The sequence below is a fragment of the Pseudoliparis swirei genome, chromosome 6 (assembly GCF_029220125.1).
Source record: "Pseudoliparis swirei isolate HS2019 ecotype Mariana Trench chromosome 6, NWPU_hadal_v1, whole genome shotgun sequence".
NCBI lineage: Eukaryota > Metazoa > Chordata > Actinopteri > Perciformes > Liparidae > Pseudoliparis > Pseudoliparis swirei.
Window position 1 is genome coordinate 19,702,836 of NC_079393.1, and position 122,528 is coordinate 19,825,363.

Below are 122,528 nucleotides of genomic sequence, written 5' to 3' on the forward strand. Positions count from 1 at the left end.
GTGGGGGCAACAACAAAAAAGGCGAGAAGAAGGTATGAAGAAGGGTTCACAGTCTCCGGGACGAACTACATTCACGTGACACCACGAGGACCAGCACAAAGCCGGCGTGCTCGAACACACAGAAATGGCCCCAAACGTTACATCCGGTCCCCTGAAAGACGACACGTGACACAGTATAGTCGACTTATGATGCTCACCTTGCATCTCACACACCGGGAAACCCGTTGAGAGCAACAGAGAGACTACCATATAAGTAGATTCACTCGAAGTGTAGACCTATACTATACCTATTCCCACCGGCCATGTATTTATAGCTTTTATTTTGTATGACAAACTCTCAGGACCTATTCAGGCGCAGGCTGTGGTATTTATGTTCCTGGGAGCTGGTTAAAAGCCCCTCATTATTTTCCAAATGAGAGGTCCTGCTGGAGAACCGCTCCTCGTGTGAGGGCGTAAAGCCTCCTGGACAACAGATGATTAACCACAGGCTCCTTCTCCTGGATAAGGGACCTCTATTGGAGGGCACTAATGTATGATATATGGACATTTAGACTCTTATTAATAAGCCACTTAGTGGTTCATGGAGGGAGAAGAAGTTAAGGAATGAGGCAGGGTTTCTAAAAACAGAAGGGAATACCTCGAATGTATTTTACTCTCTCTGACACTGAGTCATCGCAAACAGTTGTCACAGAGAAATGGAGGAAGAGGAGGTCTGAATAAGCAGAGATGATGAAGATCAGACATTTGCATCCAGTGGTCTGAGCATTATTCATGGGGTGGAGTTGTCTTTATTTTGGTCCCATGTGATGGGAGATGCTGCCACAACTGAAGACATGATTAAGTCTGCTTGGCTCGGGAAGCCTTCAGTAATTCATTTTTTTTCAAGATTCTGCCCCAAATGGGTCCCTCATAATCCTCTCAGCCTCATGAATATGACATTATTAAATTTACATTATTAGTTCATCGCCTTGAACTGGCCAAGTAATGGAAACCTACCTAATGGCTTGTCGGGATAATTTACTGGGGGAAATATTGAGGAGATTCATTATCATTTGAGGTTATGTTTTTACGATTTTTCAAAGAGAACATCGTCGCTGCCTTTCTCAACAAAAAAAATTACAAATAAATCCGAGGAACACCAAGCTAATTTGTATTTAATTTCATATTTCAATGACCATCACGTCTTGTATCCTTTGATCCTGTGAGAAATCGTTTGATGTGCTGATTGAAAGTATCAATGAACATTCATAATTATGAAACTCTCTGTGGGTTCATCTCCACTAATCATAATAAAATGCTCTTCAGGGAAAGATGTGGCCCTGAGCTTTACACATTTTGATTCGATCATAACAACAGGCCATGCATTAAACATTACATTATTTCTGCCTGTTTTTCCCTCAAAGTGGCTGCTGCTCTCATTTTGTTATACTTTCTGAGTCTCTCGATAAACAACTGCAGCTCGTATGAGATGTGCTATTCCAAGGAAAAGGCTAAAGAAACACTCGGTAATTAGATGGTTTGGTTTGTTTTTTCACGCGACTGACATTCTCCAAACCAGATGGTACCTCCACTGCATTATTATCAGTGAAGGGAAATTCTCAACCTCGTAGCACACGTTGCTCCATAATTAATACCTCTATTTATAAACAGTTTTGGTTTCTACCGCACATCTTAAATACTATACAGGAGGTGGTAGGAGCCTGAAGGGGATCACAGATCAGATCTAATTAGCCGTACCTAACACATGAGGGAAATGTCTTTATATTTATCCAGCTCCTCTAAATGCTTTTTTGCCGTCAGGTTGTGATGAGGGGAAACGTCCTGGGGGGCTCGTATATACCACACTACAATGAAAGGCACTATGAGCTGTCGTGGTGCTTCCAGAAATGGTTCTTTGCTGCTCATCCGGGGGAATGTGAGGTGTAAGGGTTCCAGAAATGTTCCCTATGAGCGTCCAAAGATGAGTAACAACCAGGGAGATGGATGCTTAGTCGTCCATATTAAGTGCCCTGTCATTCTTTAATAAACATGCCTGTTTTGGACAATTATTTCATTGACTTTCACTGAACAAGTCTATTTATAACTCCGTATCAGGCCTATTAACTGACGCTAGTGCTAATTGCTCTTAACACTATACCTTCCGTCATTTCCCTTTTCATTTTCCTGCAAGAATGATCGGCAACCTGCAACTTGCAGAACAGAGAAGGTGCGATACGGGACCTCCATTCCCCCCCCCCCCCTCCCATCATCCCTCGTCTTTGAGGAGCACACGAGCAACGGTAGAATGTTCCAAACGCTATACGAGGCCTCGGGATCTGCCTCCGGAGGCTGCGTCGGCCTCGGTTTGAGTGAAGGGAATGGATTCGGTCAATTATTCATTAAGTAAGCATGAAGCTTTCTTATGTTGCGTGGCCGCTTTCTTGAGTTAGATGTTTTTTCCTTTAATGCCTTGCAGCTCTCAGTTATCTGTTGGAAAAGAACAATGATGAGACCATCTCATGATTTAAATATATATATTCTAAATTAATTACAGCTTTGTTTTTGTGTTGGTTTTATTTGTCGTGTACGTCGGCGTCTCATCTCAGTTGATGACTGCTGCAGCAGCCCTCAAGTAAACTACCTCCCCCCCCCTGATTGAATTAGCCTTTGCTACAGCGATCTCTGCATGCTGGCGGTCACGGTGAATTTCACCATGTGAGACAACGCGATAAAAGACAGGATTTAATTTGCATTCATGAACGCACTTAGGAAGTTCAAAGAGAAGTTACAGAGCAGAATGCAGGACGTCGGGTCCCCTCGGACGGATCGGTGTCTCATTTCACCGTGGGCCTAAATGTAACATTTTGGTCATTTCCAATCCACACCCTCCCCGTCCAGTATTTTGATCTGAGGCTGTTTCAGTGGACATATTTTGAATTGCCTTATTTTCTCACCGAGGTCAAAGATGGTGAAACCACTAGTGAGTGTGTGTGTGTTGGGGACACAGCCAACAGCTTGCTTGCATCGTGTAAGCGATCAACCAATATGAGCCTCACGCTCCAGCTGCAGGCTGCGATTCAAAATTGTCTGGGGGCTCACCGCCAGTTACCAGAGTTATTGCCTGAAAAGAACAGTTTACTGAGGAGAGTGGTTTCGGGTAAAATTGCAGTGATGGATTGGGGTGGCAAATTGATAAGGATCTTTCAACGGGAGCTTTGATGAGTTTCCAAACTGAATACAGATGTCGCCAATGTGCGAGCAGAGGAATGACATTGAATCACCGGGCCGGCCTACCGCAACCTCGATGCATATGAATATTGATCCGTGCTCGTCTAAAGTAAAGGTTGACATGTCACGGGAGACAGAGTGCACTTACTTGCCCTCCAGCCCATTATGTCCTCCTCTTTTGATAATTCATTGCCTTGCGGTCCGTGTAATATTTAGTCTTCCGACTTGTCAGAGAAGTGAGGGGAATTGGAAGTGTTCGGTCTGTGGGAATGAGCCGCAGACACCTACAGATTAGGTTTAGAGTCCTGGGCAGCCCAGCAGAGTGGGAAGAGAGAGGAAGAGGGGGAGCATGTTGATGTGAGCTCGGTTGGGCACATTACACCGACTGCAAAGACGACTGGAGTCTTAAATCACCATCTTTACACAACAGCCCAGATCACATGCCGTTGCATTTCAATTAAGGCATTTTTTCCACTTTTGTGTGTGTTCACGCTGTAAATGAGACGTGATTGTGTTCACGTGTGATTTGCAGAAATGCAGAGCATTGAGAGAACTGTCACCTAAAGTTGAATTAGGGGGATTTAGGTCGCGGATCCAGTTTCCACAGGGAGAGGATGAGTGCAGTGCGCCAGTAATTCCTCCGTCAACAACACCAACTGTAAAAGTGCTCTTGAGCAAGGCAGCACCGGAGCCAGCGTTGGTTTTCCAGACGGAGCACGTGAGGGATCCATCCTGACTTTTCTTCACACACATGTCTTCACGCAGGCGGCGACGTACAGCCGGGGAGGCTTTGCTTGCGCGTGCACAGGCTCAGCGGAGAGATTTGAGGCGGGGACCCTCCTGACCAGCACACGCACGGTGGGTAGGTGGGGTTCACCGAGGATCTCCGTGCCCCGCGCGCTGCCACGCCCCCGCGCTTGGCGCTGTCCGGTGCTGTGGTGCTGAACGCTGGGCACGAGCACAGCCAAGTGCCTGCAGCGCAGTGGACCGCCCGCACGCAGCCGCGCTGCACGGAGACAGCAGACGGATCTCCTCCCCGGATGAACACGCTGCAAGTTGAGAGGGGGGGTCTCCTGGAAGGATCGCACCGTGGATAACTATGGAGGAAATGTCTCTCAAGTGTTTCTCTGTTCTTTGGTAAATGGTTTTCTACCAACCCCCACGGAGGGGCACATAACTTGGGCCGCCAACATGACATTTTGGGGTGTTTTGTTATGCTGCCTTCTGACGCCGGCTGCCGGGCACCAGACACGGGAGAGACTGCCTTTCTTTCACGGGCATGTGTTTGAGAACTCCCCGCCGGCTTCCAAAGTAAACGGACTCGGCATCCCGGTGAGGCGCATCGACGCGCAAAAATGGTGCCCGGTGTCCGGGTTGCACTTCAAACTGTACGGGAACGGCAGCGACGATTTCCGCGCCTTCGCTCACCACAAGCGGGGGAATATAATGCTGAAAACTTCCCGGGTTCTAGACCGAGAGGCTCGCTCCGAATACCTGCTGCGCCTCGGGCTGTGTTGCCAGACGTGCGCGTCGGACTCCGCGGTCTTCGAGGTCGCGTCGGTAAAAGTGGACGTGTTGGACACCAACGACCACGAGCCGAGCTTTCGCGGCGCAGACGCCGTCTACCTAACTTTAGACGACACCACGGCTCTGCGCAGCGCGGTGTACCGGCTGCAGGCGGTCGACGCAGACAGCGGCAACAACGCAGAGTTGACATACATCTCCGTGCCCAAAAACGGCAGTTTTTACGTTGTCCCGAAAACCGGGGAAGTTTTGCTCGTCGACTCTATTCTGGGGCTCCCCTCTAAAGTCACCTTCTATGTGTTTGCCCGTGATCACGGGTGGCCCCCTCTGACCAGCAAGGGTGTCGTGGTCACCGTTGCGCCACAGCGATGGGTGACGTGTCCCGCGCAACTCGCGGGGTCAGCGAGGGGCGCGCGCTCGCCGAGGGCTTTACTTGACCCCGGCTCTCCGGTGGTGTCCCTCAACGTGTCCGAAGATGCGAGCATCGGCTCAGTCATCACGAGCCTGAGTCCCGCCAGGTTTCCGTCCGCCGCCTACGAGCTGGTTCACCCGGAGAGCTCTCCGGTCACCGTGGGCCGCGACAGTGGAGATATCACGATAAGCAGGAAGCTGGATAGGGAGACGGAGCCTTTCCTGGAGCTCACTGTTAAGATTCAGGATAAACGAGGTGTGTATTATTCCTCCGCTAATTTGCACTTAAGTGAGGTCATGTATCCCCTCCCTCCTCCTCCCCCCTCCCCCATTTCCCCTGGAATTATTTGGTATTGTGGGGATGATGCCTTATTATTTTTAATGGCGTGCTACACATTTACATGCACATGTTACAACTGTTGTGCCATCTGGACACATCCGCCTTCATCAGAGCCCCTCAGCAGGCCTGACACATCCACACAGAGCTGTCAGCTGCAGCTCAGGCTCATTCCACAGGTGTGCATCATTATCATCCATGCAGCCACATATCTGAAAATACGAGCTCCAACAATGCAATGCATTAAATATAGATATTTTTTTCCAAAGGTGTCCAATCCATTATGATATATGCATGAGATATTTCAATTATGAGTGGATATTACGAGCTCATTTGTAGCAGGGAGAAGTGTTTTCTTCCTCTTGGGTTTATGCCTAAGGGTCTTTGAGAACCGTTTGCAGTAGGCCTACATCCTTGATTGACAGAGTTTGCGACCGTGAAGTTGTTTTCAGAGCTAATCCTTGCAGAGTGGCACACCGCGGCGACCCTCGCTCCCTCTCATCTACTGGTATTACCCCTCTAATCCCCCTCTCATTCACTCTCTAGTCGCAGGGATTTGAAGTAGCACAGCCAGGCAACCTCTCGAATGCTCACAGGTGAAACTGTTGCGTATCATTAGAAGTTTTGTTTTGCTCCACCAAAAGTTAGACTTCTTCAAAATAAGAAAACAAAATCCAAATGATTTTGCTTTGTAATTGAGCTGCACAATGTGCAGGAAACGACGTGCGCTGTTTCCACTCGAGCTGCCTGCTGCTGTTGCATTGCACAGTGCGCTCTGGATTGTAATTGCGAGCCTGATTGGGACACGTTCATGCCGTGGGGTGTCTGGAGGATTCTCACAGAGAGCAATAATAGTCAGGATAGGCTTCTTCTTTTTTGGTTGTTACGCATAAATGCCGAACAGAAATAATCCACTCCAGCCCGACACGTATTCAGATAGCTTCCTCCATTTTACCTCTCTCTCACCCGCGATAATCTCCTCTCCTGATCAAAGGCATGGCATGTTCTTTATCCCGTGCTGCAGCTTCCCAGACAGACTCCTGACGGGAGTCTGGAAGGAGAGGCCTTTCTTCTGCTTGTCTCACTCCCAATCCCTGCATGCGCCTCTCTCTGAGTGATTGAGTCCATTTTATCTCTTCTATTTTTTTGACACTTTATTTTTTAGACATAACCCTGATCTCTCTTGTGAATGTACCTCTCACCGCTGCTAGTGAGTTTTTGCTTGGGCGTTGCAATAAATGTTGCTGTCTGTTCCCATAAATAAAGGAGTTCCTAGACATATTAAAAGAGAGAGGTTTTGTGTATGCGAGTCTTTGTAGGTGTATGTTTCGTATGCAAGTGTGAGACTGCACAGTCACAATCAAATTGACCCCGGGCACGATAAAAAACAGTTTTAATAAGGCCCCATGTGCTGTGTCTCCTCAATTTATTTCCCAGCCGTGGACTGTGTAGCACAGAGCTGTCCCCGGTGCTGACAGTCACCTGCTGCATGTCAAACAGAAAACACTTTCAGGCAGTGGTTCAAAGCATATTCAAGCCAGTGGCGTTCAGTGCTAACCATAACAGTATTTATGACATTATTCACAGGGGGGGACAAAATAATAGGCACACCCTTACACAATCCAGAGCCACAACATGACACACCGTCGCCTCAAAAAACCAGAACCAGAGTTAAAATAATGCCTCTCAGAGAGACCAGTACTGCCTGTGCCATTGTAGTAGTGCACTCTGTTTTTTTTGCAGCATCTTTGTTGGATGTATTCTACTCTAATTTTTGAGTCATCCTTTCCTTTCATTCAGTATGTCTACTGCCATTTTCCTTCTAACAGACGTACCAATCTGTCTTCTCATCCTCTCCTAACATCGCTGCTTCCCCTACTTTTATTATAATTACCACGATTACCACGATTAGCATAACGCCACATCCTTTCCTGTTTGTAGATGTCTACCTTATGGTTTTTCCTTGAGCAGGCTCAACTTCCTAATGTTCACTCCCAAGAATGCACACTTGTCTGTATGTGGGGGAAAAGAGTATTGTGGTTATTAACTGGTGAATGCAGATCGACTAAATGGGAAGTGAATGTGTTCATTAGCTGGTTAATGTGGGCATGAAATGCAAATCACACTGGTCTGCGGCTTTCTTATGTTAATATGTTTGCAGCGGGTGCATCGTTATGATGAGAGCCATCAGAAGAGCGCTTATTTGTGTTGTTCAAATGGAGATTAAAAAGTCTAGTTTGACACTTGGATATCTCAGATAAATTATTTTGGTACGCTGTAGATAAGGAGGAGATGAGAACTGGATTACTCCCAGTATGGGGTCCATCCTCATTTGGCATACTTACCTGGAAGAAAATGCCTCTAAAATGTGATTTGTCTGAACACTGAGTCGTCTTTTGAAGTCTGTTGTGTTGATCAGAAACCCTGTGGAGAGGTTTTATGTTGAATATTAAGGATATAATGGGCTAAATATGCCAAAATGTTTTACGATCAGGGCACAGGCCTCCCATCTACTGAATGTGCTTGCTTCTCATAGTCATGAATATAATTCACCATATCTCTAATATCTGCTCTTATCTGATATAATTAGTTGTCGTCGTGATTGGAATCGACCATTTTAATGTAACCGCGCAACATGTTGTCACATGCTCAGTGTGAAACAACGGCTTTGGGATTCTTCTTTACACCCTCTCATTCCTCAAGTGATATTCTCATATTACATATTACCATCGCCGCGCCGTGATTCATTACACTACAAACTTTTTAATCACACCCACAAAGTTAGGAATTACTTTCTCTTTTGCAAAAACAAAACAAACATTTCTCCCTTCTTTTCTTTTCTTTTAATCTTTGCTGTGCTCCGAACTCTTTTACGTCGTCAGAAAAGGAGGTTGTGTAACTCATCGTCAGAGTATATGTATGTATGGTAGAAGATGATAATAAGACATGATAAGAACGTGACTGTACTGTATGTGCATTGGATGATCTCCAACACACTTTGAATCTGTTAATGGTATTTGACGGTCTCGGAGGGGAGTATTGAATAAGTGGTGCAGTTCTTTGTGAGTTGGAGTGGGGGGATGTCGTGGTGGTTTCTCCGTCTCCTCCTGGTGTCTGTGGGCAGGGTGGCATTCAGTTTGTGGTAATCACCTCGTCTCAGCCTGTTTGTCAGGGAACCGTATTCTGCTCTCTCTCCATCCTACTCTCTCCTCCTCTCTCCGTCTCATAGTCAGCAACTCGCCTCATGGTGCCTTTAATCCAATTTCCCCTTTCATCCCCCCCCCCACAAACACACACACACACACACTACATTTGCATATTGTTCTTGTGATGTGAAATGAATTGAGAAGAGACCCGATCTCATTTCTGTTTGTAATTTGTGACTGTGGGGCTGTTTGTTTGAGTAGAAAACAATTTCACAAAAAGCTGTCTGCATTTATTCAATTTAGTAAGAATGCCTCAGGGGATTATGCTTGGTTGTGTGTGTGTGTGTTTTGTGTGTGCATTGCATGTGTGGTTGCATGCGCATTTTCTTTTTGCACATGTGCAAACAGAGTCGTGTGAATCTGTTTGTGTGTGCCGGTGTTGAACGTTTTCATTGTCCTTTCAGTCTCCAGATTCCCCGCAGCAGAGATTCTCAGATGTGTTGCCTGACAACGTGCTGTGAAGCTGTGACATGCCTGCAGCATTTGATTTCTGCTCTGTGGTTTCTCAGATATCAAATGGATGTGTCGTAGCAGCATCCCCGCAGCCCTCTCTTCTCTATAGTCCTCGTATGTATCTGATGACACGAAGGCGGGAAGGGTACCGTGTGCTACTTTCTTTTAAAAGATGGGATTACGCACAGAGAGCAGGCGGAGGAAGGAAGGAAAGTGGCTCTCCTGCAAATGTAGAAGAGGTATTTAAAGTGGGTACAAGGCACTACATCAGGGCACGGAAAGGTCAGGACAAGCTGTAATGCTGGCGGCGTGGTCGCAGCGGCTTTCAGATCACGAAGGTGGAATGAGGCAGAGGTGGAAAAGCTGTGAGAGAAACGGGGAATGACGAAGGCCCCGAAAGATGGAAGGAGGAGGGTTTAAATGCATGTCTGTGTGAGATTGTTTTCCCCCCGCGTGTCAATAAGCTTTACTGAAGATAAGTAAAGGGCAGCCAGATCAGACTCAGGGCGTTGTGTACCGCTGATAAGAGGTCAGCTTGGTGAAACATAATTGTCAGACGATTAGAGGGAAGAAAGTGAGACACTATTTGGGTGGCAGGACGGGAATGAGGTGTGCGGGTTCCTCTGGATGGCTGCAGGGCAGTGTGGGGAAATATAACACTGTACAAATGTGAAAAGGGCATTTTGTGCTCGTATTTGTCTGAAGATTGTTGGGGGGCAAATGGAGGGGGCTATCAGGGGGCAAGAAGTATGACCTGCCCTTTGGAATGACGTGAAGAGAGAAAGGGAAAGATTGAGCGATAGAAAGACACAATATTGTGTTCAAGGAACAGTACGGGCAGTATTCAGGGGGAGGAATTGTTACAGATGGAATATAATATTAATAAATATCTTTTCTTTCGTTTGTAACGCCCTAAAAATAGGAACCGTTGTGTTTCGGGTACCTTCAAATCCGATGTTTATATCTCCACAGGGAGCCGGTCCTCTTCAGGGAGCCGGCCGCCACGTTTCGACAATCAACGAGTCAAACGGAACAATGGCGTTCCAGGTTGCGTTGCCGTGTTTTTTGCATCGGCCTCACGATTCATGTCTTGATTGTTCGAGGTCTGCGTCACTTGAATATAAACGCGTGTCATTGTCGGGCATTTGAAACCACAATGATGCTGTCGCTCTGGAGGAAACGATGCAGGGATTGCTGTGGCACTCAAACCGGGCCAGTGGCCCGCCGCGACCCGATGAATACACCCGGAGGCGTGAACCGAATCCTATCAAGACGTTATAGTGACGATGACAGAAACTGCATTTGACGTGAATAAGTCGTGTCCCATCTGGAGGATCCATCGACCCTCACAGCACATCCAATGGAGGACCTACCAGATCAACTACAACAGGGAGAAACATGCTGTATGTGTGTGTGTGTGTGTGTGTGTGTGTGCGTGTTTGTGTGTGTATGCTAATGTCAGAGCAGGACAAGTTGTCCAAAAAAAATAATTATACAGCTGAAGATGTGAAAAGTGCGCACAGTGTATATATGTCTGTCATTCTGCTTACACAAGCAATGCATATCTCATTACAGCAGATATCTCCTCCTCTTGGTGTGTGTGCGGCGCGGTACGAGCTGCGAGGGCTCCAGAGGCACGGCGCTGTGGGGACAGTCGTGGTGACACGCAGGTTTTATTTGGCCAGGGGTCTGCATTATTGATGCCCATTACCACAGACATTGTCGACTCCCGACACTGCACGCAGGCGGGCGCTGTCAGGGAAAATGTCTCGCTGACCTCCAACGGCCAAGACTCCCAGAATGCCTCAGTGCAACCCGGGGTCTACCTGTGTGATAAATGAGGACGACTGGCGCATGGTTACAATAAGCTTATCGCCAACTGAGGAGGTTTGGTTTTATTTAATCTAATCCAGGATGCGCTGAAACTAACTTAGCGGGAGTCAAAGGTTTGCCGCTTTACCTTGATGTGATTTCATCTCCTGCTGCTGTGTTGGCCACGCTCGAAATCCTTTGTAATGAACACGGTGGCGTTTTATTCTACTGGCTGTCCCCTCCACAGCTGCCATTTTCCTTTAAAACGTGTGTATGAGCTCCACCTTTGCATGCCGCGTAGCCTCTCCGCAGCTTTCCCCCAAAGAGCTGAATCGATTTTGCGCTATTGATTAACCCAGAGCTGTTTTGCTCGCAGTCACAAAACATCACTTTAAACAACAATTTATATGTCCTATAACCGGCTGTGACAGACTGTTGCTAATAGTTCACAAACTTGCAGAGAGGTAGGTGTGTGATTGAGTCCGAGGGCTGATGGAACTGTCCCGAAGCGCTCTCATGAATCAGCCTTTCAGACACGACTGCTAGAATGGGCAAGGGCAAATTGGAGCCAGCGCTGGGATATGCCATGGGAATTCAATGCGTGTGCTTATTTATCTATTTGGTGTTGAATTTCTTAACGTTTTTGTACCCAAAGGTCCAATTAACTGAGCATAACAATGGTTGCAGCTTCGCTCTCGGCGGCCCAAAAGAGGCACTGATAAACACACAGAGGACACAAACGACGTCGAAAAGCTTTCGCTGGGTGAACTGTGAACAAGGAGATGTTTAATGCCGGAAGGAAGAAGGAAAAAAGATCTCATGGCAGGCCAAGTTGCTATAGCGATATTTGCTTTGACATGCCAGGAACTTTGCTTCGGATCAAAGTGGGCAAATTGCCGGCATTTTAGAAATTGCAGTAATTGCGCAACAGCAATTTGGGGTGCGAGCGTGGCTTTTGTTGAAAAGAGGAAAATGAGTGGCGTGCAGAAAAAGAGACGTTAGCCCTTTTAGTCAAAGAGAAAGAATGAAGATGGAAGAAGGAAAGGGGGCCGCAGCTCCGATTAGAAAATGTGTTTGAAGACGACGTCCATCTCATGGTTCGGTTATCTCATCAATTCCAGGAAACAGGGAGACGGTCTGCAACTCCATCACAGCCAGAGGATGACTTATTACAGTAGCAGGTGTTTTTGATGCAGAGAAAATGTAGTGCCTCTCAGGGCTGATGAGCCTCCAGGAGAGAGCAAGGGCTCCATTGGTCGTTTCATTTCATCAAATGTGACTGAGTGTGTGTGTGTGTGTGTGTGTGTGTGTGTTTTTGTTCCTGCTTGTTTTGTGATCTGGCTCTGACTGTTTATCGCATGCGGGGTGTGTGCGTGTGGAGTCTGTGAGGTTTACTCTCTTCATTCTTTTTCTATCCAGCTCCCAATTTGTGTCCGGCTTTCTTTCTATCTTCCTCTCGGCCTCGACAGTGCAGGGCTTAATTCCGTGGACTAATTGGACCATATGGTCTCTTACGATGTGCTGAGGATGGGGATGCTGCTGCGTCGTTAGCGGTGCCAGCCTCGCTGAGGACACGCAGAGACACGCGTCGCTGCCACACATTAAGGATCAAGATCTGGAACTGAGTGCACAGAGTGTGCAGCAGCAGTCCTCATAAGCCCTTTTTCCTCAAAAGGAAACAAAGAAAAAGATTCAAAACAAGAGCGCGTTTCAGACGTCATCTTTCACAACTTATCGACTCATAATTACTCCTGCCCTTTCTGCCCGACACCGCAGCTTCTATTTAATCATGTCATCTCAATAATGAATTGTTTGAATGCGCGTTAACTTGATGGATATCGCTGGCTGAAAAAACGGCTGCATCTGTCAAATACTAAATTGAGAATCTGTCCCTAAATGTTCGGTTAGCCACATGAATAATCATGCGCTCAAAGTTACAAATGAGTCACTCGGCCTGTCTTAAAGGAATCATTTGCCACCTTTTGTGTGGATGTCCCATTCATGCTGCTGTTAAATGTAATCCACTGAAAAAAATATATTCGGCAGAGCGGCTGTATTGACCGAGAAAGTCGGGGTCTTGTTTTGTTCTCTGTTCCAACCGTCTCTGCATGGTGAAAAGAAATCCTTAATTCACAGAGTAAAGTGTGAATACAAGTAGGGCTGGGGAATAATGTGTCTTTTCATGGAATCATATTGTGATAAAATGTATTAAGCTGTCGCAATACATACGTCACAACCCAACGACTAACTCGAATGTCTCGGAAAAAAATCGAAAAACTTTTCATACAGCAAGAATGTATTTGACACATACAAAATTGTCTTCCCCATGTGGACATTTCAACCATGATATAGAAAACAGGCTATACGGAGAAATTCATTTTTATTGAGAGATGAAATGACCGATATCGGGATAGAAGATTCTTGCCACGTAATCCAGCAGGAGCCTTTGGGGGGTGTTGTGGCCCAAAACTGAAGTATAGCCTCAAACTATTGTTGCACTATTTCCCTGGATGCAGAAGGAACGACAGACTGCGTGACCCAGAGAACATCGGCAAGAACCGCCAGCATTTTTCACACTATATCCCAAACTCAGATAGGATGAGGTGGACAAAATATCATTTTTGGATTGAATACGAGGTCACCATATATTTACAGTAAATCCAACAAATGCAGCTTTACTTTAAAAAACAACAACAAGATGTTAATATGCGATTATGTTCATCCAATGTGAATGTGTGAACATTATCACAGATTTGGCGCATTAAAGTTGATTAATATCGGTCTTTACATATGCTTGATGTTTTTCAACGTAGCTCAGAAGACATTGTGATGAATCGCGGCGCGGCGGGGGGGCTTCACACTTGGTTCCCCTCTCACAGCGGGGGATAAACATTGATCTTGTTTAATCTAGCTGGTAATGACGGGAGATGATGGTCCTCCCAGGACAGACTGCTCCCTCATCCTCTTCCTCTTCCCCCGTTACCAATAAGCCATGCCGCGGTCACATGCTGAGTTACAGTTTAATGCATGTGACTAGTGCAGTGCATTGTATGTTTTGTGCACATGTGTGTGTGTGTGTGTGTGTGTGTGTGCATTGCAGTCCAAAGGCGACCCATATGTTCTATTTTTTCTTTAGGCGTTTGCTTTGGAGGACTACTGTCAGACTCTGCTGCCCCATGATAATCTGGTGTACTTCCACAAAAATACATGAGCAGGACGCCTCCCCCCCCCCCCCCCTGGTGGTGTGCTACACAAACAGACCAAGGTTCTGGTTTCAGTGATAGATTAATGCTGTCTCACCCATACACTACGCTTGCTTTCCCATTAAATCTGCACGGCTCCCTCTGTTGCTTCTGCCTGGCCCTGGTCTAGCTGTGCACATATGTTTGTGTGTGTTGGCGTCTCCAACTGTGTGTGTGTGTGTGTGTGTGTGTTTGTGTTTCTTTGCTTATATACGTGCTTCTATGGAAAGATATCGAAAGGGCTCCGAGGACACCCCCATCAATCACCAACTCAGAAGGAAATGGAAGATGGAAAGAGAGATGGGGGTCGCCACAGGAAGCAGCATTTGGAGAAAAGGGAGAGGGGGAGTCAGATGAAAAGTAGATGGAGGGATGGAGCAGTCCTGGTTGGCTCTGATTGAGCTGGGTAGTGTAGTTTATATGCTTCAGAGATAAGGCAGCACTGCTCAGCAGCTTCCTCCCCCTGTAGCTTGAACTGAGCACAATAATAAGAAAGCGTGAATGGGGCAAATTGAATTAATGCCGCAGCACACCATAACAGCCCTAACTATAATGCATTTTAAAATCCTATAATGAGCAGGGAGCTAAAATAATTTCACACTCCAGTGAAGAAGATGGTCCTCTCACAGATTTTGGGCCTGGCTGACACCGCCAGGCTTTTTCGTCATTTAATGTGACTCTAGGTGCTATGTGGAAATGATACTTACTCTTACTTCCTGCGGTACGGCGGCGTTCGGCAAACTTAGCCAACAAACCGTTCGAACAAAATTCCGCATGACATGCAAAGCTTAACCGGAGCCAGGGAGCGGCGGCGTGCCCGCTGATGTCTCGCTCGGGTCAGCTTTATGGTCTCGGGGTAAAACAGAATTTCGAGGAGCGCACATCTGTTCTGAAAGTACTCCCTCATTACTCTCTATTAACAGCCCATTCAGTGATGGGGACAGCGGTAGTTGGACTGCATCCCACTTTTTTCCACACACACAATCATACGAAGGCACACAGAGAAAAGGCACAGATGTGTGCGGTTCTATGTCCGCGCAGAGGAAAACACGAAGCATGTTTCACTGTTTGCCACCTTCACGTTCTCCGAGCTCCTCGTCAGTCGATTCATACCGTCGTAAAGCTGGAATGACCTCTCCATCATGAAACCGGGGAGAAAGAGAGCTCTGTGACACACTAACAGTAACAGACAGGTGCTGATGGAGACTAATGACAAAATGAAAGCCTCTGGTATGAACAGTGCACTTTTCTGGCTGGGATGGAAGAGAGCAACATGGTTTTAATCGCCTATTCCTCTTTCCTTCTCTTCCTTCACGAACGTCAAAAACCCAACCCGTCTCATTATTCCGGGGCATTTATTTTTGTCTGGAACTACGTCGGGTTTATTTGAACTCCCTTCACGTTCCACTTAACTCCGGGCGAGTTTGAGCGGAGGTGTGCGTAGGAGCATCTCACGCATCTGCTTTCGACTGGAAACGCACACAAACAAAACACACATGTACACGGCTACCGTTAGTCAGTCAAAAAATACAAAACACACACACACACGCATACAAAAAGTATGTACTCTGACATCACATTCATACAGGCACAGACAATTACACACACGTGAACGCCCACAAACACACATGCAGAGAGCATACTTCACGTGGCCGATCTAATTATGTCACAGCTAGTTGTGAAGATACAATACTTGACAACTAATGTAGTGCTTATGTAAATTAGACCTAATGCCTTTCTACAGTTATTTCTCCCACATTCCTTTTAAGAAGAAGCAAGGATTCCCACACAGTCACTTTTTAATTTAATTTGAAAAGTTCAATTGGTTTATTTACCTTCATCTGCCCAACAAGAGCTCAAAGAAAACAGAGCTGTAGGACATTTAGAAAACTGAGACGTCAGCTTCTAGTGTTGCCGCAAGCAAGATCTTTTCTTCTTACACAACAAGATATACATGGAGATTGGTAAAGGGAGCTTTTAACTCGGCATCTACAGTGTCCTTATGGAGTATTCTTAGTGAAAAAAGGAATATCTGTTTTGTTTTTGGACTGTTTCAAAGTCTAGAGAAGAGATAATAGAGTCCGTTAAGCCATCAGGGCCTCGGCACTTTGAACCCACTTGCTTGAAGAAATGTTTAATGCATCATTGTGTCTTTTTAGTTTTTTAGAAAACCTAATTACCTTTCATTGAACAGTCAACCTTTTACTGCCCTCATTGTCCCGTGGGACTAATATGGATCTGTTGGGATCACTGGGTCCTGATGGCTTTGATGGTAAATTTAGCATTTTCTGAAATGGTGAGTGGACTATTAAGCCTGTTGTTATGTGTTGAAGTGCAACTCTTCTGCTTCGTGTAGAGGCTGTTTGGTTTCTGATGGTTTGTTCCCAGTTGTATTCTCCAACTTGACACAATAAATGAACTCTTCGACAGTTTGGGGGGGGGGGGGGGGGGATTAGTATGCATTGCTGCCTAGAGGCAGAGAAGAATATCAATATCAACATGACCTCTGTGCATCGAGAGAGCAGACATGTGAAGGTCAGGGATGCGTGTAGCACAACGTTAGCTTAGCACAAAGACTGTGGAAGCTCGTGAAACATTAGCCTTTTCTGGGAAATATTAGGCCTGAACTGTGAGAGCTCGGCCCTGCAGGTTACACATTGGAAGTCCTGTTAGCTCTCCTGGCGGACACACAGTGGCCCCCAAATATACTGCAAGAGATTTAACCTTCAAGTTGATTTAGGTTTTACTTATAGCACCTTTCTCCCCTCATAATATCGACGTTCTGAGGTGGTGAGTGGGTTGTGTCACGTGAACAACTGAATCCACTCGGTTCAGTTCAAGTATGTTCAGTTTGTATTGTTTGTGCTGTTGACTCAACCGGGAGAGTTTTGTCCTGTGTAATTTGGGATGTTCTGGATGCCTGAAATACAAGTATAATATTGTGGTATTTGCATTTTTCGTTAGTATTTACTTTTTACTTCATTGTATTTAAAATGTTTGACTGCTGTAGCTAATGCTGGAAGATTATTATTTTACATAAGAAGAATATCATCAGCTTAGAGAACTGGATGTATTGCACTAGAATAAACCAGTTGTCAATGTTTTGCTTTTTTTCCTAGTTAACAATTAACAATCATCAATCAAATTAGTGAAGACCTTTTCTGGTCTGCTCTAATTGCTAGATCTATATTTATCCACATATTCTGATTAGGTTGGATGTAAAAGTCAATCGGCGATCAATGTTCTTGACATTTCTTTATTGATGCAGGAGGCTACAATAACTGCTGGCTCATATATGTGGGACTGTGTAATGTGGCAGGCATTTTCTCAGGCGATTGCATTTCCTCAGTCAAATATACAATTAGATTTTAGCACATTCAGTAAAAGTGACAGTGCTGAGCATTCGGTGTGGAAGAGGCTGATAACTGTGATAAATCATTTATCTTTATTGCAACATACTGTGGCCGAGGTAAATGTGGGGGAAGGTGCAACAAGGTAATCGTTGTCACAAGTGTCAATAAGATGTCAAAAGAGTTTGGTGTCCGAGCACAAATAAAGCTTCGTGTAGCTTGAGGCTTGCATGTGAATGCAAAGCAGGAAACGTTTGCACCGATCAACAGACCGCTGTTTGGTACAGTAGCTCACGTGAAAGTTTGAAGAACGTTTGAAAAAATACTTGCAGTTCATAAGTGTTTGTGAAAAACAAGTATGGTCATTGTATTTCAGACACAATCAGGCCTTTTTCTGAAACATTTCTAGTCAAATGATAAATAAGGTGTTCTTTGTTACTGTAGGACCCGAGGCCACACGACCAACCACAACAATAGACGTAACCATAGATCTTCTCATGACGCTGAGGCCTTTGTGTGTTGGAATTTGCCCCCTGACGATTGTAATAACACACTCAGAAGATCCACGGCAGCATGACTCACTTTCCTTTTCAAAGCAAGCCAAACATTTTGGTGTGATGGTGGAAAATTGGACCTGGCTCCATTGACAGCTATTTACTTGAAAGTAATGCAAAAACATCACAAACATTAGGAGGAGTTGGTAGGACATTTCTATCTCAAAGATGTCTAATATACATTTCTCGTGCCTCACAGCAAGAAATACTATCTCAGTCGGGGGTCGTTGGGTTCCTGATCAATCCTGATGGCTAAGTATCGCTTCCAGAAACTAATCAGGCATACCGTACATAGGCCTCCATGAAACCAGTGAAAAAATACATTAACTGCATTTCAGATATTTTTTGCATTCTCTACAATGTGGGGAAAATAACAGATCATCCACTCTTCTTATACTATTATGTAGAGTATCAACCACAACAACATATATAGATGTGTGCCAGTGTAATTGTAATAATGATTTCCTCTTATGGTAATGCCAATGTTTTGAGTAAAGTTTCAATAGCATCATCCTTTTGAGATCGTATTGGTGTCACAGTTCAGCTCCACACCCTCCTCACTATATTTTTCAATCGCTCCCACCTCGTTAGTCTAACTCCCTTCACCTGTTCACTCACCTGCCTCTGATCACTAATTAAGTCCCTGTTTAGGCTCCTGCCTTCCAGACACACCTGGCCAGATTCTCCAGCACTTGTTCTCAGGCGGATCTCCAGTTGACGTCCCTTTTTAACCCGCTAGCCCGACTCCCGGTGAACCGACCTGCCTTCTGTTTGATCGTTACTCTGCCTTCTGTTTCCGGAGCTTTAAATAAAAGGTCAAAGATCCCTGAAAGTCGTGTGATTGCATTTGGGTTGTGTCTGACTTCATACATTGTCTTATGAGCACAAAACAAAGTTTTCATAGTATATTAATTTGACTGAGGTTTCTGGGCTAAAACCCCAAAAAGCTTGTACACAATAGGGGGAAAAAGAGCCTGTTTTTAGTACAGACATGACATTTTCATTATCTCAGTGAGGCACATTTGTATCCTCATCTTCACGGCCTGCAGGAGTTGGACGAGTCATTTTCAAAGTGACTCAGGTTCTTGTCTTGCATGTTTGCTTCTTCTCTCTTCTGTCGGTTCATGTTTGAAATGATGTCTGGTCAGCATGTTGCTTCAGTATGTTACATGTTACTTAACAAACGTGTGCATGGCACAATGTCAGAGGCCATGCAAACACATGCAGGAAGATGCACACGGGGCAGAATCTATTAATCAATCTTTCAGAAAATTAAAGATGGCTTCATTCCATTAAGGTGAGCCAGTTTCAGTAAATAGATGACGCTTTGGTCATGCGCCTGCTCACTCACTGACATGGATCACTGGGGCACTTCCTTGATGGGGCCACTGTTAATGTTATTGCTGTTAACACCTGAAATAATATGCATACACGCATAATTAAAACCCAGTTTTAATCCTTTGTCCCTGCGTTAATTGTTCATATGTCTTTTTAAATAAAAAGCTTTCCGTATATCTTCACCGGTCATATAAAACCACACGTTGTGGATTATAGTGCAGCACATGCGTGCTTGCATCTGTGGCTCCATATCATGCTAAACCGTAATATTGATTGGAGCATTCAGTGGTCCAATCGAATGCAAAGGATTGGATTTAAATCCCTCTCGTAACTGCACCGCTTAAATATTCAGTTTTACTGTGAAATACGTCACAGTAAAGACACTCTTTTTCACTGTGACTTTAAGAGCCATACAATATGTCTTTATATAGGGTTTGTGTGGGCACTTATATTAGTAAATAGTTGCCACTAGCGATACGCAACACAACAGTAAACAGGGAATGCGATTACATGCAGTGAAGTTGGGATAGAGTAACGCTGTGTTGACAAAGTGTTGGCCTTACACCATAGGGACGCCTGTGTTTACTGGATGAACACAGAATGCTTTTTCCTGAGAGCTGCTGCATGCGCTGGATGAGAGGAGCTGAGTGTGTGGGCAGCGCCTGCAGTCGTACGAGGGCTTCAGCCTTTGATGGAGTGGGAAGAGTATAAATCATATAGGCTCTTCATTGAGAATTCTATAATGTGCAGCTGCTTATCTGTCCTTGGAGAGCGGCACACATTAAGTACTACTAAGTACATGTGGCACTGCATTGTGTTCTCCTGTCGAAAGCACATGCACCTGTATGCAGTGGGAACGGGAATCAGTCATTAACCGATCGTTGGTCAACATCTGTGTGTTTTTGCTTTGACTGTAAAAAGAAAAATGTAAATGTATTTAAACGATTCCCATGACACGATCCGCCGATGACCCTGAGGTTCACACCGCACATCCAATATCATCTGCATGCTAACAAATGCCTCTGCATATTCCTTTTTAACGGATGATTTATTCTTTATTAGATGTATATTGATTAGATATTATGGGGTAAATTATCCCATCTGTTATGGCTCTGTAAATATTTTTAATTCGTTAGTCCTCACATAGCATACTAATGTAATATGACCGTTATCAATAATGTGGCGTTGTGGTTTTCTGTGTTATTGCAGTCGTATTTGGCTGAATATAGATGCTGACTACTTTGAGTAAATGGTACGGAGGTTGCTTGAGGTTACTGCTTATTTAATGAGCCACGGCAGGCTGGATTGTAACTTTAGACTTTAAGCTGCTCTGTTTTGGACAAATTCCAATTTTGCGAGGATTGTTTTGGATGCATATTACCGTCTACCAATAATCCAGGTTGCACACAACGAATGGTTTAGCAACGTAACCCAGGATTTTCACTCGGCTCAGCTGTCGCCATGTTGGGTTTCGTTGGGAGGCAATATATATTATCATTATTCCGTAGAGAGAATATGTGTTCATGTGTTTGACAAATTAGATGGTTATTTGAGCATGCACGACCAAAATCATAGGCCATGCAAATAAATCATATGCCAAAATTCTCTTAAATGGAATTTAAAATATTTCAGCGAATTATATTTCCTTCCCCTGAAGGCTATATTCTGTGCTAGCATATCTCTATTGAACACTTGCTCCTCTCTAAATCCTCCTCCTTTATGCAAGTGAATGGGGCACATTTTTCCTGCTCAAGGCAATAAAACAAAATGAATTGAATTACTTTTGTAATGCTTTTGGCTGAACTATAGCGAAGGAAGACATGAGCCCAACTGAAAAGGGGTTGAGCATACATATGTGATCAGAGATATACTAAATATCTTCAGTGGAAGGATCTTGTATCACGATTAATACTTTAGGGTTTATACTCTTTACATTGCTCTCAATAGCCAATTATAGGTTTCTATTGGATTGGTGAGAGGCACATTTGTCCACACATCTATCTATTATACTATCTGTTTATATCTCACTGCTGTAGAAGCGCAATAGCTGGAGAGTTAGTCGCTACTGTGAGGGCTGTGGCGGCAGCTCCAGCTCCACTGTGTTGAACTGCATGGGATATTTTCTCAAAAAAGTCACACTTTTGCTTCGTCTTATGCTGTCTTGGTGGCCATTTGGAAAGTGATTGTTCCTTTGAAAGATATGAAGCTTTAAAACATGGCCTGAAGGTTGGTGGACCACTAAATGCCCCCATAAGCCCCACTGGCGAGGGGAAATAAAAACTAACACTCACTAACATCTGGCTTGTGTCTTTAGTGGAAAAGGTTGCAATCGGCCTCAGCTTCGATCAGCAGTGATGGAAACAAACATCCGGGTGGACGGACACGGCACTCTTCGCTCTTTCAGCTGCTCTTTCTTTATGATCTCAGCAACAGATTCTGTTGGTCTCCGTCCAAGCCGGGCGACATCGTTCCAAGTTTGAAAAGAGACAGAATAAATACAAGATAAAGTAGCCAGCATTACATTTTTCACTTGGCTTCATGTAGCTTCCTTCTGTTTACTAACAGCGTGTTTCTGACATCTAACAATCATGTCAGTATTGCTTGCACATGTAGTTCCTAAAAGACACATTCAGGCCGCTCAATCAGACCCTTTTATGTGGATTTAAAAAGACCGTGCAGAACTTGAAGACTTCTCCCATTCCTAATTGTTCTGTGTTGAACATGCCTGCACGTGTGTTTACTTGATTAGTGTGTCAGCCTTTCTGAGTCCAGGCTGTGTGCTGTTGGGATCCCTGAGTTAATAGATTTCTGTCCCCGGTGCTTTTAGCGTGTTGATCTCCTGCTGACGGCTTCACACTCGGCTTTAAGCGCAGCGATGAGGGGGCGGGGGGTGTGGGCTTGGAATAGAGCCTCCTTAACACTGCAAACACTCGGTTAATGTACCTTATTACACCCTCATTGAGCTGATTTTCACTTTCCATTCACTCGCTGCTCGAAAAGCACCACTGAAATTCCACGTCTCTCGCGGGCCATTTGTATTTATGCTGGCAGACACAATTTGTTTAATTCCACTAATTTCCTCCCTCTTTGGACGTAGGAGGAACAAGGGGTCCATCAGAAGACCCTCCGATATTAATTTCACTGTATGTTCTATATCCTAATTCTTCTCCTCCTGTGGTCGGTGCTCTGCTCCAGGATGTTTTCATCCCGAACATGGATGCTCCCAGCGTCCTTTGTTGTGCTCCGCTGTTTGTTGTGCTTCCCTCGCTCCCTTCCCGTCTCTCTGTAACGTTATGTTATTGCTAAGCATCACACAATACTCCATCCTCCACGCTGCCTGCCTTTTCCTCCTCTCTGTCTCTGTAGATATTTGTGTTTCTGTATCTGTGCCTCTCTCCCCCCCCCCCCCCACACACACACAAACTCAAAGCACTTGAGACAACTTTTTTTGTTTTCATACCGCCAAGCCACTTAGCAGCTTTATATAGCAACTACCCAAGGAGAGGATTAACAGCAGGAAACATCAACAGGCAGAAATGTATAACACACACTCACGCACAACTGGCACACACACACACACACACACACTCCACACGCACTGTAGTCACTGAGCCGTGGCCAAACACACAGTGCGCCCCTGTCGTCCACTTTTTTTTTGCAAGACATTGTTGTGTTAGTCATCCAGCAGATGCTCTTGTACTTATGGGATTGTAGCGTACAGTATAGAGCGGCTTTTCATCACACTGAGCGAGCAGAAAGCCTATTTGAATCTGAAACATTCAGTGGAGCCCGTGAGCCTTCTGCCTCGGCCGGCTATTTGATCACATCTTTTGTCTCTTGGTCAGGTTGTGTCGGCTTGGTCCTCGTGGGGCATCGCTCACAGCCACTCCCTCTTAACTCACCGGATCAGAGAGAAATCCTGAGAACATGCAGCGTGCCGTCTCGCTTGCCCCGTGCACCCAAGAGATCTTCTCACCTCGCAAAACACACACACACACACACACACACACACTGGTACATTCTTCATTTATCATTCCAGAGCTGATAGGCTCTAATTATCTGCTTTGGCTCTGATTAGTCTCTCTGTAACAAGCTAATTAGATGGAGCCTTGTAAAATCATCACCACCATTACCACAGAGACATGGCCGGGAAACACACCAACAAGCAGGAAGGAGGCAACAGGCAAGGAATGTGTCCTGCACTGCTCCCTGCAAAGATTTAAACGAAATGTTAAGTGCTGGAGCTCTGATTTACTTTTGATTAAGTGCCTTTTAAACAAAATAATCTTGATCCTTTCTCATTATTCATCACCGGAGGATTGTTCCGTCTTACAGGGCAGGATGATCTGGCTTAAATCTCACGAACCCGCCGCTGTCGACATTTTAAGCAGATAGCATCTGAGCATCGATTAGTTTCTCTGGCCCCACGATACAGCGGCTATTTATCCAAAACCAACTATCGTCAGAGCCGCTCTCCGCGCAGAGCAACTTTAAAGCCTGAGCAGAACATTAGATGAATTCTCTCCTAGCTCCTTCCTCCCTCTGTTATTATCCCTCTAACAATCCCTTTAGGAGCTGTCACACACTTTATAGCTATTGTGTTTCAGCTGTGAACACTCCAGAGCTAGTCGGTAGTGCAACACATTGTATTTTCCATCAAAATGCATCTTAACTGTAAGCCAGTTGAAATAGAAATTGGGATCTCAGCATCTACTTCCTGCTTTCCAACTCATTTGAGCGATGACTCCTGGAGCGCCTGTAAAAGATTTATTATAGCAATTCATACAGTTTGAGGACTTTATAGCATTTGCTGCATGCATGTATTGCTCATTACTAATGTATGCTTTTCATTATTGGCCTTAATCGATTTTGAAGACTCACCATCTCACAGGATATTAGTGAAACCGACAAAGTGGAACCGTTTTTTAAAGCAACAGCACATCTGTTACGTCAGTGAAAAGGACGCACGGAAAAACTCCAACTGCGTATGTCTTGGATTAAAAAGTACTTGTATAGCCTGTGGTCACACATAGGAGAGCTTTTACATAATAGGATTTGAAATCTATAGTTACTTTTAGCCCTTAGGTAACTCACCTCTGCGTAAGTGTGCACTGCCATGTGTGTGTGTGTGTGTGTGTGTGTGTGTGTGTCTGTGAGTGTGTGTCTAAGAGAGAGAGAGATAGAGAGCGATGGAAAGAGACATGCAAATGTCAGCTACATCAAGTGTGCAAGCATTTATCTGGGTGTGACAGGATGACTTGACTGTATGTCAAATGTCTGCTATTGTGTTTACATCTGTGTGTGTGTGTGTGTGTGTGTGCCTTTTCAGGCAGGCCTATGCCTGACCTGTTCCCCTCTTGGTTGCTCTGCTGCAGACTGTTCTGCTTTTTAACTGTTCTGCTTTTTAATTGTGTCCATTTTTAAATATGTTGTACGGCGACCTTGAGTGCCTTGAAAGGCGCCTTATAAAATGAATGTATTATTATTATTATTGTCCTGGCTGGGGCTTCTTCTTCTCAGGGGTAAGGCAGATGGCCTCTGTGGATCGCAGCCTACTGAACTGGTTGGCAGCTCTTCTTACATCCCTTCATGCCACGTTGACACAAGATCACAGCCAATATCTGCCGATATTATGTCTTCGCACAGAAGCCTGTGACTTGCTCCACTTTGCAGGAATAGAATTCACCCAAAACGTGCCCTACATCGCATTGTTTCCCAGATTGTGACATTGTATTTAATGTGGATAACGATCCCCTGCCATGAGTTCAAGCTAAAGGCACACTCCGCTCCTGTCTCAGACAATGCAACGCCGTTGTACGCGGCTCGTCCTCGCACTCTCGCAGTCCGTCCAGACTCAGGGAGAGCGAGTTGGTAATTGGATGCCTGGAATATTCTTATTCACATCAGCGAGGCAACGTGCAGGCAACAAAATACGCCTGCAGCCACGAGGCGTCATCCCTCGGCCCCTGTGGGGACATCAAGGTAGCTTTACACAGTCTTGGTAGAGGTCGTGGCTGAGGCTCTCGCTCCCACAGGAACATGGATGTCTGGATTCCTGAATGGGAGCCATGATGGAGATTGAATGGATGAGGTCACGTCTACCAGCCTGACATCCACTGATATGGTGAAGCAAAAGAAAGTGGAAAGATAGCAGGTGAATTGCCTGGAGAGTTTATTTTATATCAAGAGCATGCAGAGGCACCGTCTCTTAAATGTCCACTGTGTCGGATTTTGGGGGATTGATTAGCAAGAATAAAGTATAGTATTCATGATTATAATTGGATTAGTTTAACTTAAAATGAGTCTTTCATATGTACATACGGAGCGCGTCCTCTTCATAGAGCCTGTCATGTGTCTACTTGAGTAGCCCAGAACAGATAAACCCACATCCGGCCCTAAAGAGGGACCAGTGAAGGCCACCGTAGAGCTCCAACAGGCGTGGAATGGGAGGGCTCAGCGGAGGGTTATTTATTTAGTTGTAATCTGCAACCTCACTGCCAAATGTCACTAAATCTTCCACACTGGCAGTTTAAATATGTGTTTGGCATCAAGCTTTTGTCGGGGAGCCAAAGCAACTCTTGCATGACAATAAGGGCATTTTAATTGTTTTAAACCAGGGTAGGTAACATTTTTTAGAAACTTTTTTTTTTTTTACATTGGTTGACATTTTGTTTAACTTCTCGACTGCAATCACTAAATCAATTGCTCTGACAACAACACACACACAAAAAGATCCGGTGTCTGCGGCTGCTGCAAGACTGTAATAAGCCCATCCAATCATTTCATTTGACCCGAAAGTGCCGTTAGCTACTTCGTTGAAAAAGAGGCAGCACTCGGCTGGGATTTCCGGCTGACTGCTTTCACAATCTGGCTTACTCTCGCTGAATGTGCCGACCCACGCTTTGAAAGAGAGAGGGCCTTGGAGTTTTCTTTGGTAGTTTTGGTGTGTATCTTTCCCCAACGAGCTTCTCGATCCAGGAAGTGCTCCTTCCCAAAGTTGTTTTTATTCTAAACATCATTATGTTTTACTATCTACTGGAAAAGGATTCATACCTCCCGTACCTGAACCCTCAGTTGACTCGCTGCCTGTCGTGCTTCGGGTTCCCGTGGCTGCTCGTCTTCCCTCCACACACACACTTACATGACAGCTGCCATCTCCAGTAACCACAGCTTTGTCACCATCTCTGCACCATCCCCCAGGCCCAGACTGGTACCTCAACCAGGTGAAGCTGAAGATCACGGATGTCAATGACAACGTCCCTGAGTGGAATATGAAGCCGTACCCTTACCTCGCCGTAGTGGCCCCGGAGGGCCCCGCCAGAACGTTTGTCTACCAGCTCCATGCACGAGATGGAGATGAGGCCAAAAGCGGAGAGGTGGAATACTTTCTGTCTGACGGTAAGCTTTCTGTTGTTTACACCCACACACGCGTGTCTGATAAGTGGTATTCAAACAGGCTGTGCTGTTGTTAGTATAGTTTGGCAGAACTATAGAGCCTTGGAAATAAATACAACTCGACCAACTTCAGCACAGCAGACAGCCACAGGCATCCACACATTCATTCATGCATCCACACACTCTTTAGGTGTCCATTAGTTTCTCTGTCTCTCCGTCAACCTTTCTCTCTCTGCCTCTGGATCTTCATCCCTCTCTCTCTCTTCTACACGCGCACACACACACACACACACACACACACAGCCAGAGGACTTCACACATTTGTTTATGCACTCGTGCCTATCTGTCTGCTTCTTTCTGTTTCATGCCAGCATGAACTCACACACACACACACACACACACACACACACACACACACACACACACACACACACACAGTGGGCTGTTGGAAGTCTGCCAGAGTAGTAGACCCCCTGGTGGTTGAGGGGATAAAAGCTTGTTGGCGTGTCAGAGATTGGGGGGGATGTGCTAATCTTGCCAGTGGGGCTTTACAAAACACTATAAACTTCCCTTTGACTCTCATTAGGCCATTGTTCAACTCTTCTTATGCGCATTAAACCACATCTACCACAAGTTACCCGTGGTCTATATGACCATGCTTAAACTCTTTTTACCAGTGAAGCTTGAGCAAACTGAACGGTTTCCTTTCAAAGTAGATGGACCCAATATAAAAAAATATGTATTTAACCCTCTTATGATGCGCTCAAGAGGATGAGAGTAGCTGGCCTTCTGATGAGCAAGGCCAGTCTGTCGAGTCACATTTGTTTCGTATTAACAGTCAGAGACACACAATATCTTTTATTTAAAGATTATTTCCCTGTGGAGTTTTCATGTGAACAAACGAAAGCTGTGTTTACATTCGGTGTATCTCGCCAAGACAGCAGTGGTCCATAACATGTGTTGAATGCATTTCCCTCCTCATATAACATGTTCAAAGCCAACACAATCCTACATTATTTACATCCATGTTTGCTTTTGCAGTCTTCTTCATTGCCTTTGGCACATTAATACATTTGTTGGTGCGTTACTGCCACCAACTGTCAATCTGCAGAATAGTGTGAAACCGATGGCAGAACGTGAATCTGGATATAATACAAACAAAGAGGGGGGCTCACAAAATACAACATGACAATGCATCACAATCCATTATGGTCAGAAGCTCCACAGTCAAGGTTCTGCAGTCCTGCAGGTACAGCGGTATTATCACAAATGTACTTAAACATATTTCCGCAACCTTAATTTAATTAGTTTCTCTCGTAAGATCGAGATCTTTTTTGCAACAGAGACACAGCCGGTCGATAACATGCACATCACACACACTGATGGCATGCAGTTCTCTTGTTGCGCGTGAGAACCGTGGAGTGTAAAGTGATGGGAGCGATATTAATCTTTCATTCGGTACAAGTTTAACATAATGTGAAGGCTGACTTCATTAGAGACATGGCATAACAATTGTATCATCTAAAAAAATATGATTTGTGTTTTTTGCAGATGAATTTAGTAGAGATTGTTAATTTCAATATAGCACATAGATATAAATGTAGGTATGATGCAAATTAGCGCCATTAGAATACCATAATTGGTATGCGGATGCTGTTATTGCTGAAACAGGGCTTCGGAAATTAATAACAACAACTGTTTATGTACAATCACAGCTTAAATTAAAAAATCAAGAGATGCTTGTGTACACTATGCATCAACTGGTATTAGCGGGATGCGTACGCCACCTCGGCTGCGCTAAAACCGGATTAAGAATATTTCCAAATGATTTGATTTTGGAAGTGGAGTAAGTGGGTTCATCATGCCCTTTAGGCGTCAAGGATGGACCGCAAAAAAGTGGGTTTGGCCGCCTTCTTTTCGTATACAATACCTCTCTCGGTCCTATTATCGTCCCTCACGGTGTTGCTGATGAGGCCGAGCTCTATCTGTCTTTCCCTCAGCACGCATCAGAGATGCATCAAGATGGACGAAGGAACGTAACCTTCAACTCTCTGAGATTGAACTCCTGATGATCCGACCAAGTCCTTCCGTTTAGCACCGCGTTAGTCTAAAGCTCAGCTCCGTCTCAGGTGCTCCAACAAAGTCCGCAAGTAATCTGGGCACCATTATCAACTTCCACTGAGAATGTTGCATCTGTCACTCGCACATATGACATCACACGTGTCAGGTTTTATCTGACTGAGCGTGTTACTGGAGAGACGTCTTTGAGAATATGACCCTACTTCCCATTTGATTCAGTAAACATTGCAAACTTGGGTTTACGGGATCATCGGCTAGGGTTACATTTCACTCATGAACATTAGTTGTAACTATTTTCAGTTGCCTTAAATATATATTATTCTGCATGTGGCTGTATGTAGCTCCACCCTCACACTTCTGGAAGCCAGGATTGTGAAAACCAGAATATCAAACAGGAGTGTTCAATCACTATGTGCAACTGCCTTTCTCAGTTCTGCCTCCCACCTCTCAGTCTGACATCTCACCTCAACACTCAAGGTTCCATCTTCCTGTTTCCATCCTCTACCTCCCTCCACACAGCCCACTCAATAAAGCTGCCTGCTCCCTCCTCTCACCTCTCTCCTCATATTCCTCCTTCCAGCTGGAGAGGAGAAAGTTTGGAGGAGGGAGTTGTGAGGTGAGAGGTGAGAGGAAGGAGTTGTGAGTCAGGACATGTAAGTGGAGAGGTGTAACTGTAATGAGAGAGTAGAGGAAGGAGCGGAGTGGAGGGTGCTGTAAGGAGGGAGCTGTAAGGAGGCAGGTGAGAGGAGGGACGAGGGAGCTATAAAGAAATGGGTATGAGGAGGGAGCTGTAAGGAGGAAGCTGTGGGCAGGGAGGAGGGAGAAAGGAACTGTAAGGAGGGAGATTTGAGGATAGAGGTGAGAGGAGGGAGCTGTGCAGATAAGGGAGAGGGGCCAGCTGAAAGGAGGGAGCTATGAGGAAGAAGGTTGGAGGAAGGAGCTGTAAGGAGGGAGCTATGAGGAAGAAGGTTGGAGGAAGGAGCTGTAAAGAGGGAGCTATGAGGAAGAAAGTTGGAGGAAGGAGCTGTAAAGAGGGAGCTATGAGGAAGAAGGTTGGAGGAAGGAGCTGTAAAGGGGGAGCTATGAGGAAGAAGGTTGGAGGAAGGAGCTGTAAAGAGGGAGCTATGAGGAAGAAGGTTGGAGGAAGGAGCTGTAAGGAGGGAGCTATGAGGAAGAAGGTTGGAGGAAGGAGCTGTAAGGAGGGAGCTATGAGGAAGAAGGTTGGAGGAAGGAGCTGTAAGGAGGAAGCTATGAGGAAGAAGGTTGGCGGAAGGAGCTGTAAAGAGGAAGCTATGAGGAAGAAGGTTGGAGGAAGGAGCTGTAAAGAGGGAGCTATGAGGAAGAAAGTTGGAGGAAGGAGTTGTAAAGAGGGAGCTATGAGGAAGAAGGTTGGAGGAAGGAGCTGTAAGGAGGGAGCTATGAGGAAGAAGGTTGGAGGAAGGAGCTATAAGGAGGGAACTATGAGGAAGAAAGTTGGAGGAAGGAGCTGTAAAGAGGGAGCTATGAGGAAGAAGGTTGGAGGAAGGAGCTGTAAAGAGATAGAAGAAAGGGGGGAGGGGACAGGGGGGAGCTGTAAGGAGGTACACATGAGAGGAGGGAGTAATGCTGCGTTTACACCAAAAGCGTTGCAAATATTCGCAGCATTAGAAGGTAGGTGAGAGGAAGGAGGAAGGAGCTGTGTGGAGGGAGGTTAGAGGCGGGAGGGAGCTGTGAACATTGATGTGAAATGTCAGACTTACAGGCTTCTCTCAATCTATTGTCTCTTGGATTGTAACTCATTTGTACAGCGCTTTGACGCCGACCAAATTTAAACATGTAAATGTAAATGCAGTTGATAGTCACTGTTGAATGTTCACCGTACTGCCTGAATACAAAACAGTAATTAAAGTCATTTAAATAAAGCTGCTTGCAATATCCTAATCCATTGGGTGTTTTGTAATAGTAAAGACTTGTGTTGCATTGCCTTTATTTAAAGGTATTCAAGTGTGTGCGTTAGATTCTTTATTTATACGTCCACACCGAAAAAAGTATCTCATACGTAAATGAATAGACACATTTCATAAATCACACCCATAATAATGCAACTCGTTGTGTGTCGTGAGCCTTAACTCAGCAAACCAAGTCAGAATCACATATTTCCAATTGTCATTTGGGTATTGGCATTAGTATTCAAACCAGCAGTATTGGATTGGTTAGGATCCAGCACTTGAAAATAAAGTCATTATTTCCCTGCAGGTGGTGACGGCTGCTTCGCAGTGGACAAGAAGAGCGGCCAGGTGGTGACCACAGGGCTGGTGCTTCAGAGGGACAGAGAGTACTTGTTAAGCGTTGTAGCCCTCGACGGCCTGGGCAGCCGCAGCGCCCCCGCCATGCTCTCTGTGGTGGCGGGAGCCAGAGCGCCGCAGTTCACCAATGCCAGCTACGTCATCTCCATACCAGAGAACACGCCGGAAGGACAGCTGTGAGTACTGCATGTGTTAACGTTTACTCACACACACATAAACAGGGATGATGAATTAGGGCTGCTATTTATACATGTACATATATATACACATACTGTATGTATACACACATATATACACACATATATATATATATATCAATTTATACACATATATATACATATGTCATGTATATGTGCATACATATACACATATATATATATATATATATACACATATACACACATATATATATATATATACATGGTCACACAATGTTGGAAATGACACAATTAAATACATATATATATATATATATATATATATATTACATATAATTAAATATACACATGTAATATAACTTTCAGTAATTTGATCTTTCTGATGTCTTTCCTTGTAGTTAAATAGTTATGATGGGGCTTATATTCAAATGTGGTCTATTCTCTTGTGGTTATCACCAAACACTCTTTGTTGGGTTCTTTATTGTTGCTTCAATAGGTATAATTACTGAAGAACACAATAAGACAGCGCAATATAAAAAAATCTGATTGGATTGTCTTGCTGAACACTATGATGGATGCATGCATGAAAGCATACTAATTCACTCACAAAAGGACCGTTTCAAACAAGCATCACTGTCTAATAACCTTTATGTTTGACAAGTTAAAAATGCATGCATAACTGTCTCTGCAGAAGTCCTATAATAACTCTTGCAGACATGGAGACACACACTTTTCTTAGGTGTAGATTTCCAAACAATACCTGTTAATATTACTACTGATGAATATTAATTTGGTCACACCAGGGCACTCAAGCATGAATTGACGTCTCATCATCTCACCACATTAGGGGGACGCAAACTCTCTAAACCGTAAAAACAAACATTGATATCTGCATAATAGTATAACATTATTACACAGAACTGACAAGTACTGATTGACTGTGTTTATAGCACATAGTCAATGGGCCATACAGTAATTGATTTCATCACAGCGCAGTGCTGAAGTGGGGAAAGAGGATTTCGATTTTAATCCAACGTGTGTGCAACGGAAATCAAATAATAAAGACTGTTTCTCCTTTTCCTTCTTTCCAATACTTGTTCTGTGTTCTGCAGCTTCGTGGTGGTGTTTGCCATTTCCTTCCAGCGGCAGCCGATCGGCTACAGCCTTCTGATCAATCCCAGCAGCCTTTTCAGCATCAGACAGGAGACGGGGGAGATCAGTCTGACCAGGACGCTGGACTACGAGAGTGATCAGCGGCGCTACCTGCTGATGGTGCGAGCTAGCGAAGAGCCCGGCAGCCTCAGCACCGCCACAGAGGTTAGTTCATGAGGGAACGGTACAGCAATGACGCGTGAGTCACACCCCAGTCTATGCAACCGAGCCCAGAGCTGAGGTCTACTTATTGCATCTTTCACACACTTTTACTGTAACTGCTAAAATACTCTGAAATGCATTTAAATGCTTTTCTACGGATTTCTGCTGTGTTGTGCTCTCCCACCGGACTCTCAGACAGACCCGTTTTCACCTAAATGTGACGCGGCTGACAATTCTGCCTGAACGGCAAAGATCTGATCTCAGCGCCGACCTTTTGCCATCACACTACATGGCGATAGCCACAGAATAGAAGCAGCAGAGTTCGTGGCTGTCGACAGGAATGGCATGGCTGGATGGTTTTGAAATGTTAACAAGTCAAACAAAGGCCCCAGTGATTTGATTTCTACAGTTTTCTTTCACCCTTTTGTCTTTGTCTCGCAGTAAGTGCTTGTTGTTGACAGTGTGATCTGGAGATGAACTGTGGTAGTCAGAGCACACACTCTGATGCACTCGGGATAAGAACCCATAATCCCAAAACCATATTTGCAAAACGAACATTTCTGGATAAACTATTCATGAATTCAGGATGATTTGAATTATTAATTCAAAGATTTTGTTCCCCAATTATCATGTCAGGCACTGACTCCGTAGCACAGATCCGGCAGGCAAGATGTCCCTCGGTTCAGCGGCATGTTGTGGGGCAGGAGATGGAGACTGGGAAAACCTATCCCATGCTATTTCAGGACTATTACTCAGCTGTCACTTCACACTTTACACATAGTGGTGACAGGGAGCTTGTTAGGGGGGGTGGGGGGTGGGGGGGCTCATCGGCTGAAGGCCTTTTGTCGGAAAAAACACACAGAGGCTCAGAACATTTCTATTTTTGACTCGGAAAAATCATGAAGTGGAAGATAAAGGATGTGTTGAACTGGCAACTTGAGAAACCATAAAATGCAATTTAGATTAAGCTTTGCGGTCAGCCTCCTTATCAGAGAATTTCCTATGGTTGTCTCCTGGATGTGAGGGTTATTAAAGAGAAACTCAGTTTATATTATTCTCTAATTTTGTCTGTTTTTGCTCTTTTCCTCTCTGTTCCTCTCCATCCCATCACACTGGCACTAATCAGGTTCAGGTGTTGATAACGGATGAGAATGATTGTGTCCCAGAGTTCCTCCAATCCATCTACAGTGTGGATGGAGTCCCTGAGACTGTAACCACGGCAACATCTCTGCTGCAGGGTGAGACTCCTCTCACCCCATATTTCGCATCCATCTGTTTCTTTTTGAAGTGGAGGAAGAAACTATCCTAAAACTTATTTTTTTGTGCAGGAAAAAACATATTTATTCTGTGAGAGAACTGATGCTGCATTTCAGTCCTTGAGTCATTGTTTCAGCTTATTGACCCATAATTCTTTCATTTTTCTATACCAAAAGAATATAATACATCTTTCAGATCTGTGCTCAAATAGGCTGAGTAGTGAGCTAAACTAGCTGCTACAAAGACAGCATACATCTGTTTTGATTAATTATGTACTGTATGAATGATGGCATGTCAACGTATCTGTTACTGCATGAGGCTACCTTATAATTATCAATTATGAGGCTGAAGGCAAATGTCTTGCTGTTGCCGCTGCGTAACGTGAGCAGACATGTTATGTAAAAATACTGAGAGATGAAGAAACATTCTGGCCGAGAAGAGTAGACATTTGCTGTAACCTTCATCAGATCCTGTTTCTGTTTACGAATCTTTCTTTCAATAGAACATGTGTTTTTTAACGAATAGGTTTTACCACTGTGACTTTCGCCTTTTTCTACTTTGCTGTTTTGTCAAAATTACACTTCTGATTGCACTCGTGAGATTTATTTTTTTAGATACCTGTACCTTTAAGACCCCTTTGCAATATTATACATATATTTATATATTTATATATATATATTTATATATATATGTGTGTGTGTATTTTTGCCTTGAGAATTTGCGAGTATAATATTGCAAAGTATATATTGAGTATAATATTGCAAAGGGATCTTAAAGGTACAGGTATTTAAAAAAAGAAATCTCAGAAGTGTATATATCTCTCTCTCTCTCTATATATATATATATATATATATATATATATATATATATAGGACTATATCTATAGGATATATCTATAGGATTTTCGTCCCACATATATATCTGTGGGACAAATAAAGGAATATCATATCATATAAATCTCTCTCTCTCTCTCTCTATATATATATATATATATATATATTTATATAAATAAATAAAAAGTAATATGAAGTTCAGAAATGCCCCATTGTTCAGGATTACACCTTGTTGACTGTTTAGTTCTTGTCAAATGTTTCTGCACCTGAAGGACTTCAGTCCCTCTCAGTTGATTTGTTAGAATCTCCGGCTGGGAAATTGTTTCTAGCAGATTCTCAGTGAGAAAAATGGAACTAATTTAATCTTAAATCTTTCGAATACACAGCCTGGGGCTATATAAATTGTTAGCGATGCAGAGCCAGCGGAAGGAGAAAATGGTACCCAATAAAAAACAATGCGTCAACAAAAAATAAAGCATCCAATACAACAGGAAGAACTCCACAGAGGAGAGATCAAAGGTAGAGTAAAGACAGGGAGTCTACTAAAAGAGATACATACAGGAAAGCTAGAACATGTTGTTACACATTGTCTGGCATCATGAAAATGTGTAAATGAGTTTATATTTCGCTAAAACCGTTTGAACTGACGGAGGGAATCCCAAAATGCCCCAAAGAACTCAGATCAAGGAGGCAAAAACACAAAAATATAGAGAAACTAGAACGGGCACTCAGTAGAGCGCATACCTTCGCATATCACAAGATTTGGCATTGAATTATGAACATGTTGGCATTAGTTGCATGCCAATTGGATAACAATTGACCGTTCTATGGTAAAAATAAGATTTTGACCTTTTCATGACCTTGACCTTTGACCCGATCGATCCCAAAATCTAATAAAATGGTCCCCGGATAATAACCAATCATCCCACCAAATTTCATGCGATTCGGTTTCATACTTTTTGACTGATTCGAATAACACGCACACATACAAATACACGGCGATCAAAACATTGCCTTCTGCATTTTCAATGCGAAGGTAAAAACAAGTTAATTTCTAAATCTGTTGGACTGCATGCTAACGAATGAGATGTCAAAGTTTTGAGGCACCAGGGGAGTGAAATCCCCATTACCCCATCAGCTGGCACGCAGAGACACAGATGAATACAATGAAGCTATCACTTCCACTTTACCCACTGAGGAGGAAAACATAAATAATCTTGATTTAAAAGGACTTGTGACAGTGAGGTTTTAAAAGAAATGTACTCCTTTAATTCTTTAACATTTAACGAGCCTGTCACATTATAGGCACTATACAAAGAGCGTATAGTAAATTGCCAGTCTTGAGCTCCAAAGCAACATTGAGCGAAGATTGAAGCATTGCGATGGATGGGCTGCTGGTGCTGGTTCTTGACACGGAGGAAATAAACACATCAAAAGAAAATGCAACATGTAAGTGCTGTGAGCTAAACACCGGAAAGGCTGTGAATGCGATCGAGTTTAAGTGAAATTCACCACATTTAAATGTGCACTGCAACCTTGGGTGCCAGCGTATGTGGCTGGAGTCCCACAATTACCTCAGAACATAATCATTTAAAACATCTGGCTCATTTCATTAGGTCCCTTTTCTGTTTTTAAGCTCATTTTTGGAAATGATAGAAGGGGCACAGTGCTGTGTGTGTGTGTGTGTGTGTGTGCTCGTAATTTTAGCTGTCAGAGTTTATGATCTATTACATGTTTTTGCAAAGCCACAAAGAGATAATGATCTCCAGAGATGTCAACATAATCATCAGCTGATGCCATCTCAGCAGCTCATTTCAATGAACTGTAAACTGATGGTCCTCGTGTGATGTCTTCTCTCCCGACCAGTGTTGGCCACGGACTGTGACTCGGGGTTGAACGCCGAGCTCACCTATTACACCCTGAGCCCGGACTTCAGCATCTCACCCCACGGGACCGTTTTCCCTGCTGGCCGGCTGGACTACGAGAGACAGAACCATCTGTATGAATTTGTGGTGATGGCGATGGACACCGGGGACGAGCCTCACTCGGGCACCGCCACGGTCCGCGTGAGGATGGCAAACATCAACGATGAGGCCCCGGAGTTCTCCCAGCCTGTGTGAGCAGCTCCACCACTCGAGAAATGCCTGTCCATCATTTTGGCCATAGTTGTTTATTCTGCCCTTTTCACAGAAAACAATAAACTTACTGAGGGCTCAGAATGTAGCATCTGGAGGAATATATATTGGAATAAAAAGTTTGAGGCCAAGACAAAGGTGCTGTGAGTGGATCGATAAGCTATTATAAATAGTATACAGTGTATGGGTCCCTATGAATTTTGATTCGGATAACACAATGAGTTTATTGTCGAGGCACCTTTCATACACAAAAGGCAGCATGCTATTGGTTCACTTGTTACTGTGGCCCAAAACCTCACGGCAACAATTTGGCCAAAGTTCAGCTGCAAAGATCAAAGTTTGTCAGCCGGATGACAAGTTGAAACAATTCCTTTATCTGTGATCCACCAGCTCACAACATCAACGCGTTGCTCTTTGAACAGAGCAGGTAGTTACAGCACAGATATATAACAGGATTACATTAGACATCACAGACCTGCCTTCCTCATAGTTCTTACTACGACTCATGCTATAAATAATGGTGAACTCTCATTCACTGCGCTGTCGTAGTAAAAGCATCACCAGTAAGGCAAAATCCATCTATTTAATTTGGTGTGTTCATCACAGCCACTTGGCACCAAAACAAGCTGTTACTTAATTCTCACACGAGCCACAAACACAGTGTGATTGTTACTTTCGTCGCATGTTCTGTTTTTTTCTCATAAAATGTCTCCTGTATAGTACTCCAGTAAAATCGGGCATTCAGACGTCGTCCGCCGGGGTTTATTTTCAGCCTTCTCCAAACGTACGCCGTAAACTGACACTCGGATGCAATCCGTGTGCGTCCTCGACCGCCTTTCCCGGCAAAGCCGTGCGAGTGGGTGGGCAGTAACTGTCACTGTGGTTCCACTGCATTTATTCCCCCCAAAAAGAGTAAGCCGCTTGTCCTGTCAGTCATGTCTCAACGACCTTCACAGAAGACCGTTGCACACCTCTGTTACTCGCTCCTGTTGCGTTGTCAGGTGTCAGTCTCGGTGGGTGGCCAGACGAGGAGCCGAACAGGTCGGCAAAGAGGTGCCGATGTAAGCAGACAAACATAAAGCGGAGGAGAAAAACTCTGAAAACACGGTTGCGGGGCGAGCGAGAAGAGAATACCAAAACATGCACAGCGAGTAGACGGGAGACAGCCAGTCAGATATATGCAGATAAACAGAGAAGCCTGTCGGCAGTCAGACACAGTCTCTCGCCAGACCAGCAGACAGATAGTTAGAAATGCAGGCATTTTGCCAGCTGGGGTGTGTTGGACACTTCATCCTCCTGGGGCATGCTGAGCTGTAGATAAGGACTTGGAGGGCGGGAGAGGAACAGAGGGGACAAAAACAGCAAAAGACAGACACGTCGAGGTGGACTGATGGATGCTGTTGTGTTGATGAAATGTACTTTGAGTCAGACTTATTGAGACATACATACGTGCGGCGTGTGAGTGGACAGGCCACTGTTTGGATGACCTCTGGATGAGTTGTAGAGAGGCTAACAGTGAGGGACGGACAGGTTCCCCCCGTCTGAGTGCAACTTCCCAGTTCACTGAGATGAAGGGAGATGTTTCAGGAAGGAAAGCCGAGGCAGTTGATACGTCTCATCCCAGAGAACTGCGGAGAAGGTGGCCTCTGAGCCCGGTGACAGATTACAGGTCACTCATGTTGCCGCGGAGGCTGCTGCGGCTGGCGGAGATGAATCACCCATCAGCGTTCTTCTGCAAACCATCAATCACCTCCTGACTTCTCACTACAGACACCAACGACCGCACACATACTTAGATCGGCGCTCACACACACACACACACACACACACACACATTAGAAGAGGATCCAGCACAAGATCTCACCGGAGATGAGTTGTGCTGACAAATCAACTCAGACTCCGAGAACACCGCCCCCTCTCATGGTGTACCCAGCTCCTCGACGTCTATCGGACTACCTCGCTCCTCCCGCTCATCTCTCCTCCCTCTCACTCCCGCACATCACTTTACCTGTTATTGCGGTGCCAGCCGTCTTTCTTGTCGCTTGCCCCTCTCTCCCCTCTGTTTTCCTCTTCTTCCCACAAGTCACACAGTTCATCTCCATCCACCCCGTCGTGCTTTGTGCACTCAGTGGCAGATCGGTCTCCTGTGTCATGCTGGGCAACTCCCTGCCCAGCTCCGCAGAAGCAAGCAAATCACTGTTGACATTTTAAAAGGCAGTGGATTAAATGGCTAACGGTGGGCTGGGCATGTGGAAGCCCCATTTGTCCAATGACTTCACCATCCCAGTAGATATCATCATTTGTCTCGAGTCTGGCCGGCTAAAAGGACGGGTTAAATCATAGTGACAAGCAAAAGCCAACACCATACGTCTAGTAATAAGCCCGCTGATGCTGTGGACTGTGTGAATGACTTGTACCTCCTGTCTGTGTGTTTCCATCAATAATCTTGACTTCCATGTGTGTACGCTCACTTTCTTGCACTTGTAAAGCTTGAGTTCCGCTTCGCAGATATCGGACGTTTGTGTCCGAGGACGCGGGGCCCAACACCCTCGTCGCCACGGTTCTAGCCAAAGACCCAGATGGCGATGGCATCATCTACTCCATAACGGCGGGAAACGAGGAAGGAAACTTCGTCATCGACAGCCAGAAAGGTGATACTTCTTAATTTTTTCCAACGAGGCTTCACATTTTGCAGCTCTCGTTCTAATTGACAGGCTTTCCATCAAATCACACATTCAATTTCCCCCTAATACATTCCCGCTACAGTGGGAGGAAATGAACGCCCTCTACTTTCAAAGTCAATGTGGAGAGATATTGAAAGAGGATATTAAAAAAATGACAATTTCAATACGAGCGCTGTTATTTCTATGATTGGGAACATTAATATAAACTAGAACATTATTGGGGGAAATGTTTTTTCTTTGGCGTATACAGAAAGGAATGTTTCTGAGCTTTTCTCCATTTGTGACTGCACTGTTTATCTTTTTTTATTTACCCTTTGATCCGAAACCAGTGGCAATCCCTGTGACATTTGTCACCCAACCCTTTCAATTCAATTTCATAACAACTGCTCTATCATAGCTCACAATCTCCAGGCTAACTCTGCGCTCGGTCAGCTGCTCCTTCCTTTGTGTCCTCTTTTTATTTTCCTCTCCTCCCTTCCTGTGTATTCTCAGAGCAAGAAAATGCTAAAGGCTGGTATCCTTTGGGCGCAGGAAACCCCTCGATACTCCTTCCCACTTACTGTGTGTGTGAAGAGTGCTGGCTCATTGGATATAGCTGCTGGAGCTTGTGTCGCATTTGTAAACACGGTTGACATTTAAGCCGGAAAAATTACATTGTACATCCAACACGTATTTCAAATGTCGTGGTGCGGCGCTGTCAACGTCACGCGTCGCCATTAGGAGCTAGGACCCTTCTCCGGTCGGCGGGTAGCCGGGATCAAGTCATTTGGGAGGAGAGTCATCTGTGTGTATCCGCACGCCGCGTTGTCTCTAATCAAGAGCGCTGGAAGACATGAATAGAAACACGGCGAGAGAATAAAACATCTCCCGATGCTCCTCTCACTTCAATGAGTCCCCCCCCCCCCCCCCACACATCACAGGCTGCTTGTTCGTCCTGCAACCTCTGATGCTGTTTGTATTATTGTTGACGAGGAAGCCGTCGACTCAGATGCTGCAGCCTTTCATCCCCCCTTTTATCTCGACTGTTACATGAAAGACGGACGCAGAGGGAGGGAGGGACAGCTGATAGGCCTCTGCTGAGCCCGGTCGACTTCTAACCCGAGTCACTTACTTCTTTATGTTTTTGCTCAAGTGCGTGAGCTGGATGGCCATCTTTAGGGGGAGAGCATGCAATTATTAGATTAGCAATGAGACGAAATCACCACTGTGAAATTGGGTTTTGGGATTTGGTCTGCCTATCAGATTCTTACCTTTCTGTGGACTTCTGATGGGAATTCTTCCGCCAGCCGCTATCTCGCCCCCGATGTGCACAACAACAACATGCTGTATGCTCTCGCTGCTGTGTGCTTATTGATGGCACATTCCTCCCCGTGCAAGGCCACAGTGGCAGTAGCGTCCTGCTTAATGACTAATGCAATGGCTGTGCTTTATGTGTAAGGAGGGACCATGTTTTATAACGTGTCCTTTGATGGGTCTCGTGGTCTGTAGGGTTGATTCGTCTCCGCTCCACTCCCCTGCCCAAGCTTCAAGGCCTGGAGTACGTCCTGAATGTAACGGCCACAGACGACAATGCATCAGGCGGCCCGCACCCTCTCGTCTCCGCCGCACGGGTCATCGTCGGAGTCGACGATGTCAACAACAACAAACCTGTATTTGGGGAGGTGAGGATCTGCAAAGGGAATCTTTACAACCGTGGTCTTTTTTTCTCAGAAATCATCGACTGGGGGGATTCGTGCAAAGTCAACACGAGGTGGAAAAAATACAAGAACTTCCCTATTAATTATGTTTGTAGTTAGTTTTAAGTTGTTTTTGTGGGGGTGGAGGGATGCACTTATTTGCTTGAGTGGGATGATAAGATTGCTTACTATAAAGAACCAGCTAGCATGGCTCTGTCTATAGATGACAAAACAAGCATTATTTTCAAAAATGTTAAACAATTCCTTTAAAGCATTGTTTTTGTCGTCATTGTTGTTGTTGTTGTTGTTAATCTGAAACCGTCTTAATAGCTGACAGTCCATTGTTTTGCCTCAATTCAAAGCATTAACAATATTGTTTCATTCTCCTCTGATCTGCCTGTGTGTCTCATGCTCTTGGTGCTCTTCAGTTATTCCTCTGTCCATCACTCCGTCCTCCCTCTCCTTCCTCCCTCTCCGTCCTCCCTCTCCGTCCTCCCTCTCCTTCCTCCCTCTCCTCATCCCACTCTCCAGCTTTCATTTCTTTGCCCTGTAGTTCTCATTTCCCTGGCCTGCGTCTCTCTCTGCTCTGTTTTCCCAGGAGTTCTGATTAGCCTGCACAGCCACTCTATCTTTAGGCGCTCCGTTGGGATTTCAATTTTATATATGGAGAAAAAAAAAGTGCAATATCATCACAATATACTTTACCTGTTTCATTAAATGTTTCCTTAATTAGGAATGACTTGAACTTCAGCAGAAGACAAACTCTCCTGAGGTCTTTCTGAGGCTAGAAGTCTTAGCAACTTGATGTGTTTTAAATATCAAGTTACGCCTCTGAATCCATCTGGGCTGGAATGACCTTCTGTTTGATATTATGTGATTATTATGAACAGCTTACCTAGAGGCCACACTGTCTGTGCCATCACGTCCCATGAACCCTTGCATTATTCTTCTTTATATCGCTCGCTCACTTCCTTTGATCCATCTTCCTCCCTCGGTTTGACTCGAGCTCCTCCTCGCCTATTGTTTTCCATTTTTCATGGTCATTCTGTTGAAAGAGTAGCTCGCATTTTTATATGATTTCAAAAGAGAAAGACTCCAGAGAGCAGCTCTTTATCTGGGGCATATGTTCATGAGGGGAAAGATTGAATTCCTGGTTCAGACAAAGCTGTTCACGGCTGGCTCTTCAAAAGAAATCAGTTCAAGTGTTTTTATTTCCTCGGATATGGGCTTTTGTATCTATAAATTTCAAATTGTTGTTGATGCACTGTACCTCCCTATGTGTGCGTAGTGACCTTCTACTTAATGAGTTTATTTTCTTTGATCCGTGTTTTCTCATTTATGTATCGTATCCCACATATGAGTTGTGCTTCATGTATCCGTGTCTCTCCTTTCTCTCCCTCTTCCCTCTCTCCATCTCAGTGCCAGCAATACCGTGAGCAGGCTTCAGTGCTGGAGAACCAGCCAGCGGGGACTTTTGTGTTGCAAGTGCATGCGGTGGATGCAGATGAGGGAGCAAATGGAAAAGTCAAATATGGCTTAATGCACCGAGACAGCACCATGCCTGCCTTCAGAATTCACCCGGAGACAGGTAGAGCGGTCACGGATTGTCTGGGCTAAAAACAGGTCTCAATTAGAGCCCTGAGTTCACCGTAGACTGAGCCGCATGGTAATGGTAATTGACATCTCTAATTCAACGTTCCCGGAGAGGAAATGTTCCTAAAATTCAAGTTGCTATTATCAAGAATGAGTCAAATGCCGAAAACCGGTCTGTCAATCAACATTTAATTTAATCTGGTCACGCTTTGTGTTTTAAAAACACATTAGTCAACACATAATTAATGTCACTTCTTTTAGGCTTCTGTTCTTTTCTCTCCATCTCAAGATGCAATAAAAAAGTCACCGCACTTGAAAGAGATGCTTGGCTTACTTCAATGTGCAATATTGACTTGCTTTCTTGATGTGTGGGTGGATGGTTGGATTGATGGGTGGATGGATCCATTCATAGTTGAACAAGAGATTGGTTAAATTTAATTAATATATATGTGTGTGTGTGTGTGTGTGTGTGTGTGTGTGTGTGTGTGTGTGTGTAAATGGCGGGGGTTTGTTCTGTATTCACAGGAGTGATTTCGACAGCCAGACGGTTCGACAGGGAGCGGCAGAGAGAGTATTCAATTACAGTAACGGCCACTGATTGGGCGGAGGAGCCGCTCATCGGCATCTGTCAGCTCACGGTCCAAATACTGGACCAGAATGATAACAACCCCAAGTTTGAGAATTTGCGCTATGAGTGTAAGTTATAAAAACAATTTGCGTGCCGGTACAACTGACATGAATAAAATGTGTATTGTTAGAGTTGGAGGATAACAAGAACCGTGAAAACTCAGAGGTAAATAGGGTCAGTGGTACGGGTGTTCTCATTTATTTATATTTAATTAAATTTAATTGAGAATGTGTTTTAGAGTGTGGACGCAGTAAACAAGCCTTCACATTGAGTATTATTTTTTGGGGGAGATGAAATATCATTAGTTACCCTGTATTATGAATTCCATCTTGATGTGAGAATTGGAAGTACACACACAACAACCTTGGTAATAAACATAATTAGTTTTACATAATTCCCATGTCCCAACCAACGGGCCTCCTGCTTGACCTTTACCAAGTTATGCCTACAGCCTTCCACGTTTCTACTCTTTTGCACATGCATTATTTCTATCCCCTGTAGACTTCCTGAGAGAAGACACTTTGGTCGGCACCAGTTTCCTTCGCGTGGCAGCTCACGATGACGACTTTGGGACTAATGCAGCGATCACTTACTCCATGTCTCCGGAGCAGCCCGAGTACCTGCAGGTCAACCCTGTCACTGGATGGGTCTACGTTAACCAGCCGATATCACAGGTCAGTCGGCAGTTATCAGCAGGCTCTCTGTCAGCCAGTCCACACACACACACACAATTTGTATCACATGGTGGCCTGAGGGTCTGTGTCAACAACGTTAATGAATAAGCCACATCGAAGTGCCTGTCTGCGACTCCCAATCTGGGGTATGTGTGCTCCCAGAAGGGATGCACGTGGAAAGAGCACAGAGAAAGAGGACAGAGCGAGGCTAATTCAAGTTACAAACGACTGTAAATAGGTTTTAACAGCTTGGGATTCCTGTATTTATATTTGATGGTCAGTTTCCCTACTTGTGTTATTTAACACTCTCCTATAAATGTTCACATAAATCATCAAACCCATAGCAGTAGCTGTCAACAAAATAAATAAAAAGAGATGCTAATTTTAAGTGTATGGCACAGGTTTTTAAGAATCTAATTATTACAAACCGAGACTCGGTGTCCATCTTAAATACTCTGACTTTGATATGAATGATTCAAGGCCTTTTAATTTCAATTTATCATCTGAGGCTTCGATAAGGAGACTGGCAGCCGGCAGCAGCTTAAGACCAGTCGTATATATTGAGGCAATTAATTGGAACAATTTAGAGGATGGAAGATTGTGCATGTGATTTACACTTTAAATGCAGGATGACCTCCACAGCTGTTTTTAAAATGTGAATTATTTTAGTGATATAGATATAGACGAAAACTAGCTTTGAAGATTTGCACGTTGTCCTTTACTGGTTGATTTTTTAAACTAATTGATGTACTGCAAGTGTTATCCCGTGTCAGTGATGGAAGACACCTACATTTTTGATAGGTGTGTTGTAGACTTTGATGTTTTCCGGCCAATCAGCACTCTTCTTCCTCTTCTCCTTCTTCACTTATTCAAATGTAAGAGTTGTTCTTGGGCTAGAAACTTGCTGAAGCACCATAGAGCGTCAGACATTTTTTATTTAACACGCGTTTTAGTGCAGTAGTGTTGGAAGTCTCTGGAAATCTTGCCGCCGAACTCATGCCAAATTAAATGCGTTAAGCCCAAAACCTCGCTGAACAAAGCTGTTACATATTTAAAATCACCCCGCAATCTTTTTCACTGTAACTCAGAGTGTAAAAGCACTTCATTCAAAGTTTAAATGTCTCAGCTGGTCTGATACAGTGTGCTCTTTTGATTACAGAGTATTCAGGCCATATTTCACACCACTCCTCAGAGTAAAGTGCGCAGCACAGTTCCCAATGCACTTCAGTGGAATGTGAAGGAGCCATGGGTATTCAACCACAGTGATTATTCTCATGTCCTAAGATAGTGCAGCCACAGCCAGCCTCTCCAGACTGAACCGTGCAGCTCCACAGACAATGAAGTGGAGAAGATAGAAGAGGCTGCTGTGACCGTAACCTGAATCTTTTCTGGATCTGACACTATTACTTCAAATTACATTTTAAACCTTGCTTGGATGTTCAAAGTAAGTCAGTCGTTCATTTGCTGCGAGCGCAGCGGCTGCTGGGCCACGCTGGACATCACAGAAGGCAATCTTTGTTCTCTGCTATCAAGCTTTGGAAAAAGAGTTGTACTTGTTCACAAACAGTAATTGGATTGTCCCATAAATAGATAATGAAATGAAAAGAGAGATTTATTTTTATCTGCCGCAAACTAATCGAGTAGCTATAGGCCACGATTTGCATTAATAGAATAATGCCGCTAATAGCTGAATCAAAATTATTATACGAGCAATTTTTCATGACCAAAGTGGTGTTCATGACTTGCATTATCTTTTACTCTGAGTGGTTGGAATAAAATGTCCTTCTGTGGGCAAAAACAGGCCCTTTATTGGATCTTTTTTCTCACTCTGGTCTGAGTGTAATGTTGATGTTATCCATTGTCTAATTTAGATGAAAGCAATAAAATACTCTAATGACCTCTTATTAAGGACATGTTTAGCTTTCCAGTTCCGCAGTCAAACGTGCTCCCTTATTTCCTAGCGGGTCAATTATAACACAGGAAATGTAGATTTTAGCCTAATGCATTGTTGTAAGGCTCACACTGCTGCCTCTGTTGTTCTTCACCGAAATAAACCATTTCCCAAATGGAGATCATGCAACAAGTAAAGGCAGGAGCTGGAAGTCATTACGGCCCCCACCAGCTGATCAGTGTCAGCCTCACGCTTCACGTTTCAGAGCGGTGTATTCAAACACCACGTTCTGCACCGTTAGTGGTTATTGCCACCGCTGCACACCAGGCTGAAGACACAGCCATGTTACTCAGATTACAGCAGGATGATTTCACAGCTCTTTGTGGATTGTACTTAGTTTCACGATGCATCACTATATTTTACGCATCTAGCGTGTTGATAGAGGAGACGAGCATTCAGGGTCAGCCAGTTTATTAATTGTACTGGAATTAGAGCTGAGGCTGGATCAAATAGTTTCTCATCCATGTTCAGCCAAACGACTATGTGTAAAGCAGCTGATTGTGTGTCATGAGGCTACTTTTTGGTGACTCAACTTTTGCAGAGAACCTATATCATGCGGGACATCATGGCGACCGATGGGGGGGAACGAAACACCTCTGTGGAGCTGGCGGTCACCATCACCAACGTGAAGAACCAGCCTCCACAGTGGGAGAAGGAGAGCTACAGTGTCGTCATCCCTGAAAACGCCGCCAGGGACACACCGATAGCGGTACGTGGAACTCAAAAGTATTCTGCAAGTGTGCTGTTGATCTTTGACATTTTTGAGTTCCTGTAATAATTGAACCGGCTGAATGCTTACCCCCCTGGATTAGTGCCGAGGCTGAGTGTTATTCGGTTCTCATTGTGTTCAAAATACACCTTTGAAAGCCTGTCAGTGCGACGCGAGATCTGAAAACATGTCTTAGTTTGATGCTTTTGGAGAAAGCCGACATAGGTTTGCCTGTGCAAGGCAAGTTTCATGGCTCCAGGCTTATTTAATTCATTCAAGATGTCTCATTTGATTTGGGAAATGAAAAGCTGTCAATCTGGAGAGAAAAATCCCTTTCACCTCGTGATAAGAAGTTATCGCAGGGCTCAAACAAAAAGGTTTAACACTCATCCTACTCTGTTTCTTACATTTCATTTCAGATAATCAATTATCACAATTAATTGTTAAAAATTATTAATAATTATTAATTGCAATCAATATTTTAAATAAGCGATGATTCTTAGATACATCATGTCTGGGAGGTATTTAGGGAGCTATAGCTCAGTATGGAGTAAAGTCAGTGAGCATAACTCAGCATGAAGACTGGAAGCAGGAAAAACAGCTAATCCGGCTCCGTCCAACCTTTTAAAATATGGTTACAAGCAGCTCTAGAACTCACAAATTAACACGTCATGTGTCTTGGTTGTTATGCCAGACTGTTTCCCCCTGTTTCCAGTCTTTATGCTAAACTAAACTAAGCTGATCGCCTCCCTGCTTCGGCTGCTGAGCCACAGAGACATGAGTGTGAACATAAGCTAAACTGACTGTGTCCTGGCAACTCGTGGCGTGGTAATTATCTTCTCATCTCACTGTCGGCAAAAAAGCAAATACGCTTATTTCCCCCAAAATGTTGAAGTAATCCTTTAAAGCAAGAGAGTCGATCGGGGCGTAAATGTTCACGTATAACATCTTGAGGGTTTAGAACCAGATTCACTGAAGGACCATAAATATTTCGACCATTTGCTCAGCTCAGGGTTGTTTTCTGCTTTTTTAAACAAATTTTTTTGCATCAAAATAAATGAATACAAGTTTCCAGTCAAGCAAAATCCTGATTTAACACCCTATCCAGACCATCAAGGCGACCTCTCAGCTGGGTGATCCGAGGGTGACCTATAACCTGGAGGATGGCACGGTCCCCGAAACCAATATGCCGGTTCGTTTCTACCTCTCGCCCAACCGCGAGGACAGCTCAGCGTCCATTCTGGTGTCCGAGCCGCTGGACTACGAGACCACGCCCGTCTTCTCTCTTCGGGTTCGAGCGCAGAATGTGGCCGCGGTGCCTCTTGCCGCTTTCACGACAGTTTATGTCAATGTTACAGGTCAGTCTAATTATATCCATGTAGCATATCATTTAGTGTAGCGAGAGATAATTACATACTGGTGTTATCTACTGCCAGTATTATAGGGTTGAAAAGGTAATGATACAGATATAATAACAATATGATTCTGAACTAAACTGCTGTATTTAATTAACACATGTATTTATAGAAGGCTTTGATGATTCTTTTTTTTCGCTATACATGTCAAAGATGAAACTGATTTATTTGTCTGAGGTGTGACATCAAATGTCTGAACTCTAAAGGATCATTTCATTATCTTTTAGCTGTGAAGTATAATGTTGAGTTCATCTGCAGGTGAAGAATCATTTGTTTCATAATTACGATGTGGAAATTAACAAATCTCTCTTCTCTCCTCAGATGTCAATGACAATGTGCCATTTTTCACATCCTCCATCTACGAGTCCTCAGTCACAGAAGGAGCCCAGATAGGGTCTTTGGTTCTCCAGGTGTCTGCCCACGACAAAGACCTAGGTCTTAATGGAGAGGTTTGTAATTATCTGTTACTTGTCTTCATGTCGTATAGGTATAAAACAATGAAGAGATGTTCAACCACCTATAGACTACTTTTTATTACCAAAACATCGCTGTAATGCTAGAAGGAGTAACTGTAACATCACACCTTCATCCCTTCAGTATGGAAGCTTTTATTCCACAGTTGTCCAGATGGTATTGGATACTCACAGGTGAGTGACTGACCCGTCTGACCATATCGGTCGGAGACAGAGTATCGATCTAATTGTGTCTGTAATGAGAAGACCGTCTTTGGGAAGATGATAGAGACCTCTTGACATGTACAGCTACACAGCCTTTAATTGCTGCTACTTCCGCAGGTTATTGCGATACTGTGGCTTAATTGTCATATCCCCTGCGCTCCACAGATCACTTACTCTCTTCTGAGTGACAGCAGTGGTGACCACCATCTGTTCCGGATAGACCCAAAACTTGGCATCATCTACACGGAAGCTGTGTTTGATCGTGAGGCCCGCAGCTCCTATTTGCTGGAGGTTCAGTCAGAAGATGGCGAGGAATCGGCGCGACCTGGCAAAAACAAACAACCCAATTCAGGTTGGTAATTATGAGGATTCTAATGATAGTCAGACCTTTTCATCTAGCATTGTGTCAATAAATAGGTTCAACATTTTTGGGAAGTACGCTCACTGGGAGGAGATGTACACACATATGCGTACAGTTAGCTCAGCTTAGCACAGCGACATACCACATGGGGAAAGAGCTAGTCTGGCTCACTTCAAAGGTCACAACATCTGCCCACAAGCATCTCTAAAGCTCACCAATTAACATGTTTGTGCAATCCGTACAAAAACCTGTAACCCCTAGCTAAGCATTAGCTTTGCCACTATCTTAGCTTAGCACTAGCTAGCCTGCTGGCTGTAGCTTTGTATTTTCCTGACAGACATGAGTGTTATGAATTATCTCATTTAACTCTTGGCAAGAAAATGAATAAACATATTTGTCTAAAATGAGAAACTATTCCGTAAAGACAATTGTAGCCTAAGCCCATTTTCGGGGGATTTGTATGTCAGTGACAATTACTTCAGATTTTATGTATCCACTATCTTTTTTTAGTCATACAAATTGTTGTTTTTCATTGTATTTACATTCTAGACACTTTGTGAATTTACAGTGCTAAATGTTCCTGGTGCAATGTCCCATTCATAAAAAAACGCATTGCTCTTGTCCTATACGCCTACAGGGCAAGACTGAAAATGAAGTTTTCTGTATTGCCTCGTAGGCTTATGGGACAAGAGCAATGCAGTCCTGTGCACTGTGTTTTAAACCGACGGCATTGGCATGAGTTGTTCATTTAGACCTTGGGATTGACTTTGAAAAGTGAATCTTAATTTTGTTTTGCTCCATGTGTGAATTCTAGATAATCGAGTCAAATAGTTCTCGCCACTGTTTTTTCTAACAACTCCCTTTTTTAAATCCTGTTTTTGTATTATGGTTGTTCAAAATGTAACCAGTGTGTGTTGTTTACCATCTTCTCTTTGTGACATGTCTAGAGTTAGGTGTCGAGAGTCACGCAATATGGCTTTTTTTATTCAGAAGTGGATCTTTTGCAAATGTTTGCGTAGGAGGTATTAGGGGTAAAGGGTGATGTTCTGAAGCAGTAAAGCCTTCTCTTCAGAGTTGCAAGGGCTGCTGAGCATCTGCAATAAGCCCGAGCTGTGTCTTGGGCTTCGCAGCTCCCACCTCCATACGGGCTCATCTGCTCTGCAAACATTACCTGTCTCGCCGCATCACCTCAGGGAGACATCAAGAGGAGGGAAATGTAAAAACACCACTATCATCTCTCACTGCAGCAGCTCCAAATGAACATGTCACCCATGTATATAGTTTGAGGGGATAATTTACTCTTTCTAACTAAAGAAATAAACAGCGTAATGAAGCGGGCACCGACAAGACACAAACACTTGTCATCTTATAAATATTTAACCTTCCCAGTAGAGAGGTTCTTTATCTACACTCTGCAAAAAAAAGCAGCTTGTTGAAGAAGTTTAGCCCCATTACTGTTATTATTTCTGTTTATAACAGTTACCATAATAACACAATATACTCTTGAAAACATTAATAATGCATGTAATTTAAAGTACATATTTAAAAGTAATGTTTTTTACTGATTCCCGTGTCAATGAGGCACTGTGCGTTTGGATAAGTGCTTCTTCCCCACTAAACAGTGACAATAAATTGTAGACTCAATAAACAGATGGGGGAGAAAATAAACATGTGTGTGTGTGTGTGTGTGTTTGTGTGCGTGTGCATGCGCGTGTGCGTGCTATGCCTCTTATTCTTCTGCCATTTTGTCATTCTTGCAGACACAGCGTATGTGAGGGTTTTCATCAGCGACGTCAACGACAACAAACCGGGCTTTGCTCAGCGACTGTATGAAGTCGGTGTCGACGAGAATGCCGACGTGGGCCTGGCTGTTGTCACCGTTAGTGCTAATGACGAGGATGAAGGTATGCATGATGAGGCAGCAGACTGAGGAGGTCCCTGGGAGATTTCACCGGTGCCACTTCCTAGAATTAAAGGTTAAGGAAGCCAGCCAACCAGATTCTATATAAAAGTTTTTCGTGTAACACTTAGAATCCTCAGAAGTTTCTAAATTGCTCTTTCTTTATTTCTCCCTCTCTCTTGAAATAAGCGGTAGGCAGTAAGTATTGTGGCAGTCTGTCAGTCAATTTTCCAGCGGGGGGTTGTGTGCCAGACACACACCTTTGTGCAAAATAGCCTGCATTTAAAGCAGAAAGCAGAAAGCGACCCTTTGGGCAATCTTTTCCAATCCGGCCTGAGCTCTGATGAAATCGTGCCGTGTGCTTGATTTAGCCGTTTGAGTCCTTGGTAATGCACTGTTGCACATATGTTCCAAAAAGAGTGACACGCTCCCACACAGTAGGTGGGCGGAATTTAACCAATAAAGCAGTTGCTCATCCTCCGTACAGCAGTCGCATAAGATCCCTTTATCAGCCATGTTTAGGTCCGTTAATCAAGTATTTATGGCGGGCGGGGGCGCAGCTCAGACTGGGCTGCAGCACTAATGATGAATAGCTGTGGAATAACACCAAACCCAACATTAAAGTTGCAATACTGTTGCACTTGCGTCTGAGAGGCTACGCTCAATCTGTCTTGTTTAAAGAACCAACACCCTGGGCTTGACTGTTGTACGCCTGCCAGATCCCAGTGGGAGGCAGGGAGCACTTTGTCAGCTGGGTTGTGTTAATAGTACAGATTAGTGTATTTACATGGGATTGAAGCTACTTTAAACCAACAGGATGATTGAAAACGAAGACTGTTCATTCCAGGAGATTATCTTATCTATTGCAATGTTAAACCGGTAGACTGGATGGTCTCCATGGAGACACAGTAGATAAGTTCAGATATTGACTTACTCTTTACTAAACTACCCCCCCCCCCCACCCACCCACCCACCGTTTCTCGGGCCTCATAATCATTCCCAAGAGGGCCCTATCAAAGTGCATTACTGTACGATGCTCTTTACACTCACACTGCTCCCTTTTACTTTTTTCGGCAGTCTTTTTTTAATTAGTATCTGATTAAAGCCGAGGAGACGATGTACAACGTTACCATTTAATTAAGTAATCAAAACAAGAAAGGGATACATGAAAAGCTACTAATGCTTGGGTCTTGGAGGAAATGAGGTGTGATACTTTTGTGGTTACGCAGTTCTCTTATTGCTCGAATAATAGTGCTCTCGCTTAAAAATTAAAGGGACAGTACTGAATTATTCAGCAGCGACCTACTGTAACGCCTTTTACCATCTTAAAATGTTGCTCCACTTAAGTTTCACCTTCATATTTCGGTTACCTTATTAGCAGGATGCAGTGATTTCACATTCCCAGTCGTGCATTTTGTAATTCCTCCCTCAGGAGCCAATTCCAAGCTGCGCTACCAGATTACATCCGGCAACAAAGGTGGCGTTTTCGACATCGAGCCCGAGGTGGGGACGATCTTCATTGCGCAACCACTGGACTACGAGCAGCAGAAGAGATACAAGCTGCTCGTCCTCGCCTCCGACGGGAAGTGGGAGGACTATGCGGCAGTGGTGGTTACTGTGGTTAACAAGAACGACGAGGCACCCGTGTTCTCCATGAATGAGTATTATGGATCCATCACAGAGGAGCTTGATGGCTCACCTGTGTTCGTGCTACAGGTGAGCGGCTGAGTTGATTACTGCTAAGAGGTTTTTACGCTACGGCCTCTTGTTCATCAATCTCTTCAATCAATAGTTCTGTATTTATCTTGACAGTTTCTCAAAGTGTAGCTGTATGTGGCAGCTGAGTATTGCTTCGAATAATTTGTTATCCCAGTGTTTATACACTACTGGATTTTGAAATATTCTAGAATTATCATTCCATTAAGTTAGAGAGACAGTCGTGAGGGATCTTGCATGAGGATGTGACCAGTAAGGCTGTCAGACCCATCCCGAGGCCAGTTGCAAGACACGTGACCAGAGCTCACTGCATTCATTTAGGTGGTCAGGAAAAAGTGCAAACACTTAAATTGGCCGTCCAAAAAAAAAGCCAAGAAGTCCTGACTGACGGCCGAAAAGATATCAGAGGAAGCAGTAATGTGGGTTTGACCGGATTAATGAGCCTCCGTTTTCCTCAGAAGTTGTCTTTGTCTCGGCAGGTGACGGCTACTGACCCAGACAAAGATGCAGACCAGGGCGCCATACGGTATTCCATTCATGGCCAGGGGGCCGAGTCACATTTCATGATCAACGACATCACGGGGGAAATGTATGCCCAGCGCACCATGGACCGAGAGGAGCGTGCTGTCTGGCGTTTTGTTGTCATGGCAACGGACGAAGAGGGCGAAGGACTCACTGGCTTTACGGACGTTATCATTAACGTGTGGGACATCAATGACAATGCCCCCGTCTTCACGTGTGCACCTGATCATTGCCACAGCAGCGTGGCGGAGAACTCGCCTCCCGGGACATTCGTTGTGGAAATGACGGCGGTCGACCTCGACGATGCCGCCGTCGGTCAGAACGCGATCCTCACATACTGGATTACAGAGAATGTGCACAGGGCAAACAACGAAGACCTTTTCACGATTGACTCCAGCACCGGCACTGTGTCCGTGGCAGCCGAGGGTCTCGACCGAGAGTTCGCCGACACCCACCGGCTGGTAGTGGAGGCCCGGGACGGCGGGGGTATGATAGGCACGGCTACGGCCACTGTATCCGTGACAGACATCAACGACCACGTGCCCAAGTTCAGAAAGGACCGCTGTGGCGCTCGTGTGCCTGAGAGCGCGAATGAAGACGCTCCGATCCTGGAGTTGAGCGCCGTGGACCCTGACGCAGGCACGTATGGCCAGCTGGCCTTCAGCGTGGTGGCAGGAGACGCGGAGCAACGCTTCTACATGGTGAGCCACAGACTGGGGCAGACGGGCACTCTGAGACTGAAGAAGAAGCTGGATTTTGAGAAGCCAGCGGAGCAGCGGTTCAACCTCACCATCAAGGTGGAGGACTCTGACTTCTCCAGCCTCGTCCACTGTCAAGTTCTGGTCGAGGATGTGAACGACAATGCTCCGGTGTTCGCCCCGAGCTCCCATCGGCTCGCCCCTTTGCCCGAGGACGTACCAGTAGGAACCAGCATCATTCAAGTGGTGGCCAGCGACTCTGACTCGGGACTGAACGGAGACATCTTGTACAGCATTTCCCCTCAATCTGACCCACGTGGACATTTTACAGTCAGCCGAGCCGGCGCGGTCACAGTTGCTTGGCCGCTGGATAGGGAGACGGTGGCGAGCTATGATGTGGTTGTCATAGCGACAGATCGGGGTACCCCGGCACTGACCGGCAGTGTCACGGTCCACTTGCCGCTGCTCGACATGAATGACAACGGGCCAGAGCTGGAGACCGCCTACACGCCTGTGCTGTGGGAGAACAGTCCAGCGCCTCAAGTGGTCTGGCTCAACCGGACCTCCACTCTGCTCCACGTCGTGGACAGAGACTCCTCGGAGCACGGGCCGCCGTTTTCTCTCTCCCTGCCCTCACTCTACTCCATCCACTTCCACCTGCAGGACCACGGGAACGGCTCCGCCACGCTCACTGCCCTGCGGAGATTCGACAGGGAAAGGCAGAGCGAGTTCCACCTGCCGGTGATTATGATTGACGGCGGCGATCCGCCAATGACAGCCACTAACACTCTTACTATCACCATTGGCGACCAGAATGATAACGCCCATCAGCCAGGAGAGAAGGATGTCTATGTGCATACCCGCAAGGGTGAGTTGCCGGCTTCCCCTCATGTCATTTCTCTTCGCCCCTTGCTTTCGCCACACAGCTTTTCACTGCAGGCACATATTTGACTGAAGAGGGGAAACTGAGGCTACAGTCGAATGGTAACGTTTTCATTCCCATACCTGCTCGGTGTCATCTGGAATTCATAATTGCACTCTTGCTTTTACCTTTTACATTCCAGCAGTGTTTTGTTATGGTAATATCGGTGTCAAATCCTTTCTCAAGCCCTCTGCACGTCCCTCCCTGAACGCCAACCCGATGCCTGAAGCTCATCTGAGCACCGCATTATGATGAGAATCATCATTGTTCTTTTTTGTAGGTTCTGTTTTTACCATCCAGGTAAGATGGTTCGACATGTTGGCTTGTTCATGTTTTGATCGCACACTACATGGCAGTTTTGGTAATAGTGGAAAACAGGACTCATACAGGCTGCCATTGTTTACCCAGCTCTGGTACTCTGGCACTGGTTGATAATAACATAATCCATACAGAGATAGCCGTGCTTCCTTAAACTCCAAGCTCTCTGAAGTGGAGCACCGAGAGCGTATTCATTCCAGCGGTGGGGCTCCACAGTTATGAGCATAATAAGTAGAAAAAGAACACAAGAATGCAAGATAAGGAGAAGAGAGGGACGACAAGATAAGTGTCCACATCAGCAGATTCTGTCCAGACTGAATCAATGTGTGCATGTGTGCCTGTGTGTGTGTGTGTGTGTGTGTGTGTTTACCTTGAACAGGAAGGATAGCAAATGCGTCACTGGGGAAGGTATATGCCCCAGATCCTGATGACTGGGACAACAAGACCTACACTCTGGAGACAAGCGCTGCTAAGTAAGAGCTCTCTGTTCAATGCATATCATTATTTTCTCTGAAAACATGCTGATCTCCAAATGTGCAGCACAAGTACAAGTGCGAAAGCAAAACAGTACGAGAAGAACTGGCAACATTGGAGAATTTGAAATATATAGAGGATGTGGACTCAGCGTTGAGGCTGTATTTCTGTATCCAGACTCCTTCAAGATATCACTTGGCCTGAAACATGCCGAACAGGTACTTCTCCTAATCTTGAATCCAATTCCGAGGCATCTAATATGAGCGCGACACTTTCCAAAAGGGACTTTAATGGCAACCGTCCACAGTGATTGCCGTTCTTGAAAATGCAATCAGATTCAAACAAACTATCCGGGTCCACCTGTATGTCGTTGCCGAGATTAAACAGACCGTGCAAACGCTGTTTGACTCCATCGGGTTCCTTGGGCAGCTATTCACACCCTCAAGATCAGATAAGAAATACCAATTGCATATTTGTTTTATTCATATAACAAATTCTGACAGTCACCATGACAACTCTGAAGCTCTTTTGGAAACAAAGAATGTATTTTGCTTTCTTTCTTTCTTTCTTCTTCTTGGCCATTCTTTCCTTTTCAGTTTTCAGTTTTTTTCTCAACATGAATTTGCATTAACGTCCTGCTTGAGTAAAAGCAGGGTACCCTGACCAATTCTCTACTTGTCTGTCTGCCATCTGTCAGGTACTCTTCCTCTGAACAAGAGCTCAGAAGCCACTTGTCTCCTTTTCCTCTCTCATGTTTCTCTGAAGCCGGCCTCTTCTACTTAACAGCTCCTCTGCTTTCCTCAGATACTTCAGTCTGAACCAGAGCTCAGGAGAGATGACCATCAAGCCCAACACTCCAGCTGGCAGCTACTGGCTGAGGGTCGGCGTGTCTGATGGGGTGTGGCCCGACGTGATCTCAGGGGTCAGAGTTCATGTCAGGGAGCTGGAGGAAAAGTCCATCTTGTCGTCCGCCTCGCTGCGTCTGACCGGTAATGTTAGCGAAAACACCGATTTACCTCATGGCGTAACACCATATTGTCTATAACAGCTTTTCAGTTGCATTCCCACTCTCAATCCTCCTCCACAAAATAGAGAGCTGGTTCTTTGTTGCCGTTGTTGCTTTGTTGCTTTTTCAGGCTGATGTTGGCATCTGCCACAGTCGTGAATAAATTGCTACTTTTCATTGACTGATTATCAGGTTGTCAATCCAGTTAACGGCAAAATAATAGGCTGTCAGTCGACATTTTAACACTTGCATTATTTAACAGTTCTGAGCATTGTAAAGCAACTCTTCACACTGCTTGCTGCTAATAGTTTCCTTCTTCGTCCTATTCTTTCCACCCTGAAGTTTATGTTAGAGTGTTCATTTTTCTGTCAGTCTCTCAGAGCAAATGGGTGTTGTAAAGGTCAATTTGGAAGTGTCAGGTAAAGTCCTTGACATTTAAAAAGCCATTCGGCAGCTATTATGGATGCCTCTGACTCCAAGTCATTATCATTTCTGGACATTAAAGATGACGACTAACATTCTACAGATATTATTGGAAGGTGGCACCACACATGTGATTGATTTCCCTGTCATTATAATATTTTGTACACGGCAGCTCTGCAAGACCCTGACTTTATCTCAGTGAAGAAATCAACAATTTTTGCTTGACTGCATCACGACTTAATATTCTTATGGATGATTCGGTGAGGAAATGGATCAATAGCCGGAGATGTTAGGCAACTTATTGTGTCTATGGAATAAGCTCAGTAGGCTTTGATCAACTCCGTAGTTGTCATCGACGAGTCAGTAGTTCTCTCTTTGTCTCCTGAAGGCATAACAGCGAGAGAATTTATCGACTCTCACGTCGAGGGGAAGAGTCGGCTGGAGACGTTCTGGGACTTCCTGTCTGAAACCTTGTCTGTCAGAAAGGGGTGCGTCAACATTTTCAGCATAGCAGACAGGGAGGAGAGAACCGTGGACATCCATTTCTATGTGCTCACCGATACCGGCTACCTGCGCCCGGAGAAGCTGCATTCTGTCCTCACCGCACATAAAAAGAAGGTATATATATATATATACACCATCGTGTCTGATAGAGATCAATGCTCATATATCAAGTGATACACTTTGGAGCTTGAGTGGGAGAGATAACGGGGATTTTTATCTGCCCTTTTATTTTCACACCAACTTCCTGTTCGTTTACCGGCTGGCACTGTCATGTCTCTTTGTCTCTCCCATTCAATTCTTCTCTTTGTCTTCTCTCCTTTTTGTGTGGAATGGGCATAATTAAATTCCTCAGTCATTTCTAATTTGACGTCTGACAAAAAAAAAACATAAAAGTTATAGAATAATCAAAGCATTTATGTAGATCGGGCCCGATCATTGTTTGTGAAGTCCTTTAACCCTCCACGCGTATATCACCGTGTGCTCACCCACGTTGGAGATACACATCCTCGTATCTTCACTGACAATTATTGTAATTGCCGTGTTTGTTTCCCACACCTCCTCCTTCCTTCCCTTCTCTGGCTCTGCGCAGCTGCAGTCGCTGCTGCGTGCCAATGTGAGCCAAGTGCAGGTAGACGAGTGTGTGCGCACCGACTGCAAGACCACCGGCGGCTGCTCCACGCAGCTCAGCATCGCTGACACGCCCACCCTGGTAGACTCAGGCGCCTTATCCCTGGTGTCAGTGAAGGTGACGCCCTCGGCTGTGTGTGGCTGCGCTGCCAGGGAAACGACCCACCTGCCCTGCTTCTCTTACCCCATTAGCCCCTGCCTTAACGGGGGGACGTGCGTGGACACCCAGAGTGGATACAGGTGAGCGGCATGTCTGCAGGCATTCATGGAGACTGGAGTTGGAAGCTGCACTCAAACGATAGGAAACAGGAATGGGAGATTCCTGATGCGCTGCACTGTTCTCTCTAGTCCTGTCAGGCTTAGTGTAAGAGTGGCATCTTGCTGACAATGGGACCAGAATTACTGACAGCCCTCTTGTGAGAAAAATCTCCTTCACCTGCAACTTGACCGAACTTACTTGAGCTGCTCCTCTGAATATAGAGCAGCAGGTTTTTTCAAAAGGCTTTGGGCTGTTTGGAATAAAGCAATGTGCATGTATGTGAATACCAACCTTTTACATTGAACTCTTAGTCTATCCTGGCCATACATTAGGCCTGATATTGAAAATGTTAAATTCTGGCATGCTGTGTTTTGCAGAACTTGACAGTAAATAATGAACATAGCTTTTGTTTCAAGTTCATTAACCATCAATTTGAATATTAAACCTATTAACCCTAAATATGTGTAAATGTGTGTAGTCAATATAAAGGCCTTCAACTTCAAGTGAAGAAACAGCATGCAGTTCATTTCATGCACATTCTAATACCCAGATTAAATAAATATAGGGCAAGAGGATTAGTACTCTGGCCCCCCTCTATGCTCACAACTTCTCAAAATCTCCTTTAATGCCATTTACATGCACACATGCACGTTCACGTCCACAGAAATCTCTTTTTTAAATCTTTTATCTTTTAAATTGTCTACTGCAGCTAATCTGGACAACTGCTGCGAGATGCCCTTGTTCATAAGGAAGACTATCTCCCCATATGTGCTATATGTGCCCCGCATATGCACTACAACCATACAGAATCCAATTTGTGCCTCTTATCCTCTGTCGAAGGAGCTTAACAGGCAACCTCAGATGGCAGCTGATCATATAGCGTCAGAAGTGAGAAAAACATGGCCTGCACTTCTTGATTTGGATTGGCATTTCCCTCATGAGTCACAGGAAAGAGAGGTGAAGGAGTGAGGCGCTGCGCACGCCATGTGCATATGTATGCGTCGGGCTACACTCCGTCTAAGCCGTCCCTTTCGCTGCGTCTGTGGATCAGTATTCCTGACATGTGTTGCTCCGCTGCAGAATAAACAGTGATGGAGAGAAATAGCCCCGAACAGCCTCAGTACACACAGGCTTCCTCAGACACTGCATGGAAATAGATGGCTATGACATTATCAGCAAAGCCAGCTTTTCTACATGCCTACATTTATAGGAGATAGCAGAGATCAATATTTTTATTTTTTTATTATCACTCTATGTATCTCTTCCTTTATGGTATTTTCGGATTGGTTATTAAAAATGTACCATACAGTCTCACACACAAACACGCTGAAAATAGGCATGAAAAAAACATTTCATTCCCAGTTTGTGCTGGAGCAGTGATCCCTAACACTCAAGCTCTAATCAAAGTAGATAAGTACTAGAAGAGGCAATTGCACAGATATCAACCAAAGCGTGTAATACCTTACGAATGAGAAGAGGGGGGGGCGGGTGGGGATAAGTGAGAAAAAGTCCAGGAAATCAGTGATGGCACGGTGCATAGAAAAGAGAGAGGAATATAATTAATTATCTCCTAACAAAGAAGATGTGATGTGCCGAGCAGGAGCGTTCTCTAGAGGGTTCGACCCGGGCAGCTGAGATAGATGAAGAAAAGACTGGAGTAATGTTGTGTTCGTAGCTAATTGATTTAATGCAGAGCTGAATATTCAGGGCTTTGTTTTTCTAATGCAGACAGTTGATTGATGAGCGCACTTCTTTAGCCGTCGTCAAAGCCCCTTCCTGTGTGAAACAACACGACTGTCACGTCCACCGCAAGAAAAGTCGCCGCGCTCAGATCCGGAGATCGGACCGTGTGAAGATTTCACCGACCACAAAACATGAACGACACTGATTGTTTCTTTCCCCGTCTTTCGCATTGATTTTCCTCACCGTTCTTTTCTTTTTTCTCTCTCTCTCTCCTCTCGGTGCTACAGGTGCCACTGCCCCCCGCAGCTCGAGGGGCCAGAATGTCAGCAGACGAGGCTTAGTTTCCTTGGCAACGGCTATGCCTGGTTTCCCCCCATAAGGCCGTGCTTTGATAGCCATCTTTCACTGGAGTTCATGACGGAGAGAGACGATGGACTGCTACTGTACGCGGGCCCGTCGGCCACTCTGCTGCCCGGGGACAGCGAGGACTACATGGCTATAGGTAAACACTAAGTGCGGGTAATTAGACGCCTGCCAACGGACCTGTGGGCCATTACTGCACTGCAATTTTAAACTTAATATTCTGTGTTTAATGACTTAGCGGAAGGTAATCAGATACATGAGCCAAATTCTGTCCGTTAGTGTCCTGCTGAGGAATATGAGAACTCACTCTACCGAGTTATACAGTAAGTGCTTAATGTGCTGCTGTACAGAAAACCCAGTTTGACTGTTTAATGTGAATGTAAAACGTTGTTTTGTGCCACGTGCAATCGTCCACAACACATCGGCTCCTCAAAAGGCCTCGAGGCTGGGAGATATTCAGTGTCTGTAGCACATCGGCAAGGTTTAATCTGGCTGATGCAAAGACTGGTGAAGGGCAGTACAGACCCTAACCCAACGTACATTGTAATGACTTGCATTACTTATTGGTTCTATCGGCCGTGGTAAATATACAATATAGCCGAAGTAATACATTTTACACAGCATTAATACACCGCTGCATGTTGTTGAAGTTACTGGTAAAGGATAACGATATTATGATGTTGTTATAAAATATGATGGCAACCATCTTAAATCATGTATTTTGGGCTTTACTGGACTTATGAAGGGGCTCAGTTGCAGTTGCACACACACAATCACCCACTTATACAAAATTATTTAGTTTGCATTTTTCTGTCACCATAATTATTTTCTTTCTAAAGTAAGGCCAACTTTAACGCTTGGTTCATCCAAATTAGAAATATTGATCTTTTTGTTTCTACCAATAACATGAAGGTTAACTCCGTTCCATTTGATCACATTTTAACATCTCATTGCAGAAACAACACCAACGTAAATGAATAATTCACAGGGCTCCTTGTGAACAATCATTTGTGCGAACCGACCCTTTAATTCAATTGTATCTCTTATTTTGGAATTATGTGCCACTATTTTCCATCACCTTCTTCCTGGAGAGCAGGTGTTAGCAGGTGTTATTTTGTGTTGTCATTCTCTTCTGTTGTTCATCGTGTATGTTTTCTCTGAGGTGAGTAACTCTCATACGTCCCTTGGGCCTAATATGAAATAGGCATTTGCATCTTGCCTTTTTCTTCCTTCTTTCCAATACATTTCATCACAGTTTCTTTTGTGACCTTGTCGGTATACATTTGGTCAGAAGCTCTTTTTCTACACATCTCTAAGAGCCTTTAAATGCCTCCACGCAACTCACCGCTGCAGCCGGAGGCTTTATGTTTTGGGGTTATTCGTGCAATCATCGTGAACGTGATATCTCTGGAACGCCTGGAAGGAATTTCTACAAATTCGGCAGGAAGGTCCACTTAAAAGACTTCACAACGATGAATTGGATTTTAATCGTCAAAGGTCAAGGTCACCCTGTCCTCCCGTGCATTCCATCCTCATGAACGGGATATCTCAGGAATGCCTTCAGGGACATTCATTACATGTGGCACAAACATCCACTTGGACCGATTGGTTGTCAAAGCTAAAGGTCAATCTGGAAGTGATGACATTTAGGACAGACATGGATGTAAACTGCATCTTGACTGGTTGGCGGAGGCAAACAACTTCTGTTGATTCTGAACTTTCTGTTTCCTCAGAATTGATTGGCGGGACACCGAGTCTGAAAATTAATCACGGTTCTGGGACCCTGGTCCTCCAGTTGACAAATAACGTCGGGGTGACTGACAGACGTTGGCATCGCCTTGATGTGAAGAGCAACAGTAAAGTAAGAGAAGAAAAAAATCTTTACATGTTGTTCTCTCTTCCTCCGTAAGTAAAGAGATGTCAGAATAAAATATGTGCTGTAATTTGTGGAGAGGCTGGCTGCCGTGTGCTCACACATCCATATTTGCTGCAGCGATGACCTCTCTCCACTCTCTCTCAATTTAAAGGAAGTGCGCTTCACTCTCGATCGATGTTCCAGTGCAATTATCATGGAGACAGAAGGCGTGGACTCATGGGCAGTGACAGAGGACCGCTCATCCTGTGAAATCCGCGGGGTCACACCCAACCGAGACAAGTAAGAGCAATGATTAAATGTCCCGAGTCTGACCAACACAATACCAACCGGACGCTGCTCTTTCTCTAAAGGGAGACAATAAGTACTCAATTACGGGATAAATAATTATTCCATGACATATATATGATTATGTAGACATGAATAAATAAATGTGGCTGCGCTTGTTTGTGTTTATGGTGGAAGTAGCCAACGATTTTAAATACTCCAGAGGTCCTTCTGGGGATATTCTGTGGTTGCAATCTGTTAATCTTCTAAGGTCTTGTTCCCTTCACTGTATTTTTTATTTTATTTTCAATCTTAAAGGATGCTTAGCCCATGGGGAAAGTGTCTCAGCACCACATGTCCCCATGGGGATAATCCGACGCCGAGTGCAGCATTAGTATTCACAGAGGCAGCAGTTTGCAAGGTGGTAAAAAGGAAGAATTAAGAATAAGGTCAATGTTTTTCTATAGTTACGTATACAGCTTGTCCTGAATATAAAGGATGTTCCGGTAAAGGCTTCAGTGACATAATTGTGTTGGTTTTGAGCAGAACTTACTTGGTAGCATTTGTAATACTTGTGTATAACTAACATACATTTACAGAACATCACCCACATAGTTGTAGCTGAGAATTGTTTATTTGGTACTGAAAGTGTAGTAAGCCTAGAGTAGCAGACAAAAAGATTACATTTAATTAGGTCCTAATGATTATTTGCATCATTGATTAATTCATTGATTTGTTTTCTGATTACCTGATTAATAGTTTAGTTCATAAAATGTAAATAACACAGTGACACAATGTTCCTCCCTCCCGATGTGGCGTGTTCAGCTGTTGGCGGAACACAGGCCCAAACTCAAAGATATCCCGTTTAATATATTGAACAGACAAAGCAGCACATCCTCAAATATAAGGAGCTGAGGGCAGATAATGTTTAGTATTTTTTCAAATACATGCATATACATTTTTTTTTCACTATTTAATTTATCGATTTATTGTTTGAGCTAAAAGGGATGTAACTAAAGCCAGTTGGAGCCTCTTCATCGTTCCCTGATGTTCCCTATAAGTAACATTTCAACAGCTAATGTTCTCTTAACATCACTCTTTCACGTAAAAAGAATAATGTTCCTATCTCTGATATATTTTACAAACACACACAGTCTTTTAGATCGTGTTCAATAAATAGTGTCTAAAAAGGTGTTTGTGCATGCATGAAATCATTTTATGAAATCTAATCAGATAGCGAGTCAGACTGTTTCAGGCTCACTGCGTTCAATATCTCTCTGGAGGGAAGAAACTGTTGCTGAAATCCTCAGATATAATTCTTAAAATGTTAATTAGTCTTTCTGGCTGTGTTCTGCACTCGGTTACAAGTGAGTTTGTTTCCCCCCAGAGTCGCTTGGGAAGGCACATGTGATCATTGTTGTTTTAAGCTTTGAATGTGTGACGTTTATTATTTACCATCAGGATGTTGCCACTATTCATTTTTAATAACTTACACACTCTGATTGCTGTATTTGAGTTTCAACTTCTTAACCCTTGTGTTGCCTTAGGGTCATTTTGACCCGAATCAATATTACACCCTCCCCCCGCTTTAGGATTAATTTGACCCCATTCAATGTTTAATGTCGGTGTTCTTTCGGTAGTCAACAAACAAACATAAAGTGCCTCACACTTAAACTTGGAAAACAATATTAATTCTAATAATTTTCTGGAGGTTTTAATTGCTGGCGTCAAATTGAACCCAAAGGGTAAAATATGTTAGTAAATATAAAGGTAACAGGAGGGTGAAACATTGAATCGGGTCAAAATGACCCAAAGGCGGGGGGAGGGTGTAATATTGATTCGGGTCAAAATGACCCTAAGGCAACACAAGGGTTAAGTGACACAATAGATATGTCATAAAAAAGTGAATGTGCTAGTTAACAAGCCAAATTTAGCATTCAAAAATATTCTTTTTTTCTTATTCGTGCGAGAGATGCTCTGCTGGATCACTTTGTGTTTGCATCGTTTCGGTCAGATGTAATTTACCCGTTGTGCTTTTACTTTCACAATAATGGGAAGAGAACGAGAATAAGATATCATATTTATTGTCGGAGAGCAGTAGAGTGATGACAGCCTCAGCAGGAAAAGAATGAAACCATGAATTTGAGCATTGACAGCTCATATGGTGCGTTCCTCTTCTACTGCTTCCATTCGGTGTTTGAGGTGTGTTTTGAATTTTAACCTTGAGAATGTATACTGGCTTTTCCTTTGCGTCTCCTCTGTGTACTTTGCATATTGAGAGTCGCTTTTCTTTCCCAGGTATCTGAATGGAAGTCAAATATTGCAGCTTGGAGGGGTCAACAATAACATATCCTATGAATACCCACAGCTGCAGCACAAACATTTCACTGGATGCTTAAGGAACCTCCTTGTGGACAGCAAGGTACTGAGTGGAAGGGGCGGGGTTTATCGAATACACACATCGCCGCGATAGATGGAAAAGGACTTCCTGTAAACATACGCTGCCGCTGGAGGCTCAGCGTTTTATTTCTATACCTTTTATTGTGCTGTGTATATGTCAACACAGTTGCTTATAACAAATAAAAAAGAGCACCTGAATCAGTGGACACATGGAGAAGAAAGCGCGCACACATTCTCGCGCACGCACACGAGACAGGGACCTTCTATACAAAGTGTAAAGATACAGAAGTCACCAAAATATATACTATATATGTCTCAAATGCAAATTCATCACTGAGCAGCAGTACAGTACCTGTCAATATTATGTTATTATGCATTACATTATTGGATTATTAATAATTAAACTAAAGCTGTTAACAAATGCCTTGAACTAAGAAGTACCGTATCTCTCTCTGAGACGTTGTGGAACAGAGAGCATTGCACAATGAAAATACAACAAACAGCCGTGTTGTAAGTCAAGGACACTTCTTTTGTAACCTGATGCACTAAAAGGCTTCACACACTCCTGTGTGTGCTGCTCCAACCAATCACCTCGTTTCATGCTGCTACACACACTGTGTCACAAGAATCCCTTTCTGAAGGGCATTGCATGATGAATTTATGACAACGTCACATTATTTTGGTTATTTTTCAATAATACTATCTGTTTGATGTATAGTTCTTCTTTTACATTTTTTATATTTACATTTGTGTAGTAGGTGTTTATTTAGGTTACATCTCTTATTTTGTTCATCTTTATGTTAATGGGACACTTCAATTTCCCTGCGTATAATCTATTAGATAAATCAAGATATAATGTATAAATGAACAGTCAGCAATCAATTCGCAATATTTAACGCCGAGATAAAATTGTATTTCTCAGTCAGCAATCACTTTTGAACTGTAATTGTAAAGACAGCAACATCCACCCAAGTCTTCCTCCTCTTCATCCGTGTCTTCTTGTATCCAGCTGTATGACCTTGGGTCCCCGGCTGAATCCTCCAACACCGTGGCCGGCTGCTCTCTTATTGATGACCACTGCAACAGCATGGAGCGACTGTCCTCCTGCGGCAAGAGGGGGCGCTGTCTTGGCGAGTGGGGCCCTTCCAGCTGCCTGTGTGAACCGGGCTTCACCGGGCCTCAGTGTGACCAAGGTAAGCACGTGAAATGTGCTTTCAGTTGACCGTGGTGTTTTAAGGAAAGGAGAAGTGAGATCTCGGTGGAGTTTGGGACTTTAAGCCTCACAAAGTGGACAAATCCAAAAAGGATGTGGGAAATTCTCTAAAGAGTCGCTGTGCTGCAGCGGGAAGATAACGTTGCCTATATAAAGTGCTTTTTACAGAACAGCCCCCCCCTCTCTCTTGCTGTGATATCCTCAATTATTTCTCCTCTGACAGCTGAATTAATTGAACACGCCTTGTGTGTTTTCGGTGACAAGCGGCTCCAGAGTTCTCCTTCGACGGCCGGAGTCACATGCAGTTCCAGCTCTTGTGGTCGTTGCCCGCGCGGGAGATGAGGGTCCAGGTCGGGGTTCGGACGCACGCCACGGTCGGTGTCATCCTCGGCCTGCTGTCCCAGAAACAGAATGAATACCTACGTTTAGAGGTGAGTCACAACTGGTCACTCCTCTCCACCTTGACAGGCCTGATTGTCTTCTCTGTGGGCCTCAAGATGAGAATGAGGGCCCAGACAATGATTGCTGCAAATACTTGTCAAGCTGAGAGTGAGTAATATCAGGGTTGGAGACATATGCGTGGATACCGAGGGGGCCGGGTGATTGACATATGTATGTTCTCAACAAGGTCTTTCAGTGAGGGAAGAATGCTGCTATTTAAGAAATTAGTTCTTTGTTCAAGGTTATTTCTGTGCGTTTCAAATCACAATTTAATTTCGCAAGAAGGCAACTGCGGGCGCTGTAATTTAAGGGCAGGATGCCCTGAAGTGAAGGTCAGAGCCCCTTGCTCTGGACTTGAGTCTTTCTGACACAGCTTTGCTTCTGCACGCACGCCGCCACGACTGGTGTGGAGTGGTGCTCACGCCGAGAGCTTCTCTCCGGGAGACAAGTCCACCTCACTTTGCCAAAACCTCCGTACGAGCACGCCTCTCCCGCCTGACACATCCCTGAGTGGAGATGAAGCCGGGGCTTTCATCGAGACGTTTTTGTCTCATTGACTGGCAGGCCGAGTGCAAACAGCACCTGGAAATAAATGGCTCTGTTAGGTCTGTCACTTTGGGCTAACTCACAGGTCAGCTGTGTCCAGTGAGCCTGTCTCCGTCGTGCTGTATTCCACACCACTGGTCTGTCTTTGACAACATCTTGTCTTGTGCGTGTTACTTGTTCGACAGCATTGTTTAAATCAAAGACCTCACCTCTTGTTCCTCTTTGGATCTTTGAACTTCACGAGGAAAAACAATGTTGTCCTCTCCCCTCGCTGCAGTCGCACAGTGACAGACATCGGGAGAGGCTGCAGCCTCCGCTGTGTGCCGGCTGGAAGCTTCTCTGTGAAGCCCTCTCTGGAGTTGAATTGGTGAGCTGTATAAAAAAACATCTGATGTCTGTCTGAGACATTTTCAGCCTGGTTCTCTCAAAGCTCTTAGAAACACTTGAGCTCAAGTCTGGTGTATTTTCCGACAACAAGCCCTAATTTAAAGGGCTGTCTCTCTACCCCTTTTCTCTTAAGGGTAGATGTGGGATAGAGTGCACACTGAATAAATAACCACACTTTCGCACAAAGGTTATCGAAGGCTAGCTCGGTATAAACAACATGCCGCTCTCCAAGGAGTATGGTGTCTCATCTAATGCAGTGTGTGAAGGAGTTTTTGGGGGAGCGACGCCTGCGTCAAAGACCAGTGACCCTTTAAAAGAGTAAAGCTCTAAAATCACCGGCTTTTTTTCTTTTTATTAAATGTGACTTGAGTTTTTTATAGTTCCGCAGAAACTCGGACTTGAACATTTTTTGCTTAATGGTGATGCAGAAAGTTTATATAATATATCAGATTTTCCTGAGTATTGATTGAGTCCTTTGTCCTTTGCTCATTTTCTGTTGTGGACTTGAGGGCAGAATGAGCCAGCGGGGGGAGCAACGTCAGCTTTTACTCTAAGTGTATGTATATGTGTGTGTGTGTGTGTGTCCAGTGGGAGAGAGAAGCATTTGAAATGCCCATGTGTGTGTGTGAGTGTGTGTGTGTCCAGTGGGAGAGAGAAGCATTTGAAATGCTCATGCTGAGGGAGCAATAGTTAATGCAGGCTGGGCTGAATGTGAATTATCTTGCCCCACTGTTTCCAATTAAGCTTTGGACATGTACAAGCTGCAGTTATGGGAGCCCCTCATTGGTTCGGTCCATTGTGTTCGCTCATCCTTAACTGCTGAAGATAATTGTTGTTTCTTGTATACCTTCCCTTCGGGATCCCTCCGGCTTCCGCCATGCAGCAACGTTTCTCGGCAGCTCTGCAAAGCATCATCCCTGCAAAATTACCGAATTCATTTTCACCACTGAAATGTTCATGCCATTTTTATTCCTGGCAGGTTCACCACGGAGAGTCTGTTCTCGCTGGTTGAATAACACACTTCTTGTTTGGCCCAACCTTTGCGTTCACCGTGGGAGCTGGCCTACTTCTTATGATGTTGTTATGCTCGCGACCTGTTTTTACCCATCAGCACAGCACAATCTGGCAGCAGTCCAGGTCTGTCTGTTTAGAATTTGTGTCGTCCCATTTTACATTTTTATTCACACAACTATTTCAAGCCTTGAAATCCTGATCAATGACAAACCAGACCAGCTTGTTTTGGTTTCAGCAATGCAAACGTCTTCCACATGCACGAGTCAATCTGGACTCCATCCATAACACATAACGCGTCTGTATTATTTCTCGCTTCTTCTGGTTTAATGTTTGAATGCCTGCATTTCAAATCAGCAAATCCCCACTGTGCATCTCAGGTTATTCAGGGTCTGCTTGCTGTTTTCTACAACCTCGGCGATGGAGACTACAACCTCACGCTGCCCTACCACCGCCTCGGCGATGGGGAGTGGCACGAGGTGGAGCTGGATCGGTACGGCAGAGAGTTCACGCTGCGACTGGACGGAGGTGGAGGACGCCGAGAGGTCACGGCCTCACTTGGTCGGAGTCAGGAGATCATTATTGACCCCTCCGTGGTGATGCTCGGAAACTCTTTTCCCTCGGGACACAACCAAAGCTTCCTCGGTAGGCGGATGTGTGTATCGGGTTTAAATGCGTGAACGAATTACGTTGAGCGTAAGAATCATTTGGTGTGTTGTATGAATCAACCGGGTCATTTGTGAATTCATGAATTAATTGGCCAACACATACTGAAAGGCGTAGTCACAGTTAACGTGTGTACCTCTTCAAATTAACGGGCACATACATAATTCAGTGTTCATCTCGCCGCTCACTGGCGCTTCTACGTTTCTCAAACTAATCCAAAGGTGTTTGAGCCCTTTCTTCTGAGCGGATGAGAGAAAGGGAATCCGTGGGACTGATCTGTATTTAAAGGATGTGTTCGCGCCTCATGCTTCCCACAGACTGAGCCAACTACTCAGCAGGGAAAATATCCTGCAAAAAAAAGAAGAGAAAAGTCCATGCTGACAGCTTAGCCTCCGGCTGTTTGTGTGTTTGCATGCGTGCAACTGTGTCAGGGAGTCTGCTTCTGTGTGCCAATGCGAGTGTGACTGTGTGTTTGAGTACCAGGGTGTAAATGCGTGTCCATAAAAGATTTTGCCGGAGGACTGGTGTCTTTGAGTGTCTTTTGGTATTGTAAACACAGTTGTTCTTTTTTCTTCTTCTCTCTTCTTCCTTTTTCCTCCTCCCACCAGGTTGTTTGCGAGATGTGAGGTTTAACGGCCGCTCCATCCCTCTGGGGCGGGAGCCGCCCACAGAGGGGCTTCAGGTGGTCACGTCGCAGGGCGTCTCTGTCGGCTGCTTTTCAGAAGCCTGCAGGAAACATCACTGCTCCCCCCCCTTGGTCTGCGTGGACCTCTGGAGACACTACGAGTGCAGGTGCTGTAAATAAATACGGAATAAATAACCCGGGGTGTTAACGACACCGTACAGTTTGCGGGCACGTTCTGTACACAATTGCACACGCACACCCCGAGCCCAGACCTGCATACCACAACCTTGCTTATAATAAAATTACTAACGCCAGCACTTAACTTGCATATTTTGCAAAAAATAAATGACAAGAGCCACACAGTCGCACAGTATAGATTTCCTACAGCAAGAAGATAGAATTGTATAACCTTTTGGGAAGGAACTTTAAATGTCAAGTAACTTATTAACAATATTTACATGTGGTTGAATGCTATTTGTTATCATTTGTCTGGTTTAAACTAGTTGGCTGGGAATTGGCATTTATATGTTCGAGTTTTCAAAGGAACATTATGCCCCCACCCCCCCGGAAAGAAAAGAGCCAGAGAAGGCAACTCATCTGTGACCAGATTGCAGGTGCATTGGCACAGAAATACAATTAAGTCAAGAGAATCAGCCTGGAAAATTAATTAAATAAACTATGTTACAAAGACAGACAGATCTAAAGAATAAAGAAATACTGACATATATAACAACAGGAAATTGGGTAACACTTTATAATAACTGCACACACACACATTTTATAATATTTAATTTACAAATCATTTATAATGTGTGGAACAACGCTTTATAAATGGTGAATTAAGTGTGTACTCATACTTAATTAATGCTTCATAGCGTGTAGTTATAAAGTATTACCAGAAATTATTTATTTTGTTGTCGTTTTTTCAAAAAGGGTTTATAAGCTCTAACTAATGACTTTATTAATGTTTAATAAATCCTTTACTAATCTTCTATTGTTTTTAGATATTTTATAATGCATCCTTTCTTCTGGTGCTTTATCCTCATCTATCACACTGATTTAAATCCATATATTAACAGTTTATTAATGGGTTGTCTTATTATTAGGGCTGTCAATCGATTAAAAAAAATTAACTAATTAATCGCACATGTTGAAATTGCGATTAATTAATCGCGATGTCGCAGCTTAAAAAATCTTTCTTTTCTTTTAAAGACAAAACACACTGTTTTTCAAGAGGCTCCCTACATACATACAGTAGCAGCGATTTATTTAATGATGATATATGATAAATTGTCAAAACATCAAACATCAGAAAAAAAAAAAAAAAAAAACCCCCCCATTGGTTGGTTCTGTCATAACTGACACTGAACACAGCAGAACCAGTGGGTTTAACTGACATTCACATATGTCGTCGTTAACCCTCTGGAGGGGGGCATTTTTTACAACATTTTACAAAATAATTTAAATTCACGTAATTAAATTTCGTGACACACCACCCCCCCGTGTTATACATCAAACATTCCAGAACAATCTCAGCTCAAAAATAAAATGTCATTGTCCTCGACTGTGTCTTCTTCTCTGACTGACATGACTGCTAAAGCGACTGTGACCCTTGAGTGTGAATTGTGAGGTGGTTGTTTTTTGGTTGTTTTTTTGTTTTTGATTGAACGATTTGTGAAAGGCGTTTGTTCCGCGTTCTTTCCGCCTCTTCCGCGCTGCGTCACCTCGACACCGCGTTATCAGAGTCAGAGGGAGGGCTGGAGGAGGACGGATGGAGGAAACAGAGGAACCTGACTTGATTTCTCCAACCGTTTTTCGGTTGAATTTTTTTTGAAAATAACAATTGTTAAAAAACAAATAGTGTCAAACCGTTAAAAAAAACTTAAAAAAATAAAAAAAAAAAAAAAAAAAATAAAAAAAAATTTAATAGCGTTTTAATTGTTTTAATATTAACATCGCTTAACGAATCGCTAAGATAAATTACCCTACTTATTATACATTATGTTATTATCTATTACTTATTCTATTTATTTATAAATATTTTACAATCATTAACAACAACTAACATAGTTCCTATTTTAAAGCTCATTATTATTCTAGTTAAATATCTTATTCATAACATTTCAATCACAAGCTCCAATCAAAACCCAATAATCCAATAAAATAATAACATCATCATCAAAACAAATGAAAAACAACAAGTCATCACTACCTCACTAAAAATGTCAATGTAAATGTATAACGCGGTGTATGTCCAAGCTCGGCTCAGCAGCTGGTGCTGTGGTGTATCTGTGTGTCACTGTGTGTGTCACGTGTGTGTACTGTGTGTGTGTGTGTGTGTGTGTGTCACACTGTGTGTGTGTGTGTGTGTCACTGTGTGTTGACTGTGTGACACCGTGTGTGACACTATGTGTGACACTGTGTGACACTGTGTGTGACACTATGTGTGTGCTGTGTGACTGTGTGTTGTGTGTGTGTGACACTGTGTGTGACATGTGTGTTACTGTGTGTGTGTGTGTGACTGTGTGTGTGACAGTGTGATGTGTGTGTGTTACATGTTGTGACACTAAGTGTGTGACATGTTGTGTGTGACATTGTGTGTTGTGTGTGTGTGTGTGTTGTGACGTGACATGTGTGACACTATGTGTGACACCTGTGTGTGTGTTGTGTGTGTACACTAGTGTCACACTGTGTGCGTTACATGGTGTGTCTGTCTCAGTGACAATACCTTTAAACTCCTGGGTCAGGACTGACTCTCGAGTTGGTGATTGATTTCAATTCTGGTGTGTCAGGGACCACAGCATTCCACACTATATCTTGCACAGTTCTGCAGGACATGAAGGCATGAATGATATCCAGGGGGTGTTTGGTACAAATACTCTGGAACTACCGGCGCAAAGCCAATCTCGACGACTCGGTTTCTTTTCCCTTTTGTTTTTATCCAAAGAGCATATCTTTGAATCTGGCTTAAGGACCGTAACTCCTCAGGGATTTCATGTGACCCCGTCAGTTTAGGCGTCGCAGCTCTGTAGAGCTCGACGCTCCTTTCACCCGGCAGCTTTCCCGAGCGCCTCCTGTCTTTGCTTCACACGCCTGTCTCTCCGCTCTGCACAGGTGCCCTCAGGGCCACATGACCAGAGAGAGCTCCCTGGGCACGGCGTGCGTGTACACGCTGTGCGCCAGCCGCCCGTGTCGCCACGGCACCTGCGTGGCTCACTCTCCATCCCGCTACACCTGCCGCTGCAGCGAGGGCTACCGGGGACGCCACTGCGAGGTGACGCTCGCCATGTTCCACAACGAGGACGGCAACAGCCTCAGCCTCAGCTCCATGTTCGCCATCAGCATATGTGTCTTGGCCTTTCTAGGTAGCTATGTCGACTATGTCCTCTTCTACCTGTGGTAACCCAACACTCGTCATCAGCGCGTCTCATGTCTGTTTTTTAAAAATCTATTCTGGATTTTCTTTGTCGGACATTTTCTCTCTTTTCCATCCGTGATGCATTGATTTTCATCTTGTATTTTTACGTGTGTTTCTTCTCATCTTCATGGTGTTCTCCTCACGTTGCGTTCAGTTTTCTCTGTCATATCCAGTGTTTTGTCTGTTTTCTGTGAACTCTTCATACACATACTTGGACACTATCTTGTAGCCATATTGATCTCTTGAGTTAAGATGTGATTTCTCCATGGGAGGTCGGCAGAGAAATGGAACAGAACCGGTAGAGTAGCAGGGAGGGAAACATTGTATGTATTAATCTATGATTCACAGGGAAGCTGTTAAAGTCCCCGGAGAATTTGGTATCTTCTTTATGTGTTTTTCTATATTTCTCATTACTTCTGTGTCCCCTGTCCTTTCCAATGTTATGCTCCGACTTCAGAAGTCAATTTCTCTCTCAGCCTTACATTTTATGTGTCTAACCATTTTTTAAATGTCCCACCTTCCTCTCATTTTACTCCCTTGATGTATTTCTTCTTGCCTTTCCTTCCACATCTCTTTGTAAGTTTCTGTTTCCCCAAATCCTCCTGAATGTGTCCATATTGTCCATGAACTACTGTGTGGAGAGAAGTAATCAGGGATCACTTACGTCAAGAAAAACATACACTTTACTTTAATTAAGGTTATTCAAGAATAATCCTCGGCTAAAGGTTAGATATATACAAAGCGGTCTGTCTCATATGTCGGTCTGATATAATATGGACAAGCGTGGGGTCAGGAGGGTCACACTGCTTTGGTCAGAGGATGTGCAGCGAGCGGCATGCAAGACAAATAGAACAACAGTGAACAGGATAATCTGCAGAATCATTTGTGGCAAAATGCAGAAACTTTTCAGAACAGCAAACCTCACGACATCGTGTCTCCTCTCAAAACGTTCAACTTGTTTGTTCATTGTGTATTTTCAAAGCACACGCTAGCTGGAAGGTAATGTACCGGCTGGCTATTTACATCTTCTAAATAAAAAATAAACCTCTTCAATAGCTGCCCACGGAGGACTACGTCTTCAATATTAAGTATGTGGTGATGTGGTCTCGAGCTCTTTGTTGAGGTATTTTAAAAAATGAAAAAACGTTGGCACAATGCAGTCGGGTGGAGACGCTCAGCGACTACTGTACATTATAAAGGAAAACTGCTCCAACCACAATATTACATCCACGTCTTGATGTGGCTGGAAACAGGTTCATGAAAACAAACCAGCTTATTGTTGTCATATGTATGACAGCTTTATCAAATCAAGTCAAATGAAGGGGGATTTAGGTTATATTCACCCCCAAGCTTGTCAAACGCTTGGTCAGTGGCCCGGTGCTTCAAACTAAGGCTCTCGGTACCCCTCTAGCGTCAGCGGACGGCGTGGCAGTTTCCACTTGTTACATCCAATGTGTCTTTTCAAAACACATTTCTGATGTGTTTCGACAACAACATCCCTCGAGGTTCAGGGAACAAGCAAGATGGACTTGAACTCGACTTACTGAGGCCTCTAGCGACGGGTGTGGCCGTCTCCCGGACGAGAGTCCTGTGTGTGCGTGTTCGATCTGTCCACCGCCGCGCTGTGTGCCGTCTCTCTTCATACTGCACGGGTGGTCTGAGCGTCCAATCACGAGGCCGCTGGGTTTAGACTGGAGTTAGTTGAAAGCCCGGTGCATCAGACGATGAAGAGCTTGGACCAGCTGTTGATATTAGACCAGGTGGGATGAGAGTGGGTTGTTTGTGGGCAAAAAAAAACACGTTAGGATTGAAGAATTCAAACTGTGATGAATATGGCAAATAAATGAATAAATCAAGCACCATATTAAGGCAGTTGGTGTAACTATGAAGTTCAGTTCACAAGAATGTATCATAGTGAGAATAAAATGGACGTTTTTATCAAATATGTCAGAGTAAAAAGTGAATTGGCAAACCTTAAGCGGTGGAGTTTGAGGGCTTTTACTGAAAAAGACTCCCTTTGAAGACTTAGGCTAATCTAGGGCTGCTTTCTGATATATATATATATATATATATATATGAGGTCATAAGTTCAGAAATATAGACCAGGGCCCAACCGCTGATTGTTTATAGGTGAGGAGTAGAATCTTAAAATCAATAAGTATTAGCTGAGGGTTATGTGCAGTGCCGCCGCTCCCATAACGCGCACTATGCGCTGTGCGTAGTGCACCAAGTCCTGAGGGGGCACCAAAAAATAGGCAACTAAAAAATTCATCAAAGTTCTAATAATTATAATGCCAATATTATTTCAGGATAGAAATATTAGGCACCTTTTAGGCATGTATATCACAAAACAGGCAGAACAAGAGATATATTTAATTTCTCAAAAAGAAAGTTACGATTGTCATTTTAACTATCATATCATGATATATCATAATGATCATATTTTGTATAAATGATACGTCTTCTCTTTATTACTCAATAATTGTGTAAAGTGTTACAGAGCCTTAAGTAACAAATTTAAAGTCCAATACCCAAATATATTTCAAATATATATATTTTTTTTAAGCAAAAAAACCCAATTAATCAGTCATCAATATACTTGCTGATTAATCAGCCAATGTCTCTAGTCCTGAACCATTGAAGTGCTGATGACGCTGCACTCGTGCAATAGAGTTGCACGATGGATGGTGTCATACGCCGTCGTAAGATTTACGAGGGCCGAGATTCAAGACCCGCATCTGCTGCCAGCAAGTTCTTTTTAAATGTGTATGCATTGATATCGCTGCAGAAAAGATGGAGTGACCCTTTTAATTCATGGTTGAGGTAGAGGACAGCGATGAGTTGTTTGTTGCACTATAGCTAAGAACATGGGATGTGTGGCCCGTGTATGAGTGTCTCTCACGGTGATGCATTCACTGGCCTCCGTAGGGCCGAGCGCCGCCTGTGAGTCCTTCTGTCGGAGACAGGCTTTTAAACCGCTCAGCCAATTCAATACACTGTCTCTGCCTCGATAACTGACTCGACGCTTCCCCCCCAGGGCATGTGGCTCGTATTGGGACATCAGTTATTCTGAGACTTGAGAGTGAAACGCATAAAGCGCTCTTCAATATTTGATAATGAATTCAAAGATGATAAAGTGTGGCCTCGGCATCGTTCATGAACATTCATGTGTTGCTTGCATTGGCAGCTGAAGGAACGGTGCAGTCGATTGAAGCGGCTCGCCCGCTGCTGCTGATGAGGCGTTTATGTTCAAGGCGTACATTGTTCACCTCACCAAGAACCACCGACTGTTCATTAGTCCGATTCAGACTGGAAGGAGACATCTTTGAAGACTGTACAGTAATTACATTCTCAGGCCTTTAAAAAGGTAATACAATGCGTTGTCTCTACCTGAATGCAGAAAGAAGAACCGGTTTTATTATCAAAGGTCCTGAATATGGAAATAAGAGGACCCTCATCACCACAGGAGCTGCACCCATAAATAGCCCACTGCACTCTGCTGGCTGGGTGCGAAATTAAAGGGGGACTCCTTCTCTGCCTCAACATGCATTAAAAGTTAAAATGAACATCTATTATTGAGTTCTACATAAGCCGTCGCAGACCGAACCAGAATGTGAGTTAAGCATGACGGAGACAGATGAGGTGATTTCTGACCCAGCCTCATTAATCCAGCATCAAATCTGACGTTCCGGTTTTTGAAGAATGGAAGAAATTAGCTTCCCATATGGGCTCTGGGTGCCAAGCGATCATGTAAAGTGCCTGTACTTTTTTTATTCCCTGATAAATAAATTATTTTCTCAACTCTTCGCCATCACTCATCTGTCTCATTTCCTTCCGCTCGTTCGTCACTTTTCTTTCCCCTGAACACCTCCCGTTGATGTCTCGTCCACATCACATGTGTTCTCATTCCCCTCAGACCGGAGCGACAGTGAACGGGTTAAGTGTTGTGATCAAACCGTGTCGTCGTTGTTTACTCGACGCTCATTCATAATGCACGGTCCGGCCCGGGCTCGCATCATAATACCCTGCTCATAGTATCTCTTAGAGGGCAGCGAGGCAGCGGCGTTATGGATTGATGAATGACTGCGATGTTTGTTCTCCACCCTGAGTGATATTGATCTCACTGGAATGTAGCTACACACACACACACACACACACAACTCCAGGCAACAGCGGCTGCAGGTGTATGGACAAAGTTTTTCAGCAGGCAGCTAGTGTGCATATGTGTGTGTGTGTGTGTGTCTGTGTGGTGTATCAAACCCCATACCTATATAATTGCGTATATCAGCTCAGCTGCTGTTGGCGCTGCAGGCAGCACCTCCAAGCGAGTAATTATGGGCCCCAGAAGAAGGGGCCGGCTTGTACCGGGCCTCATCGAGATTCTGGTGTTTTCTGCTCTGGACCGGCTGATCAATACAGCTCTCCCTCTGCCCCATGGGGAAGACAATCTCTCTCTTTCTATATAATATTCGAGCAGCATCAAATCAAAGTGTTTCAGCTGAGGTGTTAAAGATGTTCCAGGCAGTGAGATGATCATTTCTTATTGAGATCATTTGTTCTCCCTCGCAGACATTAGCTCCCAGGGAGTTGTTTTTCTGTCGATGTTTATGAATGTCAGCCTGTTAGTGTGACCCAAAAGAGCCGCCGGTGCATTCTTGTCTTTCGAAGCACTTACTTTAAAAATCCAGACTAATGTGATTACTTTGCATTTCTCAGAAGATTTCCAATTAAAGTGATACTTAGCACACCCCATATAAACCATTCTAGTTGAAATGGATCCCATCTAGTGTGAGACATAAAAGCCAGACAGAGGCCGGAGAAGGACTGAAGAACACGAACCGTGAGAGACTTAATGACGGAGGGAAGAGAAGAGGGAAGACGGAGGGGAGTTCCGACGCAGAGGAACCAAACAAAAAGAATTACAGATTAAGAAAAAGAGTGAAAAACAGATAGCGAAGAAGGCAGAAAGAGAAGAAAGGGAATGGCAGATGGGAGAAAAATATTGGTTGGGATTAATGGACTTTAAAGGTCAGTCCGGCGTGCTGTATAATTCAGCACACAATGGCTGTGATTGATGTGTGTGGTTCAGAACCTTTCTGCTCGGCTCCCGCTGCATTCCTCTCCACCTTCAGCAAAGCCACCAAGGCTTTAAGTTTAAGCTGGGAGGAGTACACGTTCACTTAATAGGTTTCCGAGGAACTGCGGTCTTTGATAAGTCAGGAAGCGGAGATGCACCATCAGTGGGAAAAGGCGGAAAGGTGGTGCCTTTGTTTCCATGTCGGCTCCATTAGTACGTCTCAACTGTACAGTCAGTGCACCTGATGGTTCTTCCAGGAGAAATTACCGTGATGGAAAATCAATTTACTATGTTTTAGTCGATATCAGCCATCTATTTAGAGTGATGTTTGGTGTTCATTTGACAACAAAAAATGTACAGCGTCACATTTTTCAGCCATTTCCGAGTATTTCGATGTGTGCACCATCACTTCCCGCTCACGTTGTCAATTTCATGTACACTCAACAAAAAAAGTGTGTTTTTCTGCTCACTGTCCACTTTCACAGTCTGTAAAGTGTGTGAGGTAACCTGCTCTCTGGCACCCCTCAGTGTTGATGCTGGGCCTGTTCCTCTACTCCTGCTGGAGGAGGCACAAGGGCCTGAAGGAGGGGGTATACCATGTGTCGGCGCACCACGGCGAGTGGGAGGACATCCGGGAAAACGTGCTCAACTACGACGAGGAAGGTGGAGGGGAGCAGGACCAGGTAAACGCATAAACACGAGGGGGCGTTTATATTTGCAACACAGGCACGGAGAGTAAATAAACATCGCACTGCTGTAACTTCTCCCTTTTTTAAACATTTGTATGCGTTTTAAATGCCGTACAATGTTTCAGTGAAACTATCTGAGAAGGCAGATGAGACGGAACAGAAGCGAAACCAGCAAACAGAGACAGAGTGTAAATGTAAAATCAAATGTCAACTCCCTGGAGAGCTAGGAATGTGAGTCAATTAGCTCAAATTAAGCAAGTAGACACCAATAGCTGCTAATGTCTCGGTTTTAATAGTGCTGGTAATAGTCACCCCCTCTGCAATCAGATAATTAATTACTTGGCTAATCAATGGTGCCTTTGATGCCAACGTCTCTTCCTACATGCCGGAGCTTAGTCTTAGTCTGAGGATCGGGTTCATTTGCTAGCAGAGGCATTAACTAGTTACACTGCTCTGAGCACAAATTGGTGTCATATGGCAATGTTGTTTTCCATTATCTCTTAAATTCCCCCCAAAAAACGATTACCCGGGAAAACGTTTCTCTTTTCTTGTCTTCTGCCCTCCGTTTGTTCCCCGCGTTCCCTTCTGTCGCTCTCTCAGAACGCCTTCAATATGGCGGAGCTGCAGCGCTCTCTCCATCCCAGCCCGGCGCAGTCCCTCCGGTACAGCTACCCACAAAGCGTCGTCTCCCACCCGCAGACCAAGCTTCCCCAGGACATCATTAAGAAGGGGGTGTCTCATGGGAACGGCAGCGCGGCCATCGCTCTGCGTCTGGCCATTCCCCCGTCGGAGACCGAAACCCTGCCGTCCCCTCTGACCTTCCGGCGCTCCCAGAAAGCCCTCTCCTTCTCCAGCCAGGACTTGGCCCGCTACCTGTGTGAGGTCATCCGGGACATGGAGCACCCGGGGGAGCTCGGCACCATGACCACACCGCGACGTCCCTCCCTCAGTACATCTCAGGGGTCAGAGGTCAGGCTTCAGGCGGCCGCCCAGAGCACCCGGCTGGACAGGTTCAAAACGCTCCGGGCTGTGGTTAGCGATTTGAGAGGAGACTCCAAGAGTCCAGAGGGCCCGAAAGACAAACTGAAGGAAAGCAGAGGGCAGCTGAACTGTGAGAAGAGCGGCTGAGGCTGCACCCGGAAAGACGCAACTGAAGGTTGCAGACGAGCAGCACAAATCAGAAGGCGTTGGTGCAATTCCAAAGGGAGATCATTAAATGTGAAGTTCTCTGAGACTGGGAGGTTGCCCAGGGTCTATGTGAAGTCTACTATAAATGTACTGTATTGATGAAACTTTGAACATTTAAGTTCTTTGATATAAAACATGTTTACCAATGAATGATCAGATGTGATGTATTGTTTACTTGGCATTGCACTGTACAGTATTTACTCCACAGAAAGCACTTTTCCAGAGCGACCTGTGTCAAAACTATTCATGTCATACAGCTCATGAGAGTAATGTCTGCAAGCAAGACAGCACATGAGCATCCCGAGAGAGAGAGAGAGAGAGAGAGAGGGATATGTTGCCATTCATGACTCATGAAATGGTTTGTGAAAAATGATTTTGTTTCATTTGTATTATCTATTTCCTTTTAAATAAATAATTATCTTTGATAATATTTCAAGCTTGATCTTATTCAAACACCGGTTCTCGTTCTTCGATATTCAAGCCAACTTTCATCATCACATGTTGGTCAGGGTGGATTCTCTTTGTCATCGAGCTTCGCAGACACAAAGTAAAGTAAGCCGGCTTATTATGAATAATTACTCTTTGTTTGTACAGCAATGGGGGGGGGGGGGGGATTTGGATTATCAAGGTGAGGTGGTGGTGGGCACATCTTCTGAGGGGCTTTAGTTTTATTTATAATCTTGATTATGATTTTTGTACCAAACATATTTTGTTCAGTAAATAGTGATAAAAATGGATCAATATTGACCCCAAACTCTGGAGATTTGGGGACTTAATCTTGTGTAATTTCACCTGTTTTGCACTAATACCGTTATGATATCGACCCTGCTCCCCCTCAAGGAAATAACATCATCAAAGTCTGTATTTATGATTAAAGTAAAGCCCAGAGACTTTTAACCCCAAAGTTGTCAAAGGCCAAAACTTTCCCACAGACAGCTTTTTAAAAGAAAGTTATTTTTCCTGAAGGTGCAGTAAAGCAGAACGTGCAACGTGAAGAGAAAAAAATGCATTATTGTTCATATGTAACAAATAATACAAGAATAAACTGTGTGTATTGCTTTTATATTTTAAAATACGTGTCAAAAATAAAATGTTGAAGCTCAAGATTTTAGACATGCCAAGCTCACTATAATAGATATCGCTACCACGTTAACGATTCTATACAGATTTGTAAAAGTTATTGTCATTTCCATACTCTCCATTCATTCATGTATGATGACTTTGAAGGATATGGACATGCAGACAGTCAGTGTGATTAACACTGTGTGAGAATATCCTTAACTCAGAATACCTGAAGCTTACATTCACCTCTCAGGAGCTCGTTTGTCTGGTTGGTTCTCGAGTAAGATTGTAATACACGGTGGTACTGACTCCCTAATTCGCCACTCGGAGGTCACTAAAGTTAAAGTGCAATCTGTGTGTACATAGGTCAAAGCAATGTTGGACGTCATTTTCCCTGGCCCTCTCAATTTGGTCCACGATGAGGTGTAAAGGTGAGTGTCATCGCTGGTAACTGGCAGACTAACTGGGAGAAACCTGATGTGATGAGGAGAGACGGCATTCATCCCACTTTGGATGGAGCGGGTCTCATTTCTGTAAATATGGCCGAGTTGAGGAGCAGACGAGTTGATCCACGACAACCCAGAACCCAGGGTTAGGATTCACTTATTTCCCCGTGAAAGTTTTGAAAAAGTATTTTTAGGGAGTTTCTCCTGATCCGACGTGAGGTCCCGGCACAGGGATGTCGTATGTGTACAGATTGTGAATCCCTTGACGCATATTCGTAATTTGTGATTCTGGGCTATACAAAATATACTGAATTGAATTGAATTAAAGAAACGACCGAGTGGTGGGGGCAGAGCATCAAGGTAAGGAGAGGTATGACAAACACCTCCATCTGGGCCTAGCTGGAAACATACTTATTATATTAAAATGATTGTGTGTCTGTAATGCGTTTACTCTGTCCTCCAAAGGCAGCAAAGGAGAAGCTGGAGAACCACAGGGGGGCCTCGAGGAAGCATCTCAGCAACCTCCGAGACGACAACTCATACAAGCTGAGGATGCTCAACGTACACAGAGGAAGGAGGCACAAAAAGCAAGGCGAAATATTCTTGCTATACTTTTATTATTGTTTATATGCCATAAAACTTTCATTATAAGGTATATCACACAAAATAGTATTGTTATAGTATTATACAAATATCATAGTATAGCTTGCAATAGGAATATCATATTATAGCATGCCATAGGAATATCATCGTATAGCATGCCATAAGAATATCATCGTATAGCATGCCATAAGAATATCATTGTATAGCATGCCATAAGAATATCATTGTGAAACATATTGTGAAATAGCAAGCCAAAGAAATATTATAGTATAATAGTATATATATTATAGTAATATACTATAGTACGTAGTTAAAAGGCATGGAAGAAGTCAAAATATATAGTATTTTATACAAAAACAGCAAGAAAAGAAAATGTGAAGTCATAGTAAAGTCTGTCAAAAAAAGTAATGCTGTACCATCTCAAATAATGTACCGAAGTTATAGTTTAGAATGTTGAAACATACTAAAGTATATCCAACAATTAATGAGAAAATGTATAGATGTGATAATGCATCAGTATAGTATGTTGAAAATGATCATAAGGAAAGTCCTAGAATGTTTTTTGTGGCATATAAATAAAAAAATTAAAATGTCACAATGTGTCACAAAAAAGTAATAAGTAAAGTAGCATAGCTTTTTGTGATTTTTTTCAACATTCAACTTCTTTTGTGCCTTTTTACGACATACTTACGACTACTTTTTATCTAACAAGTATGGCATATGACAAACTTGATTTAATCGACATCTCCTAAAAATATATAATGTGTCTTATAAGAGCAACTTTCCAGCATTCAAGCAGTTCATAATGTGATCAATTTCAACTAACTAAGCATTACGTGCTTTAAAATGAAACTGTGCCATCAATGATGTTGAAGACACATGCATTATTAACCTTAACAAACTTATTTAAGTAAAAGAAAATACATGGACAGAAATTGAATCATGGAGTGTGTTCAGTAACTTATATTATCACACAGTCAGTCAACCAGCTCCCATCAGCAACACTCATTGGCCATTTAACTGCCAGCAGATTCATTGTTTAAACATATGTTTCTTAAACTGTGCAATCTTCACTAATTGTGAGTCTGCAACTGCTTTTGTTATTCTGTTGATCATGAGCCTGAACATTTGTCACTCTCACTAAGTGCTAATCCACAGGTGGCGGTGATTTATCTCTGACATAAAAAGTATAAGTATAACAAAAGCGATATAAAACACTCTGTTCCTTCTCACGATAATCTTTCATTTTCGCACCGGATCATTTGGTTGACAATTTTGTATTGGACCCAAATGGGTTAGCTTAACCCTTGTGTTGCCTTCGGGTCAATTTGACCCGATTCAATGTTTCACCCTCCTGTCGCCTTCGGGTCAATATGACCCGATTCAATGTTTAACCCTCCTGTTACCTTTATATTTACTAACATATTTTACCCTTGAGGTCAATATGACCCCAGCTATTAAAATCTCCAGAAAATTATTAGAATTAATATTGTTTTCCAAGTTTACGTGTGAGGTACTTTATGTTTGTTTGTTGACTCCCGAAAGAACACCGACATTAAATATTGAATCGGGTCAAATTGACCCGAAGGCGTCAGGAGGGTTAAGTTAGCTCTCAGCCATCGCTAACGCAGCAACCATGTTTGTTTGAGTAGCTTCCAGCCTGTCTTATATCTAACAAACGCATAAATAAAAAAAACATTGAGTGAAAAAATGTATTGGAAATTAGATACGTCACCAAATTTGCAGAGATTTTTACCAGCAATTATTTAAAAAAATAAAAAAAACATCTACTTGTACTGCAAGGAGAAAAGAATAGCTGCAAAAATAAAGGGGAACTTTTAGATTTCTTTTGGATAAGATCTTACTGGGCGAGATTGAAAGTCAACATATACAGCGTAGAAGTGATGTAGAAGATCCTCTGGAACTGAACACTGTGTAAACTGTTTTAGTAATAAATACAGATACAAAGAATATATTAATTAGTTAAGTAATTAAAATGTAAACATAGTGTGTTACTTGATCAACATCACTGTTATTGGACATTATCACTGCTATTGGATCAATATCACTGTTATAAGCTCAACGTCACTGTTATCGGATAAATATCAGTTATTGTATCAACATCACTGTTATCGGATCAATATCCCTGTTATTGTATCAACATCACTGTTATCGGATCAATATCCCTGTTATTGTATCAACATCACTGTTATCGGATCAATATCACTGTTATTGGATCAAACATCACTGTTATTGGATTAATCACAAACAGCCCAGAATATAATATAAAGTAAAAAAGTAATAAAAAGTAATAAAGTAATACAAATTTATTAAGTAATAAAAAGAAGAAAAAAAGGAATAAAGTAATAAAAAGTAATAAAGTAATGAAAAGTAATAAAGTAATAAAAAAGTAAAAAAGTAATACAAAGTAAAAAAGTAATGAAAAGTAAAAAGTAATTAAAAGTAAAAATTAATTAAAAGTAATAAAGTAATAACAATAAAAAAGTAATACAAAATGATGAAATGAAGTACTAAAAAGAAAGAAAATAGGTAATACAGTAGCGAGGTTCATTCTACTATGAAAAACAAATACAGTTCCTAACCAAGTGATTTAGTTGGTGTGAGTCTGCGTTAATCTTGCTGCATCTGCTCAGGTCACAGTCAGGAGAAAAGAAGGAAAGACGACTGAGAGCGCGAGATCTGGCACATGTGCAAAGGGTAGTCCCCAATTAAACACATTTATTTTGCATTGATATGCACACCATCTAACCTACATTACTCTAATAAATGAAAGTATGCCTACATGTTGTGGTAAGAAGGGCGTGAATCGTTTTTTGTTGTTGTGGACTATGATGGAGGCATTACATGAATATTCCCAAGCTCTAGAATGGCTCATAAATTATTTTAAAAATTACTGGGTTCAAACTATTTATTTAGCAAATGTTGTGCTAAATGTCAGCATTTTGGTCATTTGAACAAAAATAAAATAATTAAAATCAACAACCTCTTCAAAATACCAGTAAGTCACCAAGAGCTTGAGGTACCCTAGCGTGTGCCTCCGTAAATGCCATCTTTGATTTCTAGTGTATCTGTCTTCCTTTTCTTCTTGGTGATTAGGATTACCTTAAAATAAATGACCTTTTTGTTTAATTTGCTAACTATTACCAACAACCAGAGCCTCTGATGAGTAATGTCAATGTCATGATGAATCATTCATGTCCCAGAGCCTGCAGCCTTCTGACCTGAGCTGCTGGAAGTCTCCAGCATGAACTCAAACACGTGGGGGTCCCAGAAGGTCACCTACACACCATAATCAATTAGCTGGTATTACTGGACTCAGACAGCTGTGACACTGGAGCGAGCCGCTGGGGACGCACACAGAGCGGCTGCAAGCAGATGATGGTCTTGATGACTGTATTCGGCCCATTTACACACGTAAATAATGCATCATAAGATATATACAGGCAAAGAAGATGCTTTCAACAGCCTGTAGGTTTTTAAGGAGCTTTACATTGATTCATGCTGTATTATGAGTCTTGGTGTATGGGACCGTATCTCTGTGCTAGTATTGTTTGCATAAATATTGTGTGTAAGATGGAAAACTGAATAAGAGTTGAATACTTGCAGGGCAACTGATGTCTCTGCTGCTAGCCAAGATAGAGTAACAGTGCCTGACTGTGAGGCTCTCTGTTAGCCCTCCCCCAACCACACATTCCAGGAGGTGACTTACAAAAGCCCTCTCTCTATCTCTCTTCTGACAACCAGATGCGGCCATTTATTCTCCTTTCTCCTTAGAGATCTCACTACCGTCTCCACCACTCCCCCCCTCACCTATCTCTGGCACGCACACACACACTATGCACAGAAGTGTGGACGTGTGGACGAGTGTCGGAGAGAGGATCCAGACAGGCTCCTCCCCAGCTTTTCCTGACGAAGATCATACAATGACCACAGAATTGGCTGATGGAAGAAGACCAACCAAGGAGCGAGTGAGCAGGAGCTGGAGCAAGAGCCAATGAGAAGACACTTTGACTAATTCCTGACGAATCAGAACCATTTCTCCAATGCCAAAATGGCCGCTCACAGCTCCTGTCGTGGTCTTTTTCTCCAGAGCCGAGGCCATCTGTCAGAGCTCTGAGAAGGGTCCACAAATGTCCACCCACCCACTCCCTGATGAACAATAAAACGCTAATAGATATAACGTAGAAGTTCACTCTTCTTTCTTCCAGTGAGTCCCAGTCAGGTGGATCAAATCCAACCCAACAAATGGTAGCAAGAGAATGTGGTTACCTGGTCCAGAGACCTGAGGAGGACGAGCACGAGAGACCCTGACGGACCGGACGATTCATTATTAATCACAAGAACAGCCATCAGAACACTGGTGGCAAGAAAAGCAAAAGACCTAACAGTAAAGTTGAAAATCGTTCAGTTTGAATCAGTAAGATTGAACAGAGTAAACTGATTGAAGTATGAAACTGCACACACTTTGACTGATTATTTTTGACTTGATTTAAATAAATAGAAAAAAGAAGGAAAGTTGGGAAAAAGATACAAAGTTGGACACAAAAAGTCCTTAAGACAAGCAAGGAGGCCAGCTGACTGTTAGGCAGTTCTAGAATACAAGTGAGGCCACCAGCAGGTGTTGTGTGTGAGCTCAAATATCATTACTACATTCATGGTACAGTGCATCTGCTTCTCGGTGGCAAATGTGGAATTATCTCTGTTTGATTCGGTCTTGTTTAATCATTATCTATGTTACATGAAAACACACTGCCACCTATTGGCGAGCTACTGACATCAGCAGCTCATTACCTCAGATTTACCAAAACACTATCCAAGGATCCTTGAATGAGAACATGTTTTTTTCTCCCATCATGAATTAAAAATTAGCTCAAATATGCTTTTAAGTTTATCTATGCATGTATGCATTACGATAATTAAGACTGTACATTTCAAATACAGATGCTTCTTACTGCAGTATGTCATACCCATTGACAGCAAGAACAGCTACATCATGAAGTCTACATTTTAATTTAAAACAAAATTGTAAATGAGGCTCGGGTGCTGCAGCTTTCAAGACTGTGAACTTCCAACTGCTCCAGTGGAGCCGGACAGACTGTGGCTATACATAATGGGCAGCTTCCAGGTGTGACAGAGCAGTAAAAGAAGGAGCGTTGCTCACGGCCAAAGTAGCCTGAATAAATAAAGGATAAGATGAGAAACATCCCTCCATTATTTATTCATTCAAATAGATGTAATTTACCGTTCAGCCTTTAGAGGACACTGTAAGTCCAGAAGCAGAAGCAGCAGAAAGCTGCAACAGCACCAGAGGGACAAGTGCTTACAGGCCGTGTATTGGCTCGAGTAGTACCACACTGATGTGAAACATATGCTGCAGCTTTCACATCCACCACATCTTGACCCACATGGGAACACCGATGGGATCATTTGGACCAACATGCAAGACAGGAAGTCTCTGTCAGGATCTTGAGTTTTTGTGTCCTGTCTTATTTTGAAGTCCCTGTCTCTCGTGTGCTCTGGTTCCCTGCACTTCCTGTCCCTGTGATTGTCTGCCCTGTCCCTGATTGTTTCCACCTGTGTCCAATCACCTGCGCCTTCCCTGTGTGTTTAATCCGTGTCCACCCCTTGTTCAAGGCGAGTTTGTCTCTTAACGTTGCCTGAAGTAAAGAATTTGTTTCTTTAATCCGACTACCTCGTCTTGAGGCCTGTTCCCCGTGGCTCCCAGCCTCCCTGATAGTACAAAATCGCCCAAGGGGTGGACACAGACTAAATACTGTAACGGACTGAGGGAATGTTATGTTATAAATGTTATGTTCCGGATGTAAGTGAACGTCTCACGAGCTGGTAGCTGTGAGGCGTGTCTGTGATTGGACAGCGAGTGATGTTGTTGTGTGTGTGTTGTTGTGTTACGACTCGTTCGGAGCAGAGCTATGACCCGGAGCAGACGTGAAGCTGGTTTGGAGGTTTTCACGGCGTTTTGCTGGGGTTTTGGCGTAGGCTACGGCCAACAGTAGCTTGTTCTATGTTCTCTGAATAAACACCCTATAAGCCATCTACGTCTCGTAGCGTTCCTGACCCAGGGTCGCTACATTTGGTGTCAGAAGTAAAACTTTCGCTATCATCAACATCGCCACGCAGGTAGCAGCAGAGAAGCTAAGTGGCTAACGCTCGTCAACGGTGAGAAACATGACGCGGGGAGCCGTCTCAAGATTAAACGGGAAGGAGAAAGTGGCGAACGGAATTGACGGCGCAGCCGAGCCTGGCAGACGACGGAGCACCGAGAGCGGGTAAAAGAAATGACCGCTAGGATGGCTGCGGAGGCTGGCTTTGGCCACTCGGCCGCCGGTGAGGGAAATGGCGGCCGAGGAATAACTGCGGCCGCAGGAAGGGACATGACTGAGCACACGGAGACACGGAGAGAAGCTATTGCCCACAATAAAGACCCCAGATATGACGGTAAATCCAACTGGGAAGCTTTTCATGCACAATTTGAACTATTAGCCCATGCCAGTAGATGGTCCACTGAAGTAAAATCTCTCCAGTTAGCGATGTGCCTCACGGGTGACGCTTTATCAAGCCTGCTGCTGCTGAGTCCTGATGATCGGAGTGATTATGATGCACTAATTGGGGCTCTAAAGCGGCGATTTGGACAATGCTCTGCCACTAGCCTGCTCCGCTCTGAACTATGCAGCAGACAGCGGCGGCCAGAGGAGCCGCTGAGGAGCTCGCTAATGACATTGAGGGGCTTGTTCACCGCACCTCGCCCACATGCCCTCGTCCATCCAGAGTGAGCTAGCGAGGGACCATTTCCTCCAGACCCTGCTGCCAGCTGACCTGCACATCCAGACACTACTCGCTCACCCTGGGTCGCTCCAGGAGGCTTTGGAGTCAGCAACGGAGAGAGAGATGCTGTGTGCTGGCGCCATGGGTAAAGTGGTTGAAAAGCACCAAAGGAGCGCTGCTTGTGAGACGGAAGGGAGTTGGCGCAGCCTGCCTGGGTGGGGAGCTAACCCAGCTAGTGAGGGCTGCCACTTGAGAGATGAGAGGCAAGACAAGCCACGACCAAGAGTCTGCTGGGGTGTGGCCAGCCTGGCCACCTGATCCGACACTGCCCCGTGCCACCGCGAACAAGGAACGAGCCGGGACCGCATAATCGGGACGATGCGGACCCTGGCACTCTGTCCCAGCCCCTCTAATTAACGAAGCTACGCAACCGTCCGACCAAATAAGGGCAACCAGACCACGGAGGATTTTGATGGTCAGCTAGAGCGACTAGTGGTGCTGGGTCGAACATGGATAGGAGACTGTTGGTATACAATGCTCACCATTGGAGGGACATGCTGCTCTGCACTGGTAGACACAGGTTCGTCAGCAACCCTGGTGAGGCCCGATGTGGTGACAAATGGAACTGATATTTTCCCACTATCGTGAAACTGCAGTCAGTCACCGGGGAGCGAACTCCTATGGTTGGGGAAGCAATAGTGACTCTGGGCCTGGGGAAAAAGTCTATCCGCTGCCCGGTGTGGGTTGCTAACCTGGAGGACTGTATACTGGGACTGGATGTTCTCGGGGCATTGGACTGTGTCATCGACACAAAGAGAGGAACTCTCACGTTCCCTGATGGTCATGTCATCCAGATGTGGCGCCAGCCACCCCGGCCTGGCTGTGTTGCGACCCACACCGTTGCCACACTGACGGCTGAGACAACACATGATGCAGCGAGCGGGAATCATCGAGCCTTCCACCAGCCCCTGGGCCTCGGCGATCGTCATGGTCCCCAAGAAGCAGAAGGAGGCGTGGCGTTTCTGTGTGGACTACAGGCCCCTCAACAAAGTGACAAAAAAGGACTCCTACCCGCTTCCACGCATCGACGAGGCCCTCGAAACGGTGGCAGGGTCAGCCTGGTACTCCTCTTTGGACCTTCGGAGCGGGTATTGGCAGGTCCCTCTCAGCCCTGAAGCGAGGGCCAAAACTGCCTTCATCACGAATGGGGGCTTGTGGCAGTTTAAAGTCCTTCCGTTTGGCCTCTGCAATGCTCCTGCCACGTTCGAGAGGCTAATGGACAGGGTACTCGCTGGTATCCCTCGGCAGGAGTGTGTTGTGTACCTGGACGACATACTGGTGCATGGTGACTCCTTCCAGGCGGCTCTCGAGGCCCTGAGGCGGGTGCTGGAGAGAGTGGCAGCAGCAGGTCTAAAGCTGCACCCACAGAAATGCTCCTTCATGCAACAGGAGGTCACATTTCTGGGGCACAAGCTTGGGGGCGGCGGTGTCGGCACCATGGATGATAAAGTGCAGACGGTGAAGGATTGGCCTACCCCCAACACTGTGCAGGACCTGAAAAGCTTCCTGGGCCTGGCCTCCTACTATAGGAAGTTTGTGAGGGGTTTTTCCTGCATAGCTGTACCACTGTTCCGCCTGCTGCTATATGGGTGGTGTTTGATTGGACAGAGGAGTGCCATGCAGCGTTCACTTCACTGCAGAGAGCCCTTGTGGAGGCCCCAGTCCTCTCACCGCCTGACCTCACCCTGCCTTTTATCCTCGACACGGACGCCAGTAATGCAGGCGCAGGTGCTGTGCTGGCCCAAGTGACTCCTGAAGGAGAGAGAGTGGTGGCGTATCACAGCAGACAGTTCAACAAGGCTGAACGCCGCTACTGTGTCACGAGACGGAGCTGCTTGCTATGGTCTGTGCCATCCGACATTTCAGATATTACCTTGGGGCCTCCACTTCACAGTCCGGACTGACCACTCTGCCTTACAGTGGCTCATGTCTTTTAAGGAGCCAGAAGGCCAGCTGGCACGCTGGATTGAGGAGCTACAGGCGATGATTTCACTGTGGTCCACAGACCGGGGCACGCCACGGAAATGCTGACGCTTTCACGCCGCCTTGCAGCGCTGATGGCTGCAACTACTGTGAGAAAAGAGAGGCGCAGGAAGAGGAGCGGCTGCAACCTGGTGTGAAATGTGCTGCCGTGGGACCGTGGGCACGCCTGCAGGCCATGGACTGACAGCTGTGGACGCAGCAGAGTGGGGTGCAAACAGGAAGAGGATGTCGACATAAGGCCAGTGCTCGCTTGGGTGGGATCCCAACAGCGACCACCTTGGGGAGAGGTTACCATGTGTTCTCGAGCCACAAAGGGACTCTGGTCAATTTTTCAAGCCCTGCGACTGCGTGATGGTGTCCTGCAGAGGGGGTGGAAAGAGCCGGCGACTGGAGAGACACAGTGGCAAGTGGTGGTGCCCAGGGCTCTGAGAGAGACGGTGCTCCGGGCAATGCATGGAGCTCCGGGATCTGGTCACTTCGGCGTTACGAAGACCCTCCGTCGCCTCCGCCAGGGGTTCTACTGGGGCCAACATAGGCGGGATGTGGAGGACTACTGCCGCCGCTGCGACAGCTGCACAGCGAAGAAAGGCCCTGCAGACAGATCTCATGCCCAGCTCCAGCAGTTTCCGGCTGGGTGTCCCATGGAGAGGGTGGGGATTGATGTTCTTGGACCGTTTCCTCACTCAGAGAGGGGCAACCGTTACATCCTCACTGCCATGGACTATTTTACTAAGTGGCCCGAAGCGTACTGCATGCCGAACCAGGAGGCGGAGACGATTGTGGATGCTCTGGTGGGGGGAATGTTCAGCAGATTTGGGGCCCTGAAGTCATCCACACAGATCAGGGCAGAAACTTTGAGTCCCGTGTCTTCGCCGCCATGTGTGACAAACTGGGATCCCACAAAACCCGCACGACACCCCTCCATCCACAGAGCGATGGGCTGGTCGAGAGGTTCAACCGCACGCTGGCACAACAGCTGGCCATAGTGGCAGCTAAACATCAACGCGACTGGGACGACCACGTGCCTCTGGTGCTGATGGCTTACAGGTCTGCGGTGCAGGACTCCACTTCCTGCTCTCCTGCCCTTCTCATGCTCGGCAGAGAAATCCGGACGCCAGGGGAGATGATGATGGGGAAACCTCCTGACGCCCCTGCGGGTCCCCCGGGGCTCGACTATGCTCGGAAACTCCAGGACCGCTTGGAGTCGGCCCACGAGTTTGCCAGGAACCAGATGCGCAGTGCGGGCGTAAGGCAAAAGAGGAACTACGATGTGCACGTTAGAGGACGCCATTTTGAAGTCGGAGAGCTGGTCTGGGTGTATAGCCCTCAGAGGAAGAAGGGCAGGTGCCCAAAGCTCGACAGTGAGTGGGTGGGGCCCTGCCGAGTCCTGGAGAGACTTGGAGAGGTGGTGTACAGGGTCCAACTGCCACCACGAGGAAGGAAAGTCGCTCTGCATCGAGACAGGCTGGCCCCCTACCGGGGCACATCCACCCCATCAGGACAAGAGCCTGGGGCACGGGGAACCCTGGACTCAGCCCAGACCCCCAAACCCTTCCCAATGGGCCCAGCCTTTCGCCCGCCCCTTCACAGACTCTTAGTGTCCCTGGCCCCGCCCCTCCCTTCCCATCCCCTGCCCTTGGTCCCAGCGTCCCCTCAACCCCTTTTCCTTCTCCCCAGCGCCGACGGCAGCCTCAGAGGAACCGCAGGCCCCCTGGCCACCTGAGAGACTTTGTTTGCCCCCTCGGGGGCGAGGGACTTTGTGGGGGGAGGGTAGTGTAACGGACTGAGGGAATGTTATGTTATAAATGTTATGTTCCGGATGTAAGTGAACGTCTCACGAGCTGGTAGCTGTGAGGCGTGTCTGTGATTGGACAGCGAGTGATGTTGTGTGTGTGTGTTGTTGTGTTACGACTGCTCGAGCAGAGCTATGACCCGGAGCAGACGTGAAGCTGGTTTGGAGGTTTTCACGGCGTTTTGCGGGGGTTTTGGCGTAGGCTACGGCCAACAGTAGCTTGTTCTATGTTCTCTGAATAAACACCCTATAAGCCATCTACGTCTCGTAGCGTTCCTGACCCAGGGTCGCTACAATACACAGGGAAGGCGCAGGTGATTGGACACAGGTGGAAACAATCAGGGACAGGGCAGACAATCACAGGCACAGGAAGTGCAGGGATACAGAGCACACGAGAGACGGGGACTTCAAAATAAAACAGGACACATAAATAGGACACATAAACTCCAGATCCTGACAGTCTCCACCACACCATCATCCAAACACCAGTGGTGGAAGAAGTGCTCAGTACAAATACCAAATTGAACCAATTAAGTGTTGCATTCAGCAGCAGTACAAAAGTATTATTAGCAAAATGTACTGAAAGTATAAAGATGAAATCTACCGACTGCAGTAAAATGTTCGCTAGTTGTAAGTGTAACTGCCTTATGTAGAGTTGGATAGTTCAGTTGCTACCTAACTGTAATCTAAAACTCTGAAAGGTTTATTGATAAATATTGGCGATTGTGAGATGGCCAATGAGGGAGAAAATAAGAGAAAACCAAATAATCTTTCAGAAGATTTTATCCATTTTCTAAAACTTTTCTCAAATCTTTCATTTATGTGAAATTCTGGGTCTCAAACAGTTATTCACACGAAGCCATCTGAGAGGTTTAGAGGAGAAATTCTACTTTTCTTTCGCATACAATCTTATTAACTAGTCAAATTAACTAGATAAGTAAAATGTATGTCCCTCTGAAAAGAAGTTAACATGAACCATAAATACTAAAGTACCTCAAAATGGTATTAAAAAAGCAGTCGTTCAGCTGGTTTCGTCTGTAATCTTATAATGCGGTGAGTGAAACCCTCATATGAGCAGAGTCTTCACTATTAGATAACCGTTTGTAAAGAATGACAGCAGTATGAGGCAATATTTACTCAAGGCCTATCAGGCCTATCAGGGTGGATGATACACTGAGCCTGTATCCTTTTGCACTTCAGGGTACATTTCTGATGAGATCCCACTACAGAAGGCGGGGGTGGGTGTGGGGAAGGTGGTGGTGATGCTGGAGTCTGGAGGCGGAGCAACACGAGAACAGAGTGTTTGATGTGACAGCTGGAGATTGTAAGAATGAGGGGTGACACAGAGCTCTGGCTTCCTCAGCCCCGGCCGGTCATCCAGTCAGACTGTCAGTCAGTCACTCTCGGAGAATCCAGCCCTGTTTACTCACTGTGTGTGTGTGTGTGTGTGTGTGTGTGTGTGTGTGTGTGTGTCCGTGTTTATCCTCAGGCGATAGATCTGGGAGAAGTGACAGTGTGGCGTGGCCCTCTGTCAGTCGCCCAGTAAAGTGGCGTGCGTGTCAGCTCTCTTGACAGACGCTCTCATCCTGCTGGCCAACGACGGCGGCTGCAAATGTGGGACATGTCTTGTGACAGAGCGACACAGCCTACACGACAACACGCCGTGCAGACAGGACGCGAGCAGTCAAGTTTGATATGAGGGGGTCACCTCTGAGGGCCCGGGCTCTCGGAGGGTGAGTGAAAGCTGCGGTGATCCCTGCACAGCTGGAGACGCGGCGACCGCACGACACCTCACTTACAGACTTTTGTTCCTAAATGGATGGAAGAGAAACCTGTTTTTGTGTCAGAGACGGGCTGACACGGTTCTCAAATGCCCTCGTTCGGGGACATTCATTGTTAACAAACCAGACAATCACCGAGGAGAGTGGCTGCCTTTTAATGCCTCCGGATTGAATGTGCTGAATCCCGGATTGTTTTATGGTTAACTATAAGATTTTATGGTTTATGGAACATAACAGGGGAAGGACTCCTGTTCGTAAATGCAATAGGAACCCAAACCATCACAAGGGCAGATGACAGATGGCAGGAAAATGAAAGAATCTGTTCCAACATTTACATTGAAGATTAAAGCAGATGTGTTTGTGTGTAGTCATTTCGGGGGTAGACGGGCACTCACTGCCTTGAGATGGAAGGTCGGCTTAATCTTTCTCTTGAAAAACCGAACAGATACAAGGGGCAGAGATATACCTGTGTATATGTTTCATAAACTGATGAGGACTAAGACGAGAGAACACATGACGACATCTGAATCAATATTTTGACCTCAATGTGAGGGGAAAGATAATTTCTGAGAAGCTAATCTGACTGATGTTAGCAGAGTAGAGAAACTTCTTTTTGTTTTCTAAACCCCTTCGACTGCTTTTCCCCCTCATTCTCTTGTTTGAGGGAGTTATCTCACCTATCACACTACATGTTATATCTACATGTTCCTTTGTCATCCTTCTAAATCATAACTAACAAAAAGCTTATTTAAATCTGACCTAAATGATATTTCAAGTTCAGCCTTTAATATAGTTTTCTACATTTTTACAATTGATAATTTCACTTCTAATTCATGCAACGGTGTCTAGAGCAGAAAGTAATACTCCATACATACATTACGGTGTGAATTAGATAGCACCACCTTATTTATCATTACATTATATTTATAATTTCATTATAATTAGTAGTAGTTTCTGCATTTGCCCAAGAATAGAATAGAGCCTCACCTTTTTAAGCCACAGAAAATGCACCCAAAAAAAGGAAGTACATTTTAACATCGACCATTCCGAGACAAATGGGCAACATGAGGCGTGAACCCAGTGACAGAAGTAAGTCTTCTGGTCTGTCTTGTTTCACGCATCCCATCATGCAGTTCACCTCCTCCGCCCACAGATGGCCCTCTTTGCCACACCTGAGCTTTGACTCCACTGATCTGAGCTCAAGTCCAGACCCTCAGGTTTCTTTTCAAACTCAGACAGAGAGATGCTTCATCCCCTCCCTGTGCGTTGGAGGGCTCCACACCTCCTCCCAGAAATGCGCTGGCCGCAGTTTATCATTGACTGTATGGGAGCATTTAATGGCACAATCCTGATGGATTATGTGAGCAGTTGATTTATTGATCACTGTCCTCAGCTAAGCTGTGAATACTCAAATAGTTACCGATCACCTCCAGAATTCACCTCCTCGCGTCGCCTTTCTTCTCTAAAGTTGTAAATGTGTTTTGTTCTGCGCCACAGGTGACTTTGAGAGAATAATTGATCGACTATTTATGGGGGATTACATAACAACAACTAAAATTGCGAGGGCCTCTTGCGTTGAATGTGGCCATTTGAAGCTGTCAAGGACTTTACACATCCATCATTGAGGAAGAGGAGGGTTGAGCAGAGCAGCAGTGGTGGAGAAGAAGAGGGGAGAAGCAGAGGGCGCCTGACAGATGGGCTTAGTGAGTGAATCATTGACAGGGGCCTGCTAACGGATGCTGGCTCCATCAATAGCTCAAAGCCTGTGTGATGAATTACTGCAGACAAACAATGCTGAGTAAGCAAATGTGTTTTTAACAAAGCCAGGTGAAAATATTACAGCTTCAAGTAGAAGCTATAATCAATGTCTCCTTTATTCTTTGGAGTCTGTGAGAGAACACAGTGACGCATGCATATAGCTTTTATTTTCACTTATATTAACTAGATTTCTATGTTTATCTTTTAAGATTTATTTTTCTTAGTCTAAATTTAATTCTTCTTCTTAGTTACACACTTCACTTTGGAAAATCGTAAGCGGTATGCTATCAAATAAATAAAAAGATCTGAAGGTTTTAATTTACTCTTCTCTTTTGTTATCGACTGCGAACTTACACGAGTATAACAAATTTGAACAAAGATCCAACCCGGTTGAAAAAAGTATGTTTTACTTCTTCAGCACATTCAATGTTTTTTTCTGTAATCGCCTTTCTAAATCCCCTCCCCCCCCCCCCCCCTTTTCCATGGATTCAAAGTGCCTACATATTCTCACTACGTGTGCTCGTCTGGTTGGACAGTAAAAAGATTCTTTTGTGGTATTTATGACAAAGCAGCTGCTCGGGGAGTGTTTATTGGCCTGGAGATTGTGGGACGTACCGTTACCACCAACACGGCCGTATCCACCCGGACTGAAGTCTGCAGGATGTTTTCTTGACAGAAACAAAATCAGAGCAAAGAATAAAACATACACTACCGTTCAAAAGTTTGGGATCACCCAGACAATTTCGTGTCTTCCATGAAAAATCACACTTTTATTTATCAAATGAATATAAAATATAGTCAAGACATTGACAAGGTTAGAAATAATGATTAATATTTGAAGTATTAATTTTGTTCTACAAACTTCAAGCTCAAAGGAAGGCCAGTTGTATAGCTTATATCACCAGCATAACTGTTTTCAGCTGTGCTAGCATAATTTCACGGGTTTTCTAATCAGATATTAGTCTTCTAAGGCGATTAGCAAACACAATGTACCATTAGAACACTGGAGTGATAGTTGATGGAAATGGGCCTCTATACACCTATGGAGATATTTCATTAGAAACCAGACATTTCCACCTAGAATAGTCATTTACCACATTAACAATGTAGAGTGTATTTCTGATTAATTTAATGTTATCTTTATTGAAAAAAAGTGCTTTTCTTTGAAAAATAAAGTCATTTCTAAGTGATCCCAAACTTTTGAACGGTAGTGTATATCTGTGAAATTCAAACTTTAGTTTTATTCCAAATGATCTACTCCTCTAAAAAGTGTAGCCCAGCTGATGTTGACGCCTCCCTTTCCCCAAACTACTCCGCTCCCCTCTCCCTGTGTCTCCTCCTCCCCATTACTGCCGTCTGAACTCCACCAGGTGCTGCTGGAAACAATGGCTGTCCCATGCAGGGATCAATGCCAGGCCACTGATGGGCTCTCATTCCTTCACCAGCAGACGTGATAAATGACAGGGCACATATGTTTCAGCAGCCTAGCCTCTCGCCGCCAGCCTCCTTTGTCTCCACATCCAAAGGGAGTTATGCTGTGGAAAATGTAATGCGCACACATTCGCAAACAAAGAGCATTCAGAAACACACACACATGCAATTTTTGTTGTTAAAAGCCAGGATATGCTGTATTAACTGTACCGTGTATCTATGTTTAGACAAGAACTGATGATAAAAGACTCACTAATTGATGTCAAATCCCCATTGTTTTTAAGAATAGATTTTGGCAACTACGTATGTGATCCTTTTTAACATTTTGTGTATGCTCTCTCTCTCCTCCTCCTCCTCCACACTTCTTTCTTCCCTTCTCCTTGGCAGCAGTACATCCTGATGTCTATACAGGTAGCAGGGCTCTGGCCCCTGCCTGCCGTGTCCCAGGTGTCTTGTCAGCTGTCAGAGACGCCCGACAGCAGACAGGGATGGCATGACCGGCGGGCCGGGCCGTGTTGGACGGGTCAGCCGTCAGCGCGGTGGACAGACAGGCATGTGGCAGTGATCTCCCTGTGACAGGCTGTCAGAGCCACCGCAGAGCCACCAACCAGCGCTGGCCCCCTGTCATCCCACCTGACTACAGACAGAGGGGAAGCTCTGCGTTCTCAACTTGGCACCCAGACTCCACTGCTTCCTCCCCCTCTGCCGTACAGTGCGTCCATTGTGCCATCTGATATTCAGGGGGCTTCTCTATCTGTGCAATGCCGGCTGGCTCGGTGGCGGCGTGGCCCCGCGTCGGCTTTATTCCAGTTGAACGTTCAGTTCAAATGATTCTACCTCGCGTCACCTCTTGAAAATGTATACCTGCAGGGCAGACACGGCGGAGCAGATGAGTCCGACCAGAGGAGGAGACGCAAACCTGTCAAGTGACATAATTGCTATTTTATAACAAGACACGTCTCTACAGCTGGTGATTCTTTATCCTGATGGGAGTGTTTGCTTGAGTGCGTGTGTGCGTGTGTGTGTGTGTGTGTGTTTACTCAAAACCACTCTGTGCCCCTATCCTCGGTGTCCCAGTCTGACAGGTGACATTTGGAGCAGTTCAGGAGACGTATGTGCCATTTGTATCCGTGGCAGGGTCAGAGCATGTTACATGACCTGCAGGACAGAGAGCTAGAGAAAAGATACTAATCTTGCCCAGGGAATCAATACGGCACAGAGAGGGACTGATAATTGACCGCTGTCAATCAATCAGGGCCGTGTTTGTGCAGCCATTAAACGTCTGCTTGGGAGAGGGGGAAGTACAACAGGCAGAGCCAAGATAGAGGACAGAAGGTTGGGATTTATTTCTCACTATTTATGTTGTTAGAGTCGACAGCCGCGGAGGAAGTAGTCCTATCTTTCAATTAAAGCAATAATGCAATATAAGAAGGCTCCAAGACGAGATTCATATTATCAATATAAATAAGTTATGATGTATTGGCGGAGATAAAACTGCCCAGCAGTACATAGAGTAACTCAATATAGTCCCACCTTTACCAGATTAGCCATGAAAGTGCTCATCAGTCATTATTCTCCATTAATGAGTTTACTTGTATTTGTGGTGCTTTAAGTATGTGATGATGCTGATACCTTTGTTCTTTCACTCTTAATGTTTTAAATACATGCTTTTACATGGCTTTATTGTAAAAGTGTTACTTTGACTTAAATAAATTATCGGAGTGTGTTTTACACCACTGCACAGTAAAAGTGCATATAAATTATTAGCAAGGAACATTTACTGTTGCAGTTGATGAATATGGAACTCATTTCCTCTAGTGTTGGGTAGATTAATGTATACCAATGCCTCATGTTTAATTATCTGACTATACGTGTTGTTTAGAAAATCGTTTATTCTGTAAATGAACATATCACAGATACATTTTATTAGAGTAACAAGTACAATAATTTCCACTGAAATAAAGTAAAGTAAAAGGAAATTGTTCTCAAGTACAGTACTGCAATTAAATGTATTTAATTAATTTCCAGTACTGAAAATTCAACACATCTGTCGCTTGATTTGGCCTTAATCGTTTTTATCTTTTGTTGCTGTCAAAGAAAAGTCCCCTCAGAGACGTGTGTTGTGAAACATCATAAGTACAGTTAAAAATATATATATTTTGGAACACGTCGGATCTGTACCTCGCAACTGGAAATACGGTTTAGGGTATTTATGATTGGATAAACATTCACTGTTGGGTTGCGTATGACACAACCTCAGTCGAGGGTTTTCGTCACAAATGATGTGAGAAACGATGCCGCAGACACACTCTGCAACCATGAAGGCATCAGTTACACAAACAAGCGGATTCCATAAACATGTCTTTGACAAGAGTGATTGAACACCGCGTCGTTTCCAGCTTGAACGTTCCACTGTGTTAATGGGTGCTGTAGTTAGCTATGTGTGCACCACAGAGGTTACACACATGTGGACCTGCACAAACAAGAAACGCACACACACAGTCACACACACACTCACAGAACACCAGAGGCGTAGACGACGAATGCATGTGATGTTCGGAGAGGAGGTGACATCAGAATATGCAAAAAAGACTTTGCCGCAGGCCAGAGATTTTTAATGATGAATCCATTCATTATAGAATAAGGTCATTATGCTTTTGTTGTCATGAAATGTACACATTCATCATCAGTCCACACAGGGCCCAGTCCATTGTCCCTCTTCTCCGGACGACCTTGAATGGAAAATGTACAAAGCGGAAAAAATGAAAAAAAACGCACACAAATACGAGCGCAGACGCGACGCAAACATTCATACTAGTGCACACATTGACATCCCCAAGGACAGCAAACACACACACCGTGAAATATTTTACGAAACCACGTTCATGTCATCAGACCGCTTCGAAAGCGAGAAAGGAAAAGCAACAGAATGATGCTTTTTGTTTGTGTGTTGTTCAGCTCTTTCATATCCTTACCAGAGACTAAACCAGATATATGAGCCTGTAATGAAACATTTTACGCTAATTGTATTTGTTTATGAGCAGATTAATGGCAGCCGTGCAAAACGGATGATGATGTGAGCACATACACAACATGAAAGGATTCCTGAGGAATTCATTAGCTGTTTGCAGGTAATTAGAGGAAATAATTAAGGTGATTAGAGTGTGGCACGTACACATATACACGCACACACACACTCACACACACACACACATTCAAACACACACTCGGTACAGTATACATCAAAAGATCTCGCCTACTGCCCCTCCCTGGTTTTCTGCAACTCTTTGTGGAAAGTGCTGACAGTGCTTTCTTGAATAACCCAATCACTGAATACAGAGAGATTTTAATCCCTCTTCCTCCCCTCATCTTCGCCTTCCTCGCTGGTCTCCTGTTTGCAAGGTTCCCCCCCAGTCACAAATCCCTCATATCGGGTCAGGCCACAATCTGACACATGCAGAGGTGGCATATTGGTGCACCAGAGATACAATCGAGTGGAGAGCACTAGCAACACAATGCAGGAGTGATAAATCAACAAGCTGGAGCTCCCCAATATAGACAGCGCAGCATCACAGACAATAGCCTGCTGTCCATCCGCATAGCAGAGTGGTAACACACACACACACACACACACACACACACACGTATATATAGGTATACACATAGATGTATATATGCAGCATTCAGCCATGAATGTCCTGCAAAAATGAAATGTTCATGTGTGTAGCAGGAGCTGTAACACGGGGGCTAAAACCTGCTGATTATCAGAGTGTAATAAGCAAGCAGCCTCTTCTCCAGTGTAATTGGTCTGCAGTGGATCTGCAGCCGAAGCTCGTTAGTGTCACAGCAGAAATAATCACGCAGTAAAAACCCCTCCTGTGACTTATCACCATATATCATACACATGCACACTTACAGATGCATGAATGATTCCCTCACACACACACACACACATACGCACACACACACACACACAAGCTCTTGATAGGTGGAGCTTTAGTGTTATAATGCAGATTGGTGCATTAATGCAGGATCTTGAGAGTGAGCGTAACAGCTTGCCATGTGAGTTGGAGGCGATTTGATTTATTTGGATACCTATTGTTTGCCATTTTGTTTTGACAAAATCTCCGGGCTTGAACAAGGAAAAAGTGTGAATGCAATTTTAAGTTTCATCTTTTCCCCACTGAAACACAAGAGTCTCCTCCTGACACACTGTATTATGATTCTCTGAAACTGGCGCGGTCGAATATCTTCCATCATACAAATCCGTCAAGTTCAAGAATGTGAGGTTTTGTGTCGTTATGACGTGGTGTGGCCACGTTTCCCAGCAAAACCGAGAATTATTTCTCCTATTTTTCTCTTATCTTAACTTTCATATATTATTCTCAGTGAAAATGTTCCTTTATGAATATCATTTATAGCCATAAGGCTGCAATATAATGTACAAACCAATCAGTTCCTGATTCAGTTTTGAGAAATTCATCCAAAATAATTGAAGTAAATTACTTATTTTCCTGAGTCATATATTTCCAAGTCATATCCTGGATCTGGTTTGAGGAGTGCAGAAAAAGCTCCCTATGCTCTATCTTCATGTTGTTCTCTGGGCACAATAAGAAAAACCCGTTCCTGATTCCACCTTTACAATTGCAGAAAAATATCCCTGGAGCCACTGATGTGCTTTGGAGAGAAATATTTCTACACAAGCGCTCCTATGAGAAAAAAATACTGAGTATATGGCACCGGAGCTATTATGGTTAAAGGAGTGTAGACCCTTTCATTGTTCAAGAGGAAGGTGAAAGGCAGTGTGTGTGTGTGTGTGTGTGGGCGGTGACTGATGATCCGGATTCAGAGAGGGGGCCAACACACCGTCTGCAACAGAATCAAACTCCGACACCCAGGTATACACCACCTGCACCAGAAGTCATTTAAATGTCCTCCCGGGCCATCGCAGCATCAGGAAAATTCAATCACCCTGTCGGCCGTTGGAGCGGCGACACCGTTCTCTGAGATTACTTGCAAAGAAACTTAATAGCTAAGAGCATTAAACGCTGGTTGTTGCTAGCACTGCTGCCAATAGTGAATAAATGATTTTGGCAGTGTACACAGACAGGGAAATCAATACCAGAGGGTTTTCTGTGGCGTTGGGCTTCTGTATTCATGTAAACATGGGAAGTGGTTTTCTTCACACCTCAGAGCGAGATTACCTCTCACCACTGGAGGCTTGCCCGAGTGCAGAGGAAGATGCAGCTCTCAGCTTGAGTCTGCCACCGGCAGGAAGATGATATTTGAGCATCACCTGTTCCAATACGACGTATGCAAATATCAAGCGCCTTTTTTCTTCTTCTTCTGGTTGCCCACGATATGTCAGTGTAAGGGAGGAAGGGGGGATGTCTGCTTTGATAAGTGAGTGTTCAAGCAGAATAACTGTTGCACATTTCGTGACAGCTGCCTCGAAGGCTTGAGATTGTGTGATGAGTGATAAGCTGAAGCAATATTTCATAAAGTGTCTCTGTTGTATGCTTTGAGTAAGCTCTTCCGCTGACCCCTCTCTCCATATCAACATCCAGACTTCAGTTAGGAGGCAAATGGAGGGACGGAGACGGGAGGAGGAAGAGGAGGAGGAGGAGGAGGACGCAATAGTGTGAGGGGGCTACTGCTCAGCCATAGTGACCGGGTGAAAAGGCAGTGCAGATGTAATTTGTCCTCAATGGCTGTTTGGGAAGAGTAATTGTGGTGACATTGGCGGGTCGATAGTATGGATTTTTTGTTTGGAGTGCCCTGTGTGTGTGGTGCTAAGGGGAGGCCAGGAAATATAACACTGCTGCTCAAATACAATAAAAATGGATCGAGGGTGTGGTGGTTGTTTGCAGAGCTGGTAGCCATCGTTTGGCTGTGGATGTCATACTGTAGCCGCCGTGGTTATCAAATACACCCCACCGTTCTGCCCTATTAACACCGAATGCTGAGGCTCCAAACAGGTCATTCACGCAGGTCTAAACGCTGGAACAAAAACATCAGTTAAGACGTGTTTTACCGGAGCGAACGTGTGTCGGGAAAATATATCTACAAGAGACCGGCTGTGTGCTGAAACAAACGCTGATTTGTTAAACCACTTTAGATCCCATTTTAGATCCCCGGGAAATCCTGACACATCGGTGCCGACACATCGCACTCAAGAGAGGAGTCTGCGTTTGGAGGCTCGCGCTGCAGTGTGTCGTGGAGGCTTTGGGGCGACCCTTGTTCTAGTGATTGTACAGTAGCAGTAGGGGGTAAGGAAGAAGCCTCAGGGGAGGCCATAGGACGCCAGCTCTGGTGTCCCAGTCAGCTCTAACGTGATCAGGCGATTGTGTGTGAGCACAGCGCGTTTTGTCCACCCGAAGAAATATAATGAGGGAGAAGACACCGTGCAGAGACACACACTGGCTGGAATTATATGAAGCCTCTTGGGGGGGGGAATGGTCAGTTTGTACACTAGCGTGCATTTAGAAACACTCACATAAACGTGCACATGAAAAAACACACCTTTCAGTAAACCTTATCTTAATTGGCCTGCCCTCTCTCTCTGACTGTACTTCTGAGGGGTGACTTAGTGCTGATCTGTCCGATGTCTCTATGTTCAAACGACTCTACCTCTGCTCCTCGGTGCCCTCTACTTATCTTGAGGTGGCAGCAGCACATGCACACATGCACACACGCACACACACACACACACCTGCATTATTTCGTTGGCACTCGTCCCGTGTGATGACGAACAGTGTGCGTCCCGTCATGAGAGGTCGCGTCCCACGAAGCCGGGGCCACCCCGTGGAACACAGCGAGGCCGGCCCGTCTGCGTCCGCCCTGTCGTCTCCCATCAGGTCCTGTTTCGCTCCAAAGCGGTGTTCTTTGGGTAAAACCATTACCAGAGTCAACAGACACAAACAGGAGCACATTTTGACACTCAGCCGCCGCCCCGACGTAACCGAGCGCGACACCTGACGTGGGGAAAAGGTCACGCGGCTCGTCAAGGAGACAGGGGTGCCTCAGATGGAGGACGCGAGGACTCAAAAACGGACGCCTCCCGACGGTGATGATGGACACATGGATGAAGCATGGCCTTCTGGGAGCGGTGGGAGGAGTGGACGTCCTGCCGGGAACTGTCCCTTCCGGTTCCTCCGGCCCCGCTGATGAGTGGTGTCCTCGCTGATCTTACACGATGAGGCGCACGCGAAGAAGGCAAATCAAACGTGGTTAAGTGTGGACAGTTTCCCGTGTGATCAGAGCGGGCATAACAGTTGTCTGTGCTTCGAGAAGTCTAAGTAGATATTCACATGGTTGCTTATCAACCTTCACAAAAGAGCTTCAAAATATGTGAGATAATCTCTTCATCATAACATGATTAAGTTGCATTCATTGCCGACATTACATTGTTGGAACTAGTGCAAAATATACTGAAATACATATATTCAACACACCTGCGACACTTTAGCAACTTATTAGGTTTTTGGATGAATTTAGAAAATTATAATACTTATTTGTGTTTAATATTGTCACACTATTTCTTTAAACCATTCCCAATTGTCTTCGACAAGGCTAATTTGTTATATATTTCCCTTCTGCTATATATATATACATATATCTATATGTATATATATACACATATATATATATATATATATCCACATATATGAGTCACACTATATGAAAGTTAAAGTTCAAGTTAAAGGTTAAATACTTATTATCAACTGAGGCAAATCAGGCTATTTTGAAATCGTCCCACTGAGCCATAGTAGCTGTGTTTCCTCTTTTTCAAGAGGTGCTCAGCTAACTGTCTTCATACTTACCAAACAAACATGAGAGTTATTTCCATATTCTCATCTAACTGATCTAAAATAACCTTTGTCGTTACTTTGACAAATCTGGCTCAATAAACATGTGAAAAAACCGCGCGTCGTCTCTCGGTCTCTCCTTGCTTTGAAGGTGGACTTTGCATAGTAGATTCATCAGTTTTATAATTTACTCATGTAAAGTAAAAGTGTAAAAGGAGTAGAGTGCCAGGGGCTGATGACACAGAGAGACTGGCTGTAGAGAGTGAGGCAGAGAGAGGAAGAGGAAGAGGGTGAGGAGAGACAGAGCGTCCCCGGGGCCCCATTAGAGGAGCTTCTGAGGGCCTGTGACATCTGACTGGATCAGTGTTTTCAGTCAGAAGCTCTCGTCTTATCCACTCCTCTGGTGGAGTCAATAAACACATCACCCACGCACAAACACGTGCACACACAGTAACTGAGCCTCTAGGGTGAACACCAGATTAGTTCATTTAGAGAGGGTTTGGTTCTCCCTTCTTGAAGGTAACTAAATACTTAATGAGAATGTCGGCGCTTCTGCACATGGAGTTAGATTCATTTAAAGTGCTTTTGGAATTTTTTTGTCATTGTTTGCCTGTAACTACGAATCTGTTCGTGCGCTGCGTACGATGTGAATGTTTGGAGGAATCTCAAACATTTTAGATCGTAAAGAAAGCGCAGTTAGCAAATACCGCCGGCTAACGTGACAGAAAAACTAACCGACGAGCCGGAAACACTTTTCTCTCCGCGCCAAGCAGGGGAAAACTTTGAAAGTCAAGCGGTCCTTTATCCATCCCTGCTCTGACCTTTCTGCTGGGGTGCCCTGTATTCACTGGCTGTCAGTGTGAGTTTGTCAGGAGCCATCCGTCTCTGTCCACCTCCACCCCCCTCCCCAAATCCCTGCCGACCCATTAGCCGCGAGGATCCGGGGGAGCGGCTGCACGGCCGGCCTATGGGGGTCTCTTCTCCCTCCCTCTATCCTCCCCCTCGGCCCTGGTATCCAAGTAGCACACAGCTCGGTACCCCAGAGAGGCAGAGCTAGCTGGCTATATATATACAGTACGTAGCGAAAAGCATCAACACAGCACTCCTGTCTGACGTGAGGCCCCTGGGAGCTGCAGAGAGGCTGATAGCTGCTGGGACAGAGGGAGAGCTGGTGGCGTCACTGCAGGGTGATGCTGCTGCTCCACTAATCCGCCGTGTCTCAACTCTAACCATCTGCATGTTTGCAGAGCAGAAGCCAGTTGCACCGGCTCTTTGAAAAATTCAAACTGAGCCTGACGATGTGTTTACTACGGGGAGATGTACGCACCACAAAAAGACACGTTTAGGTTGAGATTAGTTTAGTCGTTAACTAAGTGACAGAGCTAATGTTAGAAAAACTAGACAAAGCTAATATCAAAACGCTACGTAATAATGTTAAATTCAAAGTGCATGACATACAATTTACCCAAACACTAAGGTGACTATGAGGAACTTTTAACTGGTTGTTTATATGACCGATTTAAGTAAGTAAGACGAGAAAATTAGCTATGTTGATTTAGTTCGTCTTAATGCTTTTCATTGTTGTCATCGGGTTCAGGTGAAGTCATGCAGGTTCACCAGAAACTCCTTCGGGTCAGACTCCAGCATCAAGCTACCCATCGTGGTCAGACCCGTATCTGGCTTCACTTCTGCCTCAACGGCGCCTCCTCTGGCCAGGAGCAGAGCTTCGCCTTGCTGCTCCACCGATGCCCGCTGGGAGCCAACACCCACACCTCACTGCTGGAGGCCCGGCGGTATTGCCGGGCCCGCTGGAAGGGAGGGAGTCACGGGAGAACCAGGACTGTGCGTAGCAGACCCTCAGACCCTCAGACAATAAGACCCTGCTGCATTCAAATGAGCGGTTTCCTAAACGGACTCTGGTGCTCAGCAATTCAAGCCGTTGTGTTACAGCTTGTACTTCCTGTTTATATAGCGTGAGGCATTTCATTGGATGGGACTGCAAATGTTTCCTCTACTAGTAAGAAACCCCTCAAATCATGACAGGGAAAGTCCATTTCGTAAAGTTTGAAAGTAGCTAGTTGTACTCAGGAAAGACTTTTCACACTAACTTACTCAAATGACAAAAAGCTGGTGCAACCCAGTCCAGCAGAAAAAGGATTGTTTCGGACGTAATGTCATATTTTGTTCTTAAAGTCTGAGATGGCCTCAATATTACGGAGGGAGTAGCAAACTGGAGACAGTCACTTGATAGGATGATAGAAAGGGGGTGTGAGGATAGTTCTCTAAGTGAGAGTTAGGAAAAAAGTGATGCAATTGTGAATGATAGAAGGATAGATGGATAGCTGGATTGATGGAGGAGGAGTAGAAAGGTGGAGGGAGGAGAAATAGACAGTGTGAGAGGGAGGGAGGAGGCAGTAACATGTGATTAATGGATGGGTGGTAGTGGGGAGGTTGAGGCAGACTGGGAGAGAGCAGAGTGACAGTAATAAAGTGAACCTGCCTCCCATTCATCTCAACCCATCTCCCGTCTGACTGGTAGGGCTTTACACACTCTAACTAATGCCACGCTCCGCATGCGGGCACAGACAGGAGTGCCACACACCGCTCTACGCCGCCACATAAATGAACCCTCTCACGGCCTCCCATCGTCAGCTCGGAGGCGGTCGCGAGCTCAATCATTCATCGCCGACGATAGCTGTCTGAGAGATCAACGCTACCTCATCGCCTTTTATGGCTTGTAAATCACAGTGTGTGTCGGACTCATCTGGCGTAAAAACAATTGCTGTTTTCGCTTTAATAACAGGTCAAACATGGCGGCCGTGATCGCCGTGGGACACAGAAACAGGACCTTTCACAAATGGAATGCGAGCTTCAGTGGGTTTTGGGATCCGAGTCATAGCAGAACAACGTGATGATTTGCCGGTGTTTTTGGTACGTTTCGCCCGGTGGGAGAAGGCGGGCCAAGGTAAACAGTGGTGTTTGGTGACCTTCCCTCCGGCGGCCGTAATGAGATGCATCTCCCAAATGCGGCCTCATTAACCTGTCCTGAGCTGCTTCAGGTCACGTGTTGTACATTGATTCTGCACTGGGGGGACCGTAACCCCACGGTAATAGGGTTATGTTAGGGTTGTTACCTCTGCTCATAACACGCTGCCTTCACTTAGACTTTCTGTAATTATAATGAATTAGACATGGCTCACAGTGGAGAAGATGCACCTAAATATGCATCCCTCTGGGATTGTGCGTTGCATTTAAAGTGAACCTTCCCTGACCTTGCGAGTGAGTCCAGAGCCTCCCCCCCCCCCCCCCCTGTCCCCCGGCCCCCGGTCCTCACCGCCCTCCCAAACGAATACATTATCAAAGTCACTTCTGCACATGTGCAGGTGGACGTAATGTTGAAATAACTTGTCGATGAGTGATCATTCATCTTTCAGTCCACTTCCACCACGCACCAGTAAATCACAATCTTTGAAACCCTGACACCTCCGGCGAAAATAAAATGTACGACTAAATTGGCTTAAATTACTTTGGCACTGACTTGATAAAAGACCCTGCGTGTTATTTCAATCATTAGTGGTTTTAATTGCTCCAAGGTATAATGAACACATTACTAATTGATAAGGAAACCAGGAACAGTAAAAATCCCTCTCCAATGGGCCCCACCTGCATGGGGTAAATCCGTCTTCATATCAGCCACATGACTTTTGCCCGGGTAGACAATAGATTAAACAATGAATGAATGATTTATTAGCTGTCGTTGTCATGCTATTTAGATGGATTGGTGTACACGCGGCATGACCTCACTTCCTTGTTCTCTGCCTTGTATTCGAGAGTATGAAGAAGGGAGGGGGGTGGACGGGGAGATGTTGGCGGGGCGGGGCGGGTCAGGCACACCACTGGCCACTGACAGGACCCAGCCACTTGATCAATGATCCCTGGATTCGATATTGTGCCGCGGAGTGAGGCAGCTGTGTCTGAACTTCAAATACATATGGAGGGACAAAGGTGTGTGTGTGTGTGTCTTTAAACCGTATGCGTGTGTGTGTGTGTGTCTGTGTGTGTGTGTACATGCGCGAGTGCAAAGCCTGAAAAGTAACTACCTTTACTCTCTCCAACCTTACCTCCCCTCTCTTCCTCTTTCTCCCTCTCTCAAATGGGTTATTCTGGCGATGGCCCTGACAGGCCATGGTTTGGATTTTGATTTATGTTCCTGTGAAGCTCAAATCAAAGATTCCATCTACTGCTGCTTTATGGCAGCTGGGATGATGAATGGTGCAGTCTCTCGGTCAAACCAAGCCTCTGTGTCTTTGCCCCACATTTTAATTGCTAAAGTAGCCAGTCATCGCTCAGCCCTCCTACCCTCTCCCAGCCTCCCAACCTCATCCTTTCTCTGCTTTTCAGCCCATTGTCTCTCACCCGCTTTCGTTCACGCTCAATAATGTACCTTTATCCCTTCAAAATATCTGGGCTGCATAATTCTCCCTAATAAAACTTGAAATTTGCCCCAAAAGTGTAATCACGTGAGAAAGAATGAGAATCAACCCCCAGTTTATCCAGATGTTTAAGCGTGGAAGTCGAACAGATATCCCTTAATATTTAGAAACAGTATCTGTCTTCTCATCTCGCCGACATTATTTTACACCTCCCAGCGTTCAGTACATGATATACAGCAAACAAGTCTGATGAGAGGGGAAATTCATTCCTGCATCAACATAAAAAGCCACTTTATTCGGAGGAAGAATGCGTAGATGTCAAGCTCTGATAGAGTTTATGTTTTCTCACTATTTTTCAAAAGTAAACACATTCTGCGGTACATGACATTACTAAGTAGGTTAAGTATAGCCCCGGGCCATCATCCATCAGTACAGAATGAAGCGAGCATATTCTGCTCGATGAGAGGTGAAAGTTTTCCACTGTGCCACGATGACATTTAATTTTTCACATCTCCTGCGTGTTCCTGGGATGAATTTTGGCAGACCTGGTGCAATTTAGCTGCTTGGCAGTTTGAAATTGGGCGATGAATCACAACGTGGATTCAATGGGAGCCAGTCAGTGTACAATATTTTCTCTGTGTCAGAATGGAGAGAGAGAGAGAGTGAGATACAGAGAAAAGCAGCGAGAGAGAGAGCTGCCGAGGCTTTAGATTGTGTTCTCCAATCATCTTCCGCTCACACGGCCTATCATCCCTCCCCCCCTCCAAGAAAACAAAGTGCAGGAGTCGACCGTGAGAAGAGGAGCCGTGTGTGGCTGCAGATGTCAAGCAATGGCGGAGGTCTTTAGGGTCTGCAGTTGGATATTTTTGACAAAGAGCAGTGAAGAAAGAAATCAATAACGTCAGGACTTTGCCAGTCACTGAGCAGAGCGGCGGAGAATGCAAAGCTCCACTCCACAAGCCCTAGACAAACTCAAAATGAGCAACCAATAGACTGACACTGCCTCTGACACAAGCCATTTATTAGCCTGGCAGCCGAATATGGTGGATTGCACAGTTGATGGTCTGTATCTGGGAGGACCATACCTGAGGAGGAGGAGGAGGAGGAGGAGGAGGCGTGGGGTAGAGGACAGCTTGTGTGGTGCACTGGACTGTGAGGTAATAACTGAAAGAGTGCAGTATAGTGCAAGTGAAATAACACACTACAACCTAATCTGTATAACGATGACGTAAAGGAGTTCAAGCCTCACGTGTGCATCATCTGCTCCACTGAGCACTGAAAAATGATCACCTCCAGTGGTGCTGTTGTGTGTGGGACTGTGCACTTTGACCTCCCGGTGGAAAGGGCAAGAAAAAGCAGCAGACCTTTTTCTCCAGTGATTAAACACATTTGACTGCTCTTTCGTCACGAGTGAAAGACGTGGAGAGAGAAATAATACCGAATAAGGATGACCGTGAGAGTGAAATAAACGGCAGTGACCTCAAAGCAAGCGTTTACAAAGCAAGCAGAATAACAAGAGTTGTAATGGGAGGAAGAATAATGAGTATGAACCATTTGAAGTAAATACTATTTTAATCAGTTATTCCGATTATTCAGCCTATTCAGCATTTATAAGCCTGAGAAAAATTAGTGGCACAGTCACATCATTCTTATTATTTTATTAATTGATCTGAGTGTGGTGCGGAGCGCCCGCCATTAGGCATGCACCAACAGCATGTCTTTATGTTGCATAATGTTGTGTCATAATGTCAACACTGTAAGCCCTTCACATTCAAGTGCTAACTTTAGGTACTTTTTAAAAATTAAATCTGGCCATATACTAGACATTGCATCTTTAATCGACACGGCTTAAAGGCCATGTCAACATAGATTCTGAATCCCCTTTTTACGATGAGCAGTGGGGTCCGTCATGTTTCCTATTGTATTGTGTATTTTTTTTCAGTCAATCATTGCAATACAAGACAACATTATTCTATATAATATATACAAACCAGAAAGACTGAAAAGGTAGAAGCAAAAATGCATATATATTCCTATCCTAAATTATTATTATCAAATAAATCAGATAATTAATATAACATTCACTGTTTCATAAGAGATATTTATCTGTCTGTGTTGTGTGTCCGTGCTCTTTATGCTGGTTTGAAGAGGGATACATTTAAAACTGAATGTACTCAAAGTTGATGGGTTGTTTGCTGACGTCGTACATGTGAATCACTTGTGCTCAGACCCCACAAAGGCCCGATGAGAAACAGATTTGATGAGTTTTCAGCTATTTTTAATGAAAAATAAACAGTACAAGGATGTTTTTCTTTTCTTTATCTTTACTTCAACTTCACTTTTGAATGATGTCATGGTGAATATCATTATGTTTTGTGAAATGTTGTGTTTTCACTCTCAGGGCCACTGTAATAAATGCTGTTAAAACAAATACATCAATGAGACTTAGTTCGTCACACTCATACGCAAACAGCATTCAGATTACTAAAAATATTAATTTTGGGTGTCTCTGGTTTGGACGTTGTATCTCAATGTCCTCCATTGAATTGTACATGAAAGTGTCTCAGTGAGTTGTTTGAGGACCTCGGCGTGAACAGGAGCCAACACATTGTCTTTTATGTCTCGCACTCCTGACAACGTGCGAGCCACATGTGTTCCGTCTCCTCCGCTCACTGATCCTCTGTCCTGTGAGAGCTTCCACGTCCACGGTGTAAAATCACATTACCCTAAAGGGGAAGGGGAATGAAAGGATGGTGCTGTGAAATGGCCGCAGACCGGTGAGTTGGCAAAGCCATTTACATTTGGGGCGAGCGAGACAGAGAGGGTAAGCGAAGTTGGAGACAGGAGGGAGTAGAGTGGACTGAGCAGAGGTTTTTGTGTTACACATGTGCTCATTTGTTCTAATTCTAAGACTCCAACGCCTGCATTTATGAATCTTCTTTGGAGTCATCCGATATCAATTGACAAACAAGCCCTCCCGCTCCCCTCTGCTGCACAGTGACCCGGTGTCTCCCCACCTCGTGCGCCTGCATTTTTCATATGCCGTCGGGATGGAAAATGTGAAGTGAAATCTATTTGTGCGTGCACGTGTGTCTAGATGTGTTTGTGCGTGTCGTTATGCGTCCGGGGCGTGAGGATGATTCAAAGTGCCATTTCGTTGCGCGAGGACAGCCTTCACAAACACACTCGTCATGCGGAAGATGGTGTCATCCGCCGCCTCATTGTTTGTGTAAGGAGATGTCTCCAATCACCATCAAACACGCGGAGGTTTCACCCTCCCTCTGTCACTCTCATCCTCCTCCGGTTGTACACATTGTCCCGTCGTCCTTCTATCGCTCTCCGCTCAAGAGGTTCCACTCAAAAGGACTCGGAGAGAGCAACGCGGACGAACAATGAGGAGAACGAGTTTGAAATGAGTTTGCCTACCAGGCACGGCGGGGGATTCTGACTTTCTACACGTGCACTACATTGAGAAACAGACCCTTATGGACGCCAGCTGCTCAACAGAAGAAGAAGAAGAAGAAGAAGAAGAAGAAGAAGAAGAAGAAGAAGAAGAAGAAGGAGAAGGAGAAGGAGAAGGAGAAGGAGAAGGAGGAGGAGGAGGAGGAGGAGGAGGAGGAGGAGGAGGAGAAGGAGAAGAAGGAGAAGAAGGAGAAGAAGGAGAAGAAGAAGTGCCAGATGGATGGCGGAAGACATCTTGTCCTTCCTTCAGGAATGTGTCGTGATTTTTGCTGTTTTTGTCTGGAGCAAATGTCAGATCCTAATATTCAACAAGTTTAGAAGACTATATAACCCATATATATATATATATATATATATATATATATATATATATATTGATATATATATTGATATATATATATAGATATACATACCTCTCATTCGGCTGTGAGCATATAAAACCACATGCTTTGCTGCTGTGCAAGCGGGATTCCTTCTTTCTCCGTGAAAATGAATCCATGTTTTCTCTTATACGGATCATTTAAAAACATCACTCTTGTCCTGAAAAGGCGTTGGTGTGGTTGTCTTGTGGCTTCAGAAAATTGATTGTCATGTGATCTGTTAAAAGATCTGCTGGCTCCCCCCCCCCCCCCCCATGCTTTTTACAAAACACTTTTTTTTTTTAAAGGTGGAAAGCTGCTCGAGACAAATCCCTGAAGCTTTTTTTCATTGAAGTTGCAAGAAAGTGTCCGATAGAAGAGACTCAAAAATGCATTTTTTCACGTGGATGGCAGAATTTAAGATAGCAATTTAAAAATGCAGGTGTTCACAGAAAAAGTTTGACGCATAAACTCGTGAATGTGTCCGCATTAGGCCAGACAGCTTGCCTTTAAATAGGACTGAGCTTAATTGGCATCGCAAACACTTTTGCAGCAAAAGGGAGATTCGGTCGTACGCTGTTGATTTCACTGTAGCTGCTGTTTAGTATCTTTGTAAAGGTGAGTACCCCATTAGCGCTGTCTCTAGCCGTTATGATGGAGCCAGTGAAGGCTTTTGGCAGGCCCATTACAGCCCCCCCCCCCCCCGCCCCACCCCACTACACACCCACCCACCCAAATATCTCTTCTCATTACCTGATCGACCTGTTAGCATTTGTTACCAAAAGCTGTAGCCGCTCCCCGCAGAGTACTTCAGATAGATTTCCCATTTCGGATCGGAGCAAAGTGGAGTCAGCTTCGATTGGAGCCGACATCGGAGGAGTTCTTCAGGGCAAACCAGCTGTGACTGGGCTGATGTGTAGCTGTCACTGTGTCGTGACATGATATAATATGAAATTATATTGAACAACGCCAGTTTGGCACTAAATTGTTAGCAAGGCTTCAGGTCTGACAGCAGCCAGTTTATGGCTTTAATCCCAAGGTCCTTTAAACCTTGTTTGACATAAATTGAGTTTGGCTTCTTGACGGCGGGAGAAAGAAAAAAAAGAGCAACGACAGAGAAAACACTTTCCGTTCTTCTGTCTTGTTTGGTTCGAATGGAAAGTTTTTATTTTGCCCGTGAAGTTTCGTTTACTCCCCGAGTCGCAGTGAATGTAGACGTTAACGTCACAAGAGGGCAGCTGTGAATTCAACTCCATTTTGACAGCATATAGTTGAGATTAAACTGACACCATCTCCCAGATCACACGCCTATATCCACACACTGCATCACCCAGACCTTAAATTACAACGCTGAAGCCGAACAGCTTAAGACGGTCATCTCATCTCATTGTTAGGACGTTGACATCAGCTCGTGATCTGTGATAAATCTGCTATGTAAAGCTCTATAAAAACCCAGAACACAGGTCTGAGGGACCCGTTACCATGACTAATGCCCCGACTGACAGCGAAAGATAAGACTCATCCTTCACCTCAGCCGAGCCCATTTCTCAGCAATAATGTTCATAATGGAGTACTCCGGTGTCGTTATTGTGTGAATAATTTAAGTGGTGATTTAGGTTATTGGGCACCGAGGTCGCCGCCACAACACCTACCTAGCCTGATGCAGACGAGATACAGCTTCACTGTACGGCATGTTGAGATTCCTCTGAAAAGGGACCTTCTAGAGACAGAAGTAAAATGGCTGGTGATGACCGAGAGGCAATGATTTGGTGTATCGCTTAATTAGATGTTCCGGCAACATCTGTTTTTAAGGGGAAACTGCAACTCTGGCACATTAATTCACTTTGTAATGAATGACTGAATGTCAATGCAGGCCGTGAAATCACCAAGAGGAGAGTGTGTGTGTGTGTCTGTGTGTGTGTGTGTGTGTGTGTGTGTGCAACACAGTGACGCTTTTCCATCTGTTTGGCGAAAACATTTCCCCCTCCAACACTGGCACCATTGCTGCGCAGCGGCCAGAACGAGGAGGGATTCAAGATGGCCTAATGCTGATTGGAATGCCTTTTGAATGGGAAAAATGAAACAAAGATGGAGTGGACATTATGCTGCTGAATCTTAGTTAAGGATGCTTCACAAGTGTGTGACAGTGTCATTAATCTCGTGGAATTACAGACAGAGAAACCAATACAACAGAATCAGAGGCTGCTCACAGAAAATGTACATTTAGAAAGAGTTTTTTTTTGTTGCTTTACTGAAATAATTTGAAAAAGCATACAAAAGGATGTCCACACTGCTAACATACGCATCACAGGAATTGAGACAGAGTACCATAAAATAGAATTGTTTTTACACCAAATCAGGATTTTTTTCTATCCTAAAATCTCTAAACTAAATATTATGTTCTGTATTCCAGATCAAACTAATATAACTAACCATGTGTTTCTATCCAGCTGGATAAAAAGCTTCTTCAGTCCTCCCTGAGTGACTGACTGCAGTCCGAGGAGACCACTTGGCACCTGGAGTGACGGGCTGCCATCGGCGTGTAAAGATGCTAATATGAATTCTGAGCACTCACTCATATAGGCAAGGGAATTACTGCCCATCACCGGCGTCTCGTGATTCTCCACACATGGCGAAGTCAAGGGGCACGATGTAAAACCCAGGTAAATGGAGTTGGCACGACAGTCGACGCCAGATTCTGCTTGACACGGCCTTCATAAGTGATAGTGCTACAAGACGTGCTCTATAATGTAATAAATTGGGAGCTCTGCCCTCAAGATTTCAGGCTGATGAGAAATTTCGATGACAAATCCGTCGCTTAAACTATCTCTGTCCTTCAATCTTCACGCCTGCACGAGCCCAGGGGGTTCAGAGGCTAATTACCCAACAGGATAAGAGGAAGAGGAGGAGAATGACAGAACCTTCACGTTTTTAAAAGGTGTAAATTTATGCAGATTATTTCTAAAACCGTAATTCAAGAGGAAGAAGCACCTCACCAAATGGGCTCACGGACGCGAGCCATACATGTAAAGTTGAACAGTGCATCTGTTTCCAAGCTCCCCGTGGTTTATCATGAAAAGAATGAATAAAACAAGGACAATTTATATCCAGAGTATTACTTTTTTTTATGCCACCTTCCCTGTTGTTATACCCTCAAAGCAATAGTTCGGCATTTGGGAAATATAAATTCACTGCTATCAATCTCCTCATTTAATTCTCTGCAAGAAAGCTGATAAACCTATTAAATATTCCTTCACACACACACACACACACACACACACACACACACACACACACACAGACACACACAGTATCAGTTTGATGTGCCAGTTTGGGATATTTTACTTATTTTTTTACAGATACAAATAGTGTTATTATTGTACAGAAATAGGAAGAGTACATGTGGTACTTACATGCAAAAACACATCTTTTCCAGAACTACAATACGAGCAAGGTAACAAAGAATACGCTCAGGTACGAGATAACAAAGAGAAAAGCTCAACCTGACACGAACGTCAGGCCAACGCGCCGGAGACGACGCCCGCTCTGCACCACTGTCCCTTTACTTCTCTCCTCCCCTGCGAATTCTTGCCTCACTTGGGAGAGTGATGATACTGTCGACTCTGCTAAGACTCCCCCTGCTTGACATCTCGACACGGGGAGAAGGATGTTCCTGTCTGTCTCGTCACATCACAGCCTTCCTGAATCGGATCCCTCCCATCCAACACCCTGTGATGCTTCTCTTTAAAAAGCTGCCCGTCCATCATAAACATCCTCCCTTTTATGTTCCCCGCCTGAGAGGGAAGGGGAAAGAGAGAAATCAGCCCTCTCTCAAACACAAGCTGACAGCACTAAGCAGACTGACGTGACATCAGGGGAGCGATGTGCCAGACGGAGCTTTGAATTTCCAAAATAAGGTAACACCGCAATTATTAGTCACTCGGTGAGACCATAGCTTCTCGGCTTTATTGAAATATCCCTGATTTTGCTCAGAATTGCAAATACCAGCAAAACGCAGCAAATCCAGAATAGAGTTACAACTGAATCAACTTTTCCACCTTAAAAAGCGTTAATCATGTAAATCATCGGTCCTTTAATCAGTCTTCTAAATATTCACAGCAGTTCTGCAAGAGTCTTGAATTAAATCCCTCACCTTGACTCCATATAAATGTAATACTGTCAATAAAGGAGATATAAATAGACGTGGGTGTAACCATTCATAATCTACCTGAATATTTAAAAAGGGTCTTTTGGGCAATGAGGAAGAGAAAGAGAGGAAGAGAGACAGACTTGATCAATCGTCGGAGTTCTGCCTCCACAATCAGAAGTGCACTAATTGAAATGGCGTGGACTCATCTACCTCCCCTAAAGGATGAACCGTAACAGATTGTTCATAATAATTTAGCACAAAGTTATATTTGAAAGAAAGAAAATTATCTTTGGTCTCACACATTTCCCCTCTGGACAGTGATTGGGAAAGAGTTGCTTGTTGGCTGTCTGGGGAGAGGCGGTGAGAGATGTGAAGGGGACCTTCTCAATGCCCGACCCGTTCAGTTTGTGAACGTTAATGTTTTTTAATGAAGACATGAACTGAAATCTGAACTATACGGCTTGATAACAGAGGCAAAGGGTCGACAACTGAGGAGAGTGACACCCCTATAGCAGAAAAGTATTTTTTTATTGTGGGTAGTTCATGCTTAAGGGCACAAATGCCCCCCGAAGAGAAATATGTAGCATGTCAAAAGCTTAAAGAAAGATCATGAGTGTTTAAGGTGGATCGGCGGACATATTTTAAAGAAGCTTACTCCGAGCCTTCATCACATTTCCACCTTTCCGTGAGCTTTTTCTATTTTCAGTGTGAAGCTAATGAATTGGGATCTGGAAAAGGTTTTTCTGCAGGCTCACAATGAGAAATGATAAGAGATTATTTTAGAATGAAGATCAATGACAGAGTCCAATTGGTATGAGGAGGAGCAGGAGGAGGAGGAGGAACAGGAGGAACATGTGCCCTAATGTAAGATGAGTGTAATGTGCAACCCAAGGCCAAAGGCAAGAGCTTCATCTCACCAATTCTCTTTACAGGAGTGGAAATTACTCTGTGCCATACATAGCTGATTTATACAAATTAATGACCTAGGTTATTAATAGGCAGAGATGCATATATTAAACACTATGAGTAAAGGTAGCTTTAATTATGCATCCTTTATAAAACCTGTTTGACTTCCGCGCCTGGCGTCTAGGTGCATTTTTAAAAATTAATCAGATTTGTGAAAAATGAGAGTTAATATAGCAATTGTGCCTATTTCTCCTTTTGAATCATATGTTTCCTCTAATACATCTATTCTATGCACTAAACAGTGATGATAAATTACGAAAACGTGCATTCAAACAGATAATAGAACCAGCCTGTTATTTATTTTTATGGCTTGGTTTAGCTGCATTGTCAGCCAAAGTACTTGTAATAGTCTTTTTTTTCTGCATATTATTTATGGTGCAGATGTTGTTGGAGCTCTCACTACGGACACAGCATATTTTACTCAAATGCTGTTCACATTTCACCGGACACTTTGGGGCCACCGTATGAGCGAGAGTTCCTGCCCTGCCCCTTCTGTTGTCCGAGGGGACCGCCACACTGACAATGGTGTCACCTCTCCCCCGGGGGAGACACCTCCGAGTGATTTGTGGTCGGGGAAGACTGATGAACTGCTATTGCCACCCTGTTTCTTTGCTAGATCAATTCTACATGTAGGAGTGTGCTTTATGAATGATGGAGACCTCCTCAAGCCATCCATACAGCTGCCCAAAGACACAGCCCTGGCCCCCATAGCACCTACATGGCAGGAATAAAGCAATCACTCTTCTCAACAGGGCCATGCATTACACACACACACACACCCACACATGAACGTGCCCACATGAATACACAGATGAGACAACCGAGCACACACACAGACACAGACAAACAGTTGTATGTGTGTTTTAAGTTGTGTTCTGAAGCATTGTTTTGTTTTGAGAATAGCAGCCAACGCTTTGCCAGATTATAGAAGAGCGGCCCTCTGATTGGGCGACTGCGCTGCCTTTCTGGACCGGCCCGTCATGCCAATAAGAGCGACCTGATGGTGTTGAGGGATCGCTTACAGCACACAGCTGAAGGCTGAATAGCGGTGTGAATAGGAGCAGCATACAGAGATGTCATGAGTCCTGCCTCCTGCAGAGAGGTTGAAAGCGAAAAGTAGAGCGCAATGAATACTTGAGTGTTCTGGAAGCTATAAAATTGAAAGATTTCAATGGAGAAATAGAGGCAGCTCATGCTTTTTAATCGAAACTTTGAGATTGATTGGGAGAACTTGTGTGCAAATCAGTGCCGGCGTGACAGACGCTCCTCTTTTATGATAATCCTGGTGTCAAGATCAAGGAGAAGGGAATAATGTGACGGGGCGACATATCAGCCGGAATCATACACAGTACTTTCGAAAAAAAGATTCAGAATAATTTTTTGGAAGTATCCACACATATTTTATCAAATTGCATTTCCTAAAACAATGGAGTAACACACTATTTAATATGAATTCAAACACATTTAGTTGAACTCTTCATTGGCACAATAGTGGTAAAGCACGAAAAACAACCAAGATACAATTTGCATCACACTAATTATATACATAACGTCTTCTTTCTCATGATGTGGGAGACATCCAACCAGGTCGCCGCGTCTCGATGTCACGGTTTTAATGCACAGAGCAAAGCAAGACAGATGCACAGCTGAGATAACTTCCATTTACAGTGGAGGGAGAGCCACAGTGTAGAGGCCATAAGACTATTTATGGGTTAATCGATACAGTAGCTGGATGACACCATGTCCCCGCTACTTTCTGTCATGATGATGGCTCACTAATTTTGGAACGGCTGCTTTCTCCTTCTACCTCCACCGGCCTGCAAGACGCTTAAATTTGGCTGTAAAAACGCCAATCACCGGGCTACTTCTTGTTCCTGGGGGGAGGTCATGGTAGGGGCAAGTCCATAGGAGGAAATATATTCACATAGTTCTCTTAGAGGCACTGCTAACCCCTGACATCCCATTTGGGTTGTAATTTCATGTTGTTAAAGTGACAGGGACCCAGCCTCTATGCTCCTAGAGACGGGGAGGCGGGGGCGAGCCCTGATCAGAGAGGTCTTTAATTCTTGTTCCCTGAGTGAGGATGCTTTTGTGTGTGTGTGTGTGTGTGTGTGTGTGTGTGTCAGAGGAAGAAAGAGAAAAAGGGAGTGCATATGTTTCCATTTGTGTGTGCATAGGTTTTAGATTTGTATCTGAAAGACTGAACAGATCCTTGACTTTGCACACTCTCTAGTGTGTGTGTGTGTGTGTTTGTGTGTGTGTGTGTGTGTGTGTGTGCATAATGTGTGCAGTATTGAGCACCCACACGCAGCATGTCTTGGTATTTGTATGCGTCTTTTTGCTTGCAGGGGTCAGAACACATCAGAGGCTCAGGGGGTGACCCGGGACCATCCCACTCAGCAGAGATACTGCTGGCTCGAGAAAAAAGCAAGACGAGTGTTGGAAGAAAAAAAACCTCATTACCTTGGCACTAAGACTTAGCGCTCCTTCCTTGAACTGGCTTTGATCTCTACCTAATGTGGATATATGGGAGAAGTGATGCTTTTACTGTGATGAAAGCTAACATTTAACTGCTCACATTAAATTAGCGAGGACAGGGCCTCAGGCATGTTTGCATTTTGGGGTAGTGAGGGGGTTGTTTAACAGATTGTTGCACTAGTTAGGAGATAGATGATGCGTGTATCTACCATCGGCTATTAAAAGTAATTGTATTTCACTATATTTGTTACACTACATTTGATCTTATTATTAAATTCATTTTATTTTAGGCTATATACTTTGGTTTCTGTATATACTGTAATAGTTACATGACATTTTCTATTATTTTGTTTACCTTTTTCTAAATAAAAACATGCCCCTTATTTCTCATACTAACCCGCTGGTTTATTGTTCAGCATGCATTTTTGATTGTTTTCTTTAAATACACCTTACATTTACATTTGCTACTCTGTGCATTATGTGTGCTATATGCCATCTAATCTGAGCAACTGTAAAAAAATCAGGTACAAAGGAATGTTTTACTTTCACAACAATAAACATCTGTGATAAATTGGGCCTTAAAATGCAATTTGTTATCGCACTAATCAAATCTAATTATTATCATGAACCTGAACAAAAGCTTTGGAAATGTGTGACATTTAATAAAATATGACTAGT

At 44.5% G+C, this 122,528-nt stretch overlaps 1 protein-coding gene across 1 annotated transcript; it reads left to right on the forward strand.

Annotated features, from left to right (window-relative positions):
• The first annotated feature begins 4,398 nt into the window (after window positions 1-4,398).
• On the forward strand, window positions 4,399-80,798 carry LOC130195015 (neural-cadherin-like). Its single transcript, XM_056416245.1, has 33 exons — window positions 4,399-5,398; window positions 26,635-26,832; window positions 31,144-31,369; window positions 32,464-32,668; window positions 33,792-33,903; window positions 36,622-36,871; window positions 39,399-39,541; window positions 41,063-41,235; window positions 42,670-42,838; window positions 43,369-43,539; window positions 43,973-44,145; window positions 46,638-46,805; window positions 47,914-48,163; window positions 48,542-48,669; window positions 49,063-49,249; window positions 51,019-51,162; window positions 52,591-52,874; window positions 53,354-54,962; window positions 55,714-55,807; window positions 56,613-56,797; window positions 57,626-57,855; window positions 58,331-58,608; window positions 60,598-60,812; window positions 62,407-62,534; window positions 62,701-62,828; window positions 65,112-65,235; window positions 66,223-66,406; window positions 66,691-66,857; window positions 69,192-69,456; window positions 70,086-70,269; window positions 73,217-73,467; window positions 79,126-79,280; window positions 79,887-80,798. The coding sequence occupies exons 1-33, from the start codon at window positions 4,399-4,401 to the stop codon at window positions 80,412-80,414; spliced, it is 8,706 nt and encodes a 2,901-aa protein (XP_056272220.1). The 3' UTR covers window positions 80,415-80,798.
• The last annotated feature ends 41,730 nt before the right edge of the window (window positions 80,799-122,528 follow it).

Coding starts and splice junctions, on each gene's coding strand:
- LOC130195015 (XM_056416245.1), top strand. CDS start 4,399: ATGACATTTTGGGGTGTTTTGTTATGCTGCCTTCTGACGCCGGCTGCC. Junction 26,833..31,143: donor GGAATACTTTCTGTCTGACG/GTAAGCTTTCTG, acceptor ATTTCCCTGCAG/GTGGTGACGGCTGCTTCGCA. Junction 56,798..57,625: donor CGCCTCGCTGCGTCTGACCG/GTAATGTTAGCG, acceptor TGTCTCCTGAAG/GCATAACAGCGAGAGAATTT.